Source organism: Oncorhynchus gorbuscha, unplaced genomic scaffold, assembly GCF_021184085.1.
Source record: "Oncorhynchus gorbuscha isolate QuinsamMale2020 ecotype Even-year unplaced genomic scaffold, OgorEven_v1.0 Un_scaffold_1914, whole genome shotgun sequence".
Classification (NCBI taxonomy): domain Eukaryota; kingdom Metazoa; phylum Chordata; class Actinopteri; order Salmoniformes; family Salmonidae; genus Oncorhynchus; species Oncorhynchus gorbuscha.
In genome coordinates, this window is record NW_025746563.1 from 1 (window position 1) to 102,984 (window position 102,984).

Genomic DNA, 102,984 nt, shown 5'->3' on the forward strand with positions numbered 1-102,984 from the left:
CCCCATAGCGACTGCTGGAGGTACGGACAACATGCCCTCCGATTTGACACACTGAACTCTATCAGAGAAGTAGTTGGTGAACCAGGCGAGGCAATATTTTGAGAAACCAAGGCTGTTGAGTCTGTCAATAAGAATGTGGTGATTGACAGAGTCGAAAACCTTTGCCAGGTCGATGAATATGGATGAGTAGGTGTTCTAAAACTATTCTAAAACTTTTGACTGGTAGTGTATTTGCATAAACTCTTCACAGTTGTGTTCTGTGGGTGTAACCGAGTAGACTGATAACCCATTTCATTGCTTCACAATCCAACCTTGTTTAACATTATCTAGTCTAAATATGGCATGATTCCACCAATTCTAAACTTCTGCATCACTTTCAAATAGGTACTTTTATTTTGAAGGTAAACCTCAAATTACACTATTGTGCCTAATCCTTATTGTGGCTAGCTTCACAACATATAACCCGGTCCGGTCGAGCATCACTAACCAGGTGAAGCTAGCTGGCTGCTTTTAACGCTAGCTTTAGGCAACAGAGTTATGTAGCACCATAGCTATTTATTTTAATGAATTGAAGTTTAATTTCATTAGGCAAACAACAAGTGGCTACCTAGCTAATACATAAGGATTGCTAAGAATAATGAAAATGACTGCAGTTTCAACTGGTCATTGCTTTCAGGCTGGTTGTATTGGTGCTAGCTAGCTACCCCAGAGGTTGCGGTCGAATAAATAATGCTTTATTACTAACGAAGTATTGTAAACACATCGTTAGTGGCCAGTCTTTGCTTGTTTGCCAGCTTTGCCAGTGCTACTGATAGTAGTGGTGGCGCTGGGCTTGCACGTGCAAATTCAGAACATTCTATAATAAAACTGTGTTATTTGACGTGTCAAATTTAAAGCTTATTTAATGCAGCAAATTGTGTTATTGCCAAATGATAGTATTTTGTGATGTGTATCTTTTTTGACACGCAAAGACCCAAACGGCATTTATGTCGTGAAGCTAATAGCAGTAATGCTGTTACTGTGTAACTCGGGTAGGGCAACATCTGAAAAATAGCGCACTGGTAGTGTGTACCGGTGCTCGACCAGTCGTGAAAGCCAACATCACCCACGACAAAACGGTTGATTGTCAAGGGAAATTAATTCCATTATCTTGGTGTTAATGGATTTTGCATTTCAGTTGTCTCCCTGAAATGTGTTTACTCTTTGAAATGACTGCTCGACTTGTGGACTGCTCGATCCACACAGCAGACATTGAGGGCTAAGTTAGGAATGCTGTGTTGCACGTGTAGCACCAAATTGTCCGTGGCATCATTACGTCATGTACTTACTTTATATAGGTATGCACGTCAGCTTTGACATCGGTTTTGCACATATGCATTAAACTAGACATCGGGCTGATACCGATGTTGGCATTTTTAGCTAATAACATCCGATTCCGCTATGTTCACCGATATATCGTGCATCCCTACTGTACAGCATTACCTATGGATTGTGGATCAATGACATGGGGTATCAATTTACTCAGTGACACCCACAGAACACAACTTTGAAGAGTTTAAACAAATATTAGCAGTGTAGCTCTTATTGCGTGACTTTGACTGTGTGAAATCACTTCCTAGTCAGCTTATTGTGTGTATTGACATTAATATTGCATTGTACATTGTGGATCGATAAAATGGGATATCGGTCTACTAATGGAAACCCACAGAAAACAACTGCGAAGAGATTACACAAATATTTGCGTTGTAGCTCATATTGCGGGACTCTGTAAAATTAGCCACATTTATTATACCAGTCAACCTATTATGTGTTTGTTGAACACTATTCCAGAGGAGAAACAATACAACATGGATGTTCTGGAGTCTGATAACTCTGAGGAGGACTTCTGCACGGAGTAGACTGATACCCCATTTCATTGCTCCACATTCCAACACTCCAACCTTGTTTCGCATTATCTAGTCTAAATATGCCATGATTCCACTATTTGTATCCATTTGCATCACTTTCAGAGGGACCTTTATTTAAAAGGCGAACTGCAAATGCAACAACACATAACCCGGTCCGGTCAAGCGGCACTAGCCAGATGAAGCCAGCTTGCTGCTTATAACGTTAACAGGGTTAAATAGCTGGGTTAAATAGCTGCGGCAACAGGGTTAAATAGCTGGCTAGCTTGTTTAGTTCGTTATCTAGCTAGCTAGTTATTTTAACCTGTTAAGTCGACCCTCTACTTTTTCGAACATTCTGTTAAAAATCGCGCAACATTTCAGCGCCCTGCTACTCATGCCAGGAATATAGTATATGCATATGATTAGTATGTGTGGATAGCAAACACTCTGATGTTTCTGAAACTGGTTAAATCACGGCTGTGACTTTAACAGAGCGTGAGTTTCATCGAATAGCGCAGGAAAACCTGATCACTGAAAATGGAAATAAATATCCTTGCGCTTACTTCCAGGAATTGTTCAAAGTGAACCGAATTACATGAGACCGAGGTTTCAGCGCCTACAGCTACCACACGTTGTCTAGAGTCTTGTCATTTGATTCGCAATTGATCCTTGGTCTAACCGGTTCAAGGGAAGTCCTTCCCTCCGTTCTCCGACCGGATGTTTTGGTCGAGCTCTCTCGGCCATGTTTTATTCCAGATGACACCTATAGAAGTTACATCGCCTCCTGATGAATTTTATCGCTTATTAACGTGTACTAATACCTAAAGTTGCATTACAAAAGTATTTCGAAGTGTTTTGTGAAAGTTTATCGTCGACTTTTTGAATTTAAAAAAAATGACGTTACGTTATGAAACGCTCTTTTTTTGTTTATCATACAGTCTACATAGAACGATATCTAGGCTATATATGGACCGATTTAATCGAAAAAAGACCCAATAGTGATTATGGGACATCTAGGAGTGCCAACAAAGAAGATGGTCAAAGGTAATGAATGTTTTATATTTTATTGTGCGGTTTGTGTAGCGCCGAATATGCTAATTATTTTGTTTACGTCCCCTGCGGGTCTTTTGTGGTGTTACATGCTATCAGATAATAGCTTCTCATGCTTTCGCCGAAAAGCACTTTAATTCAATACCCTGCATGTGTATTTTAATGAACGTTTGAGTTTTAACTAATACTATTAGCATTTAGCGTAGCGCATTTGCATTTCCAGAGCTCTAAATGGGACGCCTGCGTGCCAGGTAGGAGCAAGTGGTTAATGAACTGAAGTTCGATGTCAATAGGACAACAACAAGTGGTTGCCTAGCTAATATTTAGTCACATTGATTCCTAAATCATTGCTAAGAATATTGAAAATGACTGCAGTTTTGTCTTGTCATTGTTTTCAGGCTGGTTGCATTGGTGCTCACTAGGTACCAAGCTAAAGCTAACTACCCCAAAAGTTGCTAATAATATCTGCATCAAAAGGTATTTGCTCACATTTATGATCCTGATTATTTCAAATGTTAACACAGATGTCCCATTCGGTCAAACAAATAATGCCTTATTACCAACGTGGTATTGCAACTATATCGTGGCCGAGAAATGTGCTTGTTTGCAATCTTTTATTTATTTTCTACAGCAGCTTTGACAGTGCTACTGATCGTAATGTTGGCGCTTAGATTGCACATGCAAATTTAGCACACACAACATTTCTATAATATAACTTTTTTATTTGACATGTTGGGTTTTTGAGCTTATGCCCAACTGACTCCATATTACTCCTTGACGGGGAGCTCTACTTGTCCTAGAATCGCCCTAAATGTACCGCTCAGCCCATTGACGATGCACAGGCAACAAATGGTCGTTAATGAGTTTGCCATCTCCTCAAAAGTATCTCTGGTTTCCCATATCCTCAAAAGTAACTCTGATGATGCGCAGCCATCGGGAGTTTTCCATAGGAATACGTGGATGACGTCAGCGCTATCACCATCTACTGGTTTTAATGTCTATGGATCTTTTGTCCATTCATCAAAAAAGTGGGAAAAATGTATCAATAACTTGGGTTAGAAAAAATAAATGTGTGTATAAAACAGGTAATATCTTGTGTTGAGTACTTCAAGACATTGACTTTAATGTTCCAAAATTACTTTTATGATAGGTAGTCAAAAAAAATGTAGATATTCTGGGTTCACAGTTATATCACTTTTTTCAGACTAAAATGTGTTTAACACAAGAAAGGGATAATATCTCTAACATGTTTTAAGTAATTCCCCCCTCCATCCTTAACTTTTCCTTAATGAGTCATATTTTGTTAGAATTTCAATATCACAAACAGAATGTGTGCTATAAGCAGGCCATTTTTTTCTGAGCGCCAAAAAGGGACTTTTTCAAATCCTCCTACAGAGTCACATGCAGATAAGATGTTTCAATTTCATTTCTATACAGTATCAGAAACAGCAGATTCTTAGGTTTCGAAAACACTTCCCATTGCCAAATCAGTCTCAAAATTGAATCGATGAGCTCAAAATATTACTTTTTCTAAGAATAGCCTCTGTTCTATGCGCTCCACATTTGAGCATGCCAGCAACAGACAGCCTGTAGTAACATAAACTAATGAAAATGTATGTGTTCTTGGAAATAATATTTTTGGGTACAATAATGTAACCCAAGAGCTTCATAAACACAACCAAAGTATTATTTTGAAAATGTTTTTTTTTGTGTGTAACGACCCTGGGTTTATAAGCGGGGATATCGACTCTGCCGCTTGAGCATGCTTATGCGGCACAGTCGATAGGGGCTGGACTTCGGGCTAGAAGGTCGAGGGTTCGAGACCTGCTCCCTGCTGTTTAATTATATTGGTGTCAGAAGTGAGATCGGATCTTGCATCCACGACAGTGCATGTGCTTGGCCAGTGAGCGCATTCCTATAAGACGTAAAGTCACAAGCTACCACGAGGACGTAGTGGAGGGAGTAGTGTAACAACCCAGGGTTTATAAGCGGAGATATCGACTCTGCCGCTTGACCAGGCTTTTGCGGCACAGTTGATAGCGAGCTGAACTTTGGGCTTTCGATACCTGCTCCCTGCTATTTCACTGAATTTTGAGTCAAAATTATCCCTCATTGGCCTGAATGGGGATCCAGAGGCCAGGCTTTTCTAGTATTAAAAGGAAACATTTTAATTATTTAATAAATGGCCTTAATATTGGTTTCAAGTCAAATGTGTAAATTTTCTGTCAAATCTATAGTTTATATTTGTCCCAAAAAAGAATCTCCCTTGAGGTTTCTGGAGCATCTGTTTTGACTTTGGTTAGTATCGCTTTAAAATGGCATCTAAGGATACTAACCAAAATCGAAACAGATGCTCCAGAAACCTCAAGGGAGATTCTTTTTTGGGACAAATATAAACTATAGATTTGACAGTAAATAACTCTAAACTACTTGTTTACACACGTGACTCGTACTACATTGAAACCAATATTAATGCCATTTATTAAATAATTAAAATGTTTCCTTTTAATACGAGAAAAGCCTGGCCTCTGGATCCCCATTCAGGCCAATGAGGGATCATTTTGACTCAACATTCAGTGAAATAGCAGGGAGCAGGTATCGAAAGCCCAAAGTTCAGCGCCCTATCATAATATGGGGACCCCACCAATTGTTTTGGTATAGAGCTAGGAACGGTTCTAGGGAATTGTAACCACTGTCAAATTAATAGACTACACTCAGAATATTTTTACTTTGAAACTATACATCGTTCGGTTCGTAAACATTCGATTTGTAAACACTCACAGGACACAATATATAATCATCATGTATGGTTGTCAATCTCTAAACAGGTATGGAAATTGAAGGTGAAGAAATAAAATTGAGTGTGGAAAGTGAATTAGGGTTGAAGGGATGACAGATTAATGTGATTACATTTCAAATTAATGTCTCTTACCGTTTGCAGTGTTTGTCCATTTTGTGGTTGGCAGTGATGTTGAAGGAGTGGCCACAGAGCAGTTCAGTAGCTGCTTTCTTCTTGCTGAAGAAGGCTCATTTTATCCTCCAATGTCCACCTCTTCTCAACCATCTTATTTTTATTTCTGCATCCCTCTCTTCAGCTGCTCCTACTTACTGGTACCGAGCAACTGAAAACCCAGAGAAAAGTCGTGTTTTACATGGATCTTTCGAAACAATTGTTGTTGTTTTTTACGTAGGAAGAAAGTTTGAGGATTTAGCTAGGTAACTTTGGCTAACTTGAATTCAATTTGGGATAACCGGTCATACGAAAGTGGCTCACCTTTTAGCCAGGTACATAACATATCTGACCTGCTCCGGGGAATGCTAACGAGTTTAAATCATGACGTAAGTGATCTTCAGGTCGGGAAGTCAGCTCGAGAAGGATGCCTGAGTTTCGACTTGGAATTCCGAGTTCCTTTTTTTTCCCAGTGCCAGTTGTTATGAACGCGGCATAACTCACGGTTAACTCCATTTATCGCGAATGAAATGTCCGAGCCATGAGATGACGACCAATATAATCAGATTACCTCCCTCTTGCAAAGATTGCGTCATCATCCCCATCATTTGAGGAAGAAGACTGATTACATATTTTAATAAAATGTTTTTTTGTGTTAAAATGTAGTCATGTTAAAATATCACGTTACACATTTAGTTATGACAGAATGCATTTTATACTTCACGCACATTAAGACTCTTGTATGACTTAGATTAATACATTATTGTATATATTTTATGATAGGAGTGGGGGGAATGGTGCTTGTGCATTGATAAGCACGCCAAACTCGGCATCACTTATCAGTTATAAAATAAAGACAGCACTTCTAATAGCCTATTTCACACCATAGCATGCTGAATGTGCACATTAACATTTCTTTCCTTTGTTATTTCAGCACAGCTGAAAATGTTGCACTGATGCACCCAATGGATTAATGTTTCAGCATTGCCTCAATGAAGAGTTCAACGTTCGACCACCTATGTGCGACATGTGTTACCCCTTCTAAGAGCTTATAATATAAACAACAACGAGAAAGGTACGGTTTACTTCACTTTTAATCATGTCAGCACATGTAACAGCAATTTACATCCCTTTCTTGTTTCTTATTCTTCCTCTCCCCAATTCACTTAAACTATATTTCTTTAATTCCCAAGGCTTCACCAGAGTACCCTCTAGTACCCCCAGCTGTATTAAGCCCCTTACAACACCCCCCCCCCTGCAAAAAAATACAGTTGAAGTCGAAAGTTTACATACACCTTAGCCAAATACATTAAATCTCAGTTTTTCACAATTGCTGACATTTAATCCTAGAAAAAATCCCTGTTTTAGGTCAGTTAGGATCACAACTTTATTTTAAGAATGTGAAATATCAGAATACAGAAAATGATTTATTTCAGCTTTTATTTCTTTCATCACATTCCCAGTGGGTCAGAAGTTTACATACATTCAAATAGTATTTGGTAGCTTTGCCTTGAAATTGTTTAACTTGGGTCAAATGTTTTGGGTAGCCTTCCACAAGCTTCCCACAATAAGTTGGGTGAATTTTGGCCCATTCCTCTTGACAGAGTTGGTGTAACTGAGTCAGGTTTGTAGGCCTCCTTGCTCGCACACTCTTTTTCAGATCTTCCCACAAATTTGATTTAGGACTGAAGTCAGGCTTTGTGATGGCTACTCCAATACCTTGACTTTGTTGTCCTTAAGCCATTTTACCACAATTTTGGAAGTATGCTTGGGTTCATTGTCCATTTGAAAGACCCATTTGCGACCAAGCTTTAACCTCCTGACTGATGTCTTGAGATGTTACTTCAAAATATCCACATAATTTTCCTGCCTCATGATGCCATCTATTTTGTGAAGTGCACCAGTCCCTCCTGCAGCAAAGCACCCCCACAACATTATGCTGCCACCCCGTGCTTCACGGTTGGGATGGTGTTCTTCGGCTTGCAACCCTCCACCTTTTTCCTCCAAACATAACGATGGTCATCATGGCCAAGCAGTTCTATTTTTGTTTCACCCATGTGCAGTTGCAAACCGTCATTTGGCTTTTTTATGGCGGTTTATAGCAGTGGCTTCTTCCTTGCTGAGCAGCCTTTCAGGTTATGTCGATATAGGACTTGTTTTACTGTGGATATAGATACTTTTGTACCTGTTTCCTCCAGAATCTTCACAAGGTCCTTTGCTGTTGTTCTGGGATTGATTAGCACTTTTCACACCAAAGTACGTTCATCTCTAGGATACAGACAGAACGCGTCTCCTTCCTGGGCGGTATGACGGCTGCGTGGTCCCCCGGCTGCCTTCCTACAGACTTTTTATCATTGGCCACTTTAATAAATGAAACACTAGTCACTTTAATAATGCCACTTTACGAATGTTTACATATCTTGTATTACTCATCTCATATGTATATACTGTAGCATTCACTATCTATTGCATCTTAGCCGCGCTGTCACTGCTCATCCATATATTTTATACTTATATATTCTTATCCCATTCCTTTACTAGATTGTGTGTACGTCAGCTCCTGGCTGGCTGACGGCTCCGGCAGGTCCTGGCTGGCTGACGGCTCCGGCAGCTCCTGGCTGGCCGACGGCTCCGGCAGCTCCTGGCTGACTGACGGCTCTGGCAGTCCTGGCTGACTGACGGCTCCGGCAGCTCCTGGCGGCTCTGACGGCTCAGGACAGACGGGAGACTCTAGCAGCTCAGGACAGACAGGAGACTCTAGCAGCTCAGGACAGACGGGAGACTCTAGCAGCTCAGGACAGACGGGAGACTAGCAGCTCAGGACAGACGGGAGACTCTAGCAGCTCAGGACAGACAGGAGACTCTAGCAGCTCAGGACAGGAGGAAGGCTCTGGCAGCGCTGGACAGGCAGGCGCACCTGTAGGCAGAAGACGGAGAGACAGCCTGGTGCGGGGGCTGCCACCGGAGGGGTGGTGCGTGGAGGTGGCACTGGATAGACCGGACCGGGCAGGCGCACTGGAGCTCTTGAGCACCGAGCCTGTCCAACCTTACCTGGTTGAATGCTCCCGGTAGCCAGGCCAGTGCGGCAAGGTGGAATAGCCCGCACTGGGCTGTGCTGGCGAACCGTTGACACCATGCGTAAGGCTGGTGCCATGTACGATGGCCCGAGGAGACGCACTGGAGACCAGATGCGTAAAGCCGGCTTCATGGCATCTGGCTCGATGCCCACTCTAGCCCGGCCAATACGAGGAGCTGGAATTTACTGCACTGGGCTATGCACATGCACTGGGAGACTGTGCGCTCCACCGCATAACACGGTGCCTGTCCGGTCTCTCTCTCTCTCCAGTAAGCATGGGAAGTTGGTGCAGGTCTCCTACCTGGCTTCACCACACCCCGTGTGCCCCCACCAAGAAATGTTTGGGGCTGCCTCTCGGGCTTCAAGCCGCGCTGCCGGGCTGCCTTCTCATACCAGCGCCTCTCTGCCTTGGGACAGCAATATTCCCCTGGCTGTGCCCAGGGTCCTTTACCGTCCATAATCTTCTCCCAAGTCCAGGAGTCTTGTGTTCTCTGCTGGTGCTGCTGCTGCCCGTTACCACGCCTCTTGGTCCTTTTGTGGTGGGTGTTTCTGTAACGGCAGATTTCCTTTTCGTCTGAAGAGGAGTAAGGATCGGACCAAGATGCAGCGTGGTAAATGTTCATGACGATTTATTAAAAACAAACTGAACACTGAAATACAAAACAATAAACGATGTGATGAAAACGAAAAACGAAACAGTACCGTGTGGCGACAAACACTCACACGGAAACAAACACCCACAAACCAGCAGTGAAACCCAGGCTACCTAAGTATGATTCTCAATCAGAGACAACTAACGACACCTGCCCCTGATTGAGAACCATGCTTGGCTGAACACAAAAACCAACATAGAAAAACAAACATAGACTGCCCACCCCAACTCACGCCCTGACCATACTAAATAAAGACAAAACAAAGGAAATAAAGGTCAGAAAGTGACACCTATTACTATCTGCGTTCCCAGCGAATGACCTGCCACTTTCACAACACATTGAAACAAACTTTTTCATTGATGTTACATTTACTTGAAACTTTAGGCTATTCTTCATCGCATTAGAACCCTTTGAGTGAACTTAAGTTGGTATTTAGGACTGCAGTGCTTTAAACTACATGCCTACAATTCTTGTCTCATCCCTTAAAGTCAGACTCCAAATGATTTAATATCACAATAAATAAATATTTGTCGCTAATGAGACTTTAGTGTAATCGTTTGTCACGATATGTGCCACGTACAGTATCACTCTCTTAATTGGTCAACAAGATGTGTGTTGCTGGACTCCACCCTCTCCTTTGACCAACACATAACACAGACTGTCAAATCCTAATTCTTCCACCTCTGCAACATTGCTAAAGTCAGGTCCTCCCTCTCCTGTCCTGCCGCTGAAACCCGCATACATGCATTAATCTCCTCCTGTCTTGACTACTGCAATGCCCTACTCTCCAGCATCAACTCAAGCTCCCTCCATAAGCTCCAAATGGTTAAAAAAATCTGCAGCCCAACTCCTCAACCACACTAAGTCCTGGCAGCACATCACCCCTGTCCTCTGTGAACTCCACTTGTTCCTTGTCTCCCAACGCATTGATTACAAGATCCTCCTTCTGACCTACAAAGCCCTTCACCACCTTGCCCCCCTTACCTCTAGGTCATTCTTCTCCCCACCAACCCACACGCGCATTCTGTTCCACCACAGCAGGCCACCTTGCCATCCCCAGGTCGAAGCTCCAGAGCTTCAGCGACAGGGCCTTTTCCACAGTTGCTCCTAGGCTCTGGAACTCCCTCCCTCCAGCCATCTGTGACAGCGAGTCCATCACTGTCTTTCAGTCCCTCCTAAAGCCCCACCTCTTTGACAAGGTCGACCCTTAAGCGAGTCCATATACTACAAAGACACTCCTCTCTTCACCATACTGAGCTGCACCTAAACCAAACCCTTACCCTACCACTTACCCTAAACTGGGTTTGTATCCAAATCCCAACCCTCCCCTACCCATACACTGATACATCACATTTTTCTTTTTTCAGCCCACCCCTATCTTTATTCATGTTTTTGTTTAGTCTGATTATTTCTTGTTGACTAAATTTGGTTGTTTTACAATTGTGAAGTGACTTTGGGTCCTTGAAAAACTCTATATAAGTCCACTATTGTATCATTATTATTATTATTATTAATTTGCCATGTAAGGATTATTTTATCTTATAGAAGTTTTGCAATGGTTAGATGGCTACAAATGCAATGACACAGTATAAGTGGACGCAAGTGGCATTTTGGCATCTTTGTTGTGCCTGTTGTCATAGAGACTCATCATGGATATAACCCCTTTTAGCATGGGCATTGCCGTTGAGGGCTTCCAGCATTTTAAAGTAGATAACTGGGTGGGGAATCCTGAGTTTGGACCAATCAGCCAATGAAGATAACCTCAATGGCACTGCCCATGCTGTCACAGATGCTATAATGGCACAGATACAAAGATGAGTCCTATATTTATCTCTATGACCTGTTGTTCAGATGCGTATCTGCCCTCTCATTGGCTAGAACTCATTCTCTTAGGTGGTAGTTTCCAACTCAGGTCCTAAACTACCCCCAACCGGACACATTTCTGTTGTGGCCCCGGACAAGCGCACCTGATTGTACTTGGCAACTAATCTTCAACCCCTTGAAAAGTTGAATGAGATGTGTTTGACTGGGGCTTCAACAAAAATGTTGTGTGCTGTTGGGGGTATTCGAGGACCAGAGTTGGGAATCAATGCCTAAGTTGAAGCAAATCAAAGCCCCACCTATAGTCAATATTTTTGGAAGCCAAATACCCCGGGATCCCAGAGTTCTAATAGTAATACTCCAGGGGTTTTATTGTTTGTGAAAATAATCCTGCTCTCCAAGATATGGTAGAAACAGTAAACATGCTAAATAAATCGTGTTTTTTCACCCCCTTTTTTTTCTTCCCTTGTCCCCGAGGCCCCATGCGGTGCTGTCTTTTTGAAAGCAAACCTGAGTGGATGGGCCAACAACGCCTGTTTCATCTAGTCATCCAGGGCCTGACAAGGTCTGACTGGCCCGGTCCCCAGTGAGATCTCAGAGTCAAGGCTCGCCACGGCAATCCATAAACAAACGGAGCCAAACGTCATCAGATGTTGGCTTGCATTTAACCGGTGGACGTTCTGGGCAGTGGAAGGTGTGGTGGTAGATTTAGCTATGATTTTGGATGTTGGATGTAAATATGTGGAGACTAATAGAATTTGAAGTTAAGTCAGTCTTTTGGATGCTCAACGTCAGTGTGGCCATATATTCTGTAAATTTCCATAAAACACCAGGGTTGTATTATGTGGATGAGCCACACAATTGCTCTATTTGAATTCTTGAAAGACTGGCTATTGGAAGTGTCTGTGTCTGAAATCTAATGTGGCACCTACTTTTTGGAGAGAACCCTTGAGGTGGATGGGTGTAGTAATAATCAAACCACTTTTTCTCCCAGAAGGGTATGGGTGTGATGTTCCAAGATGTCCGTGTGCCCCGACACCTCGGAGAACACGGCAGTATTCCGCTGGACCAACTCTCTGAGCTTTTGTCGTTGGGTTGGGCTGAGATCTTCCCCCATTGCCACTTCGACCAAAGGAGGGCCCTGATGTGACCGGGTCCACGTTACGCACAGTGCCTCGTGTGTGTGTGACATGTCTTCAGTAAATTCACATGGTAAAGCTGGAGGGGTTTTCTCCGCCCCGGTTGGCGGACCTTATAGTTGACGTCGCCTACCGACTCAACGATGTCGTAGGGCCCATGCCACGTAGCCAGGAATTTACTCTCCGTGGTAGGGATCAGCAACAAGACCTTCTCACCGGGTTGGAACTCTCGTGGTTGGGCCCCCCGGTGGTAAACACGCTCCTGGGCACGTTGCGCCTGGTCTATGTGCTCTCTCTCACCACTAGCCAAATCACCGTCATCCTCATCTCCTCCACATGTTCTACTATGCTGAAAAGAGGGGTTGGCTGCTCTTCCCAGATCTCTTTGGCTAGGTCCAGCAGCCCGCGGGGCCGACGGCCATACAGGTTCTCAAAGGGGGAGAACCCTGTGGATGCTTGGGGTACCTCACACACTGAAAACATCAGGTGGGGCAACACCTGGTCCCAGTTCCTCCTGTCTCTCTCGATGACCTTCTTCAGCATCTGTTTCAGGGTCTTAACGGCTGCCCACCAGCCCGTCGGTTTGTGGATGGTACACACGGGTCCTTACCTGTTTGATTCGTAACAGATTGCAGACATCCATCATCACACGAGACATGAACGCGGTGCCCTGGTCCGTCAGGATACCCACCCAGCTAAATAAATGGAAAAGCTCCCGTGCGATACCTTTTGCTGCCGCTGTGCGTAGTGGGATTGCCTCAAGATACCGGGTGGCATCGTCCACAATTACCAGGATGTATTGGTGTCCTCTCACGGTCTTCACCAATGGACCTACCAGATCCTTTGCCACCCGCTTGAATGGCACTTCTATAATGGGCTAGGGAACCAAAGGGTTTCGATAATGCACCCTTGGAACTGTGGTCTGGCACTCTGGGCAACTACGGTAGTAGTCCTCCACGGTGCGCTTGACTCCGGGCCAATGGAACCGGTTCCCGATCCGCTCCCTGGTTTTCTCAATCCCCAGGTGTGCCCCAAGCAGGTGGGTGTGGGCAAGCTGCATCACAGTCCTAACATACTGGCTGGGTATGAGTAACAAGTCTTTGGTATACCCATTATGCTTTGCTACCTGATACAATAAATTATGCTTGATTGCGAAGTGGGGGTAGCGCCGATCACTTACCCCAGGTAACAGTACGCCATCCACCGCAATCACCTGGACCCTAGCGTTCTGGAGATTGGGGTCTTCTAATTGGGCCATCCCGAACTGACCCGTGAGGATTCCCATGCCGCGGGGTCCGTCTAGGGCCTCCACCTCCATAAAGGGGAGCCTGAGGTCTTCCTCGCATGGTGGATCGCTTGCCGGAGCGGGGTCATCTCCCTCCCCCGGGTCTGACTCGGGCCCAGTGGACCCCTCTCGTGGCAGGGGTTGGGTTGCACAGGACACCGTCTTTTTTCCTTTTCTTCCTACCTCCCGTACTTGCCTCCCCAGGTCCCTCCCCCACAGTGCCTGGAAGAGAGGGCAGTCTCGACCGAGGAGAAGGGACACGGGCAGGTTAGGAACAGCTCCCACGTGCATCTGGCACTCCCCCTTTGGGGTGGTTATCCTCACGGGCACAGTTGGGTACCTCTTCGTGTCCCCATGTACACAGGACACTGTCACCTCCTCGTCCCCTTGTTCCTCCTTCCCCTCTCATGTGAGCCACTGCGGGTGGGCCAGGGTCACCATGCTGCCGGACTCTGCCGGAGGGGCCGACTCGGTGTGCGCCCAAAAGGAGGTGACGTAACTCGCCATCCGGGTTATCCCAGAGCTGGGGGTTGCGGGTGTTCTGGTGAATCTCCACCACTGTCAGCAACTCCTCCAGGCTCTTGGGGTTCTGCATGCTCACCGTCTTCTTCATCTCGTAGGGCAGGGCCCGAAGGTATTTATCCAGAATAAGCTGGTCGAGCATCGGGAGGGACGGTACTTCCATCAGTAGCCTACCCTTGGTCAGCCGCAAAGGTTGATCATCTGAGCACGGGGACAGAGTGGGGTCAAAGGCCCAGTCGTGGACCACGACGTGAGAAATTGAACCCATTATGGCTTACTATCACCCGTTTGAGTCCCTCATAATTCGCTGCCTGATCAATGTTCAAATCCAAGTAGGCCTTCTGGGCCTTCCCAGAGAGGTAGTGTGCCAACAGGCTGGCCCACTTGGGCTTGGGCCATCTTCCCGCTGTGCCGTCCTCTCGAAGGTGCACAGAGACGACTCCACGTAATCTTCCTCCCTTAACTGAACCAGGAACTGATTTGGGCCAGACCCCTGAGCCATCCCAACCTTCAACTTGGCTACCTCCACTACCAGTCTGCGGTTTTGTTGGTGCTGCTCCTCCAGGACTTGCTCCTGGAGAGCCTATTGCTCTGCTGGCTGAGGATGAACTGAGCCACCAGCTCCTCCGCACACTCGACCCCACGGCACCCAAAGCCGAGCATGGAGAGATTGACACAGAGACAGGGAGGCTTTAGTCCAAAAACAACTTTACTAAGACGGAAAATAAACCTATCAAAGAAATCACTTCGGTTTTGCTCTGTCTTTCTTCAATCTCTTAACTGGTGTCCGTCTCTCCCCCTTCTTTCTCGCGGTGTGCGATCATGCTCCTTTAATTTAGCCTCCACGGCTGGTTGGCACTTTCCTCTGAATACCTCCTCCACTTATAGCAGTCCGTGTCGGGGTGCCCAGCTCCCGTATCCCCAGCTGAGGGAGACAACGTCACCTTACGTACCTCCCCTCTATTACCATCCCCGGGGTAGACCTCCTGGGATGCATTAATAAAACAAATGCTGTGAGTCACCAATCAATAATAAAAAAATTAAAAAGCAGAAAGTAATTCTTATTTATACTATATATTTCAGTCTAAAACTACATGCATTAGCTCCCTAACTAAGTATGATACTGTCACGTTCTTTCAAAATCGAACCCAGAAGCAAACCAGGACAAGAAGAGTAGGAAGAAGGTGAGTATTTATTTACAAGTGAATGTGAATGGGTAGATATATCCAGGTGGCGTAGCGGGCAACGGTGGTGAGTTGATGGGAGTAAATAGGTGGATCCAATGGGGTAGCGGAATCCGACGACGACCAGGTGGGAATGGGGTAAATGATCCGGGTGAGTAACTGAAGACAGAACAAACGGAGGTAAGTTTAAGACAAGCAATACGTAAAAAACAACAAAACAAATTCTATCCAACTTGAGGCTGATATTATGGCACAACATACTGTTCATGGCTAACGATCCGGCAGGGAATGGATGTCAGGTCAGAGCTTTTGAAGGGGAGAGGTGATGATCAGGACAGGTGTGCAGATTACTGATGGGATACAGGTGCGGGTGAACATCGATCTCCCAACAAGCTACTTCGCCCGCAACCAGACAGGGTGCGTTCCAGGACACCAGAAACACACTCCAGGACAGAAACACAGGCAAACACAGACTCAGGAAGCGGGATTCATGACAGATACTGTACTTATGAAGCACTGTCTTTCAACTGTCTTTATACTACCCGAGGTAGAGACCGTCTTTATACTACCCGAGGTAGAGGGGGAAAACTATATGATAAATAAATATAAAATCAAACCAGGCTCAGCGTAAGAAGAAGGGGAATTAATTGACAGAGAGCCAAACAGCCCACGTACACATACCCTTACAATGACTTTGAACCTCTGCGGCTTGTAAAAGTGAGACATAAATATTGAAATGATAGATGATGCCTGCCACACAGTGATGCATGGAGGGAGATGGGTATGAGGGCTGAGCCAGGTGCCAAGGCCTCAATCATGGATATCACATACATGTAGACAAAAACAAACGCACACAAGCGCACACTCACTCGCTCTCACTGCCTTACGTAAATACATGTGCCCCCCACTCACACATTTTTACCCACTGTGAACTAACACACTTCCTCACAGATATACACTCACCACAATACCTCACACACACAAACCAACACTCTCTCTCCCTTTCCCTTCCTTAAATCACTCCCACCCCCCACACACACACACCCAGTCAAATGTGTTAGGATGTGGACCAGCAAAAGATTTGGTTGGCACCCCCTTTGGTTGTGGGTAGTATGGGTGATTCATATCAATTATATAAAGGATGATTCATATTCATATTTGCATGCTGTTGAGACTGAAATAAAGTATATTATAAATACACCTTAGAAATCGTTCACAATTTTGAGGAGAGAGAAATTCATTGTCCCGAGAGGTGAGGCGACAAGAACATTTAAATGTGAGAAATTAATTTCACAGATTTGATTTGGCTGAATGCTAATATGATATATTGAGAGAGAGAGAGGAGAGCGAGATGTCCAAACTTTCCTTACAACAACAAAAACATGTGAAAATAGCATTTTCATAATAGCTGTTTTTCACATGTTGAGTTTAAAGTTTTTGTAGAGTTTAAAGGGTTTTTTTGTAAGGGTTCCAACATCTCTCTCTCAATCCATAATATTTGCTTTCAGCCCGAATCAAATCTGTGATATGCAGTTTCACGTGAAAACTTTCATGTGAAAATCTCACGTTCACATGTGGAATTGCAAGTTAACATGTGAAAATCAATGTGAAAATCTCACGTTCACATGTGGAATTGAAAGTTAGCATGTGAAAATCAAACTCCACATGGGAAAATCTTACTTTGTCACACCCTGACCTTAGTATTCTTTGTTTTCTTTGTTATTTTGGTTAGGTCAGGGTGTGACATGGGTGATGTATATGTTTTCGACTTGTCTAGGGGTTTTGTATGTTTATGGGGGTGTTTCCTATCTAGGAGTTTTTGTAAGTCTATGATTGCCTAGATTGGTTCTCAATTAGAGGCAGCTGTCTATCGTTGTCTCTGATTGGGAACCATATTTAGGCAGATTTATTCTTTGGGTATTTTGTGGGTGATTGTTCATGTTCCAGTGTTCCAGTGTTTAGTGTTCACATTACAGGACTGTTTCGTCTTCGTTCCTTTTGTCGGTTTGTTGTTTTTGTTCGGTGTTTAGGTATTCCCATTAAATATGGTTTATCATCACGCTGCATCTTGGTCCTCCTCTCTTTCACCCGAAGACAATCGTGACAGAACCACCCACCATCAAAGGACCAAGCAGCGTGGTAACGGGCAGCAGCAGGGGAGGCAGCGATAGGAGGACTTCTGGACGTGGGAGCGAGATCTGGACTATGTCACTACTTGGGAGGAGATAGATAGGTGGGCGGTCGACCCAGGGAGAGTGCCGGAGCCCGCCTGGGATTCTCTGGAGCAGTGTGAGGAGGGATACCGGCGAATGGAGTCAGAGCGGTGGCATGTTAGGAAGCACGAGGGGGGGCACGGGGAGTGTGGCGGAGACCTGCGCCAACTCCCGTGCTTACTGTGGAGAGAGAGGGCGTCATCCTGGTCAGGCACCGTGTTATGTGGTGGAATGTCTCCAGTACACATGCTTAGCCCGGTGCGCTTACATCCCAGCCCCCCGCATCTGCCGGGCTAGAGTGAGGATCCAGCCAGGGCAGATGGTGCCAGCCCTGCTCTCCAGACAACCAGTGTGTCTCCTCGGGCCAGGATATTCTGCGCCGGTGTTACGCACTGTGTCTCCCGTATGTCTGCACAGCCCAGTGCGTCCTGTGCCTGCGCCCGCATGTGCCGGGCTAGAGTCACTATCCAGCCAGGACGGGTTGGGCAGGCTATTAGCTCGAGACCTCCAGTGCGTCTTCGGTCCAGTCTATCCAGTACCACCAGTGCCAACACCAAATACCAGCCCTGCAGTACGCCTCCACAGCCCAGTACATCCTGTTCCTTCTCCCCGCACTCACCCTGAGGTGCGTGTCTCCAGCCCAGTACCACCAGTGCCGGCACCACACACCAGGCCACCAATGCGCCTCCAGGGTCCAGTACTCCTTGTTCCTGCTCCTCACACTCACCCTGAGGTGCGTGTCCCCAGCCCGGTACCACCAGTGCCGGCACAATGCACCAGGCCTATAGTTCGCCTCGGCAATCCAGTAAGCCCTGTTCCTCCTCCCGCACTCGCCCTGAGGTGTGTGTCCCTAGCCCGGTACCACCAGTTCCGGCACCACGCACCAGGCCTACATTGCGCCTCGCCAGTCCAGAGTCGCCCGTCTGTCCTGAGCCGCCAGAGTCGCCCGTCTGTCCTGAGCCGCCAGAGTCGCCCGTCTGTCCTGAGCCGCCAGAGTCGCCCGTCTGTCCTGAGCCGCCAGAGTCGCCCGTCTGTCCTGAGCCGCCAGAGTCCTGAGCCGCCAGAGTCGCCCGTCTGTCCTGAGCCGCCAGAGTCGCCCGTCTGTCCTGAGCCGCCAGAGTCGCCCGTCTGTCCTGAGCCGCCAGAGTCGCCCGTCTGTCCTGAGCCGCCAGAGTCGCCCGTCTGTCCTGAGCCGCCAGAGTCGCCCGTCTGTCCTGAGCCGCCAGAGTCGCCCGTCTGTCCTGAGCCGCCAGAGTCGCCCGTCTGTCCTGAGCCGCCAGAGCCGCCCGTCTGTCCTGAGCCGCCAGAGCCGCCCGTCTGTCACGAGCCGCCAGAGCCGCCAATCTGTCAGGAGCCGCCAGTCCGTCAGGAGCCGCCAGAGCCGCCAGTCAGCCAGGAGCCGCCAGTCAGCCAGGAGCCGCCAGTCAGCCAGGAGCTGCCAGATCCGTCAGTCAGCCAGGATCCGCCAGAGTCTCCCTCCAGACCGGAACCGCCAGAGTCTCCCTCCAGGCCGGATCCACCATAGTCTCCCTCCAGTCCGGATCCGCTAGAGTCTCCCTCCAGTCCGGATCCGCCAGAGTCTCCTCCAATCCAGAGGCGCCACTCACTCCAGACTCGACCATCAGTCCAGTGGCATCCTCTAGTCCATGGTCAGCGGTGAAGGTTCCTGCTCCAGAGACATTAAGTAAGGGTGAATTGGAGCGGGGTCCACGTCCCGAGCCAGAACCGCCACCTTGGGGGTTCTCAATTAGAGGCAGCTGTCTATCGTTGTCTCTGATTGAGAACCATATTTAGGCAGCCATATTCTTTGGGTATTTTGTGGGTAATTGTTCCTGTTCCAGTGTTTTAGTGTTCACGTTACGGGACTGTTTCGTCTTCGTTCCTTTTGTCGGTTTGTTGTTTTTGTTCGGTTTTTAAGTATTACCATTAAATATGGATGATCATCATTTTCATGTAATTACATTTTCACATGTAAAAACAATCACGTCACTCTGTCCACACATTTCAGGGTTGCGTTGAAACAATAACAGGTAAATGATCCAAGACCAGCTCAGTTAATCCCTACCATTGTGACAATGAGTCGTCATAATGCTGCATCAAATATACATGATCTTAGGGGCATTGGCAAACACAATGTAAGTCATTTAATTTTTGTACCCCTAATTGCACCGAATACATATGTTTATCCTACAGCTATTGTAAGCAATAATCATGAGCTTATAAACCAGAGTTCCACTGTTAGCACTGAGGTGGTGTGCAATAGTAGGAAGAGCACTTTATGCAGCTCACCCTGCACTATCAGCTTCAATGTAAATAACATGAGTAAGTCTACTGATATGCTTCCCAGTAAAGCATTAAAAACAATCAAGCAACCCAGAAAAGTGCTAAAAATAGCCCATATTAACATATGTAGCCTAAGAAACAAGGTCCAAGAAGTCAATAATTTGCTTGTAACAGAACATTCATATTCTGGCTATCTCTGAAACACACTTAAAAGTACCTTTGATAATACAGTGGTAGCTGTATGGTTATAACATCTACCAAAAAGACAGAAATGCCAACGGAGGTCAGTGTCTATATTCAGAACTACATTCCTGTAAAGCTTAAAGACGATGTAATGTTAAATACTATTGATGTAATATGGCTACAGGTTAATCTGCCTCACCTAAAGCCCATTCTAGTGGGAAGCTGCTATAGACCACCAAGTGCTAACAGTCAGTATCTGGATAATATGTGTGAAATGCTTGATAAGGTATTTGATATCAACAGACAAGTCTATTTTCTGTGTGATTTAAATATTGACTGGCTATCATCAAGCTGCCCACTCAGGAAATGACTTCAAACTCTAAACAGTGCCTTCAAGCTGGATCAGGTTGTCAGTCAACCTACCAGGGTAGTTACAAACAGCACAGGAATTAAATCATCAACATGTATTGATCACATCTTTACTAACGCTGCAGATATTTGCTTTAAAGCAGTATCCAAATCCATAGGATGTAGTGATTACAATATAATAGCCATATCTAGGAAAACCAAAGTTCCAAAGGCTGGGCCTAATATAGTGTATAAGAGGTCATAAAATAAGATTTCTTGTGATACATATGTTGATGATGTAAAGAAAATGTGCTGGTCTGTGGTGTGTAATGAAGAGCAACTAGATGCTACACTTGACGCATTTATGAAACTGATTTTTCCAGTTACTAATAAGCAGCACCCATTAAGACAATGACTGTAAAAACTGTTAAATCCCCTTGGATTGATGTGGAATTGTATGGTTGAGAGGAATGAAGCATAAGGTATGGCAATTAAGTGTGGCGGTCCAACTGATTGGCAAACATACTGCAAATGAAGAAATCATGTGACTGAACTAAATAAAAATGAACTACACTATGAACCAAAGATAAATTATATCAAATACAATAGTAAAAAGCTTAGTGGCACCTTAAATAACATTTTGGGGGAAAAAATCCAACTCGGCTCCTTCATTCATTGAATCAGATGGCTCATTCATCACAAAGCCCACTGATTTTGCAAATACTACTTTAATGCCTTTTTCATTGGCAAGATAAGCAAATTTAGGGATGACATGCCAGCAACAAACACAGACACTACACATCCAAGTATATCGGACCAAATTTTGAAAGACAGGAATTTAATCAAATGTAATTCCGTAAAGTCAGTGTGGAAGAGGCGAAAAAATTATTATCAACAATGACAAGCCACCGGGATCTGACAATCTGGATGAAAAATTACAGAGGATAATAGCACGATATAGCCACTCCTATTTGCCACATCTTGAATTTAAGTCGACGAGAGAGCGTGTGCCCTCAGGCCTGGAGGGAACCTAAAGTCATTCCACTTCCCAAGAATAATAAAGCCCCCTTTACTGGCTCAAATAGCCGACGAATCAGCCTGTTACCAACAAAATATTGTGTTTGACCAGATACAATGCTTTTTAACAGTAAACAAATTGACAACAGAATTTCAGCTTGCTTATAGGGAAGTGTTTCAAATACTTGTTCTCCCCACTGTAAATAATATCCCCGCCAATTTGCATGGTTGAGTGTCTACGTGTGTAGCATGTAGTGCGTATAGCCTTAATATTGAGGATGATAATTGTAATCCATATCGTATCAACGTCATAGTTGCATCATAATTACCTTCAACATCATTGAAAAACACATCCCAGCATTTCCATAGCAATTGACATTTCACATGATCATGAAATAGGCCTTGCATTATTATTAATATAGAGACGGCTTCACTACAGTACAAATGTATCCCGTAAAATATGCTATTATTCCCCAACGTCACTATATATTATGTGTCTATGTGTATGTATAAGTTTGTATGTGTAAGCGAGCATGTAATTGAGTACTTATGTGTTCATATCCACTTCATAATCTTCAGATATTTTTACAGTTCCCATACTTTCTTTTTTTCGTAACCTGAAGTCCCTGTAGAATTTAGTACATCCATGGTGTTATAGAGCTGTCACGGAATAGCTGTCCATCTATAAAGATTTGGTCCACAATGAGAAAGGCACGCTTACCCCTCTACCTCAGTTGCCTCTGTTCAGGATACAGCCTCTTGCGATGTTAGTTTATCTCCCGTGGAAATTGGTAATTGAGACCGAATTTGGTCCCTTTAAGCTCCCTTCCCCTGCTTTTGATCATCTCCTTTTGTTGGTAGTGTTCAAATTTTGCGATTTTAGGTCGGGGACCCTAGGTCTTGTCGCTCCAAGTCTGTGTGCTCGGTGGAAAGCCACCTTCTTTACGGTCTCTAGAGGAAGTTTCAAGGCAAATTGCACAAATTATCTGATCGCACCCTCTGATTATTGGAAGCGTCTCAGGAATCACAGAAAATATTAGATTTTCACGCATGCTACAGCTTTCTATGTCTAGTAGAGACGTCATCATCACCCTGTTTTACCCTTTGTAGACAATCCATGTTGGAATCGTTGACTTTTACCATGGCAGTGAGTGCCTTGTTCTCTCCAAGGAGCGTAAAACTCCAAACACCCCCTCAGCCCTGCAACCTCCTCACACATCTTTTCCAGTGTTGCATGGATTCCAGCCAGAGCACTAGCCTCTACTCCAACAGTAATTATATCATCCGTGTCTGTAGATGAATATGTCTTTCTTTGTTTTTTTTCGGGTCAGAGTTCTTTTGTCAGATAGCCAGATCTTTCCATGATGGAGTATGTTGTACCTTCAAAGGATAAAGCTGTTGTTACTCGTCGACTTCCCTCAGGATTTCCTTAGTATCCAGGTTGGCTCTTTACTGGAACCAGTTGTTTACAAAAGTTTTTAACAATGCGTCTTTCCCACGGCGATGACCGGTGTTTCTGTAGTACAGCCACCTAGCGCTGTTGTTTGGTTAGCGGTGTTTCAGTAGTACAGCCACCTCGCACTGTTGATGTTACCAGCCTCAGACTTAATCTTGTGTGTTTGTCTGAAGCACAGCACTGTTTCCTTGTTGAAGTACCGTTGTACATGAATGCCAGACTTTGATGACAGGGTTTGAAGTCAACATTTGCCAACAAGAAGGACCGCCACGACACCTTCTTTATGATCGGAATCCCCGTCAAATGGTCATTACCACAGTCACAAAGTCATAAACCCTGTCTATTTCTAAAATGTCTCTTCTTGATTAAAAACCATTAACACCAATTATGTTATCATGAATTGTTACGATATAGCCAATTTGGACTTTGTGACTGTACTATCTTGTAGAAACCTTGTCAATCTTTTTTAGCTAGCTAACTAGTCTCCTCCCTAGCTGATAATTTGTCCTCTCGTTCCTTCCTTGATTCTATAATGCGTTTGTTTACAGTGCCAGATAGCAAGTGAATGAAATCCTCTTTCCTTCTTAATGTGTTTGAGCCAATCAGTTGTGTTGTGACAAGGTAGTCGTGGTATACAGAAGATAGCCATATCTGGTAAAATACCAAGTTCTTTTTATGGTAAGAACAGGTCAAATAAGCAAAGAGAAACAACAGTCCATCAGTCATTTAAGACATGAAGGTCAGTCAATTTGGAAAATGTCAAGAACCAACAAGTGCTATGATGAAACTGTCTCTCATGAGGACTGCCACAAGAGATGAAGACCCAGAGTTTCCTCTGCTGCAGGGGATAAGTTCGTTCGAGTTAACTGCATCTCAGATTGCAGCCCAAGCAAATACTTTACAGAGTTCAAGTAACAGAAACATCTCAACATCAACTGTTCAGAGATGACTGCATGAATTAGACCATGGTCGAATTGCTGTAAAGAAACCACTACTAAAGGACACCAATAAGAAGAAGACGCTTGGAGGAGGTGTGATGGTGTGGGGGTGCTTTGCTGGTGGCACTGTCTGTGATTTATTTAGAATTTAAGGCACACTTAACCAGCATGGCTACCACAGCATTCTGCAGCAATACGCCATCCCATCTAGTTTGCACTTAGTGTGACTATTATTTATTTTTCAACTGGACAATGACCCAGCATTCCTCCAGGCTGTGTAAGGGCTATTTGGAGTGCTAAATCAGATGATCTAGCCTCCACAATCACCTGACCTCAACCCAATAGAGATGGGTAGGATGAGTTGGACCGCAGAGTGAAGGAAAAGCAGCCAACAAGTGCTTAGCATATGTGGGAACTACTTTAAGAATGTTGGAAAAGCATTCCAGGTGAAGCTGGTTGAGAGAATGCCAAGAGTGTGCTAAGTTGCCATCAAGGCAAAGGGTGGCTACTTTGATATATTTTTATTTGTTGAACACTTTTTTGGTTACTACATGATTCCATGTGTTATTTCATAGTTTTGATATCTTCACTATTATTCTACAATGTATAAAACAGTCAAAAGAAAGAAAAACTACAAACTGTCCAAACTTTTGACTGGTACTGTACATATTAAATTGTGTTAGATATTTCTGAGCGTAAAGTGCCAGGTGGGACAATCTTGACTTCCTTTGATGTTTAGATGTGCTGTCTGTAATAACACTCATGAGTCAATGCAATTCATACAATGTTTTCTTAATACTGATTTGCAAAGTCTTTATTACATTTGTCAAACTGTGTGATGAAGAAACAAGTACTGTATTGCAGTTGAAAATAAGTTAGTTAATAGTTAGTCAAGAGAGGAAATAACAAAACTCAAATAAATATTTTAATCTACCTTATTATACGTTAAATAAATAACTGATAACCATTTTAGTCAGTGGACAGCACAGCTTGAAACCACATAAATTACATAGCTAATAAATACATAAACATACATGCTGTTCAGCTCAGCTGTAACTTTGATAAACAATCAGATGTATAATATAAAAAATTGTACAATGCACAAAACATGTGGATTATTAAGCACATTATGAATTGTATTTTCATGCTAAAAAATAAATAGATGCAAGTACCCAATGAAACCTCCTGATTAGCAGATATAGGTAGATAATTGGCTGTTCTTGTGATGACAATTGCCTACTGATGTTAGTGTTGTCACCTCAGAAGAGTCCGTTTCTGGTGGTGTACTGTACATTGTAAGATCTGCGCCTGTGCCAGCGTCTCCTTACAGCTGCACAGCAGCCACATAGCATACACTGCAAAAGAAAGATGGGGAAGCATGATTCACATGCAAAATATAATTGCAGAAATTAAACAGCTTATTAGGTGAAATACTTTGTAAACTATGTTCAGAGTAATCATGTGAACACAAGCCTATACGTACACATAGCAGGATCCACAGGGGTACCAGAATAATAGCGATGCCACAAGGAATGATAATGGCCAAAGCCCAGCCAGGAAACCCTCCAACACTTGTGGTATTGAAAGGAGTGGTCAGTAAAAGGGTAGGAAGTGGTGTGGTGCTGGTAGTTGTTGTTGGGGCAACAGTGGTGGTCAGGAGACCTAGAATGGAAATGAAAATACATTTTAGAGGGATTATAAACTTGTAATATGTCATATTATTTTTCTATTTAAAAAAAAATGTAAAATGTTTTTTTACACCTTTATTTAACTAGGCAAGTCAGTTAAAAACAAATTCTTATTTTCAATGATGGCCTAGGAACAGTGGGTTAACTGCCTGTTCAGGGGCAGAACGACAAATTTGTACCATGTCAGCTCAAGTTTGAACTTGCAACCTTCCGGTTCCTAGTCCAATGCTCTAACCACCAGGCTACCCTGCCGCCCCAAGTAGTAACCATATAACATTGATATATAACGAGATTGAGTATTATACACAAAAACGTAGAAATGACAACTGTATGGTAACAAAAGCAGCATACCTGAGACTTTTAAGACTTCCTGAAGAAAACCACTAGGGTGGTTGACATCTTCCTCTTTGTATACATATGTCACATTTGCCCTGATTTCAGTGCCATCAGCACTGTGAAAGTAAAATTGTGTTTTGTGTGAGAGATGAGCATGGTCCCTTCTTCCTGTTTAGCTGTAAAAGCAGCAGCTAAATGAAATCTGCAGAAATTCTAAAGTGTGCAGTTGAGAAAGACGGGTTGGTTGAAGGTTATGACGTTGTACTTACATGAAGTTGGCGTTGGGAAATTGAAACTGGTTGCCGTTTGGTTCACTGAGAAGTTGACGGAGCTAAAAGGGGACAAAACATCAAGTTATCAATTCCGGTCATGACCTGAACATGACCATGGATGTATCTTATGTGTAGAAGTACAGTATCTTACAAGTGTGTTAATTGAAAGCTGTATCTGGACGTAGGTCTCATTGGTGAATGTGAGTCTATTACTTAGAGACTCCAGGGTTACATTGGTTATTTTGAAACCAAGGTTGATGGCAAATGAAGTATCTGAAAGTTCTGTAAGCAGACAAAAACATGGTCACTATAACAACAGATCAAATTAACTGCTACAATTTAGGAGTTTCAATGACATAAAAAAACATTCAAGAAGTATTTAGATTGCAGGAGCCGTTGTATGTGTACTTATTAAGAAATGGTTTTATTGAGAGGACATAAATGTCTTCATGAAACCTAATTGCTTGAACTCACTGATATAAGTTGCATTCTGGAAGGTGGTTTGAGTGGTCTTGGATTGAAGAGACAGTTGCTTATTGACGGCACCAAGGACATCAGCCTCAGTGGGGACTGGTTTTTTGAGGTTGAATATCAGTTCAACAAAAACCACGGCTGTGCCGAATCTAAGAGAAAATAAAAATACATGGAAAGTTACATTTCCTAAAGAAACCTGTGTACTTGCTAGCTTGTCTTAAAGTAATCATGGTTGTAAAATAAGTTATAGTATTGGCAGGCACTGCAGTAGTAATGGTAGTGACTGGTTATAATTGGAAAAACTAGGTAGATGGAAAGATTGATTGATGGATAGGATAGGAAAGGATAGCCTGAACATATGAAAGTTGGTTCGGTCTCTCTAGCTTGAACGGTTCAAGAGTTAATATTATTTTTGGTGGGTTATTATATGCTAATTTATACTCATTTAAATTGTTTTAGTTTAGAACGTTTAGAAATATTTAAAATCATTAGAAAAAGTATGTAAGAAATCTAGTGGTCTTGCCTTCAGCAAGCACATTAATTATAATGGATTGGATTTATATTAAGCCTTTTGACCGATTGATGCACTCAAAGAGCTTTTCTAAAGAAAGGTTGACATTTTGGATGATTTTAATTAAAACATCAGTAGTTAACGACACAAGCATGGATATACATGGTTCATTGTTGCAAAGGTTCCTTGTTTGACAAAGTGTTAATTGAATTGATTGAAAACATTATAATAAATTATATTGCTTACCTAGTTGTTGATGTCACTGAAGTCAAAAGGGTAGGAAGTGGTGTGGTGTTGGTAGTTGTTGTTGGGGCAACAGTGGTGGTCAGGAGACCTAGAATAGAAATGGAAATACATTTTAGAGGGATTATAAACTTGTAATATGTCATGTAACATTGATATATAAGTGTTTTCGAGATTGAGTATTATACACGTTACATGGTGTTTGATAACTCACTGTCATAAATAAACATAGAAATGACAACGGTATGGTAACAAAAGCAGCATACCTGAGACTTTTAAGACTTCCTGTAGAAAACCACTAGGGTGGTTGACATCTTCCTCTTTGTATACATACGTCACGTTTGCCTTGATTTCAGTGCCATCATCACTGTGGACGTAAAAATGGGTTTTGTGTGAGAGTTAAACATGTTCCTTTCATCCTGTTTAGCTGCACAAGCAGCAACTAAATGAAATCTGCAGAAATTCTAAAGAGTGCAGTTGAGAAAGACGGGTTGGTTCAAGGTTATGACGTTGTACTTACATGAAGTTGGCGTTGGGAAATTGAAACTGTTTGCCGTCTGGTTCACTGAGCACCTTATGGAGCTAAAAGGGGACAAAACATCAAGTTGTCAATTACTATCATGACCTGAACATGACCATGGATGTATCTTATGTGTAGAAGTACAGTATCTTACTAGTCTGTTAATTGAATCCTGTATCTGGGTTTCGGTCTCATTGGTGAGTGTGAGTCTATTACTTAGAGACTCCTGCGTTACATTGGTTATTTTGAAACCAAGGTCGATGGCAAATGAAGTATCTGTAAGTTCTGTGAGCACACAAAAAAATGGTCACTATAGCAACAGATCAAATGAAGTGCTACAATTTAGGAGTTTCAACAACATTAAAAAACATTCAAGAAGTATTTAGATAGCAGGAGCAGTTGAATGTTTACTTATTAAGAGATTATTTTATAGAGTGGAAAAAAATGTCTTCATGAAGCCTAATTTGTTGAACTCACTGATATAAGTTGCATTCTGGAAGGTGGTTTGAGTGGTCGTGAATTGAGGAGACAATTGCTTCTTGACGGCACCAAGGACATCATCCTCAGTGGGGACTGGTGTTTTGACCTTGAATATCAGTTTAACAAAAACTCCAACTGTGCCGAATCTAAGAGAAAATAATAATACATGGAAAATTACATTTCCTAAAGAAAATGTGTGTACTTGCTAGCTTGTCTTAAAGTAATCATGGTTATAAAATAAGTTACAGGATTGGTAGTCACTGCAGTAGTAATGGTAGTGACTGGTTATAATTGGAAAAAGAAAGTTGATGGAAAGATTGATTGATGGATAGGATAGGAAAGGATAGCCTGAACATATGAAAGTTGGTTCGGTCTCTAGCTTGAACGGTTCAAGAGTTAATATTATTTTTGGTGGGTTATTATATGCTAATTTATACTCATTTAAATTGTTTTAGTTTAGAACGTTTAGAAAAATTTAAAATCATTAGAAAAAGTATGTAAGAAATCTAGTGGTCTTGCCTTCAGCAAGCACATTAATTATAATGGATTGGATTTATATTAAGCCTTTTGACCGATTGATGCACTCAAAGAGCTTTTCTAAAGAAAGGTTGACATTTTGGATGATTTTAATTAAAACATCAGTAGTTAACAACACAAGCATGGATATACATGGTTCATTGTTGCAAAGGTTCCTTGTTTGACAAAGTGTTAATTGAATTGATTGAAAACATTATAATAAATGATCTTGCTTACCTAGTTGTTGATGTCACTGAAGTCAAAAGGGTAGGAAGTGGTGTGGTGTTGGTAGTTGTTGTTGGGGCAACAGTGGTGGTCAGGAGACCTAGAATAGAAATGGAAATACATTTTAGAGGGATTATAAACTTGTAATATGTCATGTAACATTGATATATAAGTGTTTTCGAGATTGAGTATTATACACGTTACATGGTGTTTGATAACTCACTGTCATAAATAAACATAGAAATGACAACGGTATGGTAACAAAAGCAGCATACCTGAGACTTTTAAGACTTCCTGTAGAAAACCACTAGGGTGGTTGACATCTTCCTCTTTGTATACATACGTCACGTTTGCCGTGATTTCAGTGCCATCATCACTGTGGACGTAAAAATGGGTTTTGTGTGAGAGTTAAACATGTTCCTTTCATCCTGTTTAGCTGCACAAGCAGCAGCTAAATGAAATCTGCAGAAATTCTAAAGAGTGCAGTTGAGAAAGACGGGTTGGTTCAAGGTTATGACGTTGTACTTACATGAAGTTGGCGTTGGGAAATTGAAACTGTTTGCCGTCTGGTTCACTGAGCACCTTATGGAGCTAAAAGGGGACAAAACATCAAGTTGTCAATTACTATCATGACCTGAACATGACCATGGATGTATCTTATGTGTAGAAGTACAGTATCTTACTAGTCTGTTAATTGAATCCTGTATCTGGGTTTCGGTCTCATTGGTGAGTGTGAGTCTATTACTTAGAGACTCCTGCGTTACATTGGTTATTTTGAAACCAAGGTCGATGGCAAATGAAGTATCTGTAAGTTCTGTGAGCACACAAAAAAATGGTCACTATAGCAACAGATCAAATGAAGTGCTACAATTTAGGAGTTTCAACAACATTAAAAAACATTCAAGAAGTATTTAGATAGCAGGAGCAGTTGAATGTTTACTTATTAAGAGATTATTTTATAGAGTGGAAAAAATGTCTTCATGAAGCCTAATTTGTTGAACTCACTGATATAAGTTGCATTCTGGAAGGTGGTTTGAGTGGTCGTGAATTGAGGAGACAATTGCTTCTTGACGGCACCAAGGACATCATCCTCAGTGGGGACTGGTGTTTTGACCTTGAATATCAGTTTAACAAAAACTCCAACTGTGCCGAATCTAAGAGAAAATAATAATACATGGAAAATTACATTTCCTAAAGAAAATGTGTGTACTTGCTAGCTTGTCTTAAAGTAATCATGGTTATAAAATAAGTTACAGGATTGGTAGTCACTGCAGTAGTAATGGTAGTGACTGGTTATAATTGGAAAAAGAAAGTTGATGGAAAGATTGATTGATGGATAGGATAGGAAAGGATAGCCTGAACATATGAAAGTTGGTTCGGTCTCTAGCTTGAACGGTTCAAGAGTTAATATTATTTTTGGTGGGTTATTATATGCTAATTTATACTCATTTAAATTGTTTTAGTTTAGAACGTTTAGAAAAATTTAAAATCATTAGAAAAAGTATGTAAGAAATCTAGTGGTCTTGCCTTCAGCAAGCACATTAATTATAATGGATTGGATTTATATTAAGCCTTTTGACCGATTGATGCACTCAAAGAGCTTTTCTAAAGAAAGGTTGACATTTTGGATGATTTTAATTAAAACATCAGTAGTTAACAACACAAGCATGGATATACATGGTTCATTGTTGCAAAGGTTCCTTGTTTGACAAAGTGTTAATTGAATTGATTGAAAACATTATAATAAATTATATTGCTTACCTAGTTGTTGATGTCACTGAAGTCAAAAGGGTAGGAAGTGGTGTGGTGTTGGTAGTTGTTGTTGGGGCAACAGTGGTGGTCAGGAGACCTAGAATAGAAATGGAAATACATTTTAGAGGGATTATAAACTTGTAATATGTCATGTAACATTGATATATAAGTGTTTTCGAGATTGAGTATTATACACGTTACATGGTGTTTGATAACTCACTGTCATAAATAAACATAGAAATGACAACGGTATGGTAACAAAAGCAGCATACCTGAGACTTTTAAGACTTCCTGTAGAAAACCACTAGGGTGGTTGACATCTTCCTCTTTGTATACATACGTCACGTTTGCCGTGATTTCAGTGCCATCATCACTGTGGACGTAAAAATGGGTTTTGTGTGAGAGTTAAACATGTTCCTTTCATCCTGTTTAGCTGCACAAGCAGCAACTAAATGAAATCTGCAGAAATTCTAAAGAGTGCAGTTGAGAAAGACGGGTTGGTTCAAGGTTATGACGTTGTACTTACATGAAGTTGGCGTTGGGAAATTGAAACTGTTTGCCGTCTGGTTCACTGAGCACCTTATGGAGCTAAAAGTGGACAAAACATCAAGTTGTCAATTACTATCATGACCTGAACATGACCATGGATGTATCTTATGTGTAGAAGTACAGTATCTTACTAGTCTGTTAATTGAATCCTGTATCTGGGTTTCGGTCTCATTGGTGAGTGTGAGTCTATTACTTAGAGACTCCTGCGTTACATTGGTTATTTTGAAACCAAGGTCGATGGCAAATGAAGTATCTGTAAGTTCTGTGAGCACACAAAAAAATGGTCACTATAGCAACAGATCAAATGAAGTGCTACAATTTAGGAGTTTCAACAACATTAAAAAACATTCAAGAAGTATTTAGATAGCAGGAGCAGTTGAATGTTTACTTATTAAGAGATTATTTCATAGAGTGGAAAAAAATGTCTTCATGAAGCCTAATTTGTTGAACTCACTGATATAAGTTGCATTCTGGAAGGTGGTTTGAGTGGTCGTGAATTGAGGAGACAATTGCTTCTTAACGGCACCAAGGACATCATCCTCAGTGGGGACTGGTGTTTTGACCTTGAATATCAGTTTAACAAAAACTCCAACTGTGCCGAATCTAAGAGAAAATAATAATACATGGAAAATTACATTTCCTAAAGAAAATGTGTGTACTTGCTAGCTTGTCTTAAAGTAATCATGGTTATAAAATAAGTTACAGGATTGGTAGTCACTGCAGTAGTAATGGTAGTGACTGGTTATAATTGGAAAAAGAAAGTTGATGGAAAGATTGATTGATGGATAGGATAGGAAAGGATAGCCTGAACATATGAAAGTTGGTTCGGTCTCTAGCTTGAACGGTTCAAGAGTTAATATTATTTTTGGTGGGTTATTATATGCTAATTTATACTCATTTAAATTGTTTTAGTTTAGAACGTTTAGAAAAATTTAAAATCATTAGAAAAAGTATGTAAGAAATCTAGTGGTCTTGCCTTCAGCAAGCACATTAATTATAATGGATTGGATTTATATTAAGCCTTTTGACCGATTGATGCACTCAAAGAGCTTTTCTAAAGAAAGGTTGACATTTTGGATGATTTTAATTAAAACATCAGTAGTTAACAACACAAGCATGGATATACATGGTTCATTGTTGCAAAGGTTCCTTGTTTGACAAAGTGTTAATTGAATTGATTGAAAACATTATAATAAATGATTGCTTACCTAGTTGTTGATGTCACTGAAGTCAAAAGGGTAGGAAGTGGTGTGGTGTTGGTAGTTGTTGTTGGGGCAACAGTGGTGGTCAGGAGACCTAGAATAGAAATGGAAATACATTTTAGAGGGATTATAAACTTGTAATATGTCATGTAACATTGATATATAAGTGTTTTCGAGATTGAGTATTATACACGTTACATGGTGTTTGATAACTCACTGTCATAAATAAACATAGAAATGACAACGGTATGGTAACAAAAGCAGCATACCTGAGACTTTTAAGACTTCCTGTAGAAAACCACTAGGGTGGTTGACATCTTCCTCTTTGTATACATACGTCACGTTTGCCGTGATTTCAGTGCCATCATCACTGTGGACGTAAAAATGGGTTTTGTGTGAGAGTTAAACATGTTCCTTTCATCCTGTTTAGCTGCACAAGCAGCAACTAAATGAAATCTGCAGAAATTCTAAAGAGTGCAGTTGAGAAAGACGGGTTGGTTCAAGGTTATGACGTTGTACTTACATGAAGTTGGCGTTGGGAAATTGAAACTGTTTGCCGTCTGGTTCACTGAGCACCTTATGGAGCTAAAAGTGGACAAAACATCAAGTTGTCAATTACTATCATGACCTGAACATGACCATGGATGTATCTTATGTGTAGAAGTACAGTATCTTACTAGTCTGTTAATTGAATCCTGTATCTGGGTTTCGGTCTCATTGGTGAGTGTGAGTCTATTACTTAGAGACTCCTGCGTTACATTGGTTATTTTGAAACCAAGGTCGATGGCAAATGAAGTATCTGTAAGTTCTGTGAGCACACAAAAAAATGGTCACTATAGCAACAGATCAAATGAAGTGCTACAATTTAGGAGTTTCAACAACATTAAAAAACATTCAAGAAGTATTTAGATAGCAGGAGCAGTTGAATGTTTACTTATTAAGAGATTATTTCATAGAGTGGAAAAAAATGTCTTCATGAAGCCTAATTTGTTGAACTCACTGATATAAGTTGCATTCTGGAAGGTGGTTTGAGTGGTCGTGAATTGAGGAGACAATTGCTTCTTAACGGCACCAAGGACATCATCCTCAGTGGGGACTGGTGTTTTGACCTTGAATATCAGTTTAACAAAAACTCCAACTGTGCCGAATCTAAGAGAAAATAATAATACATGGAAAATTACATTTCCTAAAGAAAATGTGTGTACTTGCTAGCTTGTCTTAAAGTAATCATGGTTATAAAATAAGTTACAGGATTGGTAGTCACTGCAGTAGTAATGGTAGTGACTGGTTATAATTGGAAAAAGAAAGTTGATGGAAAGATTGATTGATGGATAGGATAGGAAAGGATAGCCTGAACATATGAAAGTTGGTTCGGTCTCTAGCTTGAACGGTTCAAGAGTTAATATTATTTTTGGTGGGTTATTATATGCTAATTTATACTCATTTAAATTGTTTTAGTTTAGAACGTTTAGAAAAATTTAAAATCATTAGAAAAAGTATGTAAGAAATCTAGTGGTCTTGCCTTCAGCAAGCACATTAATTATAATGGATTGGATTTATATTAAGCCTTTTGACCGATTGATGCACTCAAAGAGCTTTTCTAAAGAAAGGTTGACATTTTGGATGATTTTAATTAAAACATCAGTAGTTAACGACACAAGCATGGATATACATGGTTCATTGTTGCAAAGGTTCCTTGTTTGACAAAGTGTTAATTGAATTGATTGAAAACATTATAATAAATTATATTGCTTACCTAGTTGTTGATGTCACTGAAGTCAAAAGGGTAGGAAGTGGTGTGGTGTTGGTAGTTGTTGTTGGGGCAACAGTGGTGGTCAGGAGACCTAGAATAGAAATGGAAATACATTTTAGAGGGATTATAAACTTGTAATATGTCATGTAACATTGATATATAAGTGTTTTCGAGATTGAGTATTATACACGTTACATGGTGTTTGATAACTCACTGTCATAAATAAACATAGAAATGACAACGGTATGGTAACAAAAGCAGCATACCTGAGACTTTTAAGACTTCCTGTAGAAAACCACTAGGGTGGTTGACATCTTCCTCTTTGTATACATACGTCACGTTTGCCGTGATTTCAGTGCCATCATCACTGTGGACGTAAAAATGGGTTTTGTGTGAGAGTTAAACATGTTCCTTTCATCCTGTTTAGCTGCACAAGCAGCAACTAAATGAAATCTGCAGAAATTCTAAAGAGTGCAGTTGAGAAAGACGGGTTGGTTCAAGGTTATGACGTTGTACTTACATGAAGTTGGCGTTGGGAAATTGAAACTGTTTGCCGTCTGGTTCGCTGAGAACCTTATGGAGCTAAAAGTGGACAAAACATCAAGTTGTCAATTACTATCATGACCTGAACATGACCATGGATGTATCTTATGTGTAGAAGTACAGTATCTTACTAGTCTGTTAATTGAATCCTGTATCTGGGTTTCGGTCTCATTGGTGAGTGTGAGTCTATTACTTAGAGACTCCTGCGTTACATTGGTTATTTTGAAACCAAGGTCGATGGCAAATGAAGTATCTGTAAGTTCTGTGAGCACACAAAAAAATGGTCACTATAGCAACAGATCAAATGAAGTGCTACAATTTAGGAGTTTCAACAACATTAAAAAACATTCAAGAAGTATTTAGATAGCAGGAGCAGTTGAATGTTTACTTATTAAGAGATTATTTCATAGAGTGGAAAAAAATGTCTTCATGAAGCCTAATTTGTTGAACTCACTGATATAAGTTGCATTCTGGAAGGTGGTTTGAGTGGTCGTGAATTGAGGAGACAATTGCTTCTTAACGGCACCAAGGACATCATCCTCAGTGGGGACTGGTGTTTTGACCTTGAATATCAGTTTAACAAAAACTCCAACTGTGCCGAATCTAAGAGAAAATAATAATACATGGAAAATTACATTTCCTAAAGAAAATGTGTGTACTTGCTAGCTTGTCTTAAAGTAATCATGGTTATAAAATAAGTTACAGGATTGGTAGTCACTGCAGTAGTAATGGTAGTGACTGGTTATAATTGGAAAAAGAAAGTTGATGGAAAGATTGATTGATGGATAGGATAGGAAAGGATAGCCTGAACATATGAAAGTTGGTTCGGTCTCTAGCTTGAACGGTTCAAGAGTTAATATTATTTTTGGTGGGTTATTATATGCTAATTTATACTCATTTAAATTGTTTTAGTTTAGAACGTTTAGAAAAATTTAAAATCATTAGAAAAAGTATGTAAGAAATCTAGTGGTCTTGCCTTCAGCAAGCACATTAATTATAATGGATTGGATTTATATTAAGCCTTTTGACCGATTGATGCACTCAAAGAGCTTTTCTAAAGAAAGGTTGACATTTTGGATGATTTTAATTAAAACATCAGTAGTTAACGACACAAGCATGGATATACATGGTTCATTGTTGCAAAGGTTCCTTGTTTGACAAAGTGTTAATTGAATTGATTGAAAACATTATAATAAATTATATTGCTTACCTAGTTGTTGATGTCACTGAAGTCAAAAGGGTAGGAAGTGGTGTGGTGTTGGTAGTTGTTGTTGGGGCAACAGTGGTGGTCAGGAGACCTAGAATAGAAATGGAAATACATTTTAGAGGGATTATAAACTTGTAATATGTCATGTAACATTGATATATAAGTGTTTTCGAGATTGAGTATTATACACGTTACATGGTGTTTGATAACTCACTGTCATAAATAAACATAGAAATGACAACGGTATGGTAACAAAAGCAGCATACCTGAGACTTTTAAGACTTCCTGTAGAAAACCACTAGGGTGGTTGACATCTTCCTCTTTGTATACATACGTCACGTTTGCCGTGATTTCAGTGCCATCATCACTGTGGACGTAAAAATGGGTTTTGTGTGAGAGTTAAACATGTTCCTTTCATCCTGTTTAGCTGCACAAGCAGCAACTAAATGAAATCTGCAGAAATTCTAAAGAGTGCAGTTGAGAAAGACGGGTTGGTTCAAGGTTATGACGTTGTACTTACATGAAGTTGGCGTTGGGAAATTGAAACTGTTTGCCGTCTGGTTCGCTGAGAACCTTATGGAGCTAAAAGTGGACAAAACATCAAGTTGTCAATTACTATCATGACCTGAACATGACCATGGATGTATCTTATGTGTAGAAGTACAGTATCTTACTAGTCTGTTAATTGAATCCTGTATCTGGGTTTCGGTCTCATTGGTGAGTGTGAGTCTATTACTTAGAGACTCCTGCGTTACATTGGTTATTTTGAAACCAAGGTCGATGGCAAATGAAGTATCTGTAAGTTCTGTGAGCACACAAAAAAATGGTCACTATAGCAACAGATCAAATGAAGTGCTACAATTTAGGAGTTTCAACAACATTAAAAAACATTCAAGAAGTATTTAGATAGCAGGAGCAGTTGAATGTTTACTTATTAAGAGATTATTTCATAGAGTGGAAAAAATGTCTTCATGAAGCCTAATTTGTTGAACTCACTGATATAAGTTGCATTCTGGAAGGTGGTTTGAGTGGTCGTGAATTGAGGAGACAATTGCTTCTTAACGGCACCAAGGACATCATCCTCAGTGGGGACTGGTGTTTTGACCTTGAATATCAGTTTAACAAAAACTCCAACTGTGCCGAATCTAAGAGAAAATAATAATACATGGAAAATTACATTTCCTAAAGAAAATGTGTGTACTTGCTAGCTTGTCTTAAAGTAATCATGGTTATAAAATAAGTTACAGGATTGGTAGTCACTGCAGTAGTAATGGTAGTGACTGGTTATAATTGGAAAAAGAAAGTTGATGGAAAGATTGATTGATGGATAGGATAGGAAAGGATAGCCTGAACATATGAAAGTTGGTTCGGTCTCTAGCTTGAACGGTTCAAGAGTTAATATTATTTTTGGTGGGTTATTATATGCTAATTTATACTCATTTAAATTGTTTTAGTTTAGAACGTTTAGAAAAATTTAAAATCATTAGAAAAAGTATGTAAGAAATCTAGTGGTCTTGCCTTCAGCAAGCACATTAATTATAATGGATTGGATTTATATTAAGCCTTTTGACCGATTGATGCACTCAAAGAGCTTTTCTAAAGAAAGGTTGACATTTTGGATGATTTTAATTAAAACATCAGTAGTTAACGACACAAGCATGGATATACATGGTTCATTGTTGCAAAGGTTCCTTGTTTGACAAAGTGTTAATTGAATTGATTGAAAACATTATAATAAATTATATTGCTTACCTAGTTGTTGATGTCACTGAAGTCAAAAGGGTAGGAAGTGGTGTGGTGTTGGTAGTTGTTGTTGGGGCAACAGTGGTGGTCAGGAGACCTAGAATAGAAATGGAAATACATTTTAGAGGGATTATAAACTTGTAATATGTCATGTAACATTGATATATAAGTGTTTTCGAGATTGAGTATTATACACGTTACATGGTGTTTGATAACTCACTGTCATAAATAAACATAGAAATGACAACGGTATGGTAACAAAAGCAGCATACCTGAGACTTTTAAGACTTCCTGTAGAAAACCACTAGGGTGGTTGACATCTTCCTCTTTGTATACATACGTCACGTTTGCCGTGATTTCAGTGCCATCATCACTGTGGACGTAAAAATGGGTTTTGTGTGAGAGTTAAACATGTTCCTTTCATCCTGTTTAGCTGCACAAGCAGCAACTAAATGAAATCTGCAGAAATTCTAAAGAGTGCAGTTGAGAAAGACGGGTTGGTTCAAGGTTATGACGTTGTACTTACATGAAGTTGGCGTTGGGAAATTGAAACTGTTTGCCGTCTGGTTCGCTGAGAACCTTATGGAGCTAAAAGTGGACAAAACATCAAGTTGTCAATTACTATCATGACCTGAACATGACCATGGATGTATCTTATGTGTAGAAGTACAGTATCTTACTAGTCTGTTAATTGAATCCTGTATCTGGGTTTCGGTCTCATTGGTGAGTGTGAGTCTATTACTTAGAGACTCCTGCGTTACATTGGTTATTTTGAAACCAAGGTCGATGGCAAATGAAGTATCTGTAAGTTCTGTGAGCACACAAAAAAATGGTCACTATAGCAACAGATCAAATGAAGTGCTACAATTTAGGAGTTTCAACAACATTAAAAAACATTCAAGAAGTATTTAGATAGCAGGAGCAGTTGAATGTTTACTTATTAAGAGATTATTTCATAGAGTGGAAAAAAATGTCTTCATGAAGCCTAATTTGTTGAACTCACTGATATAAGTTGCATTCTGGAAGGTGGTTTGAGTGGTCGTGAATTGAGGAGACAATTGCTTCTTAACGGCACCAAGGACATCATCCTCAGTGGGGACTGGTGTTTTGACCTTGAATATCAGTTTAACAAAAACTCCAACTGTGCCGAATCTAAGAGAAAATAATAATACATGGAAAATTACATTTCCTAAAGAAAATGTGTGTACTTGCTAGCTTGTCTTAAAGTAATCATGGTTATAAAATAAGTTACAGGATTGGTAGTCACTGCAGTAGTAATGGTAGTGACTGGTTATAATTGGAAAAAGAAAGTTGATGGAAAGATTGATTGATGGATAGGATAGGAAAGGATAGCCTGAACATATGAAAGTTGGTTCGGTCTCTAGCTTGAACGGTTCAAGAGTTAATATTATTTTTGGTGGGTTATTATATGCTAATTTATACTCATTTAAATTGTTTTAGTTTAGAACGTTTAGAAAAATTTAAAATCATTAGAAAAAGTATGTAAGAAATCTAGTGGTCTTGCCTTCAGCAAGCACATTAATTATAATGGATTGGATTTATATTAAGCCTTTTGACCGATTGATGCACTCAAAGAGCTTTTCTAAAGAAAGGTTGACATTTTGGATGATTTTAATTAAAACATCAGTAGTTAACGACACAAGCATGGATATACATGGTTCATTGTTGCAAAGGTTCCTTGTTTGACAAAGTGTTAATTGAATTGATTGAAAACATTATAATAAATTATATTGCTTACCTAGTTGTTGATGTCACTGAAGTCAAAAGGGTAGGAAGTGGTGTGGTGTTGGTAGTTGTTGTTGGGGCAACAGTGGTGGTCAGGAGACCTAGAATAGAAATGGAAATACATTTTAGAGGGATTATAAACTTGTAATATGTCATGTAACATTGATATATAAGTGTTTTCGAGATTGAGTATTATACACGTTACATGGTGTTTGATAACTCACTGTCATAAATAAACATAGAAATGACAACGGTATGGTAACAAAAGCAGCATACCTGAGACTTTTAAGACTTCCTGTAGAAAACCACTAGGGTGGTTGACATCTTCCTCTTTGTATACATACGTCACGTTTGCCGTGATTTCAGTGCCATCATCACTGTGGACGTAAAAATGGGTTTTGTGTGAGAGTTAAACATGTTCCTTTCATCCTGTTTAGCTGCACAAGCAGCAACTAAATGAAATCTGCAGAAATTCTAAAGAGTGCAGTTGAGAAAGACGGGTTGGTTCAAGGTTATGACGTTGTACTTACATGAAGTTGGCGTTGGGAAATTGAAACTGTTTGCCGTCTGGTTCGCTGAGAACCTTATGGAGCTAAAAGTGGACAAAACATCAAGTTGTCAATTACTATCATGACCTGAACATGACCATGGATGTATCTTATGTGTAGAAGTACAGTATCTTACTAGTCTGTTAATTGAATCCTGTATCTGGGTTTCGGTCTCATTGGTGAGTGTGAGTCTATTACTTAGAGACTCCTGCGTTACATTGGTTATTTTGAAACCAAGGTCGATGGCAAATGAAGTATCTGTAAGTTCTGTGAGCACACAAAAAAATGGTCACTATAGCAACAGATCAAATGAAGTGCTACAATTTAGGAGTTTCAACAACATTAAAAAACATTCAAGAAGTATTTAGATAGCAGGAGCAGTTGAATGTTTACTTATTAAGAGATTATTTCATAGAGTGGAAAAAAATGTCTTCATGAAGCCTAATTTGTTGAACTCACTGATATAAGTTGCATTCTGGAAGGTGGTTTGAGTGGTCGTGAATTGAGGAGACAATTGCTTCTTAACGGCACCAAGGACATCATCCTCAGTGGGGACTGGTGTTTTGACCTTGAATATCAGTTTAACAAAAACTCCAACTGTGCCGAATCTAAGAGAAAATAATAATACATGGAAAATTACATTTCCTAAAGAAAATGTGTGTACTTGCTAGCTTGTCTTAAAGTAATCATGGTTATAAAATAAGTTACAGGATTGGTAGTCACTGCAGTAGTAATGGTAGTGACTGGTTATAATTGGAAAAAGAAAGTTGATGGAAAGATTGATTGATGGATAGGATAGGAAAGGATAGCCTGAACATATGAAAGTTGGTTCGGTCTCTAGCTTGAACGGTTCAAGAGTTAATATTATTTTTGGTGGGTTATTATATGCTAATTTATACTCATTTAAATTGTTTTAGTTTAGAACGTTTAGAAAAATTTAAAATCATTAGAAAAAGTATGTAAGAAATCTAGTGGTCTTGCCTTCAGCAAGCACATTAATTATAATGGATTGGATTTATATTAAGCCTTTTGACCGATTGATGCACTCAAAGAGCTTTTCTAAAGAAAGGTTGACATTTTGGATGATTTTAATTAAAACATCAGTAGTTAACGACACAAGCATGGATATACATGGTTCATTGTTGCAAAGGTTCCTTGTTTGACAAAGTGTTAATTGAATTGATTGAAAACATTATAATAAATTATATTGCTTACCTAGTTGTTGATGTCACTGAAGTCAAAAGGGTAGGAAGTGGTGTGGTGTTGGTAGTTGTTGTTGGGGCAACAGTGGTGGTCAGGAGACCTAGAATAGAAATGGAAATACATTTTAGAGGGATTATAAACTTGTAATATGTCATGTAACATTGATATATAAGTGTTTTCGAGATTGAGTATTATACACGTTACATGGTGTTTGATAACTCACTGTCATAAATAAACATAGAAATGACAACGGTATGGTAACAAAAGCAGCATACCTGAGACTTTTAAGACTTCCTGTAGAAAACCACTAGGGTGGTTGACATCTTCCTCTTTGTATACATACGTCACGTTTGCCGTGATTTCAGTGCCATCATCACTGTGGACGTAAAAATGGGTTTTGTGTGAGAGTTAAACATGTTCCTTTCATCCTGTTTAGCTGCACAAGCAGCAACTAAATGAAATCTGCAGAAATTCTAAAGAGTGCAGTTGAGAAAGACGGGTTGGTTCAAGGTTATGACGTTGTACTTACATGAAGTTGGCGTTGGGAAATTGAAACTGTTTGCCGTCTGGTTCGCTGAGAACCTTATGGAGCTAAAAGTGGACAAAACATCAAGTTGTCAATTACTATCATGACCTGAACATGACCATGGATGTATCTTATGTGTAGAAGTACAGTATCTTACTAGTCTGTTAATTGAATCCTGTATCTGGGTTTCGGTCTCATTGGTGAGTGTGAGTCTATTACTTAGAGACTCCTGCGTTACATTGGTTATTTTGAAACCAAGGTCGATGGCAAATGAAGTATCTGTAAGTTCTGTGAGCACACAAAAAAATGGTCACTATAGCAACAGATCAAATGAAGTGCTACAATTTAGGAGTTTCAACAACATTAAAAAACATTCAAGAAGTATTTAGATAGCAGGAGCAGTTGAATGTTTACTTATTAAGAGATTATTTCATAGAGTGGAAAAAAATGTCTTCATGAAGCCTAATTTGTTGAACTCACTGATATAAGTTGCATTCTGGAAGGTGGTTTGAGTGGTCGTGAATTGAGGAGACAATTGCTTCTTAACGGCACCAAGGACATCATCCTCAGTGGGGACTGGTGTTTTGACCTTGAATATCAGTTTAACAAAAACTCCAACTGTGCCGAATCTAAGAGAAAATAATAATACATGGAAAATTACATTTCCTAAAGAAAATGTGTGTACTTGCTAGCTTGTCTTAAAGTAATCATGGTTATAAAATAAGTTACAGGATTGGTAGTCACTGCAGTAGTAATGGTAGTGACTGGTTATAATTGGAAAAAGAAAGTTGATGGAAAGATTGATTGATGGATAGGATAGGAAAGGATAGCCTGAACATATGAAAGTTGGTTCGGTCTCTAGCTTGAACGGTTCAAGAGTTAATATTATTTTTGGTGGGTTATTATATGCTAATTTATACTCATTTAAATTGTTTTAGTTTAGAACGTTTAGAAAAATTTAAAATCATTAGAAAAAGTATGTAAGAAATCTAGTGGTCTTGCCTTCAGCAAGCACATTAATTATAATGGATTGGATTTATATTAAGCCTTTTGACCGATTGATGCACTCAAAGAGCTTTTCTAAAGAAAGGTTGACATTTTGGATGATTTTAATTAAAACATCAGTAGTTAACAACACAAGCATGGATATACATGGTTCATTGTTGCAAAGGTTCCTTGTTTGACAAAGTGTTAATTGAATTGATTGAAAACATTATAATAAATTATATTGCTTACCTAGTTGTTGATGTCACTGAAGTCAAAAGGGTAGGAAGTGGTGTGGTGTTGGTAGTTGTTGTTGGGGCAACAGTGGTGGTCAGGAGACCTAGAATAGAAATGGAAATACATTTTAGAGGGATTATAAACTTGTAATATGTCATGTAACATTGATATATAAGTGTTTTCGAGATTGAGTCTTATACACGTTACATGGTGTTTGATAACTCACTGTCATAAATAAACATAGAAATGACAACCGTATGGTAACAAAAGCAGCATACCTGAGACTTTTAAGACTTCCTGTAGAAAACCACTAGGGTGGTTGACATCTTCCTCTTTGTATACATACGTCACGTTTGCCGTGATTTCAGTGCCATCATCACTGTGGACGTAAAAATGGGTTTTGTGTGAGAGTTAAACATGTTCCTTTCATCCTGTTTAGCTGCACAAGCAGCAACTAAATGAAATCTGCAGAAATTCTAAAGAGTGCAGTTGAGAAAGACGGGTTGGTTCAAGGTTATGACGTTGTACTTACATGAAGTTGGCGTTGGGAAATTGAAACTGTTTGCCGTCTGGTTCGCTGAGAACCTTATGGAGCTAAAAGTGGACAAAACATCAAGTTGTCAATTACTATCATGACCTGAACATGACCATGGATGTATCTTATGTGTAGAAGTACAGTATCTTACTAGTCTGTTAATTGAATCCTGTATCTGGGTTTCGGTCTCATTGGTGAGTGTGAGTCTATTACTTAGAGACTCCTGCGTTACATTGGTTATTTGGAAACCAAGGTCGATGGCAAATGAAGTATCTGTAAGTTCTGTGAGCACACAAAAAAATGGTCACTATAGCAACAGATCAAATGAAGTGCTACAATTTAGGAGTTTCAACAACATTAAAAAACATTCAAGAAGTATTTAGATAGCAGGAGCAGTTGAATGTTTACTTATTAAGAGATTATTTCATAGAGTGGAAAAAAATGTCTTCATGAAGCCTAATTTGTTGAACTCACTGATATAAGTTGCATTCTGGAAGGTGGTTTGAGTGGTCGTGAATTGAGGAGACAATTGCTTCTTAACGGCACCAAGGACATCATCCTCAGTGGGGACTGGTGTTTTGACCTTGAATATCAGTTTAACAAAAACTCCAACTGTGCCGAATCTAAGAGAAAATAATAATACATGGAAAATTACATTTCCTAAAGAAAATGTGTGTACTTGCTAGCTTGTCTTAAAGTAATCATGGTTATAAAATAAGTTACAGGATTGGTAGTCACTGCAGTAGTAATGGTAGTGACTGGTTATAATTGGAAAAAGAAAGTTGATGGAAAGATTGATTGATGGATAGGATAGGAAAGGATAGCCTGAACATATGAAAGTTGGTTCGGTCTCTAGCTTGAACGGTTCAAGAGTTAATATTATTTTTGGTGGGTTATTATATGCTAATTTATACTCATTTAAATTGTTTTAGTTTAGAACGTTTAGAAAAATTTAAAATCATTAGAAAAAGTATGTAAGAAATCTAGTGGTCTTGCCTTCAGCAAGCACATTAATTATAATGGATTGGATTTATATTAAGCCTTTTGACCGATTGATGCACTCAAAGAGCTTTTCTAAAGAAAGGTTGACATTTTGGATGATTTTAATTAAAACATCAGTAGTTAACGACACAAGCATGGATATACATGGTTCATTGTTGCAAAGGTTCCTTGTTTGACAAAGTGTTAATTGAATTGATTGAAAACATTATAATAAATTATATTGCTTACCTAGTTGTTGTTGATGTCACTGAAGTCAAAAGGGTAGGAAGTGGTGTGGTGTTGGTAGTTGTTGTTGGGGCAACAGTGGTGGTCAGGAGACCTAGAATAGAAATGGAAATACATTTTAGAGGGATTATAAACTTGTAATATGTCATGTAACATTGATATATAAGTGTTTTCGAGATTGAGTATTATACACGTTACATGGTGTTTGATAACTCACTGTCATAAATAAACATAGAAATGACAACGGTATGGTAACAAAAGCAGCATACCTGAGACTTTTAAGACTTCCTGTAGAAAACCACTAGGGTGGTTGACATCTTCCTCTTTGTATACATACGTCACGTTTGCCGTGATTTCAGTGCCATCATCACTGTGGACGTAAAAATGGGTTTTGTGTGAGAGTTAAACATGTTCCTTTCATCCTGTTTAGCTGCACAAGCAGCAACTAAATGAAATCTGCAGAAATTCTAAAGAGTGCAGTTGAGAAAGACGGGTTGGTTCAAGGTTATGACGTTGTACTTACATGAAGTTGGCGTTGGGAAATTGAAACTGTTTGCCGTCTGGTTCGCTGAGAACCTTATGGAGCTAAAAGGGGACAAAACATCAAGTTGTCAATTACTATCATGACCTGAACATGACCATGGATGTATCTTATGTGTAGAAGTACAGTATCTTACTAGTCTGTTAATTGAATCCTGTATCTGGGTTTCGGTCTCATTGGTGAGTGTGAGTCTATTACTTAGAGACTCCTGCGTTACATTGGTTATTTTGAAACCAAGGTCGATGGCAAATGAAGTATCTGTAAGTTCTGTGAGCACACAAAAAATGGTCACTATAGCAACAGATCAAATGAAGTGCTACAATTTAGGAGTTTCAACAACATTAAAAAACATTCAAGAAGTATTTAGATAGCAGGAGCAGTTGAATGTTTACTTATTAAGAGATTATTTTATAGAGTGGAAAAAAATGTCTTCATGAAGCCTAATTTGTTGAACTCACTGATATAAGTTGCATTCTGGAAGGTGGTTTGAGTGGTCGTGAATTGAGGAGACAATTGCTTCTTGACGACACCAAGGACATCATCCTCAGTGGGAACTGGTGTTTTGACCTTGAATATCAGTTTAACAAAAACTCCAACTGTGCCGAATCTAAGAGAAAATAATAATACATGGAAAATTACATTTCCTAAAGAAAATGTGTGTACTTGCTAGCTTGTCTTAAAGTAATCATGGTTATAAAATAAGTTACAGGATTGGTAGTCACTGCAGTAGTAATGGTAGTGACTGGTTATAATTGGAAAAAGAAAGTTGGTGGAAAGATTGATTGATGGATAGGATAGGAAAGGATAGCCTGAACATATGAAAGTTGGTTCGGTCTCTCTAGCTTGACCGGTTCAAGAGTTGATATTATTTTTGGTGGGTTATTATACGCTAAATAATATTAATATAATGACACAAGCATGGATATACAAGAATATACACAAAATACACTAAATTATCTTGCATACCTAGTTGTTGATGTCATAGAAGTTGAGATATAAGTTGAAGTTCTGGTTGTCGATGTAGGAAGTACAATTGTGTTTGTACTTGTAGGTGATGCAGTTGTAGTCCTTGTTGTAGGATGAGAACTACCAGTTGTGGTGGTGGTTGTAGGACCTGCAGAATTAATTGATATAATAGTGGTCGTAGTTGTTGTAGAAGGTGCTGCACTGGTTGTCGTGGTAGGTTCTGCAGTCTTAGGAGCTGCAGTTGATGTTGTTTTAGAAGATGCTGCAGTCGGCGTGGTCATAAGAACAGCAGTTGTTGTAGTAGGAGCTGCAGTGGTTGTTGTAGACGCAGCTACTGTGGTTGACGTAGAAACTGCAGTTATTGTAGCAGGAGCTGTAGTTGTGATTGTTGTAGAAAGTACAGCAGGTGGAGTGGTCGTGGGAGCTACAGGAACTGCAGGTGTTGTAGATGGTGCTGCAGTCGTTGTGCTCGTAGGAACAGCAGTCGTTGAAGTAGGAACTGCACTGGTTGTCGTAACCTGTTCTGGAGTTGTAGTGGTCGAAGGAGCAGCAGTTGTTGTAGTTAGGGCTGCAGTGGCTGTCGTAGGGACAGTTGCTGTGGTTGAAGTAGATGCCAACGTTTTTGTAGGAACTGAAGTTGTCGTGGGAGCTACAGTTGTAGGTGTTGCTGTTGTAGTTGTCGTAGGCACTGAAGTTGTAGTTGTTGTAGAAGCTGCTGCAGTCGCAGTGGTTGTAAGAATAGCAGTTGTTGTTGCAGGAGCTGCAGTGGTTGTCGTAACCTGTTCTGGAGTTGAAGTGGTCGTTGGAGCAGCAGTTGTTGTGGTTAGAGCTGCTGCTGTGGTTGTCGTAGAGGCAGCTGCTGTGGTTGGCGTAGAAGCTACAGTTGTTGTAGCAGGAGCTGTAGTTGTGATTGTTGTAGTAAGTACAGCAGGTGGAGTGGTCGTGGGAGCAACAGTTGTAGGAACTGCAGGTGTTGTAGTAGGTGCTGTTGTTGTGATTGTCATAGGAGCTGAAGTGGTCGTTGTTGTAGAAGGGGCTGCAGACGTCGTGGTAATTCGAACAGCAGTTGTTGTAGTAGGAGCTGCACTGGTTGTTGTAGTAGGTTCTGGAGTTGCAGTGATCGTAGGAGCAGCAGTTGGTGTAGTTAGGGCTACAGTGGTCGCAGATGCTAAAGCTGTTGTAGGAGCTGCAGTTGTCGTGGAAGCTACAGTTGTTGTAGGTGCTGTTGTTGTGGTTTTTGTCAGAGCTGAAGTTGTAGTTGATGTAGCAGTGGTTGTCGTAATAGATTCTTGAGTTGTAGTGGTCGTTGGAGCAGCAGTTGTTGTAGTTAGAGCTGCAGTGGTTGTCGTAGAGGCAGCTGCTGTGGTGGAAGTAGATACTAAAGCTGTTGAAGGTGCTGCAGTTGTCGTGGGTGCTACAGTTGTTGTAGGTGCTGTTGTTGTCGTAGGAGCTGAAGTTGAGGTTGTTGTAGATGGTGCTGTAGTCGTTATTGTCGTAAGACCAGCAGTTGTTGTAGAAGGAGATGGACTGGTTGTCGTAGTAGGTTGTGGAGTTGCAGTTGGCGTGGGAGCTACAGTTGTTGTAGGTGTAGCTGTTGTGGTTGTCGTAGGAGCTGAAGATGTAATTGTTGTAGCAGGAGCTGCAGTGGTTGTCGTAATAGGTTCTGGAGTTGTAGTGGTCGTTTGAGCAGCAGTTGTTGTAGTTAGAGCTGCAGTGGTTGTCGTAGAGGCAGCTGCTGTGGTTGAAGTAGATGGTAAAGTTGTTGTAGGAGCTGCAGTTGGCGTGGGAGCTACAGTTGTTGTAGTTGCTGTTGTTGTTGTTGTCGTAGGAGCTGAAGTTGTAGTTGTTGTAGCAGGAGCTGCAGTTGTTGTCGTAATAGGTTCTGGAGTTGTAGTGGTCGTTTGAGCAGCAGTTGTTGTAGTTAGAGCTGCAGTGGTTGTCGTAGAGGCAGCTGCTGTGGTTGAAGTAGATGATAAAGTTGTTGTAGTAGCTGCAGTTGGCGTGGGAACTACAGTTGTTGTAGGTGTTGCTGTTGTGGTTGTCGTAGGCGCTGAAGTTGTAGTTGTTGTAGAAGGTGCTGCAGTCACTGTGGTCGTTTGAGCAGCAGTTGTTGTAGTAGGAGCTGCACTGGTTGTTGTAATAGGTTCTGGAGTTGCAGTGGTCGTAGGAACAGCAGTTGTTGTAGTTAGAGCTGCAGTGGTTGTCGTAGAGGCAGCTGCTGTGGTTAAAGTGGACCCTAAAGTTGTTGTAGGAGCTACAGTTGTTGTAGTTGCTGTTTTTGTGGTTGTCGTATGAGCTGAAGTTGTAGTTGTAGCAGGAGCTGCAGTGGTTGTCGTAATAGGCTCTGGAGTTGTAGTGGTCGTTTGAGCAGCAGTTGTTGTAGTTAGAGCTGCAGTGGTTGTCGTAGAGGCAGCTGCTGTGGTTGAAGTGGATGCTAAAGTTGTTGTAGGAGCTGCAGTTGTCGTAGGAGCTGCAGTTGTTGTAGTTGCTGTTGTTGGTGTTGTCGTAGGAGCTGAAGTTGTAGTTGTTGTAGCAGGAGCTGCAGTGGTTGTCGTAATAGGTTCTGGAGTTGTAGTGGTCGTTTGAGGAGCAGTTGTTGTAGTTAGAGCTGCCGTGGTTGTCGTAGAGGCAGCTGCTGTGGTTGAAGTAGATGGTAAAGTTGGTGTAGGAGCTGCAGTTGGCGTGGGAGCTACAGTTGTTGTAGGTGTAGCTGTTGTGGTTGTCGTAGGAGCTGAAGATGTAATTGTTGTAGCAGGAGCTGCAGTGGTTGTTGTAATAGGTTCTGGAGTTGCAGTGGTCGTAGGAACAGCAGTTGTTGTAGTTAGAGCTGCAGTGGTTGTCGTAGAGGCAGCTGCTGTGGTTGAAGTGGACGCTAAAGTTGTTGTAGGAGCTACAGTTGTTGTAGTTGCTGTTGTTGTGGTTGTCGTAGGAGCTGAAGTTGTAGTTGTAGCAGGAGCTGCAGTGGTTGTCGTAATAGGCTCTGGAGTTGTAGTGGTCGTTTGAGCAGCAGTTGTTGTAGTTAGAGCTGCAGTGGTTGTCGTAGAGGCAGCTGCTGTGGTTGAAGTATATGATAAAGTTGTTGTAGGAGCTGCAGTTGTCGTGGGAACTACAGTTGTTGTAGGTGTTGCTGTTGTGGTTGTCGTAGGCGCTGAAGTTGTAGTTGTTGTAGAAGGTGCTGCAGTCACTGTGGTCGTTAGAACAGCAGTTGTTGTAGTAGGAGCTGCACTGGTTGTTGTAATAGGTTCTGGAGTTGCAGTGGTCGTAGGAACAGCAGTTGTTGTAGTTAGAGCTGCAGTGGTTGTCGTAGAGGCAGCTGCTGTGGTTGAAGTGGACGCTAAAGTTGTTGTAGGAGCTGCAGTTGTCGTAGGAGCTATAGTTGTTGTAGTTGCTGTTGTTGGTGTTGTCGTAGGAGCTGAAGTTGTAGTTGTTGTAGCAGGAGCTGCAGTGGTTGTCGTAATAGGTTCTGGAGTTGTAGTGGTCGTTTGAGCCGCAGTTGTTGTAGTTAGAGCTGCAGTGGTTGTCGTAGAGGCAGCTACTGTGGTTGAAGTAGATGATAAAGTTGTTGTAGGAGCTGCAGTTGTCGTGGGAACTACAGTTGTTGTAGGTGTTGCTGTTGTAGTTGTTGTAGAAGGTGCTGCAGTCGCTGTGGTCGTTAGAACAGCAGTTGTTGTAGTTAGAGCTGCAGTGGTTGTCGTAGAGGCAGCTGCTGTGGTTGAAGTGGACGCTAAAGTTGTTGTAGGAGCTACAGTTGTTGTAGTTGCTGTTGTTGTGGTTGTCGTAGGAGCTGAAGTTGTAGTTGTAGCAGGAGCTGCAATGGTTGTCATAATAGGCTCTGGAGTTGTAGTGGTCGTTTGAGCAGCAGTTGTTGTAGTTAGAGCTGCAGTCGTTGTCGTAGAGGCAGCTGCTGTGGTTGAAGTGGACGCTAAAGTTGTTGTAGGAGCTGCAGTTGTCGTAGGAGCTACAGTTGTTGTAGTTGCTGTTGTTGGTGTTGTCGTAGGAGCTGAAGTTGTAGTTGTTGTAGCAGGAGCTGCCGTGGTTGTCGTAATAGGTTCGGGAGTTGTAGTGGTTGTTTGATCAGCAGTTGTTGTAGTTAGAGCTGCAGTGGTTGTCGTAGAGGCAGCTGCTGTGGTTGAAGTGGACGCTAAAGTTGTTGTAGGAGCTGCAGTTGTTGTAGGAGCTACAGTTGTTGTAGTTGCTGTTGTTGTTGTTGTCGTAGGAGCTGAAGTTGTAGTTGTTGTAGCAGGAGCTGCAGTGGTTGTCGTAATAGGTTCTGGAGTTGTAGTGGTCGTTTGAGCAGCAGTTGTTGTAGTTAGAGCTGCAGTGGTTGTCGTAGAGGCAGCTGCTGTGGTTGAAGTAGATGATAAAGTTGTTGTAGGAGCTGCAGTTGGCGTGAGAACTACAGTTGTTGTAGGTGTTGCTGTTGTGGATGTCGTAGGCGCTGAAGTTGTTGTTGTTGTAGAAGGTGCTGCAGTCACTGTGGTCGTTAGAACAGCAGTTGTTGTAGTAGGAGCTGCACTGGTTGTTGTAATAGGTTCTGGAGTTGCAGTGGTCGTAGGAACAGCAGTTGTTGTAGTTAGAGCTGCAGTGGTTGTCGTAGAGGCAGCTGCTGTGGTTGAAGTGGACGCTAAAGTTGTTGTAGGAGCTACAGTTGTTGTAGTTGCTGTTGTTGTGGTTGTCGTAGGAGCTGAAGTTGTAGTTGTAGCAGGAGCTGCAGTGGTTGTCGTAATAGGCTCTGGAGTTGTAGTGGTCGTTTGAGCAGCAGTTGTTGTAGTTAGAGCTGCAGTGGTTGTAGAGCCAGCTGCTGTGGTTGAAGTGGACGCTAAAGTTGTTGTAGGAGCTGCAGTTGTCGTAGGAGCTACAGTTGTTGTAGTTGCTGTTGTTGGTGTTGTCGTATGAGCTGAAGCTGTAGTTGTTGTAGCAGGAGCTGCAGTGGTTGTCGTAATAGGTTCTGGAGTTGTAGTGGTCGTTTGAGCAGCAGTTGTTGTAGTTAGAGCTGCAGTGGTTGTCGTAGAGGCAGCTGCTGTGGTTGAAGTGTACGATAAAGTTGTTGTAGGTTAGTTGCTGTTGTTGGTGTTGTCGTAGGAGCTGAAGTTGTAGTTGTTGTAGCAGGAGCTGCAGTGGTTGTCGTAATAGGTTCTGGAGTTGTAGTGGTCGTTTGAGCAGCAGTTGTTGTAGTTAGAGCTGCAGTGGTTGTCGTAGAGGCAGCTGCTGTGGTTGAAGTAGATGATAAAGTTGTTGTTGGAGCTGCAGTTGTCGTAGGAGCTACAGTTGTTGTAGTTGCTGTTGTTGGTGTTGTCGTAGGAGCTGAAGCTGTAGTTGTTGTAGCAGGAGCTGCAGTGGTTGTCGTAATAGGTTCTGGAGTTGTAGTGGTCGTTTGAGCAGCAGTTGTTGTAGTTAGAGCTGCAGTGGTTGTCATAGAGGCAGCTGCTGTGGTTGAAGTAGATGATAAAGTTGTTGTAGGAGCTGCAGTTGTCGTGGGAACTACAGTTGTTGTAGGTGTTGCTGTTGTGGTTGTCGTAGGCGCTGAAGTTGTAGTTGTTGTAGAAGGTGCTGCAGTCACTGTGGTCGTTAGAACAGCAGTTGTTGTAGTAGGAGCTGCACTGGTTGTCGTAATAGGTTCTGGAGTTGCAGTGGTCGTAGGAACAGCAGTTGTTGTAGTTAGAGCTGCAGTGGTTGTCGTAGAGGCAGCTGCTGTGGTTGAAGTGGACGATAAAGTTGTTGTAGGAGCTGCAGTTGTCGTAGGAGCTACAGTTGTTGTAGTTGTTGTTGTTGGTGTTGTCGTAGGAGCTGAAGTTGTAGTTGTTGTAGCAGGAGCTGCAGTGGTTGTCGTAATAGGTTCTGGAGTTGTAGTGGTCGTTTGAGCAGCAGTTGTTGTAGTTAGAGCTGCAGTGGTTGTCGTAGAGGCAGCTGCTGTGGTTGAAGTAGATGATAAAGTTGTTGTTGGAGCTGCAGTTGGCGTGGGAGCTACAGTTGTTGTGGGTGTAGCTGTTGTGGTTGTCGTAGGAGATGAAGATGTAGTTGTTGTAGCAGGAGCTGCAGTGGTTGTCGTAATAGGTTCTGGAGTTGTAGTGGTCGTTTGAGCAGCAGTTGTTGTAGTTAGAGCTGCAGTGGTTGTCGTAGAGGCAGCTGCTGTGGTTGAAGTGGACGCTAAAGTTGTTGTAGGAGCTGCAGTTGTCGTAGGAGCTACAGTTGTTGTAGTTGTTGTTGTTGGTGTTGTCGTAGGAGCTGAAGTTGTAGTTGTTGTAGCAGGAGCTGCAGTGGTTGTCGTAATAGGTTCTGGAGTTGTAGTGGTCGTTTGAGCAGCAGTTGTTGTAGTTAGAGCTGCAGTGGTTGTCGTAGAGGCAGCTGCTGTGGTTGAAGTGTACGATAAAGTTGTTGTAGGAGCTGCAGTTGTCGTAGTTGCTGTTGTTGGTGTTGTCGTAGGAGCTGAAGTTGTAGTTGTTGTAGCAGGAGCTGCAGTGGTTGTCGTAATAGGTTCTGGAGTTGTAGTGGTCGTTTGAGCAGCAGTTGTTGTAGTTAGAGCTGCAGTGGTTGTCGTAGAGGCAGCTGCTGTGGTTGAAGTAGATGATAAAGTTGTTGTTGGAGCTGCAGTTGTCGTAGGAGCTACAGTTGTTGTAGTTGCTGTTGTTGGTGTTGTCGTAGGAGCTGAAGCTGTAGTTGTTGTAGCAGGAGCTGCAGTGGTTGTCGTAATAGGTTCTGGAGTTGTAGTGGTCGTTTGAGCAGCAGTTGTTGTAGTTAGAGCTGCAGTGGTTGTCATAGAGGCAGCTGCTGTGGTTGAAGTAGATGATAAAGTTGTTGTAGGAGCTGCAGTTGTCGTGGGAACTACAGTTGTTGTAGGTGTTGCTGTTGTGGTTGTCGTAGGCGCTGAAGTTGTAGTTGTTGTAGAAGGTGCTGCAGTCACTGTGGTCGTTAGAACAGCAGTTGTTGTAGTAGGAGCTGCACTGGTTGTCGTAATAGGTTCTGGAGTTGCAGTGGTCGTAGGAACAGCAGTTGTTGTAGTTAGAGCTGCAGTGGTTGTCGTAGAGGCAGCTGCTGTGGTTGAAGTGGACGATAAAGTTGTTGTAGGAGCTGCAGTTGTCGTAGGAGCTACAGTTGTTGTAGTTGTTGTTGTTGGTGTTGTCGTAGGAGCTGAAGTTGTAGTTGTTGTAGCAGGAGCTGCAGTGGTTGTCGTAATAGGTTCTGGAGTTGTAGTGGTCGTTTGAGCAGCAGTTGTTGTAGTTAGAGCTGCAGTGGTTGTCGTAGAGGCAGCTGCTGTGGTTGAAGTAGATGATAAAGTTGTTGTTGGAGCTGCAGTTGGCGTGGGAGCTACAGTTGTTGTGGGTGTAGCTGTTGTGGTTGTCGTAGGAGATGAAGATGTAGTTGTTGTAGCAGGAGCTGCAGTGGTTGTCGTAATAGGTTCTGGAGTTGTAGTGGTCGTTTGAGCAGCAGTTGTTGTAGTTAGAGCTGCAGTGGTTGTCATAGAGGCAGCTGCTGTGGTTGAAGTAGATGATAAAGTTGTTGTAGGAGCTGCAGTTGTCGTGGGAACTACAGTTGTTGTAGGTGTTGCTGTTGTGGTTGTCGTAGGCGCTGAAGTTGTAGTTGTTGTAGAAGGTGCTGCAGTCACTGTGGTCGTTAGAACAGCAGTTGTTGTAGTAGGAGCTGCACTGGTTGTCGTAATAGGTTCTGGAGTTGCAGTGGTCGTAGGAACAGCAGTTGTTGTAGTTAGAGCTGCAGTGGTTGTCGTAGAGGCAGCTGCTGTGGTTGAAGTGGACGATAAAGTTGTTGTAGGAGCTGCAGTTGTCGTAGGAGCTACAGTTGTTGTAGTTGTTGTTGTTGGTGTTGTCGTAGGAGCTGAAGTTGTAGTTGTTGTAGCAGGAGCTGCAGTGGTTGTCGTAATAGGTTCTGGAGTTGTAGTGGTCGTTTGAGCAGCAGTTGTTGTAGTTAGAGCTGCAGTGGTTGTCGTAGAGGCAGCTGCTGTGGTTGAAGTGGACGATAAAGTTGTTGTAGGAGCTGCAGTTGTCGTAGGAGCTACAGTTGTTGTAGTTGTTGTTGTTGGTGTTGTCGTAGGAGCTGAAGTTGTAGTTGTTGTAGCAGGAGCTGCAGTGGTTGTCGTAATAGGTTCTGGAGTTGTAGTGGTCGTTTGAGCAGCAGTTGTTGTAGTTAGAGCTGCAGTGGTTGTCGTAGAGGCAGCTGCTGTGGTTGAAGTAGATGATAAAGTTGTTGTTGGAGCTGCAGTTGGCGTGGGAGCAGTTGTTGTAGGTGTAGCTGTTGTGGTTGTCGTAGGAGATGAAGATGTAGTTGTTGTAGCAGGAGCTGCAGTGGTTGTCGTAATAGGTTCTGGAGTTGTAGTGGTCGTTTGAGCAGCAGTTGTTGTAGTTAGAGCTGCAGTGGTTGTCATAGAGGCAGCTGCTGTGGTTGAAGTAGATGATAAAGTTGTTGTAGGAGCTGCAGTTGTCATGGGAACTACAGTTGTTGTAGGTGTTGCTGTTGTGGTTGTCGTAGGCGCTGAAGTTGTAGTTGTTGTAGAAGGTGCTGCAGTCACTGTGGTCGTTAGAACAGCAGTTGTTGTAGTAGGAGCTGCACTGGTTGTCGTAATAGGTTCTGGAGTTGCAGTGGTCGTAGGAACAGCAGTTGTTGTAGTTAGAGCTGCAGTGGTTGTCGTAGAGGCAGCTGCTGTGGTTGAAGTGGACGATAAAGTTGTTGTAGGAGCTGCAGTTGTCGTAGGAGCTACAGTTGTTGTAGTTGTTGTTGTTGGTGTTGTCGTAGGAGCTGAAGTTGTAGTTGTTGTAGCAGGAGCTGCAGTGGTTGTCGTAATAGGTTCTGGAGTTGTAGTGGTCGTTTGAGCAGCAGTTGTTGTAGTTAGAGCTGCAGTGGTTGTCGTAGAGGCAGCTGCTGTGGTTGAAGTAGATGATAAAGTTGTTGTTGGAGCTGCAGTTGGCGTGGGAGCTACAGTTGTTGTAGGTGTAGCTGTTGTGGTTGTCGTAGGAGATGAAGATGTAGTTGGTAGCAGGAGCTGCAGTGGTTGTCGTAATAGGTTCTGGAGTTGTAGTGGTCGTTTGAGCAGCAGTTGTTGTAGTTAGAGCTGCAGTGGTTGTCATAGAGGCAGCTGCTGTGGTTGAAGTAGATGATAAAGTTGTTGTAGGAGCTGCAGTTGTCGTGGGAACTACAGTTGTTGTAGGTGTTGCTGTTGTGGTTGTCGTAGGCGCTGAAGTTGTAGTTGTTGTAGAAGGTGCTGCAGTCACTGTGGTCGTTAGAACAGCAGTTGTTGTAGTAGGAGCTGCACTGGTTGTCGTAATAGGTTCTGGAGTTGCAGTGGTCGTAGGAACAGCAGTTGTTGTAGTTAGAGCTGCAGTGGTTGTCGTAGAGGCAGCTGCTGTGGTTGAAGTGGACGATAAAGTTGTTGTAGGAGCTGCAGTTGTCGTAGGAGCTACAGTGTTTGTAGTTGTTGTTGTTGGTGTTGTCGTAGGAGCTGAAGTTGTAGTTGTTGTAGCAGGAGCTGCAGTGGTTGTCGTAATAGGTTCTGGAGTTGTAGTGGTCGTTTGAGCAGCAGTTGTTGTAGTTAGAGCTGCAGTGGTTGTCGTAGAGGCAGCTGCTGTGGTTGAAGTAGATGATAAAGTTGTTGTTGGAGCTGCAGTTGGCGTGGGAGCTACAGTTGTTGTAGGTGTAGCTGTTGTGGTTGTCGTAGGAGATGAAGATGTAGTTGTTGTAGCAGGAGCTGCAGTGGTTGTCGTAATAGGTTCTGGAGTTGTAGTGGTCGTTTGAGCAGCAGTTGTTGTAGTTAGAGCTGCAGTGGTTGTCATAGAGGCAGCTGCTGTGGTTGAAGTAGATGATAAAGTTGTTGTAGGAGCTGCAGTTGTCGTGGGAACTACAGTTGTTGTAGGTGTTGCTGTTGTGGTTGTCGTAGGCGCTGAAGTTGTAGTTGTTGTAGAAGGTGCTGCAGTCACTGTGGTCGTTAGAACAGCAGTTGTTGTAGTAGGAGCTGCACTGGTTGTCGTAATAGGTTCTGGAGTTGCAGTGGTCGTAGGAACAGCAGTTGTTGTAGTTAGAGCTGCAGTGGTTGTCGTAGAGGCAGCTGCTGTGGTTGAAGTGGACGATAAAGTTGTTGTAGGAGCTGCAGTTGTCGTAGGAGCTACAGTTGTTGTAGTTGTTGTTGTTGGTGTTGTCGTAGGAGCTGAAGTTGTAGTTGTTGTAGCAGGAGCTGCAGTGGTTGTCGTAATAGGTTCTGGAGTTGTAGTGGTCGTTTGAGCAGCAGTTGTTGTAGTTAGAGCTGCAGTGGTTGTCGTAGAGGCAGCTGCTGTGGTTGAAGTGGACGATAAAGTTGTTGTAGGAGCTGCAGTTGTCGTAGGAGCTACAGTTGTTGTAGTTGTTTGGTGTTGTCGTAGGAGCTGAAGTTGTAGTTGTTGTAGCAGGAGCTGCAGTGGTTGTCGTAATAGGTTCTGGAGTTGTAGTGGTCGTTTGAGCAGCAGTTGTTGTAGTTAGAGCTGCAGTGGTTGTCGTAGAGGCAGCTGCTGTGGTTGAAGTAGATGATAAAGTTGTTGTTGGAGCTGCAGTTGGCGTGGGAGCTACAGTTGTTGTAGGTGTAGCTGTTGTGGTTGTCGTAGGAGATGAAGATGTAGTTGTTGTAGCAGGAGCTGCAGTGGTTGTCGTAATAGGTTCTGGAGTTGTAGTGGTCGTTTGAGCAGCAGTTGTTGTAGTTAGAGCTGCAGTGGTTGTCATAGAGGCAGCTGCAGTGGTTGTCGTAGAGGCAGCTGCTGTGGTTGAAGTATATGATAAAGTTGTTGTTGGAGCTGCAGTTGGCGTGGGAGCTACAGTTGTTGTAGGTGTAGCTGTTGTGGTTGTCGTAGGAGATGAAGATGTAGTTGTTGTAGCAGGAGCTGCAGTGGTTGTCGTAATAGGTTCTGGAGTTGTAGTGGTCGTTTGAGCAGCAGTTGTTGTAGTTAGAGCTGCAGTGGTTGTCATAGAGGCAGCTGCTGTGGTTGAAGTAGATGATAAAGTTGTTGTAGGAGCTGCAGTTGTCGTGGGAACTACAGTTGTTGTAGGTGTTGCTGTTGTGGTTGTCGTAGGCGCTGAAGTTGTAGTTGTTGTAGAAGGTGCTGCAGTCACTGTGGTCGTTAGAACAGCAGTTGTTGTAGTAGGAGCTGCACTGGTTGTCGTAATAGGTTCTGGAGTTGCAGTGGTCGTAGGAACAGCAGTTGTTGTAGTTAGAGCTGCAGTGGTTGTCGTAGAGGCAGCTGCTGTGGTTGAAGTGGACGATAAAGTTGTTGTAGGAGCTGCAGTTGTCGTAGGAGCTACAGTTGTTGTAGTTGTTGTTGTTGGTGTTGTCGTAGGAGCTGAAGTTGTAGTTGTTGTAGCAGGAGCTGCAGTGGTTGTCGTAATAGGTTCTGGAGTTGTAGTGGTCGTTTGAGCAGCAGTTGTTGTAGTTAGAGCTGCAGTGGTTGTCGTAGAGGCAGCTGCTGTGGTTGAAGTGGACGATAAAGTTGTTGTAGGAGCTGCAGTTGTCGTAGGAGCTACAGTTGTTGTAGTTGTTGTTGTTGGTGTTGTCGTAGGAGCTGAAGTTGTAGTTGTTGTAGCAGGAGCTGCAGTGGTTGTCGTAATAGGTTCTGGAGTTGTAGTGGTCGTTTGAGCAGCAGTTGTTGTAGTTAGAGCTGCAGTGGTTGTCGTAGAGGCAGCTGCTGTGGTTGAAGTAGATGATAAAGTTGTTGTTGGAGCTGCAGTTGGCGTGGGAGCTACAGTTGTTGTAGGTGTAGCTGTTGTGGTTGTCGTAGGAGATGAAGATGTAGTTGTTGTAGCAGGAGCTGCAGTGGTTGTCGTAATAGGTTCTGGAGTTGTAGTGGTCGTTTGAGCAGCAGTTGTTGTAGTTAGAGCTGCAGTGGTTGTCATAGAGGCAGCTGCTGTGGTTGAAGTAGATGATAAAGTTGTTGTAGGAGCTGCAGTTGTCATGGGAACTACAGTTGTTGTAGGTGTTGCTGTTGTGGTTGTCGTAGGCGCTGAAGTTGTAGTTGTTGTAGAAGGTGCTGCAGTCACTGTGGTCGTTAGAACAGCAGTTGTTGTAGTAGGAGCTGCACTGGTTGTCGTAATAGGTTCTGGAGTTGCAGTGGTCGTAGGAACAGCAGTTGTTGTAGTTAGAGCTGCAGTGGTTGTCGTAGAGGCAGCTGCTGTGGTTGAAGTGGACGATAAAGTTGTTGTAGGAGCTGCAGTTGTCGTAGGAGCTACAGTTGTTGTAGTTGTTGTTGTTGGTGTTGTCGTAGGAGCTGAAGTTGTAGTTGTTGTAGCAGGAGCTGCAGTGGTTGTCGTAATAGGTTCTGGAGTTGTAGTGGTCGTTTGAGCAGCAGTTGTTGTAGTTAGAGCTGCAGTGGTTGTCGTAGAGGCAGCTGCTGTGGTTGAAGTATATGATAAAGTTGTTGTTGGAGCTGCAGTTGGCGTGGGAGCTACAGTTGTTGTAGGTGTAGCTGTTGTGGTTGTCGTAGGAGATGAAGATGTAGTTGTTGTAGCAGGAGCTGCAGTGGTTGTCGTAATAGGTTCTGGAGTTGTAGTGGTCGTTTGAGCAGCAGTTGTTGTAGTTAGAGCTGCAGTGGTTGTCATAGAGGCAGCTGCTGTGGTTGAAGTAGATGATAAAGTTGTTGTAGGAGCTGCAGTTGTCGTGGGAACTACAGTTGTTGTAGGTGTTGCTGTTGTGGTTGTCGTAGGCGCTGAAGTTGTAGTTGTTGTAGAAGGTGCTGCAGTCACTGTGGTCGTTAGAACAGCAGTTGTTGTAGTAGGAGCTGCACTGGTTGTCGTAATAGGTTCTGGAGTTGCAGTGGTCGTAGGAACAGCAGTTGTTGTAGTTAGAGCTGCAGTGGTTGTCGTAGAGGCAGCTGCTGTGGTTGAAGTGGACGATAAAGTTGTTGTAGGAGCTGCAGTTGTCGTAGGAGCTACAGTTGTTGTAGTTGTTGTTGTTGGTGTTGTCGTAGGAGCTGAAGTTGTAGTTGTTGTAGCAGGAGCTGCAGTGGTTGTCGTAATAGGTTCTGGAGTTGTAGTGGTCGTTTGAGCAGCAGTTGTTGTAGTTAGAGCTGCAGTGGTTGTCGTAGAGGCAGCTGCTGTGGTTGAAGTAGATGATAAAGTTGTTGTTGGAGCTGCAGTTGGCGTGGGAGCTACAGTTGTTGTAGGTGTAGCTGTTGTGGTTGTCGTAGGAGATGAAGATGTAGTTGTTGTAGCAGGAGCTGCAGTGGTTGTCGTAATAGGTTCTGGAGTTGTAGTGGTCGTTTGAGCAGCAGTTGGTGTAGTTAGAGCTGCAGTGGTTGTCATAGAGGCAGCTGCTGTGGTTGAAGTAGATGATAAAGTTGTTGTAGGAGCTGCAGTTGTCGTGGGAACTACAGTTGTTGTAGGTGTTGCTGTTGTGGTTGTCGTAGGCGCTGAAGTTGTAGTTGTTGTAGAAGGTGCTGCAGTCACTGTGGTCGTTAGAACAGCAGTTGTTGTAGTAGGAGCTGCACTGGTTGTCGTAATAGGTTCTGGAGTTGCAGTGGTCGTAGGAACAGCAGTTGTTGTAGTTAGAGCTGCAGTGGTTGTCGTAGAGGCAGCTGCTGTGGTTGAAGTGGACGATAAAGTTGTTGTAGGAGCTGCAGTTGTCGTAGGAGCTACAGTTGTTGTAGTTGTTGTTGTTGGTGTTGTCGTAGGAGCTGAAGTTGTAGTTGTTGTAGCAGGAGCTGCAGTGGTTGTCGTAATAGGTTCTGGAGTTGTAGTGGTCGTTTGAGCAGCAGTTGTTGTAGTTAGAGCTGCAGTGGTTGTCGTAGAGGCAGCTGCTGTGGTTGAAGTGGACGATAAAGTTGTTGTAGGAGCTGCAGTTGTCGTAGGAGCTACAGTTGTTGTAGTTGTTGGTGTTGTCGTAGGAGCTGAAGTTGTAGTTGTTGTAGCAGGAGCTGCAGTGGTTGTCGTAATAGGTTCTGGAGTTGTAGTGGTCGTTTGAGCAGCAGTTGTTGTAGTTAGAGCTGCAGTGGTTGTCGTAGAGGCAGCTGCTGTGGTTGAAGTAGATGATAAAGTTGTTGTTGGAGCTGCAGTTGGCGTGGGAGCTACAGTTGTTGTAGGTGTAGCTGTTGTGGTTGTCGTAGGAGATGAAGATGTAGTTGTTGTAGCAGGAGCTGCAGTGGTTGTCGTAATAGGTTCTGGAGTTGTAGTGGTCGTTTGAGCAGCAGTTGTTGTAGTTAGAGCTGCAGTGGTTGTCATAGAGGCAGCTGCAGTGGTTGTCGTAGAGGCAGCTGCTGTGGTTGAAGTATATGATAAAGTTGTTGTTGGAGCTGCAGTTGGCGTGGGAGCTACAGTTGTTGTAGGTGTAGCTGTTGTGGTTGTCGTAGGAGATGAAGATGTAGTTGTTGTAGCAGGAGCTGCAGTGGTTGTCGTAATAGGTTCTGGAGTTGTAGTGGTCGTTTGAGCAGCAGTTGTTGTAGTTAGAGCTGCAGTGGTTGTCATAGAGGCAGCTGCTGTGGTTGAAGTAGATGATAAAGTTGTTGTAGGAGCTGCAGTTGTCGTGGGAACTACAGTTGTTGTAGGTGTTGCTGTTGTGGTTGTCGTAGGCGCTGAAGTTGTAGTTGTTGTAGAAGGTGCTGCAGTCACTGTGGTCGTTAGAACAGCAGTTGTTGTAGTAGGAGCTGCACTGGTTGTCGTAATAGGTTCTGGAGTTGCAGTGGTCGTAGGAACAGCAGTTGTTGTAGTTAGAGCTGCAGTGGTTGTCGTAGAGGCAGCTGCTGTGGTTGAAGTGGACGATAAAGTTGTTGTAGGAGCTGCAGTTGTCGTAGGAGCTACAGTTGTTGTAGTTGTTGTTGTTGGTGTTGTCGTAGGAGCTGAAGTTGTAGTTGTTGTAGCAGGAGCTGCAGTGGTTGTCGTAATAGGTTCTGGAGTTGTAGTGGTCGTTTGAGCAGCAGTTGTTGTAGTTAGAGCTGCAGTGGTTGTCATAGAGGCAGCTGCTGTGGTTGAAGTAGATGATAAAGTTGTTGTAGGAGCTGCAGTTGTCGTGGGAACTACAGTTGTTGTAGGTGTTGCTGTTGTGGTTGTCGTAGGCGCTGAAGTTGTAGTTGTTGTAGAAGGTGCTGCAGTCACTGTGGTCGTTAGAACAGCAGTTGTTGTAGTAGGAGCTGCACTGGTTGTCGTAATAGGTTCTGGAGTTGCAGTGGTCGTAGGAACAGCAGTTGTTGTAGTTAGAGCTGCAGTGGTTGTCGTAGAGGCAGCTGCTGTGGTTGAAGTGGACGATAAAGTTGTTGTAGGAGCTGCAGTTGTCGTAGGAGCTACAGTTGTTGTAGTTGTTGTTGTTGGTGTTGTCGTAGGAGCTGAAGTTGTAGTTGTTGTAGCAGGAGCTGCAGTGGTTGTCGTAATAGGTTCTGGAGTTGTAGTGGTCGTTTGAGCAGCAGTTGTTGTAGTTAGAGCTGCAGTGGTTGTCGTAGAGGCAGCTGCTGTGGTTGAAGTGGACGATAAAGTTGTTGTAGGAGCTGCAGTTGTCGTAGGAGCTACAGTTGTTGTAGTTGTTGTTGTTGGTGTTGTCGTAGGAGCTGAAGTTGTAGTTGTTGTAGCAGGAGCTGCAGTGGTTGTCGTAATAGGTTCTGGAGTTGTAGTGGTCGTTTGAGCAGCAGTTGTTGTAGTTAGAGCTGCAGTGGTTGTCGTAGAGGCAGCTGCTGTGGTTGAAGTAGATGATAAAGTTGTTGTTGGAGCTGCAGTTGGCGTGGGAGCTACAGTTGTTGTAGGTGTAGCTGTTGTGGTTGTCGTAGGAGATGAAGATGTAGTTGTTGTAGCAGGAGCTGCAGTGGTTGTCGTAATAGGTTCTGGAGTTGTAGTGGTCGTTTGAGCAGCAGTTGTTGTAGTTAGAGCTGCAGTGGTTGTCATAGAGGCAGCTGCTGTGGTTGAAGTAGATGATAAAGTTGTTGTAGGAGCTGCAGTTGTCGTGGGAACTACAGTTGTTGTAGGTGTTGCTGTTGTGGTTGTCGTAGGCGCTGAAGTTGTAGTTGTTGTAGAAGGTGCTGCAGTCACTGTGGTCGTTAGAACAGCAGTTGTTGTAGTAGGAGCTGCACTGGTTGTCGTAATAGGTTCTGGAGTTGCAGTGGTCGTAGGAACAGCAGTTGTTGTAGTTAGAGCTGCAGTGGTTGTCGTAGAGGCAGCTGCTGTGGTTGAAGTGGACGATAAAGTTGTTGTAGGAGCTGCAGTTGTCGTAGGAGCTACAGTTGTTGTAGTTGTTGTTGTTGGTGTTGTCGTAGGAGCTGAAGTTGTAGTTGTTGTAGCAGGAGCTGCAGTGGTTGTCGTAATAGGTTCTGGAGTTGTAGTGGTCGTTTGAGCAGCAGTTGTTGTAGTTAGAGCTGCAGTGGTTGTCGTAGAGGCAGCTGCTGTGGTTGAAGTAGATGATAAAGTTGTTGTTGGAGCTGCAGTTGGCGTGGGAGCTACAGTTGTTGTAGGTGTAGCTGTTGTGGTTGTCGTAGGAGATGAAGATGTAGTTGTTGTAGCAGGAGCTGCAGTGGTTGTCGTAATAGGTTCTGGAGTTGTAGTGGTCGTTTGAGCAGCAGTTGTTGTAGTTAGAGCTGCAGTGGTTGTCATAGAGGCAGCTGCTGTGGTTGAAGTAGATGATAAAGTTGTTGTAGGAGCTGCAGTTGTCGTGGGAACTACAGTTGTTGTAGGTGTTGCTGTTGTGGTTGTCGTAGGCGCTGAAGTTGTAGTTGTTGTAGAAGGTGCTGCAGTCACTGTGGTCGTTAGAACAGCAGTTGTTGTAGTAGGAGCTGCACTGGTTGTCGTAATAGGTTCTGGAGTTGCAGTGGTCGTAGGAACAGCAGTTGTTGTAGTTAGAGCTGCAGTGGTTGTCGTAGAGGCAGCTGCTGTGGTTGAAGTGGATGATAAAGTTGTTGTAGGAGCTGCAGTTGTCGTAGGAGCTACAGTTGTTGTAGTTGTTGTTGTTGGTGTTGTCGTAGGAGCTGAAGTTGTAGTTGTTGTAGCAGGAGCTGCAGTGGTTGTCGTAATAGGTTCTGGAGTTGTAGTGGTCGTTTGAGCAGCAGTTGTTGTAGTTAGAGCTGCAGTGGTTGTCGTAGAGGCAGCTGCTGTGGTTGAAGTAGATGATAAAGTTGTTGTAGGAGCTGCAGTTGTCGTAGGAGCTACAGTTGTTGTAGTTGTTGTTGTTGGTGTTGTCGTAGGAGCTGAAGTTGTAGTTGTTGTAGCAGGAGCTGCAGTGGTTGTCGTAATAGGTTCTGGAGTTGTAGTGGTCGTTTGAGCAGCAGTTGTTGTAGTTAGAGCTGCAGTGGTTGTCGTAGAGGCAGCTGCTGTGGTTGAAGTGGACGATAAAGTTGTTGTAGGAGCTGCAGTTGTCGTAGGAGCTACAGTTGTTGTAGTTGTTGTTGTTGGTGTTGTCGTAGGAGCTGAAGTTGTAGTTGTTGTAGCAGGAGCTGCAGTGGTTGTCGTAATAGGTTCTGGAGTTGTAGTGGTCGTTTGAGCAGCAGTTGTTGTAGTTAGAGCTGCAGTGGTTGTCGTAGAGGCAGCTGCTGTGGTTGAAGTAGATGATAAAGTTGTTGTTGGAGCTGCAGTTGGCGTGGGAGCTACAGTTGTTGTAGGTGTAGCTGTTGTGGTTGTCGTAGGAGATGAAGATGTAGTTGTTGTAGCAGGAGCTGCAGTGGTTGTCGTAATAGGTTCTGGAGTTGTAGTGGTCGTTTGAGCAGCAGTTGTTGTAGTTAGAGCTGCAGTGGTTGTCATAGAGGCAGCTGCTGTGGTTGAAGTAGATGATAAAGTTGTTGTAGGAGCTGCAGTTGTAGTTGTTGTAGAAGGTGCTGCAGTCACTGTGGTCGTTAGAACAGCAGTTGTTGTAGTAGGAGCTGCACTGGTTGTCGTAATAGGTTCTGGAGTTGCAGTGGTCGTAGGAACAGCAGTTGTTGTAGTTAGAGCTGCAGTGGTTGTCGTAGAGGCAGCTGCTGTGGTTGAAGTGGACGATAAAGTTGTTGTAGGAGCTGCAGTTGTCGTAGGAGCTACAGTTGTTGTAGTTGTTGTTGTTGGTGTTGTCGTAGGAGCTGAAGTTGTAGTTGTTGTAGCAGGAGCTGCAGTGGTTGTCGTAATAGGTTCTGGAGTTGTAGTGGTCGTTTGAGCAGCAGTTGTTGTAGTTAGAGCTGCAGTGGTTGTCGTAGAGGCAGCTGCTGTGGTTGAAGTAGATGATAAAGTTGTTGTTGGAGCTGCAGTTGGCGTGGGAGCTACAGTTGTTGTAAGTGTAGCTGTTGTGGTTGTCGTAGGAGCTGAAGATGTAGTTGTTGTAGCAGGAGCTGCAGTTGTTGTCGTAATAGGTTCTGGAGTTGTAGTGGTCATTTGAGCAGCAGTTGTTGTAGTTAGAGCTGCAGTGGTTGTCGTAGAGGCAGCTGCTGTGGTTGAAGTAGATGATAAAGTTGTTGTAGGAGCTGCAGTTGTCGTGGGAACTACAGTTGTTGTAGGTGTTGCTGTTGTGGTTGTCGTAGGCGCTGAAGTTGTAGTTGTTGTAGAAGGTGCTGCAGTCACTGTGGTAGTTAGAACAGCAGTTGTTGTAGTAGGAGCTGCACTGGTTGTCGTAATAGGTTCTGGAGTTGCAGTGGTCGTAGGAACAGCAGTTGTTGTAGTTACAGCTGCAGTGGTTGTCGTAGAGGCAGCTGCTGTGGTTGAAGTGGACGCTAAAGTTGTTGTAGTTGTTGTAGCAGGAGCTGCAGTGGTTGTCGTAATAGGTTCTGGAGTTGTAGTGGTCGTTTGAGCAGCAGTTGTTGTAGTTAGAGCTGCAGTGGTTGTCGTAGAGGCAGCTGCTGTGGTTGAAGTAGATGATAAAGTTGTTGTTGGAGCTGCAGTTGGCGTGGGAGCTACAGTTGTTGTAGGTGTAGCTGTTGTGGTTGTCGTAGGAGATGAAGATGTAGTTGTTGTAGCAGGAGCTGCAGTGGTTGTCGTAATAGGTTCTGGAGTTGTAGTGGTTGTTTGAGCAGCAGTTGTTGTAGTTAGAGCTGCAGTGGTTGTCATAGAGGCAGCTGCTGTGGTTGAAGTAGATGATAAAGTTGTTGTAGGAGCTGCAGTTGTAGTTGTTGTAGAAGGTGCTGCAGTCACTGTGGTCGTTAGAACAGCAGTTGTTGTAGTAGGAGCTGCACTGGTTGTCGTAATAGGTTCTGGAGTTGCAGTGGTCGTAGGAACAGCAGTTGTTGTAGTTAGAGCTGCAGTGGTTGTCGTAGAGGCAGCTGCTGTGGTTGAAGTGGACGATAAAGTTGTTGTAGGAGCTGCAGTTGTCGTAGGAGCTACAGTTGTTGTAGTTGTTGTTGTTGGTGTTGTCGTAGGAGCTGAAGTTGTAGTTGTTGTAGCAGGAGCTGCAGTGGTTGTCGTAATAGGTTCTGGAGTTGTAGTGGTCGTTTGAGCAGCAGTTGTTGTAGTTAGAGCTGCAGTGGTTGTCGTAGAGGCAGCTGCTGTGGTTGAAGTAGATGATAAAGTTGTTGTAGGAGCTGCAGTTGTCGTGGGAACTACAGTTGTTGTAGGTGTTGCTGTTGTGGTTGTCGTAGGCGCTGAAGGTTGTAGTTGTTGTAGAAGGTGCTGCAGTCACTGTGGTAGTTAGAACAGCAGTTGTTGTAGTAGGAGCTGCACTGGTTGTGTAATAGTTTCTGGAGTTGCAGTGTAGGAACAGCAGTTGTTGTGTTACAGCTGCAGTGGTTGTCGTAGAGGCAGCTGCTGTGGTTGAAGCTAAAGTTGTTGTAGTTGTTGTAGCAGGAGCTGCAGTGGTTGTCGTAATAGGTTCTGGAGTTGTAGTGGTCGTTTGAGCAGCAGTTGTTGTAGTTAGAGCTGCAGTGGTTGTCGTAGAGGCAGCTGCTGTGGTTGAAGTAGATGATAAAGTTGTTGTTGGAGGAGCTGCAGTAGCTGTTGTGGTTGTCGTAGGAGGAAGATGTAGTTGTTGTAGCAGGAGCTGCACAGGTTCTGTTGTAGTGGTGTTGAGCAGCAGTTGTTGTAGTTGCTGCAGTGGTTGCATAGGCAGCTGCTGTGGTTGAAGTAGATGATAAAGTTGTTGTAGGAGCTGAAGTTGTAGTTGTTGTAGAAGGTGCTGCAGTCACTGTGGTAGTTAGAACAGCAGTTGTTGTAGTAGGAGCTGCACTGGTTGTCGTAATAGGTTCTGGAGTTGCAGTGGTCGTAGGAACAGCAGTTGTTGTAGTTACAGCTGCAGTGGTTGTCGTAGAGGCAGCTGCTGTGGTTGAAGTGGACGCTAAAGTTGTTGTAGGGGCTACAGTTGTTGTAGTTGCTGTAGTTGTGGTTGTCGTAGGAGCTGAAGTTGTAGTTGTTGTAGAAGGTGCTGCAGTCACTGTGGTCGTTAGAACAGCAGTTGTTGTAGTAGGAGCTGCACTGGTTGTCGTAATAGGTTCTGGAGTTGCAGTGGTCGTAGGAACAGCAGTTGTTGTAGTTAGAGCTGCAGTGGTTGTCGTAGAGGCAGCTGCTGTGGTTGAAGTGGACGATAAAGTTGTTGTAGGAGCTGCAGTTGTCGTAGGAGCTACAGTTGTTGTAGTTGTTGTTGTTGGTGTTGTCGTAGGAGCTGAAGTTGTAGTTGTTGTAGCAGGAGCTGCAGTGGTTGTCGTAATAGGTTCTGGAGTTGTAGTGGTCGTTTGAGCAGCAGTTGTTGTAGTTAGAGCTGCAGTGGTTGTCGTAGAGGCAGCTGCTGTGGTTGAAGTAGATGATAAAGTTGTTGTTGGAGCTGCAGTTGGCGTGGGAGCTACAGTTGTTGTAAGTGTAGCTGTTGTGGTTGTCGTAGGAGCTGAAGATGTAGTTGTTGTAGCAGGAGCTGCAGTGGTTGTCCTAATAGGCTCTGGAGTTGTAGTGGTCGTTTGAGCAGCAGTTGTTGTAGTTAGAGCTGCAGTGGTTGTCGTAGAGGCAGCTGCTGTGGTTGAAGTGGACGCTAAAGTTGTTGTAGGAGCTGCAGTTGTCGTAGGAGCTATAGTTGTTGTAGTTGCTGTTGTTGGTGTTGTCGTAGGAGCTGAAGTTGTAGTTGTTGTTGCAGGAGCTGCAGTGGTTGTCGTAATAGGTTCTGGAGTTGTAGTGGTCGTTTGAGCCGCAGTTGTTGTAGTTAGAGCTGCAGTGGTTGTCGTAGAGGCAGCTGCTGTGGTTGAAGTGGACGCTAAAGTTGTTGTAGGAGCTGCAGTTGTTGTAGGAGCTACAGTTGTTGTAGTTGCTGTTGTTGTTGTTGTCGTAGGAGCTGAAGTTGTAGTTGTTGTAGCAGGAGCTGCAGTGGTTGTCGTAATAGGTTCTAGAGTTGTAGTGGTCGTTTGAGCAGCAGTTGTTGTAGTTAGAGCTGCAGTGGTTGTCGTAGAGGCAGCTGCTGTGGTTGAAGTATATGATAAAGTTGTTGTAGGAGCTGCAGTTGTCGTGGGAACTACAGTTGTTGTAGGTGTTGCTGTTGTAGTTGTTGTAGAAGGTGCTGCAGTCACTGTGGTCGTTAGAACAGCAGTTGTTGTAGTTAGAGCTGCAGTGGTTGTCGTAGAGGCAGCTGCTGTGGTTGAAGTGGACGCTAAAGTTGTTGTAGGAGCTTCAGTTGTTTAGTTGCTGTTGTTGTGGTTGTCGTAGGAGCTGAAGTTGTAGCAGGAGCTGCAGGAGCTGCAGTGGTTGTCGTAATAGGCTCTGGAGTTGTAGTGGTCGTTTGAGCAGCAGTTCTTGTAGTTGTTGTGTAGGTCGGGAGTTAGAACAGCAGTTGTTGTAGTTAGAGCTGCAGTGGTTGTCGTAGAGGCAGCTGCTGTGGTTGAAGTAGATGATAAAGTTGTTGTAGGAGCTGCAGTTGTCGTGGGAACTACAGTTGTTGTAGGTGTTGCTGTTGTGGTTGTCGTAGGCGCTGAAGTTGTAGTTGTTGTAGAAGGTGCTGCAGTCACTGTGGTAGTTAGAACAGCAGTTGTTGTAGTAGGAGCTGCACTGGTTGTCGTAATAGGTTCTGGAGTTGCAGTGGTCGTAGGAACAGCAGTTGTTGTAGTTACAGCTGCAGTGGTTGTCGTAGAGGCAGCTGCTGTGGTTGAAGTGGACGCTAAAGTTGTTGTAGGGGCTACAGTTGTTGTAGTTGCTGTAGTTGTGGTTGTCGTAGGAGCTGAAGTTGTAGTTGTTGTAGAAGGTGCTGCAGTCACTGTGGTCGTTAGAACAGCAGTTGTTGTAGTAGGAGCTGCACTGGTTGTCGTAATAGGTTCTGGAGTTGCAGTGGTCGTAGGAACAGCAGTTGTTGTAGTTAGAGCTGCAGTGGTTGTCGTAGAGGCAGCTGCTGTGGTTGAAGTGGACGATAAAGTTGTTGTAGGAGCTGCAGTTGTCGTAGGAGCTACAGTTGTTGTAGTTGTTGTTGTTGGTGTTGTCGTAGGAGCTGAAGTTGTAGTTGTTGTAGCAGGAGCTGCAGTGGTTGTCGTAATAGGTTCTGGAGTTGTAGTGGTCGTTTGAGCAGCAGTTGTTGTAGTTAGAGCTGCAGTGGTTGTCGTAGAGGCAGCTGCTGTGGTTGAAGTAGATGATAAAGTTGTTGTTGGAGCTGCAGTTGGCGTGGGAGCTACAGTTGTTGTAAGTGTAGCTGTTGTGGTTGTCGTAGGAGCTGAAGATGTAGTTGTTGTAGCAGGAGCTGCAGTGGCTGTCGTAATAGGTTTTGGAGTTGTAGTGGTCGTTTGAGCCGCAGTTGTTGTAGTTAGAGCTGCAGTGGTTGTCGTAGAGGCAGCTGCTGTGGTTGAAGTGGACGCTAAAGTTGTTGTAGGAGCTGCAGTTGTTGTAGGAGCTACAGTTGTTGTAGTTGCTGTTGTTGTTGTTGTCGTAGGAGCTGAAGTTGTAGTTGTTGTAGCAGGAGCTGCAGTGGTTGTCGTAGAGGCAGCTGCTGTGGTTGAAGTAGATGATAAAGTTGTTGTAGGAGCTGCAGTTGTCGTGGGAACTACAGTTGTTGTAGGTGTTGCTGTTGTAGTTGTTGTAGAAGGTGCTGCAGTCACTGTGGTCGTTAGAACAGCAGTTGTTGTAGTTAGAGCTGCAGTGGTTGTCGTAGAGGCAGCTGCTGTGGTTGAAGTGGACGCTAAAGTTGTTGTAGGAGCTTCAGTTGTTGTAGTTGCTGTTGTTGTGGTTGTCATAGGAGCTGAAGTTGTAGTTGTAGCAGGAGCTGCAGTGGTTGTCGTAATAGGCTCTGGAGTTGTAGTGGTCGTTTGAGCAGCAGTTCTTGTAGTTAGAGGTGCACTGGTTGTCGTAATAGGTTCGGGAGTTGCAGTGGTCGTAGGAACAGCAGTTGTTGTAGTTAGAGCTGCAGTGGTTGTCGTAGAGGCAGCTGCTGTGGTTGAAGTGGACGCTAAAGTTGTTGTAGGAGCTACAGTTGTTGTAGTTGCTGTTGTTGTGGTTGTCGTAGGAGCTGAAGTTGTAGTTCTAGCAGGAGCTGCAGTGGTTGTAGTAATAGGCTCTGGAGTTGTAGTGGTCGTTTGAGCAGCAGTTGTTGTAGTTAGAGCTGCAGTGGTTGTCGTAGAGGCAGCTGCTGTGGTTGAAGTGGACGCTAAAGTTGTTGTAGGAGATGCAGTTGTCGTAGGAGCTACAGTTGTTGTAGTTGCTGTTGTTGGTGTTGTCGTAGGAGCTGAAGTTGTAGTTGTAGCAGGAGCTGCAGTGGTTGTCGTAATAGGTTTGGGAGTTGTAGTGGTTGTTTGAGCAGCAGTTGTTGTAGTTAGAGCTGCAGTGGTTGTCGTAGAGGCAGCTGCTGTGGTTGAAGTAGATGATAAAGTTGTTGTAGGAGCTGCAGTTGTCGTGGGAACTACAGTTGTTGTAGGTGTTGCTGTTGTGGTTGTCGTAGGCGCTGAAGTTGTAGTTGTTGTAGAAGGTGCTGCAGTCACTGTGGTCGTTAGAACAGCAGTTGTTGTAGTAGGAGCTGCACTGGTTGTCGTAATAGGTTCTGGAGTTGCAGTGGTCGTAGGAACAGCAGTTGTTGTAGTTAGAGCTGCAGTGGTTGTCGTAGAGGCAGCTGCTGTGGTTGAAGTGGACGCTAAAGTTGTTGTAGGAGCTGCAGTTGTCGTAGGAGCTACAGTTGTTGTAGTTGCTGTTGTTGTTGTTGTCGTAGGAGCTGAAGCTGTAGTTGTTGTAGCAGGAGCTGCAGTGGTTGTCGTAATAGGTTCTGGAGTTGTAGTGGTCGTTTGAGCAGCAGTTGTTGTAGTTAGAGCTGCAGTGGTTGTCGTAGAGGCAGCTGCTGTGGTTGAAGTAGATGATAAAGTTGTTGTAGGAGCTGCAGTTGTCGTGGGAACTACAGTTGTTGTAGGTGTTGCTGTTGTGGTTGTCGTAGGCGCTGAAGTTGTAATTGTTGTAGAAGGTGCTGCAGTCACTGTGGTCGTTAGAACAGCAGTTGTTGTAGTAGGAGCTGCACTGGTTGTCGTAATAGGTTCGGGAGTTGCAGTGGTCGTAGGAACAGCAGTTGTTGTAGTTAGAGCTGCAGTGGTTGTCGTAGAGGCAGCTGCTGTGGTTGAAGTGGACGCTAAAGTTGTTGTAGTTGCTGTTGTTGTGGTTGTCGTAGGAGCTGAAGTTGTAGTTGTAGCAGGAGCTGCAGTGGTTGTCGTAATAGGCTCTGGAGTTGTAGTGGTCGTTTGAGCAGCAGTTGTTGTAGTTAGAGCTGCAGTGGTTGTCGTAGAGGCAGCTGCTGTGGTTGAAGTGGACGCTAAAGTTGTTGTAGGAGCTGCAGTTGTCGTAGGAGCTACAGTTGTTGTAGTTGCTGTTGTTGGTGTTGTCGTAAGAGCTGAAGTTGTAGTTGTTGTAGCAGGAGCTGCAGTGGTTGTCGTAATAGGTTCTGGAGTTGTAGTGGTCGTTTGAGCAGCAGTTGTTGTAGTTAGAGCTGCAGTGGTTGTCGTAGAGGCAGCTGCTGTGGTTGAAGTAGATGATAAAGTTGTTGTAGGAGCTGCAGTTGTCGTGGGAACTACAGTTGTTGTAGGTGTTGCTGTTGTGGTTGTCGTAGGCGCTGAAGTTGTAGTTGTTGTAGAAGGTGCTGCAGTCACTGTGGTAGTTAGAACAGCAGTTGTTGTAGTAGGAGCTGCACTGGTTGTCGTAATAGGTTCTGGAGTTGCAGTGGTCGTAGGAACAGCAGTTGTTGTAGTTAGAGCTGCAGTGGTTGTCGTAGAGGCAGCTGCTGTGGTTGAAGTGGATGCTAAAGTTGTTGTAGGAGCTACAGTTGTTGTAGTTGCTGTTGTTGTGGTTGTCGTAGGAGCTGAAGTTGTAGTTGTAGCAGGAGCTGCAGTGGTTGTCGTAATAGGCTCTGGAGTTGTAGTGGTCGTTTGAGCAGCAGTTGTTGTAGTTAGAGCTGCAGTGGTTGTCGTAGAGGCAGCTGCTGTGGTTGAAGTGGACGCTAAAGTTGTTGTAGGAGCTGCAGTTGTCGTAGGAGCTACAGTTGTTGTAGTTGCTGTTGTTGGTGTTGTCGTAAGAGCTGAAGTTGTAGTTGTTGTAGCAGGAGTTGCAGTGGTTGTCGTAATAGGTTCTGGAGTTGTAGTGGTCGTTTGAGCAGCAGTTGTTGTAGTTAGAGCTGCAGTGGTTGTCGTAGAGGCAGCTGCTGTGGTTGAAGTAGATGATAAAGTTGTTGTAGGAGCTGCAGTTGTCGTGGGAACTACAGTTGTTGTAGGTGTTGCTGTTGTGGTTGTCGTAGGCGCTGAAGTTGTAGTTGTTGTAGAAGGTGCTGCAGTCACTGTGGTAGTTAGAACAGCAGTTGTTGTAGTAGGAGCTGCACTGGTTGTCGTAATAGGTTCTGGAGTTGCAGTGGTCGTAGGAACAGCAGTTGTTGTAGTTAGAGCTGCAGTGGTTGTCGTAGAGGCAGCTGCTGTGGTTGAAGTGGATGCTAAAGTTGTTGTAGGAGCTACAGTTGTTGTAGTTGCTGTTGTTGTGGTTGTCGTAGGAGCTGAAGTTGTAGTTGTAGCAGGAGCTGCAGTGGTTGTCGTAATAGGCTCTGGAGTTGTAGTGGTCGTTTGAGCAGCAGTTGTTGTAGTTAGAGCTGCAGTGGTTGTCGTAGAGGCAGCTGCTGTGGTTGAAGTGGACGCTAAAGTTGTTGTAGGAGCTGCAGTTGTCGTAGGAGCTACAGTTGTTGTAGTTGCTGTTGTTGGTGTTGTCGTAAGAGCTGAAGTTGTAGTTGTTGTAGCAGGAGCTGCAGTGGTTGTCGTAATAGGTTCTGGAGTTGTAGTGGTCGTTTGAGCAGCAGTTGTTGTAGTTAGAGCTGCAGTGGTTGTCGTAGAGGCAGCTGCTGTGGTTGAAGTAGATGATAAAGTTGTTGTAGGAGCTGCAGTTGTCGTGGGAACTACAGTTGTTGTAGGTGTTGCTGTTGTGGTTGTCGTAGGCGCTGAAGTTGTAGTTGTTGTAGAAGGTGCTGCAGTCACTGTGGTAGTTAGAACAGCAGTTGTTGTAGTAGGAGCTGCACTGGTTGTCGTAATAGGTTCTGGAGTTGCAGTGGTCGTAGGAACAGCAGTTGTTGTAGTTAGAGCTGCAGTGGTTGTCGTAGAGGCAGCTGCTGTGGTTGAAGTGGATGCTAAAGTTGTTGTAGGAGCTACAGTTGTTGTAGTTGCTGTTGTTGTGGTTGTCGTAGGAGCTGAAGTTGTAGTTGTAGCAGGAGCTGCAGTGGTTGTCGTAATAGGCTCTGGAGTTGTAGTGGTCGTTTGAGCAGCAGTTGTTGTAGTTAGAGCTGCAGTGGTTGTCGTAGAGGCAGCTGCTGTGGTTGAAGTGGACGCTAAAGTTGTTGTAGGAGCTGCAGTTGGCATAGGAGCTACAGTTGTTGTAGTTGCTGTTGTTGGTGTTGTCGTAGGAGCTGAAGTTGTAGTTGTTGTAGCAGGAGCTGCAGTGGTTGTCGTAATAGGCTCTGGAGTTGTAGTGGTCGTTTGAGCAGCAGTTGTTGTAGTTAGAGCTGCAGTGGTTGTCGTAGAGGCAGCTGCTGTGGTTGAAGTAGATGATAAAGTTAATAATAATAAAGTTGTTGTAGGAGCTGCAGTTGTCGTGGGAACTACAGTTGTTGTAGGTGTTGCTGTTGTGGTTGTCATAGGTGCTGAAGTTGTAGTTGTTGTAGAAGGTGCTGCAGTCACTGTGGTCGTTAGAACAGCAGTTGTTGTAGGTGTAGCTGTTGTGGTTGTCGTAGGAGCTGAAGATGTAATTGTTGTAGCAGGAGCTGCAGTGGTTGTCGTAATAGGTTCTGGAGTTGTAGTGGTCGTTTGAGCAGCAGTTGTTGTAGTTAGAGCTGCAGTGGTTGTCGTAGAGGCAGCTGCTGTGGTTGAAGTGGACGCTAAAGTTGTTGTAGGAGCTACAGTTGTTGTAGTTGCTGTTGTTGTGGTTGTCGTATGAGCTGAAGTTGTAGTTGTAGCAGGAGCTGCAGTGTTTGTCGTAATAGGCTCTGGAGTTGTAGTGGTCGTTTGAGCAGCAGTTGTTGTAGTTAGAGCTGCAGTGGTTGTCGTAGAGGCAGCTGCTGTGGTTGAAGTAGATGATAAAGTTGTTGTTGGAGCTGCAGTTGGCGTGGGAGCTACAGTTGTTGTAGGTGTAGCAGTTGTGGTTGTCGTAGGAGCTGAAGATGTAGTTGTTGTAGCAGGAGCTGCAGTTGTTGTCGTAATAGGTTCTGGAGTTGTAGTGGTCGTTTGAGCAGCAGTTGTTGTAGTTAGAGCTGCAGTGGTTGTCGTAGAGGCAGCTGCTGTGGTTGAAGTAGATGATAAAGTTGTTGTTGGAGCTGCAGTTGGCGTGGGAGCTACAGTTGTTGTAGGTGTAGCTGTTGTGGTTGTCGTAGGAGCTGAAGTTGTAGTTGTAGCAGGAGCTGCAGTGGTTGTCGTAATTGGTTCTGGAGTTGTAGTGGTCGTTTGAGCAGCAGTTGTTGTAGTTAGAGCTGCAGTGGTTGTCGTAGAGGCAGCTGCTGTGGTTGAAGTGGACGCTAAAGTTGTTGTAGGAGCTGCAGTTGTCGTAGGAGCTACAGTTGTTGTAGTTGCTGTTGTTGGTGTTGTCGTAGGAGCTGAAGTTGTAGTTGTTGTAGCAGGAGCTGCAGTGGTTGTCGTAATAGGTTCTGGAGTTGTAGTGGTCGTTTGAGCAGCAGTTGTTGTAGTTAGAGCTGCAGTGTTTGTCGTAGAGGCAGCTGCTGTGGTTGAAGTAGATGATAAAGTTGTTGTAGGAGCTGCAGTTGGCATGGGAACTACAGTTGTTGTAGGTGTTGCTGTTGTGGATGTCGTAGGCGCTGAAGTTGTAGTTGTTGTAGAAGGTGCTGCAGTCACTGTGGTCGTTAGAACAGCAGTTGTTGTAGTAGGAGCTGCACTGGTTGTCGTAATAGGTTCTGGAGTTGCAGTGGTCGTAGGAACAGCAGTTGTTGTAGTTAGAGCTGCAGTGGTTGTCGTAGAGGCAGCTGCTGTGGTTGAAGTGGACGCTAAAGTTGTTGTAGGAGCTACAGTTGTTGTAGTTGCTGTTGTTGGTGTTGTCGTAGGAGCTGAAGTTGTAGTTGTTGTAGCAGGAGCTGCAGTGGTTGTCGTAATAGGTTCTGGAGTTGTAGTGGTCGTTTGAGCAGCAGTTGTTGTAGTTAGAGCTGCAGTGGTTGTCGTAGAGGCAGCTGCTGTGGTTGAAGCAGATGATAAAGTTGTTGTAGGAGCTGCAGTTGTCGTGGGAACTACAGTTGTTGTAGGTGTTGCTGTTGTGGTTGTCGTAGGCGCTGAAGTTGTAGTTGTTGTAGAAGGTGCTGCAGTCACTGTGGTCGTTAGAACAGCAGTTGTTGTAGTAGGAGCTGCACTGGTTGTCGTAATAGGTTCTGGAGTTGCAGTGGTCGTAGGAACAGCAGTTGTTGTAGTTAGAGCTGCAGTGGTTGTCGTAGAGGCAGCTGCTGTGGTTGAAGTGGACGCTAAAGTTGTTGTAGGAGCTGCAGTTGTCGTAGGAGCTACAGTTGTTGTAGTTGCTGTTGTTGTTGTTGTCGTAGGAGCTGAAGCTGTAGTTGTTGTAGCAGGAGCTGCAGTGGTTGTCGTAATAGGTTCTGGAGTTGTAGTGGTCGTTTGAGCAGCAGTTGTTGTACTTAGAGCTGCAGTGGTTGTCGTAGAGGCAGCTGCTGTGGTTGAAGTAGATGGTAAAGTTGTTGTAGGAGCTGCAGTTGGCGTGGGAGCTACAGTTGTTGTAGGTGTAGCTGTTGTGGTTGTCGTAGGAGCTGAAGATGTAGTTGTTGTAGCAGGACCTGCAGTGGTTGTCGTAATAGGTTCTGGAGGTGTAGTGGTCGTTTGAGCAGCAGTTGTTGTAGTTAGAGCTGCAGTGGTTGTCGTAGAGGCAGCTGCTGTGGTTGAAGCAGATGATAAAGTTGTTGTAGGAGCTGCAGTTGTCGTGGGAACTACAGTTGTTGTAGGTGTTGCTGTTGTGGTTGTCGTAGGCGCTGAAGTTGTAGTTGTCGTAGAAGGTGCTGCAGTCACTGTGGTCGTTAGAACAGCAGTTGTTGTAGTAGGAGCTGCACTGGTTGTTGTAATAGGTTCTGGAGTTGCAGTGGTCGTAGGAACAGCAGTTGTTGTAGTTAGAGCTGCAGTGGTTGTCGTAGAGGCAGCTGCTGTGGTTGAAGTGGACGCTAAAGTTGTTGTAGGAGCTACATTTGTTGTAGTTGCTGTTGTTGTGGTTGTCGTAGGAGCTGAAGTTGTAGTTGTAGCAGGAGCTGCAGTGTTTGTCGTAATAGGCTCTGGAGTTGTAGTGGTCGTTTGAGCAGCAGTTGTTGTAGTTAGAGCTGCAGTGGTTGTCGTAGAGGCAGCTGCTGTGGTTGAAGTGGACACTAAAGTTGTTGTAGGAGCTGCAGTTGTCGTAGGAGCTACAGTTGTTGTAGTTGCTGTTGTTGTTGTTGTCGTAGGAGCTGAAGTTGTAGTTGTTGTAGCAGGAGCTGCAGTGGTTGTCGTAATAGGTTCTGGAGGAGTAGTGGTCGTTTGAGGAGCAGTTGTTGTAGTTAGAGCTGCAGTGGTTGTCGTAGAGGCAGCTGCTGTGGTTGAAGCAGATGATAAAGTTGTTGTAGGAGCTGCAGTTGTCGTGGGAACTACAGTTGTTGTAGGTGTTGCTGTTGTGGTTGTCGTAGGCGCTGAAGTTGTAGTTGTTGTAGAAGGTGCTGCAGTCACTGTGGTCATTAGAACAGCAGTTGTTGTAGTAGGAGCTGCACTGGTTGTCGTAATAGGTTCTGGAGTTGCAGTGGTCGTAGGAACAGCAGTTGTTGTAGTTAGAGCTGCAGTGGTTGTCGTAGAGGCAGCTGCTGTGGTTGAAGTGGACGCTAAAGTTGTTGTAGGAGCTGCAATTGTCGTAGGAGCTACATTTGTTGTAGTTGCTGTTGTTGTGGTTGTCGTAGGAGCTGAAGTTGTAGATGTAGCAGGAGCTGCAGTGTTCGTCGTAATAGGCTCTGGAGTTGTAGTGGTCGTTTGAGCAGCAGTTGTTGTAGTTAGAGCTGCAGTGGTTGTCGTAGAGGCAGCTGCTGTGGTTGAAGTGGACACTAAAGTTGTTGTAGGAGCTGCAGTTGTCGTAGGAGCTACAGTTGTTGTAGTTGCTGTTGTTGTTGTTGTCGTAGGAGCTGAAGTTGTAGTTGTTGTAGCAGGAGCTGCAGTGGTTGTCGTAATAGGTTCTGGAATTGTAGTGGTCGTTGGAGCAGCAGTTGTTGTAGTTAGAGCTGCAGTGGTTGTCGTAGAGGCAGTTGCTGTGGTTGACGTAGAAGCTACAGTTGTTGTATCAGGACCTGTAGTTGTGATTGTTGTAGTTAGTACTGCAGGTGGAGTGGTCGTCAGAGCTACAGTTGTAGGATCTGCAGGTGTTGTAGTAGGTGCTGTTGTTGTGGTTGTCGTAGGAGCTGAAGTTGTAGTTGTTGTAGAAGGTGCTGCAGTAACTGTGGTCGTAACAACAGCAGTTGTTGTAGTAGGAGTTGCACTGGTTGTCGTAGTAGCTTGTGGAGTTGAAGTGGTCGTAGGAGCAGCAGTTGTTGTAGTTAGGGCTGCAGTGGTTGTCGTAGATGCTAAAGCTGTTGAAGGAGCTGCAGTTGTCGTGGGAGATACAGTTGTTGTAGGTGCTATTGTTGTGGTTGTCGTAGGAGCTGAAGTTGTAGTTGTTGTAGATGGTGCCGCAGTCGTTGTTGTCGTAAGAACAGCTGTTGTAGTAGGAGCTGCACTAGTTGTCGTAGTAAGTTCTGGAATTGTAGTGGTCGTAGGAACAGCAGTTGTTGTAGTTAGGGCTGCAGTGGCTGTCGTAGGGGCATCTGCTGTGGTTGAAGTAGATGCTAAAGTTGTTGTAGGAGCTGCAGTTGTCGTGGGAGCTACAGTTGTTGTAGGAGTTGTTGTAGGTTTTGTTGTTGTGGTTGTCGTAGGCCCTGAAGTTGTAGTTATTGTAGATGGTGCCGCAGTCGTTGTTGTCGTAAGAACAGCAGTTGTTGCCATAGGAGCTGCAGTTGTTGTTGTTGTAATAAGATCTGCAGTTGTCGGATATGCGGTTGTGGAAGAAACTTCATGGATAATCCAACATAAGAACACTGTGGATTGTGAGATGAAGGGTTAAATTGTTTGTTGTGCACAATATCAATATTTCCAAGATTATTCTTCATCTGGATGGTGCAGTTTTTAAATATTCTACTTATTTTCATATAAAATAAATAAATGTAATTTGTAGCCACACTCCTTATTTCTTTCAGAAAATAAATAATGATGTAAAAATGTTTTAAAAAATAAAGAGTAAATGTTTACCTACAATGACTTAAGAAAGTGTTCATACCCCTTGACTTATTCCATATTTTGTTGTTTTACAGCCTGAATTCAAAATGTATTAAAAAATATACATATTACTAAATGTATTTAAAAAATAATAATTCTTACCATCTACACACAATAAGTCATAATGACAAAGTGAAAACATGTGAAAACATGAAAATAAAATACAGAATCACTACTTTGTAGAAAGACCTTTTGTCAGTCTAAGTGCTTTCCACACCTGGATTGTGCAACATTTGATCATTATTCTTTTCAAAATTCTTCAAGCTGTGTCAAATTGGTTGTTGATCATTGCTAGACAACCATTTACATAGATTCTCAAGTAGATTCAAGTCAAAACTGGAACATTCACACTGTCTTCTTGATTATGAACTGCAGTGGAGATATGGCCTTCCTTTTTAGGTTATTGTCCTGCTGAAAGTTGAGAATTCATCTCGCAGTGTCTCGTGGAAAGCAGACCTCTCTAGGATCCTCCTCTAGGATTTCGCCTGTGCTTAGCTCCATTCCATTTCTTTTTTATCCTTAAAATCTCCCCAGTCCTTAATGATTATAAGCATACCCATAACATGATGCATCTACCACTATGTGTGAAAATATGGAGTGGTACTCAGTAATGTGTTGTATTGGATTTGCTCCAAACATATTCAGGACAAAAAGTGAATAGCATATTCTGGATAGGTTTCTGTCTTTTACACTCTGTCAATTAGGTTAGTATTGTGGATTAACTACAATGTTGTTGATCCATCCTCAGTTTTCTCCTATCACGGCCATTAAACTGTTTCAAAGTTACCATTGGCTTGATGGTGAAATCCCTGAGAGTTTTCCTTCCTCTCCGGTAACTTAATTAGGAAGGATGCCTGTGTCTTTGTAGTGACTGGGTGTATTGATACACCTTCTAAAGTTGAATTAATAACTTCACCATGCTCAAAGGGATATTCAATGTCTGCTTTTTTTGTGAGGCATTGGAAAACCTTCCTGGTCTTTGTGGTTGAATCTGTGTTTGAAATTCACTGCTCGATAACTTACAGATAATTGTATGTGTGGGGTACAGAGATGAGTTAGTCACTCAAAAATCATGTTAAACACTATTATTGCACACAGAATGAGTCCTTGCAACGTATTATGTGACTTGTAAATTACATTTTTACTCCTGGACTTATGTAGGCTTGCTATAGCAAAAGGGGTTGAAGACACTTATGAACTCAAGACATTTCAGTTTTTCTTTTTTTATTAATTTGTTTAAAAGAAATGAAAAACATGACTCCACTTTGACATTATCGGGTGTTGACTGTCGGCCAGTGACATAAAAATCTAAATTTAATCCATTCTAAATTCAGGCTGGAATTCAACAACGTATAAAAAGTGAAATGGTGTGATACTTTCTGAAGGCACTGTATAATACCTTACTGAGATTAACACACTTGAGTTGTATTTTTTGTTTGTTTACAAGATATCACATTTTTCATTACAGTAAGTAGTGTGTTAATATAATTGAAGAAATATATAGCCGTGTAATTATGTTTACCTCTTACACTTTAGTAATTTTCCCTTTAAATATGTATGTATTTAATCGAGGTGTGACATTTGACAGTAGATTAGGCAACATTTAAAATTTCCCAAACTAACTGTCAAAATATAAACATATTTCGAAAAAAAATATATGCATTGTAACATCATATGCAAAAAAATGACATCATTGCTCATTAGTATCATTACATTTTATGTCACCATCCTGCCTTTTTGATCATTTATATTTGGATTTCGGATTAATACACTAGTTGACATGAAGTTAGCATTCAGTTGGAAACATGACTACAGAATGAAATTCAGTTTACTACATACCCATGGTGAAAGTAGCTGTCACTTTCTGTGCCTTCATTTTGAACCCAGTTGATGCAGTTGTTTTCTGAACAGAAAGAAAAATATCAATTTTATTGACTGTTCATATGAACCACTATTAATGTGCAATGGTGGACTCCATTCAAGTTAAACTTAATGTGTAACTTGGTAAGGAAACATGTGCACTATAACTCATTTAGGTTTGCCAGATCAAGAGTAATAAAGATCTCAAAAAGTTTTCTGTACTTTTTTGTATAGTAGGCTGCTGTAAAAATGAATTTATACACTCTAGTGAAATTTTATCGTAAAAACTAAATTTGTGTTGTATTTTTTCCATGAGGAATCTACCTTTTACTGTAGCACGTCAATCATGTTACTTCATAAAATAAGAAAAGTCATTTCTAGTTTTCAAACAGTCTACCAGCACCCAGCAATACACTCTGAAACCTATACATATTCTGTGACAGTAATAGGTGCAGTTCATCAAAAGTGGAGTGTTTTTCCAAATATAACACATAATACATCAGATAATACAGTAAAATCTACATTAGGGTTGCATTTTGTCAAGAGAAATCAGCCTTTTACTACTTAAAACACATTGGTATTTAAACTTGGCTATCATAAAGCTCATAAATCCAATGTCTATATTCTTCAAAAGGAAAGGTGGTAGATTTAGATGGGAGACATGTTTGTGTCATTCATTATGGCCACACAGGACTTGGCTACATGTTATTGTATTCATATAAAGAAGACAGGAGGATAAATAATTATGCTTAATATCCTCTCACACATATGTAAGCTTAGTTCATTATTTTGAAAGGAATCCACATCCATCCATTATACTGATGAATGCATATCACTCAAATCATGTAACCGTTACTTCATAAAAGAGGAAAAGTAATTTCAAGTTTCCAAGCGGTCTGCCAGAAATTCTGAATCCTATATATATTCTGTGACAGTTGTAGTTGTAGTTCATCAAAAGTGGATGGGTTTTCATATAGAACACATACATAATAACCATAGTTGTTTTTAACCAATAACCAATGTTTTTTATTTACATTATCCATGTAGGACTTGTATCCTTTCTTATAAGCCCATTTTGGGTTTCTCTTCCTCATGTGACATGTGTACCTACCTTGTGTTATATTTTCTATTACATTTTTTTACTGTGTGCAAACAAAATATGTTAAAAATTCTAAGCTTTTCCATGTATAGATTACATTATACAGTAAAGGTCATTACTTACCTACAGAAAACACTTTACTGCCAGTCTCCTTATTTCTGTAATTTCTCCAAATATCAATTGAGGAAGGAATTGGTCAATGACAATAAATAATCACAATATCTAGCTTCTATCCACTCTAAAATGTTATTATCCTTGTAGTTGTGTTTGCCATTTCAATCTTACAATTGAACTGTTCCTTTGTATACTGTCATGCCAATGTATTTCTAGTTTCTATTTATATTACTCTAGGGCTGTGTTGATGCCACAAATTCTTCACCTTTCAAGTGACGTAAATATTTTGGGAGGCACAAAATATAAGATAAAGATTATGAAAAAAGGGAGGGACAATGGATGGGCGGCTGAATGCATGTGAAATGTCTTGTGGATAATACTGTTTTTGTTTTTTCAAGATACTGACGTGGTATTGAAAACTGGTCAGGTGAAAGAAAACTGGTTAGGTGTTATAACAAAAAAAGTTGGGAGGGACAAAAGATAATATGAAAAAGGGAGGAACGAAATATGGGCAGGTGAATCGGTTTGCGAGTATAATAACAATTTAGTTTTCCCCACTTACTGACCTTATTGTATTGAAAACTGGTCAGGCAACAATAAAAAAAATCTACAATTTCTATAGTCGAAAACATACTTTTATTTAGTCAGTGGCCTAAGTTTATAATTACGCCTTTTTATATTTAACAGTCCTACACTCACACACCTGCTATTTCGTATATATATTATTAACATAACCTAGCTGTTTCTTTAATCAGTAAATTAAGTTATGAATCTCTAACAAAAGACATATCAAGGGTCTTTGTAATCAGCTGCTAACTATGACTAAGGGTCATAATGACCCCACATGGTGAGTTCAACAATGGATGAAATTTCTAGTTTAATGCAGAGTTGGATATCATTAATTGTATTAATAGGAATAAGATATTTGTACGGCACTTTTCTTAGATACTAAAATGATTTAACATTGATTACTTACACTGAATGTTGACACCAAAACATCCGTGTGTGCCTGCTGAAAAGCAATAAAAACATTTTTATAATAATTCTGACATTCTGTCTATTATTTTTGTGTGCAAATTACAATTATTATTTGGACTTCACAGATAATATTTTTGGGGAAATTAATCTAAATCTTTATCTCGTGGCTGAATAAAAACCGTTTTTAATAAAAATGTGATTGGGCAGTCTTTAAATGGACAATCCGGGATTGGTAAGTATTCATTATTGCATCCATAACAGTCTATGAATTTGAGTGGTTACATTTCCCCAGGACAGGGGACAACCTAAGGATGTGAGCCCTACAAAATGGCTATTGAGAGACCATTTTGAGACCACCACACAATGTTGAACTCCGAACCAAACATATTGCAGGGACCCAATTGTAACAATCCGCAACAATTTATATTTATCAAGTGTGAATTGTACAACGTACTCTTACACTTACTCTTAGCACTACTTTGGATATGTGAACTGTGATTTCACGTTTCTGATCATTTACTGTTGTCTTAGGTTGTCACGCCTTGGTCATTGTATTTTGTGTTTTTGGTATATGTTTGGGTAGGCCAGGGTGTGACATGGGTTTATATGTTGTGGTTCGTATTGGGGTTTGTATTAATTGGGATTGTGTATGATTAGGGGTGTGTCTAGTTAGGCTTGGCTGCCTGAGGCGATTCTCAATTGGAGTCAGGTGATTCTCGTTGTCTCGGATTGGGAACCGTATTTAGGTAGCCTGAGTTCGCGTTGTATTTTGTGGGTGTTTGTTCCTGTCTCTGTGTAGTAGTCACCAGATAGGCTGTAATTAGTTTCACGTTTCGTTTGTTGTTTTCGTATTCAGTTATTTCATGTACCTTTTCATTCATTAAAGTCATGAGTAACCTACACGCTGCATTTCGGTCTGACTCTCTTCATTCAACAGACGAACGACGTTACAGAAACACCCACCTCCACTCACAGACCGAGCAGTGTGTAAACTGGCAGGATCTAAAGGAGGACGTTATGGACGGTAGAGGCATGGATTATACGACGTGGGAAGAAATCGACAGGTGGGCGGCCGACCCGGAGAGAGTGCAGGAGCCTGCCTGGGATTCCCTACAGCAATGCGAAGAGGGCTACAGAGGAATGGAGTCGAAAAGGAAAGCACGGCGACGCAGAGCGAAAACCGAAAGTAACGGGGGAGAGCGCAGAGAGAGAGTGGCTGAGTCAGGAGTCAGACCTGAGCCTACTCTCCCTGTTAATCGTGAAGAGCAGTTGCAGTGGGAGAGGCTGCACCATTTGGAGATTTGGACATGGGAGGAGGAATTAGACGGAAAAGGACCCTGGGCGCAGCCGTGAGAATATCGCCGTCCCAAGGAGGAAATAGAAGCAGATAAAGCGGAGAGGCGCAGGTATGAGGAGGCAGCACGGCGACGCGGTTGGAAGCCGGAAAAACAGCCCAAAAAAATTATTGGGGGGTGGCTAGAAGGGAGAATAGTTATGCCAGGTAGGAGACCTGCACATACTCCCTGTGCTCACCGTTGGGCTAGGGAGACCGGGCAGGCACCGTGTTATGCTCTGGAGCGCACGGTGTTTCCAGTGCGGGTGCAGAGCCAGGTGCGGCACATACCAGCCCTTCCTATTGGCCGGACTAGAGTGGGCATTGAGCCAGGTAAGCTTGGGCAGGCTCGGTGCTCAAGAGCTCCAGTGCGCCTGCACGGTCCGGTCTATCCAGAGCCACCTCTACACACCAGTCCTCCGGTAGCACCTCCCCGCACCAGGCTTCCTGTGCGTGTCCTCGATCCAGTACCACCAGTTCCAGCACCACGCACCAGGCCTCCAGTGCGCCTCGCCTGTTCAGCGCAGCCAGCGCTTTTCTCCCCTCCTGCACTGCCGGAGTCTCCCGCCTGTTTAGCACAGCCAGAGCCTTTCTCCTCTCCTGCGCTGCCGAAGTCTCCAGTCTGCCCAGCGCCGCCAGTGCTCCCAGTCGGCCCAGCGCGGCCAGTGCTCCCAGTCTGCCCAGCGTGGCCAGTGCTCCCAGTCTGCCCAGCGCCGCCAGTGCTCCCAGTCTGCCCAGCGCCGCCAGTGCTCCCAGTCTGCCCAGCACCGCCAGTGCTCCCAGTCTGCCCAGCGCCACCAGTGCTCCCAGTCTGCCCAGCGCCGCCAGTGCTCCCAGTCTGCACAGCGCCGCTAGTCTGCCCAGTGCCACCAGTCTGCCCAGCGCCGCCAGTCTGCCCAGCGCCGCCAGTCGGTCCAGCGCCGCCAGTCGGTCCAGCGTCGCCAGTCTGCCTGGATCCGCCAGAAGTGCCAAGATCTTCTAGATCGGCCAGACAACCTGAATCATCCAGTTCCACCAGCCAGCCAGGATTTACCGGAGCCTACTACCTGCCTGAGCTTCCTCTCAGTACTGAGCTTCCTCTCAGTACCGGGCTTCCCCTCAGTACCGGGCTTCCCCTCAGTACCGGGCTTCCCCTCAGTCCCGGGCTGCTTCGGTCCCGGGCTGCCCCTCTGTCCGGGGCTGCCCCTCTGTCCGGAGCTGCCCCTCTGTCTCGAGCTGCTCCTCAGTTATGTGGGGATCTGGGTGAGGACTATTAGGCCATGGTCGGCGGAGAAGGTGGATTATCCCAGGACGCGAAGGGGAGGAAATAGGACATTAATGGAGTGGGGTCCACGTCCCGAGCCAGAACTGCCACCATGGACAGACGCCCACCCGGACCCTCCCTATGCTCTTGAGGTGCGTCCGGGAGTCCGCACCTTAGGGGGGAGTTCTGTCACGCCTTGGTCATTGTATTTTGTGTTTTTGGTATATGTTTGGGTAGGCCAGGGTGTGAATGGGTTTATATGTTGTGTTTCGTATTGGGGTTAGTATTAATTGGGATTGTGTATGATTAGGGGTGTGTCTAGTTAGGCTTGGCTGCCTGAGGCGATTCTCAATTGGAGTCAGGTGATTCTCGTTGTCTCGGATTGGGAACCGTATTTAGGTAGCCTGAGTTCGCGTTGTATTTTGTGGGTGTTTGTTCCTGTCTCTGTGTAGTAGTCACCAGATAGGCTGTAATTAGTTCCACGTTTCGTTTGTTGTTTTCGTATTCAGTTATTTCATGTACCTTTTCATTCATTAAAGTCATGAGTAACCTACACGCTGCATTTCGGTCTGACTCTCTTCATTCAACAGACGAACAACGTTACATAGGTGTTGCTGTCCACAGATGACTAATTCTGTGACTTGCCAAACCCTTTATAATCATAGTTGATTGAACACTGGTTTGGTTTGTTATAATATTACATATCAGAATATTGCATTTTTATTTAAATCAAATCAAATGTATTCATAAATCCCTTCTTACATCAGCTGATGTAACAAAGTGCTGTACAGAAGCACAGCCTAAAACCCCAAACAGCAAGTGATGCATGTGTAGCAGCACGGTGGCGAGAAAAAACTCCCTGGAAAGGCCAGAACCTAGGTGCTGGGTGGAGATTATAACAGAACATGGCTAAGATGTTCAAATGTTCATAGATGACAGCAGGGTCAAATAATAATAATCACAGTGGTTACTTGTATCTCTGCCTGACAAATGCTATAATGATGAAAGGTGTTCAAATATGTTTTTTAATTTGTTCTATTGAACATGAAACTACACTAAAATAAAGGCATTTCAATATTTTGAAGACTGCCTTGGTCCTCATCATTTCTACCTCATTGATGGTCATTCCTTGCATCCATGAATTTGAGAGTGGTTACATTTCTCCAGCCTCATTTTCCAGCTGTTAACTAAAGTGGTGGGGTCACTGCTATGTCATATAATAATATACAGTATATGGATAATATAGTTTTTGTTTTTTCCCAAGATACTGGCGTGGTATTGAAATCCGGTCAGGTGAAAGAAAACTGGTTAGGTGTTCTGAAGAAAACTTGTGGGAGGGTCAAAAGATAATGTGAAAAAGGGAGGGACAAAAGATGGGTAGGTGAATCTCTTGGAGAGTATAATTACAATTGTTTTTTCCCCAGTTAATGACCTTGTACTGAAAACTGGTCAGGTGACAAACATTTTCAAGATTTTCTATAGCCCAAAACTTGCTTAATTACACTTAATTTACTTAACTTTTGAGCCATTCATTTGATTTAGTCAGTGGCCTCAAGTGATCACTCAGACTTTTTTATTTAACAGTCCCACACTCACATACCTGCTAGTTCCAATATATTTTAATTAACATAACATAGCTGTTTCTTTTAAAGTTAGATTCTGTTTATGAATCTCTAACAAATGAGATGTCAAGGTACTTTGTAATCAGCTGCTAACTATGATTGAGGGTCACAATGACCCCACATGGTGAACCCAACGACGGAGGAAATCATCTTGGATTTCCAGGTTTCTAGTTTTATAGTGAGTTGAAATCAATTGTGTTAATAAGAATAATATACACTGTACAAAAATATAAACGCAACATGCAACAATTTCAAATATTTTACTGAGTTACACAGTTCACATAAGGAAATTAGTTAATTGATATAAAATCATTAGGCCCTATTCTATGGATTTCACATGACTGTGAATACAGATATGAATCTGTTGGCCACAGATACCTTTAAAAAAAGGTAGCGGTGTGGATCAGAAAACCAGTCAGTATCTGATGTGACCACCATTTGCCTCATGCAGCGCAATACATCTCCTTTAGAGTTGATCAGGCTGTTGCTTGTGGCCTGTGGAATTTTTTATTTTACCTTTATTTTACTACGCAAGTCAGTTAAGAACAAATTCTTATTTTCAATGACAGCCTAGGAACAGTGGGTTAACTGCCTGTTCAGGGGCAGAATGACAGATTTTGTACCTTGTCAGCTTGGGGATTTGAACATGCAACCTTTCGGTTACTAGTCCAATGCGCTAACCACTAGGCTACCCTGCCGCTCCAAATGTTGTCACACTCATATTCAATAGCAGTGTGAAGTAGCTGGATATTGACCGGACTGGAAGACGCTGTCGTACATGACGATCCAGAGCATCCCAAACATGCTCAATGGGTGACATGTCTGGTGAGAATGCAAACTCTAAAACGATGTTGGGGGTGGCTTAGGGCAAAGAAATTAACATGACATTCTCTGGCAACAGTTCTGGTGGATATTCCTGCAGTCAGCATGCCAATTGCACGCTCCCTCAAAACTTGAGACATCTGTGGCATTGTGTTGTGTGACAACACTGCATATTTCCACAGCACAAGGTGCACCTGTGATAATGATCATGCTGTTTAATCAGCTTCTTGATATGCCACACCTGTCAGGTGGATGGATTATCTTGGCAAAGGAGAAATACTCACTAAAGGGGAAGTAAAAACATTTGTGCACAACATTTGAGTGAAATAAGCTTTTGTGTGTATGGAACATTTCTGGGACCTTTTATTTTAGCTCATGAAACCTCTTAAGGACCGAACCCTTTTTTTAAATGTTCACCTAAAATTACATACCCAAATCTAACTGCCTGTAGCTCAGGCATTGAAGCAAGGATATGCATATTATTGATACCATTTGAAAGGAAACACTATGACGTTTGGGGAAATGTGAAATTAATGTAGGAGAATATAACACATTAGATCTGGTAAAAGAGAACTCAAAGCACTTTTATTTATTTTTTAAAATTGTATTTTTTTGTACCATCATCTTTGAAATGCAAGAGAAAGGCCATACTGTATTATTCCAGCCCAGGCACAATTTAGATTTTGGTCATTAGTTGGCAGCAGTGTATGTGCAAAGTTTTAGACTGATCCAATGAACCATTGTATTTCTGTTCAAAATGTTTTATCAAGACTGCTCAAATGTGCCTAATTGGTTTATTAATACATTTTCATGTTCATAATTGTGCACTCTCATCAAACAACAGCATTGTATTATTTCACTGTAATAGCTACCGTAAATTGGACAATGCAGTTAGCTTAACAATATCAGATGTGTCTATGTCCTGCAGAATTTTCTTGTTTCTTACATCCTCACGCTAATCACATTAGCCTACATTAGCTCAACAGTCCAGTGGGGGACCCACTAATCCTAAAGTTTTAAAATTGGTACCAACACTTTACATGTTGCACATACAGTGCATTAGGATAGTAGTCAGTCCCCTTGACTTTTTCCACATTTTGTTTTACGTTTCAGCCAAATTCTAAAAAGGATTTAATAAAAAAATATTAATCAATCAACACACAATACCCCATGATGACAAAGCGAAAAATGTTTAAAGTATTCAGACCCGTTGCTATGAGACTCGAAATTTATCATCCTTGAGATGTTTCCACAACTTGATTGGAGAAGGACCTTGATCAGGGAGGTGACCAAGAACCCGATGGTCACTCTGACAGAGCTCCAGAATTCCTCTGTGGAGATGGGAGAACCTTCCAGATGGACAACCATCTCTGCAGTGCTCCACCAATCAGGCCTTCATGGTAGAGTAGTCAGACAGAAGCCACTCCTCAGTAAAATGCACATGACAGCCCACTTGGAGTTTGCCAAAAGACACCTAAAGGACTCTCAGACCATGGGATACATGATTATCTGGTCTGACGTAACCAAGATTTAACTATTTGGCCTGAATGCCAAGCGTCACGTCTGGAGGAAACCTGGCACCATTCCTATGGTGAAGCATGGTGGTGGCAGCATCATGCTGTGGGGATGTTTTCAGCGGCAGGGACTGAGAGACTAGTCAGGGTCGAGGGAAAGATGAACAGAGCAAAGTATTTTGGTATTTAATTAGGATCCCCCTTAGCTGTTGCAAAAGCAGCAGCTACTCTTCCTGGGGCCCACACAAACATGAAACATGACATAATATAGAATATTAATAGACAAGAACAGCTCAAGGACAGAACTACATTATTAAAAATTTAATGTAAAAAGGCACATGTAGCCTACAAGAGCGACCTCATTGATGTATACAGGGAAGAGAGTCGGTCCAAGAATTGAACCCTGTGGCACCCCCATAGAGACTGCCAGAGGTCCGGACAGGAGACCCTCCGATTTGACATACTGAACTCTATCAGAGAAGTAGTTGGTGAACCAGGCGAGGCAATCATTTGAGAAACCAAGGCTGTCGAGTCTGCAAATGAGGATGTGGTGATTGACAGAGTCGAAAGCCTTGGCCAGATCAATGAATACGGCTGCACAGTAATGTTTCTTATCGATGGCGGTTAAGATATCGTTTAGGACCTTGAGCGTGGCTGAGGTGCACCCATGACCAGCTCTGAAACCAGATTGCATAGCAGAGAAGGTATGGTGAGATTCGAAATGGTCGGTAATCTGTTTGTTGACTTGGCTTTCGAAGACCTTAGAAAGGCATGGTAGGATAGATATAGGTCTGTAGCAGTTTGGGTCAAGAGTGTCCCCTCCTTTGAAGAGGGGGATGACCGCAGCTGCTTTCCAATCTTTGGGAATCTCAGACGACATGAAAGAGAGGTTGAACAGGCTAGTAATAGGGGTGGCAACAATTTCGGCAGATAATTTTAGAAAGAAAGGGTCCAGATTGTCTAGCCCGGCTGATTTGTAGGGGTCCAGATTTTGCAGCTCTTTCAGAACATCAGCTGAACGGATTTGGGAGAAGGAGAAATGGGGAAGGCTTGGGCGAGTTGCTGTTGGGGGTGCAGTGCTGTTGACCGGGGTAGGAGTAGCCAGGTGGAAAGCATGGCCAGCCGTAGAAAAATGCTTCTTGAAATTCTCAATTATGGTGGATTTATCAGTGGTGACAGTGTTTCCTATCTTCAGTGCAGTGGGCAGCTGGGACGAGGTGTTCTTATTCTCCAAGGACTTTACAGTGTCCCAGAACTTTTTGGAGTTGGTGTTGCAGGAAGCAAATTTCTGCTTGAAAAAGCTAGCCTTGGCTTTTCTAACTGCCTGTGTATAATGGTTTCTAGCTTCCCTGAACAGCTGCATATCACAGGGGCTGTTCGATGCTAATGCAGAACGCCATAGGATGTTTTTGTGTTGGTCAAGGGCAGTCAGGTCTGGGGAGAACCAAGGGCTATATCTGTTCCTGGTTCTAAATTTCTTGAATGGGGCATGTTTATTTAAGATGGTTAGGAAGGCATTTAAAAAACATATCCAGGCATCCTCTACTGACGGGATGAGATCAATATCCTTAAAGGATAGGTCGATTAGAAAGGCCTGCTCGCTGAAGTGTTTCAGGGAGCGTTTTACAGTGATGAGTGGAGGTCGTTTGACCGCTGACCCATTACGGATGCAGGCAATGAGGCAGTAATCGCTGAGATCTTGGTTGAAGACAGCAGAGGTGTATTTAGAGGGGAAGTTGGTTAGGATGATATCTATGAGGGTGCCCGTGTTTAAGGCTTTGGGGAGGTACCTGGTAGGTTCATTGATAATTTGTGTGAGATTGAGGGCATCAAGTTTAGATTGTAGGATGGCTGGGGTGTTAAGCATGTTCCAGTTTAGGTCGCCTAGCAGCACGAGCTCTGAAGATAGATGGGGGCAATCAGTTCACATATGGTGTCCAGAGCACAGCTGGGGGCAGAGGGTGGTCTATAGCAGGCGGCAACGGTGAGAGACTTGTTTTTAGAGAGGTAGAAGTTCAAATTGTTTGGGTACAGACCTGGATAGTAGGACAGAACTCTGCAGGCTATCTTTGCAGTAGATTGCAACACCGCCCCCTTTGGCAGTTGTATCTTGTCTGAAAATGTTGTAGTTTGGAATTAAAATTTCAGAATTTTTGGTGGTCTTCCTAAGCCAGGATTCAGACACAGCTAGAACATCTGGGTTGGCAGAGTGTGCTAAAGCAGTGAATAGAACAAACTTAGGGAGGAGGCTTCTAATGTTAACATGCATGAAACCAAGGCTATTACGGTTACAGAAGTCTTCAAAAGAGAGTGCCTGGGGAATAGGAGTGGAGCTAGGCACTACAGGGCCTGGATTCACCTCTACATCGCCAGAGGAACATAGGAGGAGTAGAATAAGGGTGCAGCTTAAAGCAATTAGAATTGGTCGTCTAGAACGTCTGGAACAGAGAGTAAAAGGAGGTTTCTGGGGGCGATAAAATAGCATCAAGGTATAATGTACAGACAAAGGTATGGTAGGATGTGAATACAGTGGAGGTAAACCTAGGTATTGAGTGATGAAGAGAGGTATTGTCTCTAGAAACATCATTGAAACCAGGAGATGTCATTGCATTTGTGGGTGGTGGAACTAATAGGTTGGATAAGGTATAGTGAGCAGGACTAGACGCTCTACAGTGAAATAAGCCAATAAACACTAACCAAAACAGCAATGGACAAGACATATTGACATTAAGGAGAGGCATGCTTAGTCGTGTGATCAAAAGGGTCCAGTGAGTGGAGAGGTTGGTTGGGAGTCACGGCGATTTAGACAGCTAGCCAGGCCATCGGTAGCAAGCTAGCATAGGATGGAGGTATGTTATTAGCCACCTCCTGCGTTCCGTCTGTAGATTAGTGGGGTTCCGTGTGGTAGAGGGGATTAATCCAAATCACACAACAACAACAAAAATAAAAACAATAGATATAGTTATAGAGGCCCAAGAAGAAAACATAATAATAATAAAAATCAATAAATTGTCTGATTGTCTATTCAGATAGCTGTCTTACCGGCTGCTAACGGTTAGCAGGCCGCAGATGGGCGTTCAGGTAACGTCGCGATGGAGGAGCCAGCCGGATAACTCCTTCGGGTAATAACGTCGGCAGTCCAGTTGTGAAGGCCCGGTGGGGCTCCGCGTAGGCAGTAAAACGGGTCCGGATAGGTGACTGCAGCCCAGGAGTGATTGATGGAACTCAGGAGTGATTGACGGCGCTAGCTAGCTCCGGAATAATTGATGTTTGCTCCGGAATCGACAAAAGCCGATAGTCACACGGATAGCAGCTAGCTAGCTGTGAGATCCAGGTATGAATGTCCAGAGAGCAGTTGAAATCCAGGGACATGGAGAGAAAAATTGGTCCGGTATGTTCCGAGCCGCGCTGCGCTGCACAAAACTGGCGATAGATTTTCGAGCTAAAGGATAGCTGATGACCACAAACCGTGGTTAGCTGAATACTAACGATTTGCCAGTAAAGAAGCTAACTAGCTTCTGAACTAGCTTCTGATTAGCTTCTGGGCTAGCTTCTGGCTAGCTCCTGGCTAGCTTCTGGCTAGCCTCTTGGAGTTTCTGGCTAGCTTCTTGGAGGATTACAGATTTGAGGTAAATAATACTTTTTTATAAATATAAATTGGTGAGGCGGGTTGCAGGAGAGTGTTTTGAAGATGAGTTGATGGAAAATAAAAATAAAATGTACGTGAAAAAAGTTGTAAAAATATATATATATATACGGGACACGACAAGAAGAGGACAAAAGACGCCTGAACTACTATGCCATCTTGGAAAGGTGTTGCGTTATCTGTTTTTTTAAACCAGGTTTGCTGTTCACTTGAGCATGGGTGAACAGGGAATACAGGAGGGGGCCCAAGCACACACCCTTGATGGGCTCCAGTTTGGAGGATCAGTGAAGTGGAGTTGAGACCCTGGGCCTCAAGCTTAATGATGAGCTTGGAGGGTACTGTGGTGTTGAATGCTGAGCTGTAGTCAATGAATAGCATTCTTACATAGGTATTCCTCTTGTCAAGATGGGATAGGGCAGTGTGCAGTGTGATGGCGCTTGCATCGTCTGTGGACCTATTGCAAATTGAAGTGGGTCTAGGGTGACAGGTAAGCTGTCCCACAATCTTATTATTATCAAGTTCTCTCAACCAATCATAAGTCATTTGTGCCACTGCAGTACATGTTGAGTTCCCTTCTCTATAAGCATGCTGAAAGTCTGTTGTTAATTAGTTTACAGAGAAATAGCATTGTATTTGGTCAAACACAATTCTTTATGCAGTTTGCTAAGAGCTGGCAGCAAGCTTATAACCAGTAAATAACCAGTAGAGACCATTTTTCCACTGTTGGGTAGCGGAATTACTTTGGCTTCCATCCAGGTTTGAGGACAAGTATTTTCCTCTAGGCTCAGATTAAATATATGACAGATAGGAGTGGCTATAGGAGTCAGCTACAATCCTCAGTAGCTTTCCATCTAAGTTGTCAATGCCAGGAGGTTTGTCATTATTGATCGTTAACAATCATTTTTTCCACATCTCCCACACAGACTTTACAAAATTCAAACTTGCAATGTTCATCTTTTTTTATTTGTCTTTTTATGCATGAATACGATGGCTCACTGTTTGTTGTTGGCATTTTCTGCCTAAGTTTGCCCACTTGGCAAATTAATAAATCATAAAAATAATTGGCAACATCAAATGGTTTTGTGATGAATAAGTCATCTGATTTGATGAAAGATGGAGCTGAATGTGTCTTTCTGCCCATAATTCCATTTAAAGTTTACCAAAGTTTGTTCCCACCATTCTTCATACCATTGATCTTGGCTCCATCATACGGTTTCCTCTTTATTTTGTTGAGTTACATAATTAGTTACATAATTTCTCAATTTGCAGTAAGTCAGCCAGACTTATTAGCTTGGAACCTTAACAGTTCTAACAGTCAGTTTCCTAACAGGTGCATGTTTATCAATAATTGGAAGAAGCAATTTCATAAATTCATCAAGTGCAGTGTCTGGATGCTCCTTATTAATCACATCAGACCAATAAATATTTTTAACATCATCCACATAAGAGTCATAGCAAAATATTTTCTATGATCTCTTGTACAGTATTTTAGGCCAGCTTTTGGAACTTGGTTCTTCCTAGATATGGCCACAATATTGTGAACACTGCTTCCATTGGGTACAGATACAACTGTAGGACAAAGTTCTACAGTATTAGTAAAAGTGTGATCCATACATGTGGATAATCTTGTCCCTATATTGTTTAAAAACAACCTGATAGGTTGATTAATAACCTGAACTGGAACTGGTTACAGTGAGAAGCTTCCTCTTGAGCAGACAGCTTGTCACGTTCGTTATACGAAGGAAACCAAGGTGCAGCGTGGTAAGCATACATTCTTCTTTATTATAAGAACGAACACTGAACAAATGAACAAAATAACAAAACGAATCGTGAAGCTAATATGAGTAGGACAGACAGGCAACTAAATATAGAACAAGAACCCACGAACACAAAAGGGAAAATGGCTACCTAAATATGATCCCCAATCAGAGACAATGATAAACAGCTGCCTCTGATGGGAACCATATCAGGCCACCATAGACATACATATTACCTAGACCTACAAAACCCCTAGACATACATAAACCCTAGACAATGCAAAACTAGCATACCCACCCTTGTCACACCCTGACCTAACCAAAATATAAAGAAAACCAAGATAACTAAGGTCAGGTCGTGACACAGCTTGATGAAAACCAGTCAATATTCAGGTCCCCAAGAAAGTAGACCTCTCTGTGTACATCACATACACTATCAAGCATTTCACACATATTATTTAGATACTGACTGTTAGCACTTGGAGGCCTATAGCAACATTCCCAAAAAACGCTTTAGATGTGCCAAGTAAATCTGCAACCATAACACTTCAATAAAACTTGACATAAGTTCTTCTCTAAGCATTACAGGGATATGGCTCTGAATATATACAGCATCACCTCCCCCATAAGTGTTTCTGTATCTTCTATAGATGTTATATCCTTGTATTGCTACTGCTGTATCATCAATCATAATCTAAGTGAGTCTCAGAAATGGCTAATATATTAATGTTATCTGATGTGAGCAAGTTATTGATTTCATTAACCTAATGTCTAAGGTTACATATATTAATTTGGCTAATATTCGGCCCTTTCCTGGGTAGCTTATCAGAGATAGACATTATATGGAAAAGAGCAAACAAAGCAAGAGAATAAAAATAAACATTCAGCAGTCCATGAATCAATTGGTGTGTGTGTGTGTGGGTTGGAGCTACGGACCCATAGGCTTGGCTCTCTCATCCCTTCCAGGCTTCTGGGAGGGAGGGTGGACAATGAGCCTGTCATAGCGGATGTAAGCAATGTCCCCACACGCTCTGACAGCTTTCATGGCTGGGATAAGGTCTTTCCTCTTCTGGCGCACAGCTTCAGGATAGTCCTTATTGTGGAAGATATACATTCCTCAGACTTCGTCCAGGTCTCATGTGGGAATTATGCAATTCCGTCCACAACCATGTTGTTCCGCCTTGATTGTCCCTCGAGATTTACCCGTCATTGTTATCATGGATTCACACACAGGGAGAACTGCAAACTGTTCTTCAGGTCCTGGACTCTTTTTTTTGTTTAAAAGATCCTTCACCTGTGATAGAGAGACACCAATGTCCTCAACAATACTCCCGCCGGCTTTGGTCTTTGTCACCGTACCTAGCAACGTAGGTTACGCTGTTACTCCTTGAAGTTCCAGACAGGACAGGTCACAGGGAAGATTGAACACAACAAACAGCAGGGATCTAGACAGCCACAAACCCGGGACAATCCGCGGTCCCAGCCAATGGCTGACCACGTTGCGGGCTACATTCAAATCCTCAATGAACCCTGCTAGCTTGATAGGCAGCTATGCTAGTATGCTAGGCTAGTTGCTACGCCAAATAGCTCCTCAGACACGGCCTTGGTCGACAGGATCACTGGACAGAGAGTAGCAGTTCCAGTAACTAATGTCAAATGCGTCGCAGAATCCAAACTAAAAACTTAGCTAGCTACGAAGAAACTTTCCAATATAATTTCAAAACAAAAAACTTCTAAAAACAACTAACCGTGCTCTCCCTTGTTCCACATTCAACAGGATGTGTTCAACAGGAACATATAGAGAGACTTATAGAGAGATCCTTGATGAAAACCTGCTCCAGAGCAAACAGGACCTCAGAAAGGGGCGAAAGTTCACCTAAGCACACAGCTAAGACAACGCAGGAGTGGCTTCGGGACAAGTCTCTGAATGTCTTTGAGTCGCCCGGCCAGAGCCCGGACTTGAACCCGATCGAACATCTCTGGAGAGACCTGAAAAAACCTGTGCAGCAACACCCCATCCAACCTAACAGAGCTTGAGAGGATCTGCAGAGAAGAATGGGAGAAACTCCCCAAATACAGGTGTGCTAAGTTTGTAGTATCATACCCAAGACGACTCGAGGCTGGAGTCACTGCCAAAGGTGCTTCAACAGAGTACTGAGTGAAGGGTTTGAATACTTATGTAATGTGATCATTTATTTGCTGAAATGTCTAAAACCGTGTTTTTGCTTTGTCATTATGGAGTATTGTGTGTAGATTAATGAGGGGAAAAAAACAATTTCATCAATGTAAGGCTGTAACGTAACACGTAACAAAATGTAGAGAAAGTCAAGGGTTCTCAATACATTCCAAATGCACTGTATATAGACATATACTGTACATACATACACATTCAGTACCAGTCAAAAGTTTGGAGACCCCTACTCATTCAAGGGTTTTTCTGTATTTTTTTTTACAATTTTTACATTGTAGAATAATAGTGAAGACATCAAAACTATGAAATAACACATATGGAATCACATAGTAACCAAAAAAAGTGTTAAACAACTGGACACACACACACACAACACACAAAAAGGAGAGGAAGGTAATGTTTTCCAGGATGTTCTTCCTCAGAGGGAGAGTAGCAGGTTAGCGCCCTTGCACACTAACCTCTTCAGGACAGAGGGTACGACATGTTCTGCCTCCTCACCACTGACACACATCTCCTCCCTCAACCCTTCTTTCTCCCCGTCTTACCAGTAATGGCTGTACCACAGGGAGTGTTCTCGATAGCTCCATGGCTGTATGCATGCAGTATAAGGGTTGCTCCCCGCTCTGATCCTCTCCACAGTCACCTTAAAAACTCTCTCAGCCAACCCCTCGGACACTGACACCGGAGAGTCTTCATACACACTGCTGCATCTCCGCATCTCGTTTTTTTTGTTCATCTGCAAAAAATGAGATAACAACAACCAATGTCTTTTATGTAAAAAACAAAATAAAAGATTGAAAAGGAAAGAAAAACGTGTCTTTTTCACGTTCTGACGTTTCCGTTTTACATCAGAAAACCATTGTCTAAGATGTACACAGACCGGGTCACAACCTTGAGTATCTGGCATGACAATAAAGAAAGTAACCACGGGAAGCATGTTGGCCATTTTAATTAATAAACATTAGGCCTATACTCTCTGTAAAATTCACACAATTATCCTGCATTTATAAATCACTGTAAAAATCACAATTGTATTATGCAAATGAAACATGAAATCACTCACAATTGAAATGACCTGAATGTCAAGCCCTGGACTGGTACCCAGGCTAACTGCCTTCTATTTTGAACACATTTATTTTCATTGTTAGAGCGGCCACTTGAGTATCTGGTCAATATATTGGATTATTGTGGTCACACACAATAACTTACATTTATTAGTTGGAGGACATGTTTAATGTTGCCTTGTTTATCAATACAATGAAAATGTGTATTCCACCTGTCACAGTACCCAACCCTCTGACATACTATTCACGCAACAGTCTGGGAGCATCAGGTAAGCCTCAGAGCAGTACCCAGGTAGCAGTTCAGGGGTTTATGTGCCTTGCTCAAGGACACAATGGCAGAATGGGTTGGAACCAGGCCAGGGTAAATAGTATATTTCAAATACTCTAATGAGCTGTGGTCGATAATTGAGCTTTCCTGGCACAAACACCATTTTAATACTCCCAAAAGATCAAACCACATATTTCTGGCACTCTACTCCAGACAGGCTCAATACTATTTGAACTCAGGTCAGAGCAATTGATGGCATTGTAATGTGTTCAGTAACCCTGCCTGATACCTGAAAACATGAATTAGCTCCAATCAAATCAATCACATTTATTTTATAAAGCCCTTTTTACAACAGCGGTGGTCAGGAAGTGCTTTACAGATACACGGCCTAACACACATTGAGCCAGAAGCTTATGCCTCAACATGTGAGAATCACTTGTGAACCTGTACAGCCCTGAGAGTGATGCCTGACTCAACATGTCTGATGTTACTATCAGAGCCTTCTTGACTAATAAGGACTGCTTATATGGATGTAATGTCTGTGCATATCCATTATACTTGCTAGGTGCAAACACAACACAAGTTTTAGAGAGTAGGTTTATCTTCGAGGGTGTGACTTTTTATGGTGTGACCAGATTTAAGACTCATACTGTATACCAACCTACTTCGAGACAGTACTGGGAAATAAGATATTTATATTCATAAGACATTTCACATTCATCAAATCCGGAGGCTTGGTCCGTGTCCAATAGATGTCTGCCTACTACTTACTAAAAGTACATACTGGGTACGAATCGTACTACATATTATTTAGAACGTAATGTTTAGTAAAAACATATGTAGTAAGCAATGAATATCAACATGCTAGGCTTATTCATACTGTGAAGGCATCTAATGCGTGATTTCCTGCCATTTGTTCATTTTGGTATCATCAGCTGTTGAATGTATGCATTTAAAGTATACACATGTTTTACCAGTGTGTGCAATGTGTTTCAAGAGACACTTGTTCTACAACACCTTGCTATGAAAGTAGCTTGCAACTTGAAGTTTCGTAATTTCATGTAAAGACAAGATATTTTCTGATGTAATATTGATCTGCTTATAAAGACAGTATGCCTACATTTTACCTAGCAAAAATACTAATAAGTTCTGTGTAGAGGAAACGAAAAGATAGAACAAGGAGCATACAAATCTTCGGTACAACTTCAGCTGTCCCAGAAATAGCATGGCATTCAATTCTATGTCTATGGTATATTCTAAGGATTTGGCTGTCTAACCACATACCGACATTCCCAGGTCTCTGGGTGAGGTTCTGTCTTCATGTACGTACAGGTGCAGTCGGGTGGCAGGAGGGGTGGAGTGCATGACACTTCATCCTGGATATGACAGAGTTCGCCTCAAACCAAGGGTCCAGCAGTAGCCTACAAAGTAATAAGAGAAAAGTGCAAATTGCTGAACTTATATAGATATTCCAAACAAAGTGTTTTGATAACTTTCAAGTGTAACGGTTCCATGTGGAATAAACCATCCTTAGTGTTCTGCTAATACAACAATGTGCAAATATTATAACTGTCTTTCATAACCAATACAGATACAGTACCTATCAGCATTTATTTCTGGTGGTAACGTTAGTCGTCATCCCTTCAGTCAGTGTCCCATATAAGACAGTTTCCTGACATGTTTGAAGAACATATGTACTGAGTAAAGGGTCTGAATACTTGTGTAAATGTGATATTTCAGGTTTATATTTTTTATAAATTAGCAAAAATTTATAAAAACCTGTTTTTGCTTTGTCATTATGGGGTATTGTGTGTAGATTGATGAGGGAAAAAAATATTAAGTACATTTTAGAAGAAGGCTGTAACGTAACGAAATGTGGAAAAAGTCAAGGGATCTGAATACTTTCCGAATGCACTTTATATAGACATATTTTGTACATACATACACATTCAGTACCGGTCAAAAGTTTGGAGACACCTTCTCATTCAAGGGTTTTTCTGTATTTTTACAATGTTTACATTGTAGAATAATAGTGAAGACATCAAAACTATGAAATAACACATATGGAATCACGTAGTAACCAAAAAAAAGGGTTAAACAAATCAAAATATACTTAATACTTGAGATCATTCAAAGTTTCCACCCTTTGCCATGATGACAGCGTTGCACACTTGGCATTCTCTCAACCAGCTTCATGAGGTAGGTGTGCCTTGTTAAAAGTTCATTTGTGGAATTTCTTGAAAGACAAACACACGTTTATGAGTAGACTAAAACAACTGGACACACACACACACTACACACAAAAAGGAGAGGAAGGTCATGTTTTCCAAGATGTTCTTCCTCAGAGGGAACAGAGGGAGAGTAGCAGGTTAGCGCCCTCGCACACTAACCTCTTCAGGACAGAGGGTACGACATGTTCTGCCTCCTCACCACCGACACACATCTCCTCCCTCAACCCTTCTTTCTCCCCGTCTTACCAGTATTGGCTGTACCACAGGAAGTGTTCTCGATAGCTCCATGGCTGTATGCATGCAGTATAAGGGTTATTCCCCGCTCTGGCCCTCTCCATAGTCACCATAAAAACGCTCTCAGCCAACCCCTCGGACACTGACACCGGAGAGTCTTCATACACACTGCTGCATCTCGGGCAGGCAGCCCCCCCACACACACACACACACAGTAAGCACAGAGACACACAGACCCTTACTAATATTAATAGCAAGTCTAACATTAATGTTACATACAGTATATTAGTAAATAATGTTAATTATTAGATAGCAGGTTAATAGTAATAAGTTAAAGGGTGAACTCTTATTTTGAAGGGAGATGATGTGCATATGCCCGACCCCTCCACCCCCGAAAGTGCCCACTCTGGTATTGGCACGTGTGCTCTAGCTAACAGCTAGCAGATACATTGTGGGTATAGCCTACATCAGGGGTATTCAACTTTTACTCTACGAGGTCCAGAGCCTGCTGGTTTTCTGTTCTACCTGATAATTAAGTGCACACACCTGGTGTCCCTAAATCAGTCCCTGATTAGAGGGGGACAATGACAAAAATGCAGTGGAGCTGGCTTCGAGGTCCAACGGCAGCTTCGGTCATCATGTCACCAGAATAAGACCTTCGATATTTATTGAAAGGAGAATCATGCTCATCACTGTGCACTTTCACCACACTGTGAAGTTCATCATTACTTATTTAATTTGTAGCCTAATAAACTACATGCTTTCACGAGTTGTATTGGGAGACCCACACAACATATCATCACATGAATCCAAGTTTACCTATTTTGTTACGTAATTTACTCGCATAAAAGGGAAGCACTGCTCACACAGCCGCGAGCTGCCAAGTGAAATTAGCCAAATAGACCAGCTAAATTACGTCTATGCTCGCTTCGAGGCAAGCAACACTGAAGCATGCATGTTAGCATCAGCTGTTCCGGACAACTGTCTGATCACACTCTCCGTAGTCGGTGTGAGTAAGACCTTTAAACAGGTCAACAATCACAAGGCTGCCGGGCCAGACGGATTACCAGGACGTGTACTCCGAGCATGAGCTGACCAACTGGCAACTGTCGTCACTGATATTTTCAAACTGTCCCTGACTGAGTTTAATACCAACATGTTTCAAGCAGACCACTATAGTCCCTGTGCCCAAGAACACTAACGTAACCTTCCTAAATGACTACCAACCCATAGCACTCATATCTGTAGCCATGATGTGCTTTGAAAGGCTGATCATGGCTCACATCAACACCATTATCCCAGAAACCCTAGACCATCTCCAATTTGCATACCACCCCAACAGATCATGCAATCTCTATTGCACTCCACACTTCCCTTTCCCACCTGGACAATTGGAACACCTACGTGAGAATACTATTCATTGACTACAACTCAGTGTTCAATACCATAGGACCCTGTAACTAAACACCTCCATCGGCAATTGGATCGTGGACTTGCTGATGGGCGGGCCCCAGGTGGTAAGAGTACGTAACATCTGCCATAATGATCCTCAACACGTGAGCCCCTCAGGGGTGTGTGCTCAGTCCCCTCCTGTACTCTCTGTCCACTCATGACTGCATAGCCAGGCACAACTCCAACACCATCATTAAGTTTGCTGACGACAACGATGAGACGGCCTATATGGGAAAAGGTCAGAGACCTGGTCATGTGGTGCCAGGATAACAACCTCTCCCTCAACGTGATCAAGACAGAGGAGAGGACTGTGGACGACAGGAAAAGGAGAACCGAGCACGCCCCCATTCTCATAGACGGGGCTGTAGTGGAGCAGGTTGAGCGCTTCAATTTCCTTGGTGTCCACATCACCAACAAACTATCATTGTCCAAACACACCAAGACACTCATGAAGAGGGCACGGCAAAAAATATTCCCCCATGGGTCTACAGATCCTCAAAAGGTTCTACAGCTTCACCATCGAGAGCATCCTGACTGGTTGCATCACTACAGAGGGTAGTGCATACGGCCCAGTACATCACTAGGGCCAAGCTTCCTGCCACCCAGGACCTCCATCCAGGACCCGTTAAACTTCTGTGAAGTGGATTATTTCTATATCTATATTTCTAACTCCTTCCTGCTTGTAGGATGGCTACTTGCCACAGTAAACAAAACACATGTACAGGTAGAAATGTATTCAGTTAGAGAAAACGTGTCATCTTGCGAAGAGCAACATCCCCAGTCAGTGTGTCAGTGTTTTGACCAATTTTTTTTTTAAATTACACACATCCCAACTAACGATGCAGTGGCCCGATCGTAACAAATCCTAACTTATATTTATCAGATGTGAATTGTACAACTTACCCCCTTACACAACACTATTTGAAGATGTGAAATGTGATTTCAAGTTTGTGATTATTTATTGTTGGCTTAGGCATTGCCATCCTCCAATAACTAGACACACCCTAAACAGTCATGGTTGATTTAAAACTGGTTTGGTTTGTCATTAGATCTCATATAATAAGACGGTATGTTCATTTAAGAGTTGACTCACTCCCTAACATTTCCCTGACCTCTACTATGACGCTGAAAGGTGTTCTAGCTTCATTGAATCTGTTCTATTGAACATGCCATTACATCCACGATAAGGAACATCCTCTTGTTTTATGTGTGAATGCCATGGTATGACATTTTTTTTCACTTTTAATTAACCAGGTAGGCCAGTTGAGAACAAGTTCTCATTTGCAACTGCGACCTGGCCAAGATAAAGCATAGCAGTGTGAGCAGACAACACAGAGTTACACATGGGGTAAACAATTAACAAGTCAATAACACAGTAGGAAAAAAGGGGAGTCTATATACATTGTGTGCAAAAGGCATCAGGTAGGCGA

At 42.9% G+C, this 102,984-nt stretch overlaps 6 protein-coding genes and 1 long non-coding RNA gene across 7 annotated transcripts; all 7 read right to left on the reverse strand.

Moving 5' to 3' along the window:
• Positions 1–24,802: 24,802 nt before the first annotated feature.
• LOC124024535 (mucin-5AC-like) lies at positions 24,803–44,715 on the reverse strand. The gene is made up of 57 exons (XM_046338456.1): positions 44,712–44,715; positions 44,272–44,457; positions 43,949–44,079; positions 43,795–43,856; positions 43,541–43,641; positions 43,278–43,365; positions 42,522–42,670; positions 42,199–42,329; positions 42,045–42,106; positions 41,791–41,891; positions 41,528–41,615; positions 40,772–40,920; positions 40,449–40,579; positions 40,295–40,356; positions 40,041–40,141; positions 39,778–39,865; positions 39,022–39,170; positions 38,699–38,829; positions 38,545–38,606; positions 38,291–38,391; positions 38,028–38,115; positions 37,272–37,420; positions 36,950–37,080; positions 36,796–36,857; positions 36,542–36,642; positions 36,279–36,366; positions 35,523–35,671; positions 35,200–35,330; positions 35,046–35,107; positions 34,792–34,892; positions 34,529–34,616; positions 33,773–33,921; positions 33,450–33,580; positions 33,296–33,357; positions 33,042–33,142; positions 32,779–32,866; positions 32,025–32,173; positions 31,702–31,832; positions 31,548–31,609; positions 31,294–31,394; positions 31,031–31,118; positions 30,275–30,423; positions 29,953–30,083; positions 29,799–29,860; positions 29,545–29,645; positions 29,282–29,369; positions 28,526–28,674; positions 28,203–28,333; positions 28,049–28,110; positions 27,795–27,895; positions 27,532–27,619; positions 26,775–26,923; positions 26,452–26,582; positions 26,298–26,359; positions 26,044–26,144; positions 25,488–25,666; positions 24,803–25,359 (listed from the first exon to the last, which is right to left on the reverse strand). The coding sequence occupies exons 1-57, from the start codon at positions 44,713–44,715 to the stop codon at positions 25,264–25,266; spliced, it is 6,069 nt and encodes a 2,022-aa protein (XP_046194412.1). The 3' UTR covers positions 24,803–25,263.
• A 313-nt stretch (positions 44,716–45,028) lies between these two features.
• On the reverse strand, positions 45,029–46,115 carry LOC124024541. The gene is made up of 5 exons (XR_006836999.1): positions 46,024–46,115; positions 45,702–45,832; positions 45,548–45,609; positions 45,294–45,394; positions 45,029–45,118 (listed from the first exon to the last, which is right to left on the reverse strand). It is a non-coding gene; the product is annotated as an uncharacterized LOC124024541 (long non-coding RNA).
• Positions 46,116–49,347: 3,232 nt separating this feature from the next.
• Positions 49,348–50,544, reverse strand: LOC124024537 (mucin-5AC-like; the record flags this gene model as incomplete). The annotated part of the gene is made up of 1 exon (XM_046338458.1): positions 49,348–50,544. A coding segment is annotated over one exon (1,197 nt), but the record flags the coding sequence as incomplete, so codon positions are not given.
• A 2,078-nt stretch (positions 50,545–52,622) lies between these two features.
• Positions 52,623–54,374, reverse strand: LOC124024538 (mucin-5AC-like; the record flags this gene model as incomplete). The annotated part of the gene is made up of 3 exons (XM_046338459.1): positions 52,623–52,950; positions 53,317–53,730; positions 53,869–54,374. Coding segments are annotated over 3 exons (1,248 nt in total), but the record flags the coding sequence as incomplete, so codon positions are not given.
• An 8,438-nt stretch (positions 54,375–62,812) lies between these two features.
• On the reverse strand, positions 62,813–64,015 carry LOC124024540 (mucin-5AC-like; the record flags this gene model as incomplete). The annotated part of the gene is made up of 1 exon (XM_046338461.1): positions 62,813–64,015. A coding segment is annotated over one exon (1,203 nt), but the record flags the coding sequence as incomplete, so codon positions are not given.
• Positions 64,016–70,881: 6,866 nt separating this feature from the next.
• Positions 70,882–72,993, reverse strand: LOC124024539 (mucin-5AC-like; the record flags this gene model as incomplete). Its single annotated transcript, XM_046338460.1, has 3 exons — positions 70,882–71,004; positions 71,602–71,725; positions 71,996–72,993. Coding segments are annotated over 3 exons (1,245 nt in total), but the record flags the coding sequence as incomplete, so codon positions are not given.
• Positions 72,994–76,893: 3,900 nt separating this feature from the next.
• LOC124024536 (integumentary mucin A.1-like) lies at positions 76,894–80,002 on the reverse strand (the record flags this gene model as incomplete). Its single annotated transcript, XM_046338457.1, has 2 exons — positions 79,966–80,002; positions 76,894–77,621 (listed from the first exon to the last, which is right to left on the reverse strand). Coding segments are annotated over exons 1-2 (765 nt in total), but the record flags the coding sequence as incomplete, so codon positions are not given.
• Between the last annotated feature and the right edge of the window lie 22,982 nt (positions 80,003–102,984).

Coding starts and splice junctions, on each gene's coding strand:
- LOC124024535 (XM_046338456.1), bottom strand. Junction 40,580..40,771: donor CCAGAATGCAACTTATATCA/GTGAGTTCAACA, acceptor GTGTGCTCACAG/AACTTACAGATACTTCATTT. Junction 39,171..39,777: donor TCAGTGACATCAACAACTAG/GTAAGCAATATA, acceptor ATTTTCTCTTAG/ATTCGGCACAGTTGGAGTTT.